This window comes from Schistocerca piceifrons, chromosome 1 (assembly GCF_021461385.2).
Source record: "Schistocerca piceifrons isolate TAMUIC-IGC-003096 chromosome 1, iqSchPice1.1, whole genome shotgun sequence".
NCBI classification, from domain to species: Eukaryota; Metazoa; Arthropoda; class Insecta; order Orthoptera; family Acrididae; genus Schistocerca; species Schistocerca piceifrons.
This window is the reverse complement of record NC_060138.1, coordinates 855,237,470-855,381,648: the sequence shown is the minus strand read 5'-3', so window position 1 is coordinate 855,381,648 and position 144,179 is coordinate 855,237,470. Positions and strand designations below refer to the sequence as shown.

General features: G+C 40.2%; 1 protein-coding gene across 2 annotated transcripts; it reads left to right on the top strand.

Annotated features, from left to right (window-relative positions):
• Positions 1–33,391: 33,391 nt before the first annotated feature.
• LOC124715699 (GATOR complex protein NPRL2-like) lies at positions 33,392–143,606 on the top strand. 2 transcript variants are annotated; one of them, XM_047243115.1, is made up of 9 exons: positions 33,392–33,747; positions 73,826–73,917; positions 76,712–76,868; positions 91,649–91,778; positions 105,293–105,429; positions 125,907–126,004; positions 128,100–128,230; positions 128,332–128,501; positions 139,402–143,606. In XM_047243115.1, the coding sequence occupies exons 1-9, from the start codon at positions 33,640–33,642 to the stop codon at positions 139,636–139,638; spliced, it is 1,260 nt and encodes a 419-aa protein (XP_047099071.1). In that variant the 5' UTR covers positions 33,392–33,639; the 3' UTR covers positions 139,639–143,606. The 2 variants fall into 2 exon arrangements, with proteins under 2 accessions (XP_047099071.1, XP_047099072.1); XM_047243116.1 differs by lacking the exons at positions 73,826–73,917; positions 76,712–76,868.
• The last annotated feature ends 573 nt before the right edge of the window (positions 143,607–144,179 follow it).

Here is a 144,179-nt window from a genome sequence, read left to right as displayed (position 1 = left end):
TTCTACTGAATTAATGTGACTTGTTGCTGGGTGTACCTGCTAAACTTTACTGGGTGCAACTGATGGACTGCTTCTACTGAAAAGATGTCACCTGTTAGTATCTTTTTTTTATATAAACTAATCATTGAAGGCATTTTATGTGAACATTTGTATAAACTGATTTTTTGTATATTGTGTAAACTATTATGTAAAGTCACATGTATGAAAAGAAGTTGTATTGCTTACTGTATTTCATATGTTAGGTTAGTGAAAGGTCAGTGCAAAGCCAAAATTTTAACTAATTGTGTGATATTTAGGTATTAATATTATCTTTTATTTTTGTCTGTATTTTTCTGGACGAATTTGGTGGTATTTTCACCACCAATGCTGGCAAAAATACCATCAAATTCTGGCCTGTGGAGGAGGGGCATATGAAAGGTGGCTACACTGTGCCACTGCGCCAGAGAGTGCGCCAAAGAGTACTATTAAGCCGCCTCCACAGTGCGAGTTAGGAGTTCGTAGAAGTCATAGTCAGTGCTTGTCGTGTCGTGAAGTCGGATCGAGATGTTGTAGTAAAGAGTGTTGTTCAATGTTTTATGCAGTTATTTGATGGGAGAGATAGCAGATGTTATTGTGTGCATTTCGTCAATATATATGAAGGTAAAACTTACAATGTTCTCTTATTAATTGTGTATCTGAAATAATGCATCACTACAGGTTCAGTCAACAAAGCATCTGGCTTGTGTTCTTGTATTAGAGTGAATTCTGGTTTTCTTACGCAATTACAGTTTTTCTAAATTTCTTTTGTCACGTCAGCATAGTTGGTATTTAAAAAATTCTTGTCTTGTTGGAAAAGAACCGTGCCAGATGTGGACGTTGAGTCACACTCCCACATACAGAACAGTTACTCTTGTGCTTGTTGGCTTCGTAGATTTTTATAGTTGCTGGGGACTTAATTAATTAACTGTGTTTACGAAAATTTTCTTACATTGTTTGTTGCAGTCAGATAGCGTAGATAATACTAGTCAGGGCCAGCCGTTTACGAGACTTACGTAATCGGACATACAGCTACTAAAAATCATTTTCAATCATATATATTTAATTAAGCCCCCATGCATAGGCTTACATTGTATTATTGTTATCATTATTATTGCTATTGGCAATGGTCAGATACAAAGCAGTGGGAACCTAAGATCTTCAAGTTTCTGGCATTTATTAGGTAAGGAGCTCAGAAATGTACTGATTTACAAACAGAATATGTAGTGCACACATTTTAACTTGGTTGATTTGAAAGGGGGACAAGGTGTGGGTGAAGCAAGTGTCACTAGGGAGAGGAGTGATGCAGAGGAAGTGTCTTTTGTAGCATTTTATATCCTCAATACGGATAATTAGCTTTCTTTTCTGAGAAGGACGTATAAGTAGCACTCGTGATGCACTGAGAACTGCTTCATCGCTCTATATAAAAAGGTCGTTAGAAATAAGCGGTACCAATTGTCTTACTGAGTCATTAGTTCGTGGTTTAATAAAGCGCCTAGAAAAACTACATTCATTTAGCTTTCTCGTTTTGAAAACGAAAGTATTCAAAGAAAATTCTTTTTCATTCTATAGTTAGGCGCTAAGGTTGATGATGGTGGGGGGAGGAGGGGTACTACCTAATACACGACTGCAAGCAGGGGAATGGTCTCAGAAAGGTTGCGAGCCACTCATCTAATGTGATCTGATATGTCATGATTGGAAATGTGTGATGTGATCTGACAGATTGCAATTTGGCTCTTTTCAGTTGATGGAAACGCCAAGCGCAGCAGTGGTTCAATGAGGGGTTTAACACACTGTTCGTGTAGGGTGTAGTTCAGACCAGAGACGGTTATATGTCGTTTTTGAGACGCTTACCGTATCACGAGTTAGCCCACTCATTCAGTTGACAGCGAACATGGACGAGGGAGTTTATTTCAACATTCTTGGTAACCAAACGAATGGACTGTGGACACTCCAGTCTTCCAAGATGACACAAGCCATGTTCACAGGGCTGCACCCATACGTTCCTGGATTCATGAACACTCAGGCATCCTACCACACCACGACTGGCCACCCATTTTCTCTTAAAACTACAGAAAATGCCTGGACTGTCTGAAACAGTGGGTGAAAAGTGGCAATCAACATCTCTGCAGTTTGGTACCTCTAAAGGGTTTAACCATTACTGAACGACTTCATGTGGATCGTTATACACGACGAAACTTATTGACTCTCCTCCTCGCCGAATTTTGATCGTTATCAATGCTAGAGATGGTGCTACATGGTATTACCGTCATGTCTTCAGGGGGTGGGAGTGACTAATATTTTGTCCGGTGTACTTAGATGCCTGGAACTTTCCGTGAGCGCTCCGAGGGCCAGGCGATAGTTGCGGTCATCAATATCCATCTGTACCTACACCTAAATGACCACTCTGTTATTCACATTTTCAAAGTGTCTGGCAGAGGGTTCATAGACCCAATATCTATGTAGATATACATCTACATGAATAATCTGCAATTTATACAAAAAAATAAGTCCCTTCAGACTATTTCTCCACCGTTCCACTCTCAAACAGAGCGCGGGAAAAATGAACGTTTAAGCCTTCCCGTTCAAGCTCCCATTTCTCTTATTTTGTTACGATGATCATTTTTCCCTACGTACGTTGGCGTCAATAAAATACTTTCGCATTCAGAGAACCACGTTGGTGATTGAAAATAGTTTGAATGATTGTCATAGAAACTTGTCATATCTATCCGTGACACTCTCTCCCATATTTCTCTTTAATAATCTGGCCTTCTTTGGACTTTTGAAATGTGCACCTTCAGTCCCATCCGGTGAGGATCCCATATCGCACAGCAACATTCTCGCCTGTGCGAGAGCATTGTGCGGTGTGGGATACTCACCAGATGTGATTGAAGATGTACATTTAAAAATCCAGAGAAGGGCAGACAAGCTTAGTGTAGGCAGTCTCTTTAGTAGACACGCTGCATCTTCTAACCGTTCTACCAGTAAAACGCAGTCTTTGGTTTGCCTTCCTCACACCATTACCTATGCAGTCGTTACGATTTAAGTTGTTCGTAACTGTAATTTCTAGGTATATAGCTGAATTGGCAGCCTTTAGATTCGTGTACTTTATCGTGCAATCGAATTTTAACAGATTCCTTGATTCCTTTTAGTACTCATGTGGACGACGTCAGGCTCTTCCCTATTTAGAGTCAATTGGCACTTTTCTCACCATACAGATTGTGAGAAACAATTTGCAGATGCGATTGCAGCGGACTTCGTGCAAACAGCAACTGGTAAACAAGTTGCAACATAATCATCCCACAGATATTTTGGCATCTTGTCAGACTTGTATAATCATTACCAGACAGAACATGGATTCACTTAAATCAATCATGATGGGAGACAGACCGTGCCTCGTTTATTTGGAAAAGACAGTAAGCACACTAGATCGATAGCGAATCCAATAATTACAGAGTTGCCATTATGCTCGAACACATGACCCCAAAAGTAAACATATGCTGTTCAGTTTTAAATGACAAGTTTTCTTCACCGAGAGAGCTATGACAGCTCTTGTTACGTAAGTGTTCTGGACCTTTGATTAATGGTACATCTGAGGACGGAGGGCCGCATTTTCCCTATCGTAAAGAGATATATGAACGCTAGTGAATACGAGTGCCTAAAGCGACTCTTCCTGGGATGAAGAGATGCTCGCGTACCGTCTGTACAAAATACACGCTGCACAAGGCCACCCTACTTGCGTAATCGCTGTGTCTGATTTCTTCTCATGCGATTCGGATTCGTTAAGGATCCAAAACTCTTAGGTTCGATTCCCAGTCAGCCCTGGAATTTTCATCCATCACATATCATGTCATTCACCTCTGGCTATGTTTGTTAATGTACGAAGTACAGAGAAACTCCGTGGTTCGGAGTATACATTAAATTGTAGGTCCCCTGATAACTGGGTAGGCAAATCAGATCAAATACTGGAGGAAGGCTAGGGCGCACCACCTCCAGCAAAGACATGCCTAGTAAAGAACTGTGGTGTTTAAACCAACCTTCGGGTTAGTGGCTGCTTGACTTACTCTTTTAAGGGACACTTCAAGTGACGTAGCTACGAATTACAAGGCTATTACCACAGACGTTAGAACCAACATACTAGAACTGCGCAAAAAGATATGGAGAAAATAAGGCAATGTCCAGAGTGACTGTCGTGTTATACATGGGGTGCATCGTTGAGTGGATTTATTTTTGGTATTAAACTTCGGTCGCTCCTTTTTGATGTTATGATAAGATCATGCATGTCTTCTCAGCTGAAATTCTAGCTTTATAAAGTGGTCCAATCATTCGTAATCATTTTGCTTTAAACTTGCATTAATAGCCGTGCACCGTAATACATAGATTCTGACAAGTTGTGAGAATATGTCAAGCAACTATTTGTCGCCTTCTGCCAGTAGGAAGTGACGAGGAGAATAATATTCGTGAAAAAAGTTATGAAACGTAACATGAGCAGTAAGGCGATCTGAGGATTGAGAACTTATTGGTTTGTGTATTAATGTACAAAATGTATTACTTCTTTAAAGTATATAGTCCCGGCGCCGTATGAAGGCAAGGACAAAGCTTGTTGGCCTGGAGCAGAGATGACGTTGATACCAATAACATTTTGCTTTTATTATGCGGGTGCACGTTGAGCAATAACATAATTATAGTGTGAACAAAACAGTAACTTTATACGTCTTTTACAATTAATCGTATAGAGTGGGTGTCGTTCAGGAAGCTAAACAGGAATACTGTGGCTTCACAAAGCCCTTTGGTTAGAGAGCAATGCAAATTCATCTAAAGTTCTTGGAAAATTTGGAAATTTGTGGTAAGATCTTGTGGGACCAACCTACTGAGGTCATCTGTCCCTAAGCATACACACTACTTAATCTAACTTAAAATAACTCGAACGTCCGAAGGGGGGAGCCACGTGGACCGTGACAAGGCGCCTCAGATAAAGTTCTTGAAAATTTCTAAAAACCTGCTCTTTCATTTGCAAAATTCTTAAAAATGGGTGTTGTATAGATACACAAAGAAAAGCCCCAACACCCTACGACAAAAGTTAAAAACCAATGATAATAAACACTAGCGCAACCGCTGTAAGCCTCGGAAAAGATGTATTTTGCTACGCCGGAAGGCGAATGACAAATGATGAAAACTTCGTTCAGTTTTTCTGTCAATTATTTTATAGACTCTTGTCTTTAGTCCTCATAGAGAGAAGACGTATTTTTTGTGAGAAGTGTGTAGTAGAATTTGTTATATCTGAATAATAATTTTTATGAAAATATGAACGACTGCTACGGTCACAGGTTCGAATCCTGCCTCGGGCATGGATGTGTGTGATGTCCTTAGGTTAGTTAGGTTTAAGTAGTTCTAAGTTCTAGGGGACTGATGACCACAGCAGTTAAGTCCCATAGTGCTCAGAGCCACCATTTGAAAATATGAAGTGTGAGGATTTTTATTAGTGCAAAACCACGAAAGTTTTTATTTTCTTCGTGCATTATGCTAGCGTCATGTCACTGTAGCTGTCTGCATCTGAAGAGGAAGTCCGATAAAAATCAGTACTGTACTCACGGTCAAAAGAAGAAGCATTAACTAAATTTCGTAAATCTCAACGGCGTAGAGAACGCAAAAATCGATGTAAGTTCACGCTACTACCGACTGCTACGGTCACAGGTTCGAATCCTGCCTCGGGCATGGATGTGTGTGATGTCCTTAGGTTAGTTAGGTTTAAGTAGTTCTAAGTTCTAGGGGACTGATGACCACAGCAGTTAAGTCCCATAGTGCTCAGAGCCACCATTTGAAAATATGAAGTGTGAGGATTTTTATTAGTGCAAAACCACGAAAGTTTTTATTTTCTTCGTGCATTATGCTAGCGTCATGTCACTGTAGCTGTCTGCATCTGAAGAGGAAGTCCGATAAAAATCAGTACTGTACTCACGGTCAAAAGAAGAAGCATTAACTAAATTTCGTAAATCTCAACGGCGTAGAGAACGCAAAAATCGATGTAAGTTCACGCTACTACCGACTTACAGTTTACAATATTTGTAAATGAAGACTGAAAGACAATTCATTCACTTCTAAATTTATAAAAATCAAGTTTGATAATATTGTAATTAATTCGATTAATATATATATATATATATATATATATATATATATATATATATATATTTATATATTTGCATAGTTTCTCAATGGAAAATTGATAAGACGATGGACATGGAGGACGTTCCACAGCAACCAAGGATTAAAACACCGAGACAATAACACTTTATATGGTACTGGTAATGACGAAGTTTTGTGCAAGCTGGATGCCGCATTTGCTTAGCGGGGACCAAAATCAAACGCGGAAACATATTTCTCAGCAATGTCTTGAGTGTTTTAAAAGAAAGCACTTCAATTTTGTGCACCTGTTCGATTCTGTGAATGACACTTGAGTCTGTGACTTCAACGCTTGAAACGAAACAGTAATCAAAGCAGTGTGGTGAAATTCGATTGATCTGGATATACTGTTTACGTCGTTCTGCAATTACTGAAAATCTTGCAGTGATGGTACGCTCATAAACACAACGGTAGCTTCGTCGGCGATCAGTCTCAGAGCTTCAGCATCCCTACTTGGTAAATCGCATGCTATTGTGCTGACTTCGTGACAAAGCACTTGTGAAGCAGGTTTCACTAACAGACTGGGAATAATGTAATGATAAGAGACTATGATAACTAGAGTGAGAGTACCATTCAACATTACAGGTAATTATCTCCACTCATTTTTATCAAAAAAGTACGGTATGTAATGCGATAGGACTTACTGCTCTCAGTTTCATAAAGCCCCGTGTATAGAGCAAAGGCCGTACTACAGATAACGTACAGTTTAGTGTCGTTGACGGAGTTCTAAAGGAATCAAACGGAAAATTTATCTCTCTGGGTTTCTCTGTGACCTTTCGAAGGCTTTTAACTCTGAAAATGATAAGACGCAGTAGGACATCAAGGGCTCAGTATATCTAAATAAAGAAGAACAAAGCCTTGCTGTAACCGTAGCGCTTAGCGACTAACAGTAAAACAAATATTGGCGCAGAATAAACACAACGTTCATCCGAGACTCATTGCTTTATTATCTCAAAGGTAATTACACTGAAGCTCCTAAGAAACTGGTATAAGCAAGCGTATTCAAATACAGAGATATGTAAACAGGCACAATACGGCGCTGCGTTGGTAATGCCCATATAAGACAACAAGTGTCTGGCGCAGTTGTTGATCGGTTACTGCTGCTACAATGGCAGGTTATCAAGATTTAAATGATTTTGAAAGTGGTGCCATAGTCGGCGCACGAGCGGTGGGACGCAGCATCTCCGAGGTAGCGATGAAGTGGGGATTTTCCCTATGAGCATTTCACGAGTGTAACGTGTATATCAGGAATCCGGAAAAACATCAAATCTCCGACATTGTTGCGGCTGGAAATAGATCCTGCAAGAACGGGACCAACGACGACTGAAGAGATCGTTCGACGGGACGGAAGTGCAACCCTTCCGCAAATTGCTGCACATTTCAATGCTGGGCCATTAACAACTGTCAGCATACAAACCATTCAACGAAACATCATCGATATGGGCTTTCGGAGCCGAAGGCCCACTCGTGTACCCTTGATGTCTGCAAGATACAAAGCTTTACGCCTTGCCTGTGACCGTCAACACCGATATTGGCCTGTTGATGACTGGAAACACGTTGCGTGATTGGAGGAGTCTCTTTTCAAATTGTATCTGGCAGATGGACGTGTACGGGTCTGGAGACAAAGTCATGAAGCCATGAACCCTGCATGTGAGCTGGGGCTGTTCAAACTCGTGGAGGCTCTGTAATGGTGTGGGGCGTGTGAGTTGGAGTGATATGGGACCCCTGGTACATCTATATACGACTCTAGCAGGTGACACGTCCGTAAGTAACATGTGTGATCACCTGCTTCCATTCATGTCCGTTGTGCATTCCGACGGACTTGGGTTATTCCAGAAGGACAATGCGACACCCCACACGTCCAGAATTGCTACAGAGTTGCTCCAGGAACACTCTTCTAAGTTTAAACACTTCCGCTGCCCACCAAACTCACCAGACATGAACATTATTAAGTAATTCTGGGATACCTTGCAATTTTCTGTTCAGAAGAGATCTCCATCCCCTCGTACTCTTACGGATTTATGGACAGCCCTGCAGGATTCATGGTGTCAATTCCGTCCAGCACTACTTCAGACATTAGTCGAGTCCATGCCACGTCGTGTTGCACTACACGACGTTAGGCAGGTGTACCAGTTTCTTTGACTCTTCAGTGTATTTCCCAGACTTATCAGCTAACAAGACGAAGACAATAGATTTCTAATACGAATATAGCGACCATGGGCGTCAGCATAACGGAACAGCTATTCGGAAAAGAAATTCACAGGAAATAAATTAAGTGTTTCAGAAAGCAACATAGCGTGTTTTCAGATAACGACTTATTGTGTCACTGATATTCATATAGTAGACTTCTTCATCAGCAATTAACCTATGCAGTCTGAGCATATTGTTCACCTTTCAGAAAATTAAGTCCTGTGAGGTTTACCCTCAAACATGTAATTGTTAGTACAATGACAAAAGTAAAACAGTTGTAAGTACCATTCAATCTCGTAATCCAGTAAGGTAGTGCAGTTGCTAAAAACAAAGTCTCTACAGAGAAGAGACAGGATTCAGATCCCTACCCTACGCTTTCCATTGTCAGTTGCCAAAATGGTCCCCGTTAGAAAACCAGTCATTATATCACTGGTCATTTAATGAAGTCAATACACGACTATGGGCACCCCTATTTGGGCTCCGGCTTCACCATACATACGGAACAGTTTTATTTTTACACTTTTTATTCCTTGCTCAAGCGGAAAGATTTAGATCTTGTATAGAAAGAACCTGTCAATTGTAAGTGATACGATTAGTAGTACTGCTGACTTTTCAAGGTATGAAGAAAACAGTTTCGCCATAGTTATGTCAAAGTTGCATATAGGATGTCTACTAAATAAATGCAGAATATTAACGCGATGGTATGAAACATACAAGCCGGCCGCCGTGACCGAGCGGTTCTAAGCGCTTCATTCTGGAACCGCGCGACCGCTACCGTCGCAGGTTCGAATCCTGCCTCGGACATGGGTGTGTGATGTCCTTAGGTTAGTTAGGTTTAAGTAGTTCTAAGTTCTAGGGGACTGATGACCTCAGATGTTAAGTCGCATAGTGCTCAGAGCCATTTGAGCGATTTTTTCAAATATATATCAGAATATGGTAATACAGTAGAGGTCGGAGACAAACAATGGGTATTTTGCAGGAATTGTGGTTTGGTGGAAAAGTGCCGTGTTCCGTCAACAAATGTCCGTACAGCACTAACCTACAGTGGCGTTTACAATGTACCTTTTTTATTTTTGGATATCCATTATATTTTCTAGTAACGTATAATGATTATATTTGTCCAGTCTGGTGTTGCAATGTGACAAATATAGTAGTTCATCACGCGTTATTTGCGCATTACGTAGCACTAGGTCTAACAAAAGCCAAATAAAACTAAAGAGACCAAAGTTGAAGAACTGATGAATAAACTAGGACATTACCGCTATTACTCTTACTAATCGATATCAGAAAAAAAAAAACAAAAGCAGACAACCTGTGAATACACCTGCTGGTGTAAGGTGAGTCCCAAACTAAACACCGAATATGACTTTCACAACGCCTGATAACTGCACCGTAACTACAGATAACTTAAACTTCTTGAGAGAACTATCCGTGACAAAACATTTCCATCAGATAACCAGGATTTATGAGACAGATGAAATACCCTCATATTGCCAGAAGAATACACACTGAATCGCCAAAGAAACTGGTATAGGCTTGCGTATTCAAACATAGAGATATGTAAACGGGCAGAATACGGCACTGCTTTAGGCAACGCCTATATGAGACAACAAGTGAATGACGCAGTTGGTAGATCGGTTACAGCTGCTACAATGGCAGGTTATCAAGATTTAAGAGAGTTCTAACATGGTGTTATAGTCAGCGCACGAGAGGTGGGATACAGCATTTCCGAGGTAGCGATGAAAAAGGATTTTCCCGTACGACCATTTCACGAGTGTACCGTGAATATCAGGATTCCGGTAAACCATCAAATCACCGACATCGCTGTGGCCGGAAAATGATTCTGCATGAACGGGACCAAGAACGACTGAAAAAAATCGTTCAACGTGATAGAGATGCAACCTTTCCCCAAACTGCTGCAGATTTCAATGCTGGGCTATAAACAAGTGTCGGCATGCAAACCATTCAACGAAATATCATCGATATGGGCTTTCGGAGCCAAAGGTCCACTCGTATACCCTTGATGACTGCACGACACAAAGCTTTACGCCTCGCCTCGGCCCGTCAACACCGACATTGGACTGTTGACGACTGGAAACATGTTGCGTGATCGGAGGAGTCTCTTTTCAGATTTTATCTGGCAGATGGACGTGTACGGGTATGGAGACAAAGTCATGAAGCTATGGACACTGCATGTGAGCAGGGGACTCTTCAAGCTGGTGGAGGCTCTGTAATGTGGTGAGGCGTGAGCAGTTGGAGTGATATGGGACCCCTGACATGTCTAGATACGAATCTGACAGGTGACGCGTACATAAGCATCCTGTCTGATCACCTGCATCCATTCATGTCCATTGTGCATTCCGACGGACTTGGGCTATTCCAGCAGCACAAAATCGACACCTCACACGTCCAGAATTGCTACACAGTGGCTCCAGGAACACTCTTCTAAGTTTAAACAGTTCCTCTGGCCACCATACACCATAGACATGAACATCATTGAGCATATCTGGGATTACCTGCAACATGATGTTCAGAAGAGATCTCCAGTCCCTTGTACTCTTGCGGATTTATGGACAGCCCTGCAAGATTCATGGTGTCAATTCACTCCAGCACTACTTCAGACATTAGTCGAGTCCATGCCACGTCGTGTTGCGGCACTTCGGCGTGCTTCCTTTGGCCCTACAGGATATTAGGCAGGTGTACCAGTTTCGTTGGCTCTTCACTGTAATTATCTCAATACCAAACAGGGCAGGTGATGGCATGTGTGAATACTGTCAAACCATCAGTTTAATAGACCATGGTCATAAAATAATAACACAAATCATTTATAGAAGAATGGAAAGACTGGTAGAAGACGGCCCGGGAGGAAGTTTGGTTTGAGTCCCAGAGGAAGAAGGAGCACGACTGATCTTGGAAAATAGACTGAAGAAATAGAAACCTACATTTAAAGCACATCTAAATTTATAGAAAAAGCTTATGAGAACAATGACATTTTGAAATTCTTATCAGGGATAAAATGAAAGAAGCGAATGATTGCCTACAACTTATAGAACAACCAGGTTGGAGCCATAAAGAGTCGAAGAATATGAAAAGGATGGTGTATTTTAGATAAGAGTGACGCAGGGTTCCAGAACAGCCCCCATGTTATTCAAAGTATGGGTTGTTATTAGGGAAGCACTAACAGCAAAACTGATCGGTCAGGGAGCTCAGTGGCTTGGAATGTGGACTAGTCACCTGAGTATCAAATCCATCGCGGACATTCCAACCTTTCTAATGCTGCCCAAACGGACTTTGGTGGTGCATTTTTCAAACAGGGAAATTTTTTGACATTGAATTTAAATTTGGGTATTCTAAAGTGTTTTCTGAAAACACTTGTTTGAAGTATAGCGTACGAATGGAAGTGAAATGTGGCCGATAAGCTATATTGTCCTGTGGAGCATTACATTTTGAAATGTGGATTGACAGATGAATTTCGAAGGTTAATAAGGTAGATCGAGTAGCTAATGAAGAGATATTGAATCAAACTGGTGCAACTGCAGTCTCCCGTTCATTTAAAGTGCAAGTTTAACTCCTGCTGACTTCGGACCTCATGTCGCGTTAAGTCCATGAGAACTGCAGTGCTGAATGGTTAATCCTCACCTACTGGAGCTTTTCTTGGATGAGGCTTGTTTTGTGGCCGAGCGCTTCTGGGCGCAACAGTATGGAACCGCGCGACCGCTACGGTCGCAGGTTCGAATCCTGCCTCGGGCACGGATGTGTGTGATGTCCTTAGGTTAGTTAGGTTTAAGCAGTTCTAAGTTCTAGGGGACTGATGACCTCAGAAGTTAAGTCCCATAGCGCTCAGAGCCATTTGAACCATTTCTTTATGCTTGTTTTCACAGAGATGAATATCTCCATAGTCGCAGCAGTTATATATGGACTTTTAAGAATTTCACTGTTGCAGTTTGCGAAGGACCATCAATATACTCGTAGACTTGCAATGAACTAGCGGCAGACAGGTCTGTATCTAGTTAGTTCCCGTTTAATTGTGTGCTTCTGAAAGACATATCTAGATTTTTTTTAAAGATATTTCACTCGATCTTCGTATACGTAAGTGGTTTCAACATGATGGAATCCGGACTCAGGAAGATGTTTCGTGGTCACCTCTTTAACCATATTTCTCCTTGAGAATTCATGTGGAATGTCTTGCGTATGAGATATCTGTCGAGACCGAATAGGATCTTGTACCCAAAATTGTCGCTACCTGTGAAAGTGTTCAAATAACGCCAGGAGTCTTAGAACGGGTGCAGCACAGCTTCATGTGACGTTTTCATGCCAGTATACGAGCTGAAGGACGTCAGTGCAAATATTTACAGTCTGTACAGCACCCGTGTGCAAGATGTACAGATAGCTAAAATTGTTATATGTTTGCCTGGATTTTTATTATTGTCAATAGATAAAACTGTAAGTTCAAGAGTATCTAATTTTAGCAGGGGTTGAAAATACCGCTTCAGTTGTAAATTACTTTATTTTCTCACGACCGGTTTCGGACTGTTATAAGTCCATCCTCAGGTGTCGTAGCTGTGCTGTGGTTCCCGAGCGCCGCGCGTACCAGGCGCGGTGTGCTGCCTATGAGCGCAGAACGCTGGGCTTGTAACAGACCGAAACCGGTCGTGTGAAAATAAAGTAATTTACAGCTGAAGCGGTATTTTCAACCTCTGCTATAATGCTCAGTTGCGGATGTTCTTCCAACTGGATTTTTTACCTCATTTTAGTTTACAGCTTTCGACTCAGCCACTGTCGTAGCTTGGTTTCCATCTTAGACTGCCGCAGTGGCAAATTTGCCCTTCTCCATCCTTCCTGAAAGTCTGTTACTACCTCTTTTTTGAAAGACTTATTAATGCCAGACCAGGCGACCCGTGTGAAACTCCCGCATTTTTATGGTCTTAAATATTGACAGCATTTGGAATGAGCGTAGTCGTTGGTAGTTGTGGGAATGAAGGGAAAACATTAAAATTAACGGAACGGTATGAAGGAGTAATCATGAATTTAGGGTACATCCTTGTATATACATTTCATGCGTCCAAAAATGTGTTTTTCATTCAATATATCTGTACCGACTTGTACGACAGGCAAAGGTCAAGGACTGTCAGTAGGGCCACTTAATCTATAACTCTAACTCGACTAACATTATAATTACAGTAAGCACGCTAGGCCGTAGTAGCAACAGGTTAATCACAATTCAAAGCCACAATGACAATAATGTTTGTCGTTTCGAAAAGTATATTCGTTTAGAAAAGTCAACTTGTGCGACGGGCAAAGATAACGGACTACTGCCGTGGTCACCGTTATTATCTATGACTATGCTGCACGCAAATTATCCAGCTAATAAGTACTTTAAAACACATAAAATCGTATTTGTAATAAGATAATATGAAGAGATAGTCTCTTACTCATGATTAATTAGGTAGCTTCATAAAATATAGGTATGAAATTGGGTGTCCATGATGCCCTTTTACCTTAGATAGTTAAAAGCCGCTTGTATGATAAAATTTTCCACAAATGATAAGTTTTAGCGTAAAATCGGAATACAGTGTCAGAATCCGTTAAAAAACCTTTCTAATGATACCTGTACGATTAGTACGTGTTCACAAAAAGGGATATTGACTTGAGAAATATATACATATATGCTAAAGTTGGCGGCGACGAACGTGTCATAGGCTGAACACTATGTGCGTCCATACGGTGTGCCCAGGTCGTGACGTGATCATCCTTAGTTACTATTCTGCTGATCGTAACACAGCTGCCGCAGCTTGCTGGCTTTACGACCCGAAGTGTCTTCATATATGTTAGTTTGTTCAGTTGTTACTGTTGTGATCTTCACCCCAAACATTGGTTTGATGCAGCTGTCGAAATTAGTCTATCATGAGCAAGCGTTTTCATCTCTGCACAACTATTGCAACCAACATCCTTCTGAAAACGCTTATTGCACTCAATCTATTGCCTCTCTCTACAATGTTTAGCCCCCACACTTCATTTCACTACTAAACCGACCATTCTTCGATGACTCATGAAGTATTCTGACAATAACCAACAGCTAAATTGTGTCATTTTCCCCACAAAAAGGTTCTGTACCTACTTATTACTTATTCGATCTTATTTTCAGCGTACTTTGCGCCACCACACTTTTAAGCGCCTGAAATGTTTATTGTCCGCTTTTCACTTCCGTACAAGGACAAAAAATGGCTCTGAGCACTATGGGACTTAACATCTGAGGTCATCAGTCCCCTAGACTTAGAATTACTTAAACCTAACTAACCTAAGGACAGCACACACATCCATGCCCGAGGCAGGATTCGAACCTGCGACCGTAGCAGCAGCGCGGTTTCGTACTGAAGCGCCTAGAACCGCTCGTCCACAACGACCGGCATACAAGGACACATTCGATACAAATACCCTGCGCAAAGACTTTCTAGCTCTTCAACTTAAATTCGTTGTTAACAATTGTCTCTTTCAGAAACACTTTTCTTGCTGTTCTCAGTGGGTGTTTTATGTTTTCTCTACTTCGGCTATCATTAGTTATTTTGCTGTCCATATAGCAACACTCAGATACTACTTTCAATGTCTCATTTCCTAATCTAATTCTATCAGCATCATCTCATTTAATTCGACTATATTCCATTATCGTTGTTTTACACTTGTAGTAATCAGCTTATAACCCCTTTTCAAGAAACATCCGTTCCGATTTATTGCTCCTTCAGGTATTTTGCCACCTCAGGCAGAATTACAATGCCATCGGCAAACGGCAAAGTTTTTAGTTCTCCATTTTCAAGTTTTTTCTTGATTTCCTTTACTGTTTGCTCAATGTACAAATTCTCAACTGCTTCTTCCCTTTCATGTCCTTCGTCAGCTGCAGTCTGGTCTCTGTACAGTTTGTAGATAACCTTTCGCTCCATGTATATTATCCTTGCTACCCTCAGTACATTGAAGAGTGCGTTACAGTCAACGTTGTCAAAAGCTTTCTCCAATACCACAAATACTTTAAAGATAGATTTGCCTTTCTTCACTTTATCTTCTGAGATAAGTCTTAGTGTCATTATAGTTCGCTTATTCCAACATTTCTCCGGAACCCAGATTAATCTTCCCCGAGGTGGGAGTCGTTGCCTCTGTCTGGTACATGTCATCTGACGGTGTCCAAGTGGATGACTTGTACTAAACAGAGTCAACGACTCCCAGATTGGCTAAAGATAATGTAATATTACGTACGATATCTTCTGAAGAAGACGGTATTAAAATCGTCGAAACCATGATCAAGGTTCAATAAACCTGCATTTTGCAGCTGTTTGGCTGTTATTTCTAATCCACTGAAGCTCATATATCTTAAACATAATTTGGTATAGTTTTGCCATCCATGTTCTCCCAAGGGTATCGATAATTCAGAAAGAATATCATCTATTCCAGGTGCGTTTTTTCGACTTACATCTTTCAGTGTTCTGTCAAATTCTTCTCGCAGTATTGTATCTCCCAGCTCCTCCTCGTGTACTTCCACTTCCCCTTCCATAACATTGTCTTTAAGTTCGTTTCGTTTGTCAAGTGCTTCTATACCACCCTTCGACCTCTCAGATTTTCCTTCTTCGTCTGCCGTCTGAGATCTTGATATTCATACAAATGCTTCTCTTTCCTCCACAGGTTTCGTTAATTTCCCTATAGGTTGCATCTATCTTCTCCACAGTCATATATGCTTCTGTATACTTTTCCAGTGTGGACTTCATGTCAGACTCGTTTTTTAGACTTCTGTATTCTCTTTTGCCTGCTTCACGTGCTGTGTTTAACACTTTCTCCTTTCGTTAATTCAATTCAATATCTCGTCTGGCATCCGAAGATTTGTATTGGGCCTTGTCTCTTTGCCTAGTTGTGTCTCTGTTGTCTTCACTATACCTTCTCTCATAGCTAAACGGTCGTCTTCTGTTCTGTTCCTTTCCATTGTGTGTCAATAGTTGCTTAACACTCCCTTCGAAGCTTTCAGGTAACCCACATTCTTTCAACTACTTCATGTATCGTCTCCTTAATTACTTTCCTTTCTGAAAGTTCTTCTGTTTTAAGCTGCACGCCATCAACGATAAAATATAGTCTAAGTCCACATCTGCCCCTAGCCATGATTTCCAGTTTAATGTCTGGTTTCGAAACCTCTGTTTTACCAATACATAGTTTAGCTGAAACCTCATGGTGTTGCCAGGTCTCTTCCTCGTACAGAACCCGTTTTTCATGGTTACTAAACAAAGGCTTAGCAAATATTAAACCGTACTCTATGCTCCCCTTTCATTCCTTTCATCCAGTCCATCTCCTGCTATTTTTCATTTTTTTCCGTTTCCTGCCGTTGAATTCCAGATGCAAAAGGTACCTGCTCTAAATGTTAAACAAAACAAAATATGATCTTTTATATTTGACGTACATGGGTGATATCGGTTCGTAAAACTAACGTTTTTAACCACCCGTCTATTTTTTTTTTTCCCTGTCAGTATTGCTTAATGCACACGCGAAGGCGTCTGTCTGTTTCTCCCTAGTCACGCATCTATGTGTTAAAAACGGTAAGCCTTTCATCCAAAGATTTTCGAAACAGGCGAGGTTTTCGCTACCACCACGCTACAGACTTATCTGAATTGAACGGGACAAGCGTTTGACGGCTAGCGGTGTCAGCTCCTGGTCTCTGGACGCCCACAGTTCCGTTATCTCACGCATGTCCAAAGGGCAATTTCGGCCTAGTGTGTTTGACTTGACTGCAGACAATGAAGAGCACTTTTAGATTTGTGTACCTGTACAACCAGATATGTTTCCGTATCTTTGAGCTTATTCTATTCTCAGAATTACAAATTACAATGGTAACTGTGTACGGCGTCGTTAAAATATTTTAAAAAATCTGGCAGATTGGTCTTAAATGCAGACTATCCTTGCAGTACGTCACAGAGGAGATCTTTAAGAGAAAACGAAAATCATACAAATTTCAAGTAACAAGGCTCGTAACCGCCCCCCCCACCCACCCCCAACTGTGGTTATGACGTTCCTTCCTCTGGGCAAAAATATATTTTACTTACAACAGTGGACTTAACTGTCAATCAGCTGTATAGAAATTCTCCATTTCAGTGCATCGAAACACAAATTCGGAAGCTAACTAGAGTAACGAAATTGAATACGTAAATATCCCGTGAGCTCATGGGACGGAAAGTAAATGTCCATCAGAAGCTGAAACAAACTCGAGTGATATAAATAAATTCAACGGTAATTCTGCTTTATCAGTTCATTAATTATGCAATATCAGTTCCCGCACACGGGAAGGTATTGACTTTCAATATTTCGCGGTAAGAGTTCACTCTATTTACTTTCAACTTGAAATAGAAGCGAGCTGATGCTTCAAAAAATTCAATGGTTTTGGAAACTTCTCGTTATAGCTTAAAAACAGTCCTAGGCAATGATCAAATATAGGTAGCAAGTAGCAGGCTTAACGGATGTGGACGTATAGTGATTGAGATTGACAGGCTGCAGTTGAATTCATTCGTCGTTATGTTTGTAGAAAGTCACACATTCAACCCATAAATGACGAGCACGGAGCTTAAGCAAGTGACAATGGGTTTTATTTTCTGAGTAAAATTTTTTGGAGTGACAAATACAAAAATGAAAGAAGTCGAATGGCTAAACACAATTTTCCATTATGCCACGTCGCTGTTTACTTAAGTCACTGAACACGAGATGTCTTAAATTTACCCAATTTGAAAAAAGAATGGAATTCAGTTTTGCAACGCATATGCGCAAATAATATGTTTCGTTGATCCAAATGCGTTTGTACTGCGCCACCCTTTAGATACCACTAACGCCAACTTTGTACTATGTTTCAACCGTAGGAGATATATCGTATGAACAAGCTCTATCAGCACTGCAATACGTAAGTGGAAAACAAAGTCAGACGATGTAGCTCATTCTCGTACTACAATAAGTTGTCCTGAAAAAACCTTGCCTACTCTCAACGACGTAACCTGTGAGACTCGAAATAATTGTCTGTACTAACACGACGACGTCACGTAAGATTTTATATTCAGCGTCTCACGCTATAAATTACAATACCGCTCGCTACGACTTCACTCTGTGCGAAAAAATGGACACAATAACACTTTTCGTGGTATAATGTGGTCAGTGATAGCTATCTGGATATTAATTCCAACAATGCATCTGACTATCAGGCTTCGCTAGGTTCGTAAGGTAAACTACCACCAAAGTTAGAATCAGTCATCAGAAAAATACTTAATGCGAGAGTCTACTGGGAGAAGGAATGATGTATTTACTTTACCAATGACAGCAACCTATATTGGCGAATACGTTCACAAGGCAAAGATATTATTTTATACTGTTTATGTCTCATTGTCAATCAACAATAACCTCTTTAAGTAGCGCCTTGCTACAACAATATCCTCGACTCTATTGAAATTTTATCATAATAAACTATTTCGTTAATGTCAATCCTTCAGAATTAAATGGACAAATTTTTCATTTTTATTTAATCACTTTTACATAGCACACGAACATGCTTTCCGTGACTGCGGTTAATTATCTTTCTTTTCGTTACAAGTCGTTCACTGAAAAATACTATTCATTTTCTTTAATTTCTTCGTATTTTGTTTTAACCAAAAACCCAGTCTTTTACTGTATTGGCCTATGGATTTACTTTATTCCGAAAACATGTATTCCAAATATTTGTCTGCGTTCAAATAAGCCGTTGATTATTTTATCTTGTACTAGTTTTGGGGGTAAAGGCAAGTCGGGTACTGACTTTTTCTGTTTAAAACCATTTTCTTTGTTTCCTGCTATCAAATCAACTACAGCTACAAGTCAACGGTTTACTTACGAGTGCTGGTTCACTATTCAGAACCCCACTAAGCGGGAATGTACTTAAAAAATAAAACAGAAAACCTGAGTGTCACAGCCATTTTTCAGCTATATGAACCCAAAAAATCACACAAAGCTCAACCATTTCAGGCGTTGATTTCCACGACTCATTAATATTTAAAATTCAAGACACAGATCTCGGTTATCTCTTTCAGAGAGAATTAACGTGTTCTATTTTCAATGGCTCTTGATTTGGCGTTTTGGTACAAAGGGAAAAGCTCTCACTTTCTCAATAAGCTTCCGATTGTTTCTCAATAAATGACTATTCTGTAGGACGACCGTTCTCTTTAATGTAGACTACACATTCAGTACATCCAATGAGAAGTCACACAATAAATCCGAACCCAAACATGGCTAAGTCACTTCTCCTTAGTGCTTGCGTACACCTGTACAACCACAATAATACGATGCAACGCTACTATCCCTTAGTGCGAGCTCTAACCCTCAACACAAAACGAACTGAACGACTTCGCGTGAACACGTCTCTTCACATACATCGTCCAAATGAAATCTCGCAAAAATATTGAAATACGGTTCGCCTGCCGTTGCGTGGCTATTAAACAGCGCAACTCATCATTAACCACAACTAGGAGAAACTAATCTCATACTTCAATGAATCGGAGTTTTTCCTATTCCTGGTGAGTCAACACACTACCAAAAATCGACGAAATAATCATTTCCTACATAAACCGGCAATTTTCTCAAAATACCTTTCTAAACGACTTAGAACTACGACTTAGAACTGCTTTGAACACGTCTGAGCTCTATCCCCATTGCAGACTAATTCATGCATCGTACGTGTGAGCCGATCTCATCACACTCTTGAGATAATCTCTCTCGAGGCTCACTATTCGAAAGATACTCGAATACTACTCCTGAAATTCTCAAAGGACTAGCCAAGAATCATTCTCTGTGTTCAAGCATATCAAGCTAATTCTCTCTTTAACAATACGTGTTTCTTCTTTGCAGTCGCCGGCAAACGTTTGTAGTGGCCAGTTGCATCGTAGTCGTTATCTTTGCCGCACACCGCGATTCAGCAATCGGCTGGGTATTGCAAACTCGCTGACCTGACAGGACACAGCTTTTCTCGACTATCAGGTGTCATATATCTACAACATTTTAACACAAAAATTCAAGAAAACCATGTGAACAACCTAATCTCTTCATTCTTCTAGCGCATAAAAATCGATAATATTTGAGACGATACAAATAAGTGACGCACTTTGTTCGGGCTGAGAACGGTTTGGCGCATTACAGCTTCTGATTTTGAAAGTGCAGTAGAACCAGATGTTTAAGAATCGTTACTAAAGCTGCTCTGAAAGGCATGAAGCTTAATCAGACGCTAAGTTGCAGCGAAGAATTATGAAAATGATATTACGTTTGCAAGACAGATTCGTTAACGAAACTATGTACAGGGAAAAGAGTTCTTGGTGAATACTCACAATTAAGTAATAAGGTTTATGGTTGATGCACATTTAAAAACATTTCATTGCTCACATCGATCGCTCGGAACATCCATCCGACTCTAATTTATTGTGTGAGGGGGGGCTTGTTTTCTGTGTATGTTTCCAACAAACTGTCGTGAGATGAGGAGGAGTATGGAAAAGCTCTGCTTACGTGGTGCAGCCAACAGACGAATTATGCTTATGCTCGATAGCAAGCATCTGCCAAAGTAAAAGCGGTATACAATGATGATGAGTGCATAAATATTTCATGAAATACACTCCTGGAAATTGAAATAAGAACACCGTGAATTCATTGTCCCAGGAAGGGGAAACTTTATTGACACATTCCTGGGGTCAGATACATCACATGATCACACTGACAGAACCACAGGCACATAGACACAGGCAACAGAGCATGCACAATGTCGGCACTAGTACAGTGTATATCCACCTTTCGCAGCAATGCAGGCTGCTATTCTCCCATGGAGACGATCGTAGAGATGCTGGATGTAGTCCTGTGGAACGGCTTGCCATGCCATTTCCACTTGGCGCCTCAGTTGGACCAGCGTTCGTGCTGGACGTGCAGACCTCGTGAGACGACGCTTCATCCAGTCCCAAACATGCTCAATGGGGGACAGATCCGGAGATCTTGCTGGCCAGGGTAGTTGACTTACACCTTCTAGAGCACGTTGGGTGGCACGGGATACATGCGGACGTGCATTGTCCTGTTGGAACAGCAAGTTCCCTTGCCGGTCTAGGAATGGTAGAACGATGGGTTCGATGACGGTTTGGATGTACTGTGCACTATTCAGTGTCCCCTCGACGATCACCAGTGGTGTACGGCCAGTGTAGGAGATCGCTCCCCACACCATGATGCCGGGTGTTGGCCCTGTGTGCCTCGGTCGTATGAAGTCCTGATTGTGGCGCTCACCTGCACGGCGCCAAACACGCATACGACCATCATTGGCACCAAGGCAGAAGCGACTCTCATCGCTGAAGACGACACGTCTCCATTCGTCCCTCCATTCACGCCTGTCGCGACACCACTGGAGGCGGGCTGCACGATGTTGGGGCGTGAGCGGAAGACGGCCTAACGGTGTGCGGGACCGTAGCCCAGCTTCATGGAGACGGTTGCGAATGGTCCTCGCCGATACCCCAGGAGCAACAGTGTCCCTAATTTGCTGGGAAGTGGCGGTGCGGTCCCCTACGGCACTGCGTAGGATCCCACGGTCTTGGCGTGCATCCGTGCGTCGCTGCGGTCCGGTCCCAGGTCGACGGGCACGTGCACCTTCCGCCGACCACTGGCGACAACATCGATGTACTGTGGAGACCTCACGCCCCACGTGTTGAGCAATTCGGCGGTACGTCCACCCGGCCTCCCGCATGCCCACTATACGCCCTCGCTCAAAATCCGTCAACTGCACATACGGTTCACGTCCACGCTGTCGCGGCATGCTACCAGTGTTAAAGACTGCGATGGAGCTCCGTATGGCACGGCAAACTGGCTGACACTGACGGCGGCGGTGCACAAATGCTGCGCAGCTAGCGCCATTCGACAGCCAACACCGCGGTTCCTGGTGTGTCCGCTGTGCCGTGCGTGTGATCATTGCTTGTACAGCCCTCTCGCAGTGTCCGGAGCAAGTATGGTGGGTCTGACACACCGGTGTCAATGTGTTCTTTTTTCCATTTCCAGGAGTGTAGAAGAAACTGTGGTCGACCTATAGATTGGGTTACGCAAGAACGTAATGTACTGTAGTACTGTTTGATCTGAAAGGTTGGCGGTAAACAGAAGAAACTACCAGTTCAAACGCTTCAGGTGGAAACTTAGATCACTGCATAGTTCGTCTGGTAGGGGCGATGGCAGACATAGGACTGATGCCGTCCCAAGCTAGAATGAGATTGAGTATTATCGTGCTGGCCACCGGGGTTCATTGCTGCGTTCGCTTATGTTGCAGTCGTACCGTGGCATCAGCTATACCTACATCAACCACGACTTCTCTCACCTGATAACTTTCCCTCATATGTTAAGCTATGTCTTGAGAGCTGGAAGTACAATCAGGAGAGGATTTGCGAAAGCCTACCCACAATGCTCTAAGAGTGTGCCTGTCTGCGGCGTGATCACAGATCTGTCTCAGGGTGCAGAGAAATGATAGGCGCTGATGCATATGCGGAATGCTTCAAATGGCTCCAAGCACTATGGGACTTAACATCTGAGGTCGTCAGTCCCCTAGACTTAGAACTACCTAAACTTAAGGACATCACACACATCCATGCCATAGGCAGGATTCGAACCTGTGACCGTCGCAGCAGCGCGGTTCCGGACTGAAGCGCCTAGAACCGCTCGGTCACAACAGCCGGCCAAGTGTTCAAATGTGTGTAAATTCCTAAGGTACCGAGCTGCTAAGGTCATAGGTCCCTAGACTTACACACTACTTAAACTAACTTATGCTAACAACAACAACAACACACACACACACACACACACACACACACACACACACACACACACACACCCGTGCCCAAGGGAGGACTCGAACCTCCGGCGCGATGGGCCGCGCAGTCCGTGCATGGCGCCACTAACCGCGCTGCCACAAGGCGCGGCTAAGCTACAGTCGATACGTTTCTCAAGATACATTTTCTTTCGTCTTCGGATTCTTCTTTCTGTTGAAATATCAAGTGTACTGCATATCTTTATGTGTCTTATCTTTATGTGTCCCTTAGCTTCATATGTGACTAGAGAATCACGCTTTTCCTCAAAAAATAGAGTCACTGCTTCCAGCTTTTGAACACGTTGGTCAAGTCCAAGTTATCTTTGTTGAAGGTATATCTGAGCATCAATCACTTCTGGAAGCACTGGGCTCCAAAAATAAAGGAACACAAAGGAAGGAGAGGTCATAATGCTAACAAGCAAACTACTTGCATCTCCTTTGTTTTCTGGGTCTTCTTCTGACCCATCCCTCAAGAGTTCCAAAGCTTCTGCTACCCTTTCAATGTGCTCAGCAAGAACATGTACTGATTCATGCTTTGAGGCCCATGTTCTGTCACAGGATCGCTTCACATTAATTGGATCACGTTGGTTAAGAAAAGTCCACCTACGTACAGAGCTTGAGAAAAATGTGTATACATTTTGCACAGTGCCAAAAGAAAGTCACCGATTTTGTTTCAGCAGTTGCATGTACTCCAGCAAAACACTGCTTTGGAGTTTATATCCAAAATACATCTCTTAACATCATTGTCGCGGTATTATCATATCCTTGTCCAGAGCAGTACTCCAGTTTTAGACCATCTCCGTGAAACTTGTCACAAATTTGTTCTGTAATTTCATTACCTGATTTCCCACGTAACACAAGGAGACAGCGACCGATTCCTCTACCGTGACATCTGAATCTCAACCTAAACATAACGAATTACTTGAGTCATTTGGTCGGTATGCGATATATCTGGTGTACTATCAAATGTGATGAAATAAACGCAAATACCTAGAAATTTTCTTCAATATGTCTGTTCTGACATGGTTACTGAATAGTTTGATGAATTACTTTTGTCTTCGTGGAGAAAGATTAGATATAGCATAGCCGTTTGTTTACTGAACTTTGTGAAGGTGATGATTGGCAAATGAATTTCAAGAAAATTTCCACAGTTAACCCTTTCACAAAGATCTTTTCAACGATCACACAAGGGTAAGGATTGTTTGACTAAATACAACACACAGTCAAGAATTCTTGTTAATACAAATTTCCGTCTCTCAAATAACTTACGTTTTTGTAACTGAACAAATGGTTCAAATGGCTCTGAGCACTACGAGACTTAACATCTGAGGTCATTAGTCCCCTAGAACTTAGAACTACTTAAACCTAACTAACCTAAGGACATCACACACATCCATGCCCGCGGCAGGATGCGAACCGGCGACCGTAGCGGTCATACGGTTCCAGACTGAAGCGCCTAGAACGCTTTGGCCACTGCGGCCGGCTGCAACTGAACAGCGTCATCGATTTTTCACATTTCTGTACTCGCATTTCAAGCTCTTACCAGTTTCCAAATGCTTCAACCTGAATATTACATTTTTCATGATCTAATACTCTGAGGTTCAGCGTTTTCCATGTTTTAAAATCATGTAACTGTACAGAAGAACTTCTCCCTTTATTTTCTTAAAGCATTCAAGGAAAGCAATATACAGATTATTTCACAGGAGAACACAATAACTACATCCATAAAACCTTCTCGCCATTTTCTAACTTCATATAAAACCTATCCTATGAAATAGATCTGTCGATATTTTCTGTTGAAAAAATCTGTAGTTCACACTTCCCGCTCTTGACAAGTTCGTTTTCCGATCTTACACAGTCTGGCCATTAACTATAAATTAGTGGAAACTTTCAAGTCAATCTGCTCTGAGAGGATGATTTCCTGTGCAGACGTTGAAGCATTTTTAGAAGAAGTTCTCTCTGGTTCTTCTGTAGAAAGTGAACAGTTTACGAACACTGGTTTGTATGAACATGTAAATTTTGTTGCACTTGCAGAATAATTTTCACAATAAACCTGTCAATACTTCCAGTTAGTTTAGCAAGCTGTTCATTTTTTTGTCATCTTTTCCTGAACTGAGCGACAGATTCCTTTCTTAAAGACATTATGGATCAGATAAACTCTGAAAAAATATTAATTATAGAAATGCATATAAACAGCTAATAAATAAGCACAACTAATAAGTGACTTGTGGAGAAACTTTTAATCGACGTAGTGGCGGTACTGAATCCAAGAAGGTAACCAAGGCTTCAGTAGGTGGCGGTGCATATGTACACGTCAGGACAGAAAAGGCAAATAGAACAATAATTAGATTATTTATTTTTCCGGTCTTCATTAAATTACAAAAAAATAAAAATTGTTTTGTCGGTTAACACATCTTTCAACGGACAAATACCAAAATATGTAGTCCATTTTTTGCAAAAAAAAAGAAAAACAGAAAACATATTTGGGTAACTCAGATATCCCTCTCAGGTACGCAAGCGTTAAGACCGACGAGAATAGCTACTGTTTCCTATGGGAAACATGCTAAAATTATTCTCGGGCAACAGCTTTTTCATTGCCAAGCGGTGGCAATAGATAAGTTGCTCTTCCCACAATTCAAAAACCAACTTATTAATGCATAAACTTTGTATGCACCATTCCGTAATATAAAATATTATTTACCTGTGCGTTGTATCTAAAGGCTACTTTATTCTAATGTCTTTTCAGTCCTGGTGTTGGTCTCTGTGGAGAGCCTTTATATCCGAATAGAATAACGGGGTTGTAAGCGTGAGCACTTGTTTCGCGCATGCGCCACGAGCGAAAGCCGTCCACACCTACCGATCGGAGATCTCAAGATCCGCCTTTTCGAGGGTGGGGAAGATATTTCCGCTTCCGCGACCGAACATATAAAATAATAATTGCTTAACAAAACATCACCATAAGACATCAGGTACGAAGCAGACTATATGCAAGTTATGGAACAATGTATCTTACAATTTTTTGCGCCCCTAAAAATGTTGCGACAGACGCATCCGCCCCACTAGCCCCCACTGTGTACAATAGATATCGGATTTTATTTACTCCTCGTAAATTATTAGTTGCGTATAAATTATTATTTAGAAAAAAGTAGTTCCTTTTAAGTTTGTATTTAAATTTTACTTAGCACTTACTTGCTTTGAGCAAACTAAGCTCATTGATTATGTCATTAAAGTTTTTATTTAATTTTGCTCAGCATTTCCTTGCTTTCGGCAAATTAAACTCGTTGATTGGGTCATTAAAGTCTGACGATGCACAGTAGATGTGTTCATCTAAGTTTCATCAGTGGTTCCACGCGTATCACCGGAGAAGAGGAAGAAAGGAGGACAGGAAGAAAACTGTGAAATTTCAATGTAGAAAACATGTCCTCTTAAGGAGTTGGCACCTTCTCGATCTCTTACAGGGTGTTCCAGGAGGAAAGGTCAATTATCAGGCATATGGCAGGGACGATCATCTGAAGCAAAAGCTTCGTATGGACATATGCCCTATTCCGAATGGTTACCAAGACAGAACAAATTTAATGTAAATTGTTATTTATTTTCTTTATTATTCAATACACCACCAGGTTTATACATGTACAACAGTTAGATTAACGTTACAACATGCACCTTACGGAGCATCAGCTGTATTTTTAACACTTTCACCTCTAAGCTTCATCGTACATGTCACATTATAGCTGTTCGAATTCTGGTATGTTCGAATATCTCACCGTCAACTTCGATATACACTCCTGGAAATTGAAATAAGAACACCGTGAATTCATTGTCCCAGGAAGGAGAAACTTTATTGACACATTCCTGGGGTCAGATACATCACATGATCACACTGACAGAACCACAGGCACATAGACACAGGCAACAAAGCATGCACAATGTCGGCACTAGTACAGTGTATATCCACCTTTCGCAGCAATGCAGGCTGCTATTCTCCCATGGAGACGATGATAGAGATGCTGGATGTAGTCCTGTGGAACGGCTTGCCATGCCATTTCCACCTGGCGCCTCAGTTGGACCAGCGTTCGTGCTGGACGTGCAGACCGCGTGAGACGACGCTTCATCCAGTCCCAAACATGCTCAATGGGGGACAATCCGGAGATCTTGCTGGTCAGGGTAGTTGACTTACACCTTCTAGAGCACGTTGGGTGGCACGGGATACATGCGGACGTGCATTGTCCTGTTGGAACAGCAAGTTCCCTTGCCTGTCTAGGAATGGTAGAACGATGAGTTCGATGACGGTTTGGATGTACCGTGCACTATTCAGTGTCCCCTCGACGATCACCAGTGGTGTACGGCCAGTGTAGGAGATCGCTCCCCACACCATGATGCCGGGTGTTGGCCGTGTGTGCCTCGGTCGTATGCAGTCCTGATTGTGGCGCTCACCTGCACGGCGCCAAACACGCATACGACCATCATTGGCACCAAGCCAGAAGCGACTCTCATCGCTGAAGACGACACGTCTCCATTCGTCCCTCCATTCACGCCTGTCGCGACACCACTGGAGGCGGGCTGCACGATGTTGGGGCGTGAGCGGAAGACGGCCTAACGGTGTGCGGGACCGTAGCCCAGCTTCATGGAGACGGTTGAGAATGGTCCTCGCCGATACCCCAGGAGCAACAGTGTCCCTAATTTGCTGGGAAGTGGCGGTGCGGTCCCCTACGGCACTGCGTAGGATCCTACGGTCTTGGCGTGCATCCGTGCATCGCTGCGGTCCGGTCCCAGGTCGACGGGCACGTGCACCTTCCGCCGACCACTGGCGACAACATCGATGTACTGTGGAGACCTCACGCCCCACGTGTTGAGCAATTCGGCGGTACGTCCACCCGGCCTCCCGCATGCCCACTATACGCCCTGGCTCAAAGTCCGTCAACTGCACATACGGTTCACGTCCACGCTGTCGCGGCATGCTACCAGTGTTAAAGACTGCGATGGAGCTCCGTATGGCACGGCAAACTGGCTGACACTGACGACGGCGGTGCACAAATGCTGCGCAGCTAGCGCCATTCGACGGCAACACCGCGGTTCCTGGTGTGTCCGCTGTGCCGTGCGTGTGATCATTGCTTGTACAGCCCTCTCGCAGTGTCCGGAGCAAGTATGGTGGGTCTGACACACCGGTGTCAATGTGTTCTTTTTTCCATTTCCAGGAGTGTATTTGCGCACTCTTGGCCTAACACGTTGTGTTGATGTCTAAGCGCCTCTGCACGCTTCCATGATGGCGACCAAGCAATTCATCTCGCGTATTCACCTTTCGTTTGTACACCTCATACTTCATCCAACCTCATAAACAAAAATCTAATGGCGTAAGGTCTGGCGATTTCGTTGTTCTGTCCCCACCAATCCAGAGATTAGTGTAAGTGGTGTTGAGATGTTCCCTCACAAGCCTGGTAAAATGTGGAGGGGCTCCATCATGCAGGAAGTCTACATTGCAGTCCGCGTGGCCAGAGAAACCTCCTCAAGGCGTTCAACAAACGAATATTCCAAGTACTTCGAGAGCTTGGGTACGTTCATTAAATGTTTTTTTTTTTTTAACTTTTCGGAGTAGGGCATAGGTTCGTATGTAGTACTTTGCTTCAGATCATCAGTCCTGCCACATCCCTGAATATTGACATTCCTCCTAGGACACCTGTAGAGTGCAACACAACGCAATGTTCACAGTCACATACTTTTGAATTCTGCTATCCACTTAGGCTAACATGTCAGGCTAGGAGACAAAGACCATCTTAGTTGAGTCCTAGGCTTCTAAGAGTCGCTTCTAACGGCTAATTTGAGGATGATTCTAGGATGTCCATATAGTCGATTGCTGGGCTTGTATTTCACTTTGGACAAACATTTAAAAAATATAGCTTTCGAAACACGTTTGCTCAAATTCAATATTGCCACTCAACATAAAAAAGCGAACACATGAAAATAATGTAGTACAGCCATTAGCATAATCAAAAGTGACGCTTTCTAAGTAAGTGTTATAAATGACATTATAATTGAATAATCGACTGTTAAATTTTATTCCATCGTGTTTGTTCCTCATGATGACTATTAATCAGTAGGACTTTTTGATGGTTAGCTTGTTGGATTTCCAACAACATATTCTCAATCTTTCCCAAATTTTTCAGTCCCAGGTTTTTAATTTTTAGTGTCAAATTAATACCACAGGTATATGAAAAATAACGTTTTTTGTGCGTATTTTCAAAATTTATTGTCTAACTCATTGGATTTAATCATACGAGGATGTTGTCTGTGGTAATTAATTCAAAGTACTGAAATTCATATTTATATTAAAAATGTAAAAAGATACACCTTATATATAAGGTGAACTAATATACTATCTTTTAAGCACCAAAGAAATCTACCATCAAATTTTTTTGTCGTTAACTATCAGTTCTTTGATATGCAATTATTTTCGCGTACTTTGTATGAAATTTTAGTTATATTGGAATGACACTTCCTCAAACTCAATGAATCAGTTACATCGCATGTAGCAGTCCTAGAATCTTGCTCCTCTTCGATAAATTCCTATGGACAATCAAGAATGAACCCCAAACCCATGGATTTGTTGTCTGGCTCTTATCCGTGACTAGTCGCACTGAGTAGATTTCGCTAACTGTAACAGTTAAAACTTTTGTTTACATAGACGGATTTAAGACAATGTGTACTCAAAAGTCCTGAAACGAACGTTTCTACCATTGGGGTCTAAAACCTCTCTGCGCTAGCGCTAGGCTGTGGCTATGTTTCGTCTCAGTTACCTATAGAATACAAGGTGATTTACATTGGCTCGTAATTAGAGAAACTCGGCTTACGACGTATATCCAAGAGGGATTCATCCCACGTAGAAGAAGACTATGAACGCCTGGGATACTCCACTGCTGTACTATGAAAGCAAAAAACAGTGTGTCAATTTTAACTGATTTCACCTCGAAAGAAGTCATTTCTCGGTTGCCAAATACAAGGCAACGACTTCACTATATCACGAAGTTAAGGTTTGTTCTTTAAGAAACATTACTACCGAAGTTCGTAATCGACTCTCTTTAGATCTACATCAATACTCCGCAAGCCACATGACGGTATGTGGCGGTACGTACTTCTGGTAGCAGTAATCTGATTCTTCCTTACCTGTTCCTTTTTACGAATGGGGCTTCGGAAGGGTGATTGTCGGTAAACCTCTGTACAAGCTCTAATTTCTCGATTTTTCTCGTTATAATCATGTCGCGAGACGTATCTAGGAGAATGTAATGTTTGTCCTGCTCTTTCTCTCGGAATTTCCACAGAAAACTACTCTGTGACGCACATCCTCTCTTGTAGCGTTCACCACTGGAGTTAGTTGAGCATGTCTGTGACGCCCTCGCACCGGCCGAACGATTGTATGATGAAAGGCACTGCTCTTCGTTGTATCTTTGTGATGCTTTCATCTGTTTACTGGCATAGCCGTATATACGAGTGAGGAAAAATTTTTGTTTCGTAAACAACTCATATTACTTTTCGACATAGTCTCCTTCGAGGGATATTTACTTGGTCCAGTTATCCTCCACCAGAAAAATAGGTTCTCTCAAACTCTCGGAAATACTCGACTGCAAATGTCACGTCCTCATTTAATGAAAATTTCTTTCCAGGAAGCCAAAGTTGCTCTTTCGCCACTGTTATCGTTGATGTATGGGACAGTGCATTGTCGTGGGGAAAGAACACTTTTTTGTGTGCCAACCTTGGTCTTTTTTCAGCCAACACAAGTTTCAGACGGACGAACAATGAAGCATAATAGGGTCTAGTTATGGTTCTCCCTTTTTCTAAATAATCTATGAGAATTATTCCTTGGGAACACCCCCCCTCCTTCCTCCCCCCCCCCCCCCCCAAAAAAGAAAAACAGTGGCCATCACCTTACCAGGTGAAAAAATGGTCTTTGCCTTCTTTGGTGCACTTTCACCAACAATTATCTAGTGTTTCGCCTCTGGTGTGTAATGATGGATCCAGGCTTCATCAGTAGCCACAAATCGGCGCAGGAACTCTTGCGGTTGCAACTAACATCTCCATACATTTTGTTGAAATGCTGTGCCGGATGCGCTTTTGGTTTACTGTGAGCAATTGCGGCATCCACCTCGCACCCAGCTTCTTCATAGCCAATTCTCCACTTAGGATATGATGCGCTCGCTTAGCTGAGATGCCTACACTATCAGCAAGGTCACGAATTTACGGTTTCCTTTGTGGTGACCTCAACTGGACGGCCGAAGCGCGCTTCGACTTCGGTGCTTGTTCAAAATGGTTCAAATGGCTCTGAGCACTATGGGACTTAACATCTGAGGTCATCAGTCCCCTAGAACTTAGAACTAATTAAACCTAACTAACCTAAGGACATCACACACATCCATGCCCGAGGCAGGATTCGAACCTGCGATCGTAGTGGTCGCGAGTTTCCAGATTGAAGCGCCTAGAACCTCTCGGTCACTCAGGCCGGCTGGTGCTTGTCAGGCCACGTTTAAATTCATTAATGCAAAAGTAAACGGTATTTATTGAAGGTACAGAGTCCGCGCGAGCGTCATCCAGTTCTGTTTTGACTTGTGCGGCAGTCCAGTCTTCAAATGAAAATGTTTAGTAACAGGACGAAACTCGGTTTTCTCCATTTCCACTCGCAGTCGACATCCTGACCTTTTCAGACCGCTGTCAACAATGAACCATACACTGTACATTGCTGAAATTCTTTATGTGATCCTCGGAATAATCAAGCTCACCAAACATGAAGGCGCAACCGTTCGTGAAAATTTACCAGACTTGCCAAACCATCCTCGTACATGAGAAAAAAATTTTCGAAACCGTTGTAGGGTTATCTCCTCGCCGTAAAGCGCAGTCCATTATGTTTTTAAGGAATCTATGTAATGTTATAAAATTCCATTCTTACAATACACAAATAGGCGTCGTAATGGTGAAGTCTTCAGAAGAAAACCAATGACTTAACCCTTTCCTCCATGATTGATCCAAACCTCCACATGTCGCGTAGTTACAACCCTTACGCTAATGCAGTCTTTTATCGTGCACAGGGAGATAAGTATTTTGAAGACAAAGGTCTGTACATTTAGCAAGCCATTCAGTTACGCCTTCTGATATCACGTGTTCACATGTCAGAGTGGCAAGTTACGTATTTAGCTTTAACAATATAGTTGTAAACTCAGTCTTTCGGTTCTTCGGACTAGTAGTTTTTCTCTGTTAGGTAAGATGCTTGTCTGAACCAAGCTAGCAAGAAAAACTAGTTTTGCAGGCGACAGTAATGTAGTCAAGAAGTGCTCAGCAGTATCATAATTATTCGTTAAAAGAGTAATTTTGAACTGAAAATACTCCAAGAAAGGAAAGACGGTTTCTCGTCTGGAAATTAGAAGCCGTAACAGCAGAAGCTAGAAAAGCAAACTCGGATATCGCAAGACTATTTGGTTCTTGCGGAAATATGTTGCTAACAGACGTTTCGGGACACACTTCGTCCTACTAAATCGTGCACTTGCTCTTTGTGTTTTTGTTACCTTAACCTCTCGAAAGCTAAACATTATGCGTTACCGACACTAGTTTTTAACCAGGTGGCAGGCATCCTTTCTTCTTTATGTTTCTACGACATTTAAAAAAAAAAAAAAAGAAAAGAAAATAGAGTAGATGGAGAGAGTGAAATGGTGGGACAGGGATAAGGGTGTTCAGCAGCGTTTGCGATAAATAATTAGAGCGCACCGGTGTACCTTCTTTTAAATAACGCTGGTCGGTGTCCGAGTTATATTTATTAAATGCTTTTAAGAAGCAGTCACTGACGGCTATGTTTTTTCACTGTGTCATATGAAAACGTGAAGAAGAATACGTTAACATAGTCGACTGTCTTCGTCGTACGAACATTTGTAGTAGCTGCAGTAATAACTATAGACTTGGTATCCTGTATTATGTTGTCAGTGAGACAACACTGCCCTGTAACGAAATTACTGTTTGTTAACAAGATGAGGTCGTTACGCAGATCTCGTAGCGCACCAATTAGCATCAACACTGATTAAGCGATGCTCCTACAGCTATTTTCGGACGAACTCTTGCCTCATATGGTGCAGTGATGCCAACGTTCGAGCGCGGAGGTGGACACAGTTTCACTAAAGCAGCACATTTGAGGGACGATGGTGAATAAATATTCATTAAAAGTAAAGCAAAATTAGTTTGGAGTCCACATTCATTGTTTGTATCAATTACTCCACCTTAGCGTATTCACTGTCAAACAAGTTCATAGGGCTGCGTATTATGTTGGCTATTGTTTATAAACAGGATCGGTTTGCTCTATATAAATGCGAGGCCACACGCCTCTCACGTGTGAGAGTATGTTGCGCGAAGCGGTGAGATGATTGTTGTGGGTGATGGAAGACCATGAAAGATTTTATGAGGGATGCAACCGCGAAGGACCCTTACGATGTATATTTCTGTGTGAATTCCATCATGTGGCAGGACCTAAAATAGCGTGCCAAGTAAGTAATGGTGCAAGTTTGACAGAAGGCAAAATATGTTAAAATCAAAGTTATATATTGTAGAAACATGCCCTCTAATGATGTCACCACCAACAGTTGGCATGAAGTGATCTTGTCAAATCATATTGTTTTTTATATATTTTGATTTTTTTTGCTGGGCGTTAATCTTCCATTGAATCTTGAATGAGTGGGGGGACCCATTTTTCAGAATGACAGCCTCACATGTTTTGTCAGTCTGTTCAAAATGCTGTAAACAGCTCTGTGAAAAGTGTGGGTTAATGCTAAATTGTTTGTTTCACTTACTGAAACAGCTGAGGTGCCAGAAGTAAAACTCATGGCCTCGGAGAAAGAAATTATGAATGTTGACAATGGAGAGGAAGCTTTTTACTTGCCATAGTGTCCTGTGAGTTTCATTTAGATACTTTTCAAATTGAGCTATAGGAGATTAATCTCTCTGTGGAATACCTGGAAGTTTCTTATGTAGTAGTTTAAGACTAGTCTTTTCATCTCCTTTGCAATGGGTAGGCTACCACAAAAGATATTGTAATTCTTCTTTAAATTTCCATTAACTAAAAATACCAGATGAAAGGAATTGTTTTAGCATTTATGATACTGAGGAAAACACATACACATGTGTCACACACACTTGCATTTCATTTTGTTAAAACAAAAACTAAGGGTTCATCCCAGTATATGCCATTTTGTATGTGAATCAGTTCACCATAGACTGTATACAATTATTTTTCACTCTGTTCTTTCTCGTAGATGCAGTTGTCCTGCAGTATTCTGAGCTATCGGACAAAATTAGTGACCGATTCAGTCCTAGGAAAAATGCCTGTGTCAAAAAGTCATTTGTACCTAATTACAAAAAAGAGTTGCCCTGGTCTGAGTATTATCTGGCATATAATTTACATTGGCCACAAAAATTTCAAGATTTGTTTTATTTATCAGTACAGTAACATCCTATTCAGTTTTGTTGTGTAAATATCCATTGTTGTAGGTGTGCAGTTAAGGGAACTGCAACATTTGTATCTTACCTCTAAAAATATAACTACATGGACAGAAGAAAATGTTCAACTGAACCTACCGATACCAGGTGTTGACTACATCCCATAGCATAATGACAACGTATGTGAAACCTTCTTTTGAAAGTTTTCCAGGAACTGTTCTGAAAAGCATTGTACGCGGCTGTCAAATAATGTTAACATTAATTTTTGGCTGTCTCTTTACATCTACTTGTATCGTCGGCAAACCACTGTGAAACGCAAGGTATAAGGTACAAATACTTCTCATTATACTACTTATCAGTGTTTTTCCCCATTCCAGCCACATATGGAACATAGGATAAATGATTGCTTAAATACCTTTGTGTTCTCTATAATTAGTTTAAACTTGTCTTCATGGCTATTGCTGAAGCAATACATAGAGGATTTTAGTATATTCCTAGATTCCTCATGTAAAACTGGTTCTTTAAATTCTATAAGTAGGCTTTTGTGAGATAGTTGGCATACATCTTCAACCATCTCTCAGTTCTGGTGTTTCATTTCTGTGGGTCAAACAAACCTGTGGCTGTTTATGGTTCAATTCTTTGTATATGCCTAACATCAATATTCCTTGTTAGTGTTATTTGGCATGAGTGTCTCACACTTGAGCAAAATTCTGGTATGGTTTGTATGAGTGTTTGTAAGAAATTTCAGTAGCACCAAAGTGAGCCACCTAATAATTCTATTTCATATCCACAGAAACTGTTACATCCAGACATTGGGAGGAATTGACAGATTCAAATTATGACTCATTGATATTGAGCCTTAGGATACGGTTCTACATTTTGTGAAATGCAAAACTGTACATTTCTGTACATATGAAGTAAACTGCTAATGCTTTGCAGTTCTTTGATATCCTATAAAGATTTGGCTGAAATGTGTGCAGCTTTTTTCAGGCAGAACTTCATTAGTTACAATTGCATCTTCTGGAAAAAGTGTGAGTTACTGTATATTGTTTGCCAAATCATTAATAAAGAACATGAACAATCAAGGTACCATTACTCTTATTACAATTTATTATTACCATTTATTACCAATTCTGTGTCATTGACCAGCAATGGCTGGATAGACTGTGCCAAAAATTACAAAACTGGTATTTTACAATACAAAGAGAACGAACATTACAACAAAATTTGAGTAGTTTAAGCATTTTACTATAGATACATTTGATTTACCACTGATATTTTAGTTCTGACAGATTTACAAGTTTTAGTGAAAGTCCAGTAAATCCATTCACTTCCTTCACAGTCAAAAGTTTTCTGGATGGAGTGTAGCAAATATAGTTTTGTGTGTCTTGAAAAAAGTTTTTTTAACCTCTCCAGTGGTAGGACGTGCACCTCTTGAGAATTCTCATGGCCGGTGTCGGAAAGTTGTCTCTTGTTTTGGATAGTTGTCAGGTTCCTATGTTTATGGTCTGTTTGTTGTGGGTAATGTGGTTGTGTATTTCATGCCTCTTGCTAAAGGAATCTCAATTTTCCTTCAGATGAAGGAAGCTCAAAAATATATATGGCTGCAAACATTGGTCAACAGTGTTCCTGTCTCGTACTTGTTATAATAATTCTTACTGCCTTCTTTTGCAGTAATAATATGTCCTTGCTGCACAATGAATGACCCGAGAGCTGGAGTCCATTGGTAATATGGCTATGGAATAGTGCGTGATATACAGTTAACAGACATTGGTCTGCTTCTTAATTACACTTTTATCCCCCAGGAGGTCTACTGTGTGTGACAGTTTCTTACATACGTGCTCAGTGTGTCCATTCCATGTGAGTTTGTAGTCTGAATATAATAGAGGGAAACATTCCACGTGGGAAAAATATATCTAAAAAGAAAGATGATGAAACTTACCAAACAAAAGCGCTGGCAGGTCGATAGACACACAAACACGTGTCTATCGACCTGCCAGCGCTTTTGTTTGGTAAGTTTCATCATCTTTCTTTTTAGATATATGAGTTTGTAGTCTGTTACGAAACCGAGTCATCTGACAGTTCCTACGTTTTCCGGATATATATTTTTGCTGAAGCTGGATGTCATATGGTGAGTTTTGTCTGCATTTATTTTCATCTTCTTTGTGGTGAACCATACCTTGGTCTTTTTGAATAGCATACCTGATTTCAGGACTGCTAGAGTTTGATTTTCCTTTGCAATAAGGCTAGTATCATCTGCAAACACCTTGGCTTAGATAATTTACAAAAATGAGAAAGGGGAGAGGGATTGTGATGAAAACTTGTGCACACTATATTCTAACTTCTGTTCTTGTTATGTTGCTCCTTGAACTGAAACAATCTGCCACCTCTTTTCTAATTATTACTGAAGGGTAGCTAGAACAGCACCTCCCATACCATAGAATTGTAATTTTTTGAGTAGGATCATATGGGAAATACAGCAAATGCTTTGCTTAAATCACACAGTGTAAATGCCCATGACTCTCTTTCTTCAATGGCCAACATTATGTTTCTTAATAAGTCAAATGTAGCAGCATTTGTGGAATGTCCCTTTTGGAAACCATGTTGAGCATCATGGAGAAGGCTCCTGCATGTAAGCAGTTGCTTATTGCTGTAGTTAATGGCCAAGGTATTTCAGTGATACTTTTCTTCATGATGGTACACGACATCCCATAAATGTCTACACTAGTTTCACTATGTCATTTGGTTGTACTTTCTTCCAACTTTCCATTTTGCAGTGGGTTATAGTTTTTTTAGGAAACAACAGGATCCATGTCCAAGTCTGGGATTTCAGCTACAGTGTTTTCAATAAGTTTAATAAAGTAATAATTAAAATTATCAGAGGTAAAGTATTTGAGAAGATGGTAGACTTTTTCCTGTGATTGTGTCATTGTTTTTCTTCTTGGCTCCCTCCACTTCTTTTCTGTTCTTGGCCTTTAAATAATTACAGTGAAGCATGTGTTTAGTTTAAATGTCTGTAGCTGCCTTGGAATGGTCATTAAAGATTGAGGTAATACTTTTCATATTGGCTACTCCAGGTGTGTGCTGTGTCTTTCCTTAGACTATTTTTTGTTTTTCTTGTGATTTCCCCATATGACTTCGTGGGAATATTTAATCAAATTTCGTTTTCATTGTTTGGAGAGGGCAGCTTAAGGCTTTACTAGGCACTGTTTTGTAATTTCCTTATCCCAGGCAATATTAGAGAGCGCAACTCTGAATGCCTTTAGATTTTTTTTTCCCTGCTAGCAGCAGATTAGCTACATCTATTTTGTAATCTCAGCTGTGTAAGTTTGTGGTAATGGTATTGAGATAGGAGTCACCTTGTGTTGGAAGTCTATTTTCTACAGAGAGACCATAACTATCAAATTTGAGAAAACACTCTCTTTTGCACTGCTATCACCTATGTGTCCATTAAAATCACCATACAATGCAACTGTTGACTTAAGATATGACAGGTGATGTAAACAACTTTCTATTTGTGTAATAAAGTTTTCAAAATTTCCATTTGGTGAATAGTTCACAGAAACAATAATCATATTGATATCCATTAGGTCAACCAGCCAGTTTTAGATCAGAATCTGAACAGAAGTTCCATAAGTTTCCTTGCACTGAGATTTATGTTGACATATACAGACACACCTCCATTTGAGGTAGTTTCTTGGTACAATGGACCCAGCATCTCAAAGTATTCAATACATATGTAGTAACTGCCCTCTTCTTTTGTTAGCCAGTGCTCACATATACATAGCACATCCTGGCTTCACATAATCTACAGATATTGATAATACATCACATTTGATTTGTGGGCACTGTACATTAGCACTGACTTTGACTATGGGTTTTACTGTTCTGTGTTTGTAATGGTAGGGTCTACCATACTCCTGCACTGGATATCATGCAGAATAGAAAATGCCATAGTACAACAGTTTTGGGGCTGTGTAGATCTATTCATTAATTTATCCTTTAGTTCAAAGTTCTTTGGACCACCCCTGAAGTTCCAGCCCCACAATAAATGATTTACCTGACCATAATAGTCATATGGTAGTGACAAAGCCTCTCCATCAGTCAGATTTAATTAAGAAAGAAAAAATAAAATTTCACAGTATCACAGATGCTACCTTGTCCACACTGTTCAGACAGAATTAACTGGATGAAAAATGAGACTCACAGTAGATGATAAATTTAATTATTTCCTGAACGTATTCATACAGTACTATGAATTCAGTTTTCATTTACAATGAGTCAGTGATTGTTATATTGTAAGTTGAGAGAGTGGGTGGCTAACATCTGGGATCAAATTATTCTCTGCAAGATGGAAAGCAGAGGATTAGCTCAAATCAAGACATACTGCAGACAGTAATACAAAATTCTCCATCACCCCATAAAGAGTTTTAGTTACCTGTCCCCAGGTAACTAAAAATTTTCAAGAACAAAGCAAAGATAATTTTGATCATAATAAGGCATGAAGTGAAGTGAATGAACTCTTTAAAGCAAATTATACATCTACATCTACATGACTACTCTGCAATTCACATTTAAGTGCTCGGCAGAGGGTTCGTTGAACCACAATCATACTATCTCTCTACCATTCCACTCCCAAACAGCGCGCGGGAAAAACGAACACCTAAACCTTTCTGTTCGAGCTCTGATTTCTCTTATTTTATTTTGATGATCATTTCTACCTATGTAAGTTGGGCTCACCAAAATATTTTCGCATTCGGAAGAGAAAGTTGGTGACTGAAATTTCGTAAATAGATCTCGCCGCGACGAAAAACGTCTTGCTGTAATGACTTCCATCCCAATTCGCGTATCATATCTGCCACACTCTCTCCCCTACTACGTGATAATACAAAACGAGCTGCCCTTTTTTTGCACCCTTTCGATGTCCTCCGTCAATCCCACCTGGTAAGGATCCCACACCGCACAGCCATATTCTAACAGAGGACGAACGAGTGTAGTGCAAACTGTCTCTTTAGTGGACTTGTTGCAGCTTCTAAGTGTCCTGCCAATGAAACGCAACCTTTGGCTCGCCTTCCCCACGATATTATCTATGTGGTCTTTCCAACTGAAGTTGTTCGTAATTTTAACACCCAGGTTCTTAGTTGAATTGACAGCCTTGAGAATTGTACTATTCATCGAGTTATCGAATTCCAATGGATTTCTTTTGGAACTCATGTGGATCACCTCATACTTTTCGTTATTTAGCGTCAAGTGCCACCTGCCACACCATACAGCAATCTTTTCTAAATCGCTTTGCAACTGATACTGCTCTTCGGTTGACCTTACTAGACGGTAAATTACAGCATCATCTGCGAACAGCCTAAGATAACTGCTCAGATTGTCACCCAGGTCATTTATATAGATCAGGAACAGCAGAGGTCCCAGGACACTTCCCTGGGGAACACCTGATATCACTTCAGTTTTACTCGATGATTTGCCATCTATTACTACGAACTGTGACCTTCCTGACAGGAAATCACGAATCCAGTCGCACAACTGAGACGATACCCCATAGGCCTGCAGCTTGATTAGAAGTTGCTTGTGAGGAATGGTATCTTTGATGATGATATTAGCAAGACTGATGACTTTAAATTCAAATAATTCTCCACTGAATTCAGTGAGTTCTTCCCAACAGTAGCTGAGATAAATTGTCGAAAGCAGATTAGACTTACTTAGTCAGCAATGCATACACCAACACCAGACACTGTTGAAGAGACCATAAAAATCATTAGATTGCTGAAAAGCTGTAACTTCCCTAATTGTAATGGTATTTCAGCAGAAATACTGAAAATCTTGTTTTGACCTGTTAACACCCTTTTTGAACTGCTTTTGAAATCAGCTACTGAGTGAATATGTATTTCCTGAAAGACTGAAGTATGCAGTAGTAACACCCATTTATAACAGTGGAGATTAGAACATGACTTTTTTAGAGCCGTCTACCCCTTTCCTATATTCTCCGGAAGTTTTGAGACAGTAGCTTATGTCCAAATATTGAGAGAATAACCTTTTAACAAAAGCGCAGTTTGTCTTGTGTAAAGGCTTCTTTACTGAGGAAGTAGTAGATGACCTTATGAGATCAGTTCCGGTAAAAGTAAGCAATAAGAATTATGCTGTTAACATTTTGTGTGATCTTGCTATGGCCATTGATTGTGTAGATCATATTCTAGCTGTGAAACAACAACATCATGGTGTTAAAAGTCATTCCCCTTGCACAGATGGAGGTGTATCTTTACAGTAGAAAACAGTGGGCCACATTAACAATTGATACCAAAGGAATGCAGCTTTACTGTTTGGTTAAGTGATAGCATCCTATTGGGTAAAATATTCCAGAGGTAAACTAATCCCCCATTTGGAACTAGGGGGAGGGGGGGGGGGATGGGACTACTCAGGAGGATGTCATTATTAGTGGAGAAACAAAACTGGCATTTTACGGATAATAGCGTCAAATGTTAGATCCCTTAATCAGACAGGTAGGTTAGGAAATTTAAAAAGGGAAATGGGTAGGTTAAAGTTAAATATGATGAGAATGAGTGAAGTTTGGTTGCAGGAGGAACATGACTTCAGCTCAGCTGAATACAGGGCTATAAATACAAAATCAAATAGGGTAATGCAGGTGTAGATTTAATAATGAATAAAAAAAAATAGAAATGAGAATAAGCTACTATGAACAGCACAGTGAACACATTATTGTAGCCAAGGCAGGCATGAAGCCCAAGCCTACCACAGTAGTAAAAATTTATATTTCAACTAGCTCCACAGATGATGAAAAAGTTGAAGAAATGTATGATGAGATAAAAGAAATTATTCAAATAGTTAAGGGAGACGAAAATTTAATCACGAAAGAAGACTTTATATTTGGAAGAGACCTGGAGGCATTGGAAGGTTTCAGATTGATTACATAATGGTAAGACAGAGATTTAGGAACCAGGTTTTAAATCGTAAGACGTATCCTGGGGCAGATGTGGACCCTGACCACAATTTATTGCTTATGAACTGCAGGTGAAAACTGAAGAAACTACAGAAAGGTAGGAATTTAAGGAGATGAGACATGTATAAACTAAAAGAACAACAGATTGTAGAGAGTTTTAGAGGGAGCATTAGGGAACAATTGACAAGAACAGGGGAAGGGAGTACATTATAAAAACAATGGGTAGGATGAGTAACACAAGAGATACTGAATTTAATCAGTGAAAGGAGACAATATAAAAATACAGTAAATGAAGCGAGTGAAAACGAATACAAATGTCTCAAAAATGAGATTGACAGGAAGTGCAAAACGGCTAAGCCCAAATGGCTAGAGGACAAATAAAAGGATGTAGAAGCATATATCACTAGGGTTAAGACAGATGCTTCCTACAGGAAAATTAAAGAGACGTTTGGAGAAAAGAGAAACAGCTGTATGAATATCAAGAGCTCAGATGGTAAACCAGTCCTAAGCCAAGAAGGGAAAGCCGAAATGTGGAAGGAGTATATAGAGTGTCTATACAAGGGTGATGTTCTTGAGGGCAATCTTGTGGAAATGGAAGGGGACATAGATGAAGATGAAATGGGAGATATGATACTGCATGAAAAATGTGACAGAATACTGAAAGACCTAAGTAGAAACAAGGCCCTGGGAGTAGACAGCATACCATTAGAGCAATTGATAGCCTTGGGAGAGCCAGCTGTGACCAAACTCTTCCATGTGGTGAGAAAGATGTATGAGACAGGTTAAATGCCCTCCTCTCAAACTTCGAGAAGAATATAATAATTCCAAATCCAAAGAAAGCAGGTGCTGACAGGTGTTGAAGTTACCGAACTATCTACATCTACATCCATACTCCGCAAGCCACCTGACGGTGTGTGGCGGAGGGTACCCTGAGTACCTCTATCGGTTCTCCCTTCTATTCCAGTCTCATATTGTTCGTGGAAAGAAGGATTATCGGTATGCTTCTGTGTGGGCTCTAATCTCTCTGATTTTATCCTCCTGGTCTCTTTGCGAGATATACATAGGAGGGAGCAATATACTGCTTGACTCTTTGGTGAAGGTATGTTCTCGAAACTTTAACAAAAGCCTGTACCGAACTACTGAGCGTCTCTCCTGCAGAGTCTTCCACTGGAGTTTATCTATCATCTCTGTAACACTTTCGCGGTTACTAAATGATCCCGTAACGAAGCGCGCTGCTCTCCGTTGGATCTTCTCTATCTCTTCTATCAACCCCATCTGGTACGGATCCCACACTGCTGAGCAGTATTCAAGCAGTGGGCGAACAAGCGTACTGTAACCTACTTCCTTTGTTTTCGGATTGCATTTCCTTAGGATTCTTCCAATGAATCTCAGTCTGGCATCTGCTTTACCGATGACCAACTTTATATGATCATTCCATTTTAAATCACTCCTAATGCATACTCCCAGATAATTTATGGAATTAACTGCTTCCAGTTGCTGACCTGCTATTTTGTAGCTAAATGATAAGGGATCTATCTTTCTATGTATTCGCAGCTCATTACACTTGTCTACATTGAGATTCAATTGCCATTCCCTGCACCATGCGTCAATTCGCTGCAGATCCTCCTGCATTTCAGTACAATTTTCCATTGTTACAACCTCTCGATACACCACAGCATCATCTGCAAAAAGCCTCAGTGAACTTCCGATGTCATCCACAAGGTCATTTATGTATATTGTGAATAGCAACGGTCCTATGACACTCCCCTGCGGCACACCTGAAATCACTCTTACTTCGGAAGACTTCTCTCCATTGAGAATGACATGCTGCGTTCTGTTATCTAGGAACTCTTCAATCCAATCACACAATTGGTCTGATAGTCCATATGCTCTTACTTTCTTCATTAAACGACTGTGGGGAACTGTATCGAACGCCTTGCGGAAGTCAAGAAACACAGCATCTACCTGTGAACCCGTGTCTATGGCCCTCTGAGTCTCGTGGACGAATAGCGCGAGCTGGGTTTCACACGACCGTCTTTTTCGAAACCCATGCTGATTCCTACAGAGTAGATTTCTAGTCTCCAGAAAAGTCATTATACTCGAACATAATACGTGTTCCAAGATTCTACAACTGATCGACGTTAGAGATATAGGTCTATAGTTCTGCACATCTGTTCGACATCCCTTCTTGAAAACGGGGATGACCTGTGCCCTTTTCCAATCCTCTGGAACGCTATGCTCTTCTAGAGACCTACGGTACACCGCTGCAAGAAGGGGGGCAAGTTCCTTCGCGTACTCTGTGTAAAATAGAACTGGTATCCCATCATGTCCAGCGGCCTTTCCTCTTTTGAGCGATTTTAATTGTTTCTCTATCCCTCTGTCGTCTATTTCGATATCTACCATTTTGTCATCTGTGCGACAATCTAGAGAAGGAACTACAGTGCAGTCTTCCTCTGTGAAACAGCTTTGGAAAAAGACTTTTAGTATTTCGGCCTTTAGTCTGTCATCCTCTGTTTCAGTACCATTTTGGTCACAGAGTGTCCGGAAATTTTGTTTTGATCCACCTACAGCTTTGACATAAGACCAAAATTTCTTAGTATTTTCTGCCAAGTCAGTACATAGAACTTTACTTTCGAATTCATTGAACGCCTCTCGCATAGCCATCCTCATACTACATTTCGCTTCGCGTAATTTTTGTTTGTCTGCAAGGCTTTGGCTATGTTTATGTTTGCTGTGAAGTTCCCTTTGCTTCCGCAGCAGTTTTCTAACTCGGTTGTTGTACCACGGTGGCTCTTTTCCATCTCTTATGATCTTGCTTGGCACATACTCATCCAACGCATATTGTACGATGGTTCTGAACTTTGTCCACTGACCCTCAACACTATCTGTACTTGAAATAAAACTTTTGTGTTGAGCCATCGGGTACTCTGTAATCTGCTTTTTGTCACTTTTGCTAAACATAAAAATCTTCCTACCTTTTTTAATATTTCTATTTACGGCTGAAATGATCGATGCCGTAACCGCTTTATCATCACTGATTCCGTGTTCTGCGTTAATTGTTTCGAATAGCTCGGGTCTGTTTGTCACCAGAAGGTCTAATATGTTATCGCCACAAGTCGGTTCTCTGTTTAACTGCTCAAGGTAGTTTTCAGATAAAGCACTTAAAAAAATTTCACTGGATTCTTTGTCCCTGCCACCCGTTATGAATGTTTGAGTCTCCCAGTCTATATCCGGCAAATTAAAATCTCCACCCAGAACTGTAACGTGGTGGGGAAATCTACTTGAAATATTTTCCAAATTATCCTTCAGGTGCTCAACCACAACAGCTGCTGAGCCCGGGGGCCTATAGAGACATCCAATTACCATGTCTGAGCCTGCTTTAACTGTGACCTTCACCCAACCATTTCACATTTCGGATCTCCGTCAATTTCCTTCGATACTATTGTACTTCTTATTGCTATAAACACGCCTCCCCCTTCACTGTCCAGCCTGTCTCTGCGGTATACATTCCAATCTGAGTTTAGGATTTCATTACTGTTTACATCTGGTTTCAGCCAACTTTCTGTCCCTAGTACTATATGGGCGTTGTGACCATTTATTAATGAGAGCAGTTCTGGGACGTTTCTATAGATGCTCCTGCAGTTTACTATTAGCGCATTAATATTGTTATTTCCTGTTGCATTTTGCCTACTCCTACCTTGCCGCGCCTCAGGAGGCGTCTTGTTGGGCCTAGGGAGGGAATTCTCTAACCTAAAAAACCCCCATGTGCACTCCACACGTACTCCGCTACCCTTGTATCCGCTTCCGGCGTGTAGTGCACGCCTGACATATTCAGGGGGACCCTACATTTCTCCACCCGATAGCGGAGGTCGAGAAATTTGCATCCCAGATCTCCGCAGAATCGTCTGAGCCTCTGGTTTAAGCCTTCCACTCGGCTCCAAACCAGAGGACCGCGATACTACAAATAGTTAGCTCTGATTCCACCCCGCGAGCGAGGCTTTCCGCCTTCACCAATTCCGCCAACTGCCTGTACGAACTGAGGATGACCTCTGAACCCAGACGGCAGGAGTCATTGGTGCCGACATGAGCAACAATTTGCACTCGGGTGCACCCAGTGCTCTCTATCGCCGCTGGCAGGGCCTCCTCCACATCTCGGATGAGACGCCCCGGCAAGCAAACAGAGTGAACACTGGCCTTCTTCCCTGACCTTTCCGCTATTTCCCTAAGGGGCTCCATCACCCGCCTAACGTTGGAGCTCCCAATAACTAATAAACCCCTCCCCCCGTGTGCCTGCTCGGATCTTGCTGAAGGAGCGGCCACATGTCCACTCACAGGCAGAGCGGGCGATGCCACACGGCCAGCCTCCACATTTACCCTCCGTCTCGTGCGCCACGAACACCGCTGAACCCGCCACTCCCCTTGGGGAGAGGGTGGCCCAACCGCACCCGGAACCCGCGAAGATGTCTCGACAGCAGGGACAGTGGGTGAAGCATGTAACACCTGGGGTGTACCTTGCGACGCACCAGACTCCCCACTGCCGTTGCACTCCGAGGCAGCAGCCTGAAGACGGCTGTCCGCGGCCATCAACACGTTCAGCTGTTCGCGAACAGTGGCCAGCTCCTCCTGCGTCTGTACACAGCAGTCACACATCCTATCCATCCTAAGGAATCAATTTACTGAAGAGAGTTAATCAACTTTTAACTAGACTGCTAATTCACTAAAGGCGGCTGATTATTGACTAAACTGTGATTGCTAGCCACTTCTTGTAGAAAACAATGAAATTAGCACTACCTGTCTCTGGACTGTATTGAAAACAAACACTAGCACTACTGGCACTATGGTTGACTAAAGGGACTCTCTCTGACTGTATTCAAAACAAACACGAAATCTATGAACACTATTAATAGCACTCGACAATTAAAGCTTCCTAAAAGCAAAAACACACGGAAGGAGAAGTGACAAGTAAGAAAAATATAGTTAATACTTAAATTAAGGTAGCTTGCTGCACAGCGGACGTGAAGCAGTTTAATAAGTCACAGTTGCAAAATAGTAACACAAATTCCTTACAGATGAATGTAAAACCTGGTAGAAGTCGATCTCGGGGAAGATCAGTTTGTATCCCGTAGAAATGTAGGGGCATGCGAGGCAATACTGACCTTTAGAAGCTGGCTAAGGAAAGACAAACCTACATTTCCAGCATTTGTAGACTTAGAGAAAGCTTTTGTCACTGTTGACTGGAATAGTCTCTTTTAAATTCTGAAGGTGGCTGGGATAAAATACAGGGAGCGAAAGGCTATTTACAATTCGTACAGAAACCTGAAGGCAGTTATAAGGGTCGAGGGCCGCAAAAGTGAGGTAATGGTTGAGAAGGGAGTGACAGGGTTGTAGCCTATCGCCAATATTATTCAATCTGAACATTGAACAAGCAGTAAAGGAACCCAAAGAGAAATTTGGAGTAGGAATTAAAATCCATGGAGAAGAAATAAAAACCTTGAGGTTTGCCGATGGAAGAACATGGAAGTGTACCTGAAGAAGAGAAATTTGTTATCATTGAGTATAGATTTAAGTGCCAGGAAATCTTTTTTGAAGTGTAGCCATGTATGGGTTTGAAACATGGATGATAAACAGTTTAGATGAGAAGAGAATAGAAGCTAGGGAGATGTGGTGCTACAGAAGAATGCTGAAGATTAGATGTATAGATCATGCAACTGCTGGGGAGGTTGTTGTGGTTATGGTCTTCAGTCCAGAGACTGGTTTGATGCAGCTCTCCATGCTACTCTATTGTGTGCATGCTTCTTCATCTCCAAGCACCTACTGCAACTTACATCCTTCTGAATCTGTTTAGTGTATTCATCTCTTGGTCTTCCTCTATGATTTTTTACCCTCCATGCTGCCCTCCAGTACTTAAGTGGTGATCCCTTGATTCCTCAGAATATGTCCTACCACCTGATCCCATCTATTAGTCAAGTTGTGCCACAAATTCCTCTTTCCCCCCAATTCTGTTCAGTATCTCCTCATTAGTTACGTGATCTACCCAACTTATCTTCAGCATTCTTCTGTAGCACCACATTTCAAAAGCTTCTGTTCCCTTCTTGTCTAAACTATTTGTCATCCGTGTTTCACTTCCATCCTACTCAGGAGAGACTGCCTTAATGAAACACTGTCCATGTAGATGAGGGGGTTTGTGTGATCCAATGAAGTGGAGGGCTATAACGGCGGTAGTGTAACTACCGGCAGGGCCTCCCAAGCAGGACAGGTCTCCATAGAGGATCCAGACGAAGTGTGTCTCACAATGTCCTGTCTAGTGTTTTGTCCTGTCCTGTCCTGTTCTATTCTATCCTATACTATCCCATCCCATCCCAACCCATCCCATCCCATCCCATCCTACACTCTCCCTTCCTTTCCTTTTCCTCTCTGTGAGTGTGTGGCAGCAAGCACAGTCCCCTAATGTGGACAGCAGAAGATCCTTGGAAACCAGGACACCGGTGATGTACACAGGCCTTACTGTGAAGGGATGGATAGCATTCTGTAGTCGCGGTGATGACAAGCTAAGGGGTAAGGCCCTGAAATAAAACCTTGGCAGGTGTCCAGGCCATGAGGTGGCAGCCCCACCAGGGAACTCAGGGGCTGTAGGCTGAAAACCCACACCACCAAAAAACACATCACTGAAACTAAAAGGAGAAACAACTGGATCTTAAGGAAATGACCTTTGACGTGCAAAGGAAAACCAGTATTGGTTTTTGGAATGTAAGGATGTTGAGGGAGGCAGGAAGACTAAGAAATGTTGAAAAAGAGATGGAGAACTACCGAATACATATATTGGGACTAAGTGAAAAGAGGTGGCCAGAATCTGGGGAATTCCAAACACAAAATGGTGGAGTGCTGCTGTATGTAGGTCAGACAGGAGAGGATGCGATGCATATGAATGGTGTAGGGCTCTTAATATCTAAAAGCAGCAAGAAGAACTTACTGGAGTGGAAACCAGTCTCAGAACGGATAATAACCGCACACTTTAAAATAAATGTGTGGCATGTCACTGAAAGTCAATGCTATGCACCTACTGAAATAGCTAAAGGAGAATTAAAAGATGCATTTTATACAGAGCTTAACGGAGTCTTTAGACAAACAAATTTTAGGGACGTAAAAATTTTAATGGGTGACTTGAACGCAAAAGTTGGTTCAGAAAATGAAGGGCTTGAATGTATCGTGGGTGTGCATGGCGTGGGGATTAGAAATGTTAATGGTGACCTGTTGATAGATATGTGTGCTGAACATGACCTAGTCATTGGAGGCACATTGTTTCCACATTGTAATTGCCTTAGGATAATGTGGGTTTCTCCAGGCTACATTACTGAAAATCAAATAGACCACAAAGTCATAAACCGCAAGTTTCGACACTCTCTGATAGGTGTCAAAAACAGAAGTGGAGCAGATGTTGGAAGTGATCACCACCTAGTTTTGGCAGAATTTAGACTAAAAATAGTGGCAAATAGAGCCAAGCTCAATCACAGGAGCAAGAAAATAGATGTATGGCAAGGTTAAATGACCAACAGATCAAAGAAACATTTGCCCTTGAACTACAAAACAAATTCCAGGTCCTCTCTGAAGAAAACTTTATGGAAGAGGGAATTGAAATAGGTTGGCAAAAAAACAATGACAGTTATTTAGATGTGGGAGAAAAAATCTTAGAATTTAAGGCACATCAAAGGAAGGAGTGGATCTCTGATGCTACATGGAATGAAATTAGCCACAGGTAAAATTAAAACTTGAGTTAAATCTTTGTAAGACATGAGTGCAGAAGAGCAAAGTGCATAAAGAATACTTGGATGTGAACAAAAAAGTGAAAATATGTCTACGTTGAGATAAAAGGAAATGGATAGATGAACACGCAAAGTTAGCAGAAGAGGCAGCAAGACAAGGAAATATGAAAGAGCTCTACAATATAACCAAACGGTTGTCAGCGAAGAACTTCAGACATGAAGGACCAGTTAAGAACAAGGATGGGGTGATGCTTACAACTCGACAGGCACAGTTACAGAGATGGGTGGAGCACTTCAAGGAACTATTAAATTGTGAAGACAAGCAAGAGGAACAGGTAAGAGATGTTCCAAAGGAATTCGAAGAAGATCAAGATATAAATCCGCAGTGCCCCACAATGGATGAAGTTAGGATTGCTTTGGAAACCCTAAAGAATGCAAAGGCTCCAGACCTAGACAACATAGCACCGGATCTCTTAAAAGCTGATATTGAAAGTACTGTTAAAATGCTCCATCCCTTTCTGAAGCATACTTGGCTTGAAGAGAAATCTCCAAAGGAGTGGAAAAATGGTTTGGTGGTAAAGCTCCCCAAAAAGGGAAATTTATCAGACTGTAACAACTGGCATAGTATTACATTGTTGTCAGTGCCCAGTAAGGTCCTAACCAGAATTATTTTAAACTGAATTAAAGAGTCTCTTGAAAAGCGACTGCATAAAGGACAGGCCGGTTTTAGGGCACAATGATCTTATTAACACTCTTAGGATAATTTTACAGCAAAGCAAAGAAATTCAAGCAACCATGTACCTGGCAATTATTGATTTTCAAAAGGCCTTCGATTCCGTGAAACATAAAGTGCTCTGGCAGGTGTTGCAGAAGTATGGCATACCGCAGAAGATCTTGAACATCATAAAAGATCTTTATGATGGCTACAAATGTTGCATACTCCACAAGAAAAATGTGACAGATCTCATAAAAGTAACATCTGGAGTCTGGCAGGGTTGCACTTTATCACAACACTTTTTCTACTTGTTCTATACTCAGTTATGAGAAGAGTCACAGCAGGCAGGAGACGAGGAATCCAATGGTGGATCCATGAACATTTGGAGGATTTGGATTTTGCAGATGACATAGTTTTATTAGCTCAAAGGCTGACACATGCAAGCTAAATTAAACTTGCTGAAAGAAGAAGCAGAGACTGCTGGTCTCAAGATAAATATAGGCAAAACAAAAAAAGTGAGAGTAAATTCAGGGAACATGGAGGTGCCACTGTTAATAGGGGAGTAATGGGTGGAGACAGTCAACTCATTCCTGTATCTGGGTAGTATAGTGACAGAAGATGGTGGAGCTGGAGATGACATGAAGCACTGTCTGAAAAAGGCAAATGCTGTCTTCATACAATTGTATCTAATATTGAAAAATAGAATTAGCAGGCACAAAACAAAAATCCATATTTTTAATTCAAATGTGAAGACTGTCCTTCTGTATGCCAGTGAAAGCTGGAAAATGGATAAAAAAATAACATCTCAGCTACAAAGCTTCATAAATAGATTTCTCTGATACATTATGAATATCTGGTGGCCAGAAAAAATAAGTAATGACGAGCTCTGGCGAATAACAAACCAGATACCTATAGAAGACCAGATAAGAGAGAGAAAGTGGGGGTGGTTGGGGCACTTGCCGAGAAAACCAGATGGAGCCATTGTGAAACAAACATTGGAATGGAATCCCTATGAAACAAGGAAGAGAGGAAGATCTAGGAGCACATGGAAGAGGACAGTGGAAGAGGAAGCAAAAAGAGTTGGCAAGACCTGGGCAGAATGGAGGCAAATGGTCAAAGACAGAGATGGATGGCGAGTTCTCCTGGATGCCTTATGCCCCCTTAGGGGCCAAAGGAATTAAGTCAAGTCAAGTTTCACTTCCATACATGGCTACACTCCATACAAATACTTTCAGAAGAAACTTCGTGACACCTAAATTTATACTCGAGGTTAACAAATTTCTCTTCTTCAGAAACGCTTCCCTTACCATAGCCGGTCTACATTTTATATCCTCTCTACTTCAACCATCATCAGTTATTTTGCTCCCCAAATAGCAAAACTCATCTACTACTTCAAGTGTCTCATTTCCTAACTTAATTCCCTCAGCATCACCTGATTTAATTCAACTACATTCCATTGTCCTCTTTCTGCTTTTGTTGATGTTCCTCCTTTCAAGACACTGTCCATTCCGTTTGACTCCCCTTCCAGGGCCTTTGCTGTTTCTGACAGAATTACAATGTCATTGGCAAACCTCAAAGTTTTCATTTCTTCTCCATGTATTTTAATTTGTACTCCAAATTTTTCTTTTGTTTCCTTTACTGCTTGCTCAATATGTTGTTGTCGTTGTTGTTGTTGTTGTTGTTGTGGTCTTCAGTCCTGAGACTGGTCTGATGCAGCTCTCCATGCTACTCTATCCTGTGCAAGCTTCTTCATCTCCCAGTACTTACTGCAACCTACATCCTTCTGAATCTGCTTAGTGTATTCATCTCTTGGTCTCCCTCTACGATTTTTACCCTCCACGCTGCCCTCCAATGCTAAATTTGTGATTCCTTGATGCCTCAAAACGTGTCCTACCAACCGATCCCTTCTTCTACTCAAGTTGTGCCACAAATTCTTCTCCCCAATCTTATTCAATACCTCCTCATTAGTTACGTGATCTACCCATCTAATCTTCAGCATTCTTCTGTAGCACCACATTTCAAAAGCTTCTATTCTCTTCTTGTCTAAACTATTTATCGTCCATGTTTTACTTCCATACATGGCTACACTCCATACAAATACTTTCAGAAACGACTTCCTGACACTTAAATCTATACTCGATGTTAACAAATTTCTCTTCTTCAGAAACGCTTTCCTTGCCATTGCCAGCCTACATTTTATATCCTCTCTACTTCGACCATCATCAGTTATTTTGCTCCCCAAGTAGCAAAACTCCTTTACTACTTTAAGTGTCTCGTTTCCTAATCTAATTCCCTCAGTATCACCCGATTTAATTTGACTACATTCCATTATCCTCGTTTTGCTTTTGTTGATGTTCATCTTATATCCTCCTTTCAAGACACTGTCCATTCCGTTCAACAGCTCTTCCAAGTCCTTTGCTGTCTCTGACAGAATTACAATGTCATCGGCGAACCTCAAAGTTTTTACTTCTTCTCCATGAATTTTAATACCTACTCCGAATTTTTCTTTTGTTTCCTTTACTGCCTGCTCAATATACAGATTGAATAACATCGGGGAGAGGCTACAACCTTGTCTCACTCCCTTCCCAACCACTGCTTCCCTTTCATGCCCCTCGACTCTTATAACTGCAATCTGGTTTCTGTACAAATTGTAAATAGCCTTTCGCTCCCTGTATTTTACCCCTGCCACCTTTAGAATTTGAAAGAGAGTATTCCAGTCAACATTGTCAAAAGCTTTCTCTAAGTCTACAAATGCTAGAAACGTAGGTTTGCCTTTTCTTAATCTTTCTTCTAAGACAAGTCGTAAGGTTAGTATTGCCTCACGTGTTCCAACATATTTACGGAATCCAAACTGATCTTCCCCGAGGTCCGCTTCTACCAGTTTTTCGATTCGTCTGTAAAGAATTCGCGTTAGTATTTTGCAGCTCTGACTTATTAAACTGATAGTTCGGTAATTTTCACATCTGTCAACACCTGCTTTCTTTGGGATTGGAATTATTATATTCTTCTTGGAGTCTGAGGGTATTTCACCTGTCTCATACATCTTGCTCACCAGATGGTAGAGTTTTGTCATGACTGGCTCTCCCAAGGCCATCAGTAGTTCTAATGGAATTTTGTCTACTCCTGGGGCCTTGTTTCGACTCAGGTCTTTCAGTGCTCTGTCAAACTCTTCACACAGTATCTTATCTCCCATTTTGTCTTCATCTACATCCTCTCTCATTTCCATAATATTGTCCTCAAGTACACTGCCCTTGTATAAACCCTCTATATACTCCTTCCACCTTTCTGCCTTCCCTTCTTTGCTTGGAACTGGGTTGCCATCTGAGCTCTTGATATTCATACAAGTGGTTCTCTTCTCTCCAAAGGTCTCTTTAATTTTCCTGTAGGCAGTATCTATCTTACCCCTAGTGAGACAAGCCTCTACATCCTTACACTTGTCCTCTAGCCATCCCTGCTTAGCCATTTTGCACTTCCTGTCGATGTCATTTTTGAGACGTTTGTATTCCTTTTTGCCTGCTTCATTTACTGCATTTTTATATTTTCTCCTTTCATCAATTAAATTCAATATTTCTTCTGTTACCCAAGGATTTCTATTAGCCCTCGTCTTTTTACCTACTTGATCCTCTGTTGCCTTCACTACTTCATCCCTCAGAGCTACCCTTTCATATTCTACTGTATTTCTTTCCCCCATTCCTGTCAATTGTTCCCTTATGCTCTCCCTGAAACTATCTACAACCTCTGGTTCTTTCAGTTTATCCAGGTCCCATCTCCTTAGATTCCCACCTTTTTGCAGCTTCTTCAGTTTCAATCTGCAGTTCATAACCAATAGATTGTGGTCAGAATCCACATCTGCCCCTGGAAATGTCTTACAATTTAAAACCTGGTCCCTAAATCTCTGTCTTACCATTATATAATCTGATACCTTTTAGTATCTCCAGGATTCTTCCAGGTATACAACCTTCTTTTATGATTCTTGAACCAAGTGTTAGTTATGATTATGTTGTGCTCTGTGCAAAATTCTACCAGGCGGCTTCCTCTTTCATTTCTGAGCCCCAATCCATATTCACCTACTATGTTTCCTTCTCTCCCTTTTCCTACTGACGAATTCCAGTCACCCATGACTATTAAATTTTCGTCTCCCTTCACTACCTGAATAATTTCTTTTATCTTGTCATACATTTCATCTATTTCTTCATCATCTGCGGAACTAGTTGGCATATAAACTTGTACTACTGTAGTAGGCATGGGCTTTGTGTCTATCTTGGTCACAATAATGCATTCACTATGCTGTTTGTAGTAGCTAACCCGCACTCCTATTTTTTATTCATTATTAAACCTACTCCTGCATTACCCCTATTTGATTTTGTATTTATAACCCTGTAATCACCTGACCAAAAGTCTTGTTCCTCCTGCCACCGAACTTCACTAATTCCCACTATATCTAACTTTAACCTATCCATTTCCCTTTTTAAATTTTCTAACCTACCTGCCCGATTAAGGGATCTGACATTCCACACTCCGATCCGTAGAATGCCAGTTTTCTTTCTCCTGATAACGATGTCCTCCTGAGTAGTCCCCGCCCGGAGATCCGAATGGGGGACTATTTTACCTCCGGAATATTTTACCCAAGAGGACGCCATCATCATTTTATCATACAGTAAAGCTGCATGTCCTCGGGAAAAATTACGGCTGTACTTTCCCCTTGCTTGCAGACGTTCGCAGTACCAGCACAGCAAGGCCGTTTTGGTTAATGTTACAAGGCAAGATCAGTCAATCATCCAGACTGTTGCCCCTGCAACTACTGAAAAGGCTGCTGCCCCTCTTCAGGAACCACATGTTTGTCTGGCCTCTCAACAGATACCCCTCCGTTGTGGTTGCACCTACGGTACGGCCATCTGTATCGCTGAGGCACGCAAGCCTCCCCACCAATGGCAAGGTCCATGGTTCATGGCTCGATATATAGATCGAATAACATCAGGGATAGGCTACAACATTGTCTCACTCCTTTCCCAACCACTGCTTCCCTTTCATGCCCCTCAACTCTTATAACTGCTATCTGGTTTCTGTACAACTTGTAAATAGCCTTTCGCTCCATGTATTTTACCCCTGCCACCTTCAGAATTTGAAAGAGAGTATTCCAGTCAACATTGTCAAAAGTCTACAAATGCTAGAAATGTAGGTTCGACTTTCCTTAATCTATCTTCTAAAATAAGCTGTAGGATTAGTATTGCCTCGTGTGTTCCAACATTTCTACGGAATCCAAGATGATCTTCCCTGAGGTCGGCTTCCACCAGTTTTTCTGTTCATCTGTAAAGAATTCATGTTAGCATTTTGCAGCTGTGACTTATTAAACTGATAGTTTGGTTATGTTCAAACCTGTCAACACCTGCTGTCTTTAGGATTGGAATTATTATATTCTTCTTGAAGTCTGAGGGTATTTTGCCTGTCTCATACATCTTGCTCACCAGATGGTAGAGTTTTGTCATGGCTGGCTCTCCCAAGGCTATCAGTAGTTCTAATGGAATTCTGTCTGCTCCTGGTGCCTTGTTTCTACTTAGGTCTTTCAGTGCTCTGTCAAACTCTTCACGCAGTATCATATCTCTCATTTCATCTTCATCTACGTCCTCTTTCATCTCCATAATATTGTCCTCAAGTACGTCGCCCTTGTATAGACCCTCTTTATGCTCCTTCCACCTTTCTGCCTTTCCTTCTTTGCTTAGAACTGGTTTTCCATCTGAGCTCTTGATATTCATACAAGCAGTTCTCTCTTCTCCAAAGGTCTCTTTAATTTTCCTGTAGGCAGTATCTATCTTACCCCTAGTGATATATGTCTTGTTTGTCTTTACATTTGTCCTCTAGCCATCCCTGCTTAGCCATTTTGCACTTCCTGTTGATCTCATTTTTAAGACATTTATATTCCTTTTTGCCTGCTTCATTTACTGCATTTTTATATTTTCTCCTTTCATCAGTTAAATTCAATCTCTCTTCTGATATCCAAGAATTTCTACTAGCAGTTGTCATTTTACCTACTTGGTCCTCTGCTGCCTTCACTATTTCACCTCTCAAAACTACCCATTCTTCTTCTACTGTATTTCTTTCCCCCGTTCTTGTCAGTTGTTCTCTAATGCTCTGTCTGAAACTCTCTACAACCTCTGGCTCTTTCAGTTTATGCAGGTCCCATCTCCTTAAATTCATGCCTTTTTGCAGTTTCTTCAGTTTTGATCTACAGTTCATAACCAATAAATTGTGGTCAGAGTCCACATCTGTCCCTGGAAATGTCTTACAATTTAAAGCTTGGTTCCTAAATCTATGTCTTACCATTGTATAATCTATTTGAAACCTTCCAGTGTCTCCAGGCCTCTTCCACATATACAATCTTCTTTCAAGTGTTAGTTATGATTATGTTATGCTCAGTGCAAAATTGCACCAGACAGCTTCCTCTTTCATTCCTTGTCTCCATTCCATATTCATGTACTACTTTTCCTTCTCTTCCTTTTCCTACTATGGAATTCCAGTCTCTCATGACTATTAAATTTTCTTCTCCCTTCACTATCTGAATAATTTCTTTAATCTCATCATACATTTCTTCAATCTCTTTGTCATCTGCAGAGCTAGTTGCCATATAAACTGGTACTACTGTGGTAGGCTTGGGCTTTGTGTCTATCTTGGCTACAATAATGCATTTACTATGCTGTTTGTAGAAGATTACCTGCGCTCTTGTTTTTTTTATTTATTATTAAACCTACTACTGCATTACCCTATTTGATTTTGTATTTGTAGCCCTGTATCCATCTGACCAGAAATCTTGTTCCTCTTGCCACCGAACTTCACTAATTTGTAGTTTAGCTTGTATTGTCTTATTTATGCCATAATCTTCTGGAGAAGTGCAGATATGGTCAAAAGCTTTTAATTCTACTGAAGTATGCAGTAAAAATATTGTGTAAAGTTGACAACTTAACATCTTTGAGAAGCCTTTATAAGGAAATCACAGTGTGGTTGATAATAAGAGTGAATTTAAGATGAACTGTACACTTCACAACAACAATACTAGAGGTAAAAATAATTTCCATATAGACCGTGCATCCCTATGTAGGATTCAGAATGAAGTTTCACGTTCTGGCACCAAAGTCTGTAGCAAACTGATATTGCACACTAGGTAAAAGTCTCCAGATATTCAGAAACAAAATACAAGTACCTTATTAGCCACTCATTCTATGATTTATCAGTTTATTTGAACTCGAAGATGTAAATTCTGTTCAGTTCTAAAGTTTGCATTCAACAGATTTTTGACTTTGCATTGCATACACAGTTCGCAGTGTTCTGTGTAAAGTTACATAAATGCTTTGTTTGGATTATTAGATGAAAATAGCAGCTGAATAGTGTTAGAGGAGTATCAGTGGCTTCTCTTTTTTTTTTTTTTCAAAGTAGCCTCTTTTTACCTAATAAATACATACAGGTATGTGAAATAAACTAGAAGCAATTCCTGTTATTGCAAGTAAATTAACAGCAGACATTAGTATATTTTACACGAGTAACCTGCAGTGCCTACTTCTGCTTGTGACATAGTAAATGACGGGATTTTCTGCCTGTGACATAGTAAATGGTAGGGTTATCAGTAGCTCTGGAAGCATTGATAGGCAAAGGAACAAATGAATGCATAAGGGAGAAACTGAGAAGCGAAGATTTCTCTGTTTGTTCGATTGTTTGTTTTGCTCATAATTTGAACTGCACATCATTCAGTGTCAGTCCATTGTGTATTTTATATCCTCACAGCGTACAAATTCCATTTTAGAAATAATAAAAATCAGTTCTGTGGGTATGCAACCATAGCAATTAATTTTGATGCAAGTACAGTTTTCGTGCACAATCATAAAAATGTTTGTAAATTATTGTTGTTATTTTGAACTCAATGGAATGTTCATCATCATGATCAAAGGTAAGAGTTTACTGTTGTTGTTGATAAATGCGAAAGTTGTTTATCAATAACGGAAACCCATTTTGTGGAAGTTTGACAAAATATTGAATCAATATTTGTTATATTATTTGTAGCTTTTTGGTGCAGAAATTGTGCTTTATAGTGGTATGAGGTGCGGCTAGAAAAAAACCGGACTGATGCTGGAAAAAACATTTATTTACAATTATTTACAATTTCATGTTATCTCCTTCAATGTACTCTCCTCCTCGGTCTCTACACCGCTCCATACGAATTTTCCACTGTTCATAGCAATGCTGCAGATCATTTTCAGTAAGTCCATACATTACTTCCGTCGCTTTTTCTTTTACTGCTTCAACAGTCTCAAATCTAGTTCCTTTCAAAGCTGACTTGACTTTAGGGAAAAGAAAAAAGTCACAGGGGGCCAAATCAGGTGAGTAGGGTGGATGATCTAAGATGGGAATGTTGTGTTTTGCCAAAAACGTCTTCACTGACAACGCACTGTGAGCTGGGGCATTGTCTTGGTGAAGGATCCATGACTTTTTTCTCCACAAATCGTTCCGTTTTCTCCGTACTCGCTCACGTAGGGTAGCCAGGACGCTAATGTGGTAATGCTGATTCACTGTTTGTCCCTCTGGTACCCAATCAATGTGCACAATCCCTTTGATGTCAAAAAAAACAGTCATCATTGCCTTGAATTTCGATTTTGACATTCGTGTTTTTTTTTTTGTCGTGGAGAACCAGGAGTTTTCCAATGCATCGATTGGCGTTTAGTTTCGGGATCGTAAGTAAAAAACCACGATTCATCGCAAGTAATAACATTTTGTAAGAAGGTGGGATCACTTTCAATGTCAATGTTTTCCAGGATGTCAGAACAAATCATTCTTCGGCGTTCCTTCTGTTCAATTGTGAGACACTTTGGAACCATTTTTGAACACACTTTGTTCATGTTGAAACTTTCATGAAGAATCTGCCTAACACTTTCCTTGTCAACTCCTGTTAACTCAGACACTGCTCTGATTGTTAAACGGCGATCTTGTCGAACAAGTTTACCGATTTTTTTCAATGTTTGCATCAGTTTTTGCTGACAATGGTCTGCCAGTGCGAGTGTCATCACTGGTGTCTTCGCGGCCATCTTTAAATCGTTTAAACCACTCAAACACTTGTGTTCGCGATAAACAATCATCGCCGTACACTTGTTGTAACATTACAAACGTTTCACTTGCAGATTTTCCTAGTTTGAAACAAAATTTGATGTTAACACGCTGTTCTTTCTGTACACTCAACATTTTCCGACGCACAGACAAAACGTCAACTACTTAAAACAGACGCCACGGGCAGACTGAGTGCAGGAGGCAGATGAAACTCGAGCAGTAGGCGGAGCGAGAGTCACGTGACAGGCCACGCGACTTTCAGCCTTATTGCATTCGTTTTATTGTTTCACCAGTACTAGTCCGGTTTTTTTCTAGCCACACCTCGTATATGATAAATCTGCATTGTTTTCTTATTTTTGCTATAAAATTCCTCAGTTTTATGTTACAAATCAACAATTTTAGGAAAAAACAGAGTTAATCATTGACAAGCTCAGTTTTGCTATAAATACTGTGTATTTTTAAGTGTCAGACAGCTGGATAACTATATAGGACAAAACTGTTCTGTAGCTTACACAACCCTTTTATGTCCTCAGAATCTAGAAAGACATTGATTGCATATGTAAAGAAAGGGATCATTATCATGTAACGCCCAATAAGTATGTAACACACCTAATGTCACATTAATAGATCAAAACTACTAGGAAAAGTGCCATAATCTGAGCTTACTTATGATAGACTACAGTTGCCTGCAGTAGTTTTACAACTCTAAATTTGATTCATTCCACATCCCTGCAGGCACTTCTTCATGACAGGTTTAACAGAACATGTGTGTGAATGGATGGATGAATGGTACGTGGTCAGGCCTCCACCAAAAAGTTAGGACGTGCAAACATTCCCAGGTTTCCAATTTGATAACAATCTCACATATATTCACCATGCATATTAACTTAACAAGATGTTCTTTCCTAGATGTTTCGCACATGGAGGCATCGCTCATTGACTTGGAGACAAGGTTGCTGGCTTAACCTGCATATTTTCACTTCCTGTTGTGGTAAAGAATTATCTTGTTGTTTAAAATAGCTAAAGTCTATAAGGTGTGTAGTTGACAAAAATGAGTGACAGGAATTTTGAAGCACATAGCTGAACATCTTGCTGATGACTTTTACAGACATCACAAGCTCTTACTCACTCCCCACTGCATCTGCTCTTTATGGTGTTTGTAGCTTATAACAAAAACCAGTTCCAAATGAAGTGTAGTTCAAGTAACTGTGTAAATTTTGCCATGTCTTCCATCTTTTGGACTGGCTTTGGGTACTGTTGTACATATGTTCTGGTGAGGCAATTAAAAGAGTTCAAAGTGGAAAAAATTTTAAAGACATATATTTTATTAATGGATCATGCTATAATTATCTAGATTTTATTATTTGTTTTTCTAGGGATTATCTTTCAATGATATTGGATTTGTCATCATAATACAATGAAAATAAATAGCGGCACAGGATAGAGTAGCCTGGAGAGTTGCATCAACCCACAACAAAACACCACAGGAATATGACTGACTAAATTCAAGTGAGAAAACATATTTGTATACTCCATAGGGGTTCAGTTCTAGGCCCAGCCATGTTCCTGATGCACCTAAATGTTTTATTTAGTAGATTACAGAGGACTCCCCAAAAACTGTACTTTTTGCATCTGGCTGATATGTGGTTATAAACAGGTGAAGCACATACATACAAGATGTAGGGCTGACTACACACACACACACACACACACACACACACACACACACACACACACAGGATTTGTCATCGTAATACAATGAAAATAAATAATCGAAAAAACACGCACACATACTAAGTATGCTTTTATGAGGTTTATGAGGATAGAACATGTGATTTACCTTGGCCCTGATGAAGGAACCATCCTGACAGTTGCCTGAAATGAATTAGAAAGATCACGAGAACTTAAATCATGTTGGCTGGATGGAGCAGACTCTGTCCTTCTGAATAGGTAGTCAGTATCTTAACAACTGCACTGCCTCATTTGCTTGGTCCCTGTTACACAATGTTCTTTGATATACACACATATTTTCTCTTCATTGCTGCACCCATCAAGGACACCTGGTGGTGAATCTGGAATCATGAACTTGCTCCTATATCCCTTGCAATAACTCCAGTCGATACAGAAAATACTCAAGGCCTGTAAACAAGTCACTATTTCCCATGTATGTCTTCATGTCCTCCCAACACTCCACCTGAAAAACTGTCAACATACTCCCAAGTTGAGCAAGACTTTTAACTCTGAAGAATGACAAGACATTACTGCCATACACTATAGATCCTGGCACATGATTTTCCTGTAAATAAATTATGGTACTATAATGTGATAAAGTTGTTGTAGTTATCCCATTCCATTGTTAACCGCTATTCCGAGCCCTCTATGTGACCTTTCATTGTGTAGTATGCATTACTTATGAAGAATGTTTTAGCTGCCTATGGAAGTAGGCAGGGTCTGAATCAGAGTCTCAGACAGTTCTGCAACTGTGTAGGCTGCAGTTTCCTTAACTTGCATAGGTAGTGGATTTTCAGGTTCTTCTCAATAGGACCGAGGGGAGGGGGGAGGGGGGGGGGGGAGGGAGGGAGGGAGGGAGGGAATGTGAGTAGCAGGAGCTGTTTGGAGGGGACTGGGCAGTTTGTAAGATTAGAGGGTCTTGGGAAACTACAGAAATGATGTCTGTCTAAAAGGGTGCTGGGCAAAAACAGAATGAGGGTAGACCTAGCATCAGTCGGTGTTGTAGTTGTAAATTGGCGTAGTTGTGTTGGGAAAGAACCAGCGCTCCAAGAGCTAATAGAAAGCACTGAAGCCCAAAGTGTTATAGGTACTGAAAGCTGGCTAAAACCGGAAGCAAGCTCAGCTAAAATTTTTACAAAGGAATTAACCATGTTCAGAAAGGACAAATTAAATACAATTGGTGGTGGTATGTTTACTGCTGTCAGTAATAGAAACTAGATAGTTTCTGTGAGTTAATACGAGTAGATGTTATGCTTGATAATGAGATAAATTAATAATTTCTCTAAGTCTACAAATGCTAGAAACGTAGGTTTGCCTTTTCTTAATCTTTCTTCTAAGATAAGTCGTAAGGTTAGTATTGCCTCACATGTTCCAACATTTCTACGGAATCCAAACTGATCTTCCCCGAGGTCCGCTTCTACCAGTTTTTCCATTCGTCTGTAAAGTGTCAGGAAGTCGTTTCTGAAAGTATTTGTATGGAGTGTAGCCATGTATGGAAGTGAAACATGGACGATAACTAGTATGGACAAGAAGAGAATAGAAGCTTTCGAAATGTGGTGCTACAGAAGAATGCTGAAGATAAGGTGGGTAGATCACATAACTAATGAGGAGGTATTGAATAGGATTGGGGAGAAGAGAAGTTTGTGGCACAACTTGACTAGAAGAAGGGATCGGTTGGTAGGACATGTTTTGAGGCATCAAGGGATCACAAATTTAGCATTGGAGGGCAGCATGGAGGGTAAAAATCGTAGAGGGAGACCAAGAGATGAATACACTAAGCAGATTCAGAAGGATGTAGGTTGCAGTAGGTACTGGGAGATGAAGAAGCTTGCACAGGATAGAGTAGCATGGAGATCTGCATCAAACCAGTCTCAGGACTGAAAACCACAACAACAACAACAACAACAACAACAAACAACCTTTTACCACCCACCGCCCTCCACTGGCTCAGATGATGCAGGTGCTGAACATTTCAAAGAAAACTTGAGTCTCATTTCAAGTAGGTACATCATTCATACAAATATAGTTGGTGGTGACTTCAATGTACCCTCAATATGTTGGCAAAAATATGAGTTTAAAGTTGGTGGTAGGCATAAAAAGTCTTCCGTAATCACACTGAGTGCTTTCTGTGAAAATTATTGTGAAAATTATTTTGAGCAATTAGCTCAGTAGTCCACTTGAAGTGAAAATGGCTACAAAAACTTACTTGACCTCTTAGCAAATACTGACCATCATGACATATACAGGGGATAGTGACCACAAGGTTGTTTTAGCAAGACTGAATACTGTAAAATCAAAAGCCACCAAAATATACTCAAAATATATCTGTTTAAAAAAAAGCAGGTAAAAACTTTCACGACGCCTTCCTAAGGCATAGGCTTCATATCTTCCAATAAGACTAAGTGTATACCAAAAGTTGTTTAAATTCAAAGAAATAGTATCAGTGGCAATTGAGAGATATATACCAAATAAATAACAAGAGATGATACTGATCCTCCACTGTACACAAAACAGGTTGCAACACTCTTGCAGAAGCAATGAAAAAACATACCAAATTGAAAAGAACCAAAAATCCCCAAGACTGGTAGTGTTTTACACAAGCTCAAAATTCAGCATGAACTTCAGTGCAGGGTGCTTTTAATAGTCTGCACAGTGAAACTCTGCTTCAAAATTTGGCAGAAAATACAAAAAGATGCTTGTCATGTGTAAAGTATATCAGTGGCAAGGTGCAACCAATACCTTCACTGTGCGATAGTAATGGTAATGTTACTGATGATAGTGCCACTAAAGCAGAGTTACTATCATGGTTTTCTGAAATTCTTTCGCCAACGAAGACAAAGTACATTTTCTACAGTTTGAATCGAAGCCAACTGCCAACATGAGTAACTTCGACATACTGTAGTAGCTTAAATCACTTACTAAAGGCAAAGTCCCAGTACAGATTGTATACCAGTTAGGTTCCTTTCACAGTATGCTGATAGAGTAGTTCCATACTTAGCAGTCATATATGACCACTCACTCATTGAAAGATCTGTACCTAAAGACCGCAAAGTTGCACAGATCACACCAGTACTCAAGAAATGAAGTAGCAGTAATGTGCTCAACTTCAGACCCATATCACTAATGTAGGATTTTAGAAAATAATGAATTACCTTGAAGAAAATTATTTACTAACGAATAGCCAACACAGATTCAGAAAATATTGTTACTGTGAAACACAACTAGCTGTTTGTTCACATGAAGTAATGAGAGGATGTCAGATTGTTTCCATATTTCTGGATTCCTAGAAGGCTTTTGACACTGTTCCTCACAAGAGACTTCTAATCAAATTACATGCCTATGGAGTAGCATCTCAGTTGTGTGACTGGATTCATGGTTTTATCTCAGAAAGGTCACAGTTCATAGTTCCCCAAAAGAGTGTTATAGGCCCTCTGCTGTTCCTGGTATATATAAATGATTAGTAGACAATCTGAGCAGCCCTCTTAGATTGTTTGCAGGTGATTCTGTCATTTACCATCTAATAAAGTCATCAGATGCTCATAACCAATTGCTAAATGATTTAGTCAAGATATCTGTATGGTGTGAAAAGTGACTATCGACTCTAAATAATGAAAAGTATGAAGTCAGCCACGAGTACTAAAACGAATCTGCTACATTTTGGTTACATGACGAATCACACAAATCTAAAGGCTGTGAATTCAACTAAATACTTAAGGATTACAATGTGAATAACTTAACTTGGAATGATCACATACATAAAGTTGGGGGGAAAGTGAACCAAATTTATTAACAATTAGAAATTGCTAGACTGCATGCACTATGCAAGTCTATTCTCCTTTGCAGTACTGCTGTGCGGTGTAGGCTCTGCATCAGATAGGGTTGATGGAGGACATCAGAAAAGTTTAGAGAAGGGCAGCTCATTTTGTATTATTGTGAAATAGTGCAGAGAGAGTGGCTTGGGTATGATATGTGGATTTGGGTGGCAACCATTAAAACAAAGGCTCTTTGGTGCAGCATGATCTTCTCATGAAATTTCAATCACCAGCTTTTTCTCCAAAAGCAAAAATATTTTGTCGGCATCCACATACATAGAGAGAAATAATCATCATAATAAAATAAATCAGAGCTCACCTGAAAAGATTTAAGTGCTCATTTTTCCCACACTTTGTTAGAGGGTGGAATGGCAGAGAAATAGGTTGAAGGCGGTTCAGTGAACACTCTGCCATGCACATAATTGTGCACTGCGGACTAATTGTGTATATTTTGATGTATTTTAGTAATTAGTTTAGGAGTAAAAGAGACCACTTACCAAGCAGCAGAAACACACACACACACACACACACACACACACACACACACACACACACACACACACACACACATGCGCATTTTATTAATGACTATGATTTTGGTTTCATAAGGAAAAAGAAATTTGGATTAGTATAGTGGTTTTGTAAAGAACTGAGAAATTTAAGTGTCTTGAAGGACTTTGTAATACCTGCAGTTATCGTCTACTTTCCTTAGCTAATGCTTTAGAAGTGGCTACTTTTCGAAATATCTCTTCAAAAATTATTTTAAACAGTGTGCAGAACTTAGAGAACTTAGCATCTACATCATTTTCCATATATGCTTCATTTCTGGTTTGATTCACAAATGACCTGGAAAAAGTTTGTACTTTATTTCCGAGAAATTCCTTTTGCAGGTTTTACCAAGCCTCTCTTTAGCTTTGTCCGACAATAATGATCAGAAAGGCCAAGCTCTGTAATAAATAGTTTATGGTTTTCCCTGTCAGTATCTGTAAGTACATGGTCTAAGGCAGATGCTGAAATTTTTGATACCCTATTAGCAGAATTTATCATTTGTGCCCTGCCTGGCTGGGAGCTGACATGCTTTCCAGGACATATTTAATTTGTTGGAGAAAGTGTCCATATTACCATTAGGTAAGAGGCACACTCATGGAATGATTAACTTCTTATAGATGTGTAGCTTTGTCAGGTAAGTGGCTGTCAATTCAAAATTGTTATCTATACGAATCGTGATCAGATCTTCTCTAGCTTTAAAACATGTCACTTCTGATATAAATACATGTTACCCCACCCATTAAGGCAGTTCTGCCATAGCAACTTGCGCATTTATATTTCAGTAGCACTGTATGCTGCATTTTATTACCTCTGCAATTGTGATTTGTAATGCAAGCCACTATGCTGTTCAAAAAATGTAATTCAGTTTCAAACTGGTGTACTTTGTTTTTAACAGACTTCACGTTTTGAGAACAATAGATAATTCTGAACAAATTTCTTCAGCGTTTGTGCACCCTAGTGTAGTACATTCTGTCTTCTGTGTACCCATTGAAGAAATGTCTTAACTGGTTGAGATATTTTTAAGGGTGGGGAGCTTGTTGTCATGGTTTATTCTAAAAAAGTCTGGTTCTCGTACCCATGGCAACAGATTTTGACCCACTTGTGGGCTCACAGCCACCTACTATACTGGCACTAATTAACTCCATTAATCTTCCTGTCTCCTCACAGTTCCCACTGGCACCAGTAAAATGAGTGCCTGGTCAGCAGTCATCAGCGCCATCTCCAGCTTCATGTTGATTTGTCATACAGCACTGCCAATACGAGGCTGATCATGCTGCCTGAACAATTCAGTGATGCTCACATTGATACCACCAGTTAGGGAAGGTATCTTGCTCATGTCACCACATATTTTGTATGCCCTGTCTGTATGCAAACTGTTCCCTATCCTACCACTACCTATCACATTTTGTGAAATCTTTACACAAGGCCCTAAACCCTCCGTCAAGTGATCAAGCCCAGCACTTGGCTTGAAAATGCTGGTGACCTGAGACTCCTCTCCTAACTTCCCCTGTAATTGAGGGCCTACACTTCTGCCATGACTGCTACCTAGCTGCAGTGTTTTTCTGGTATTTGTGCTTTTCCTATCCTTCCTGCTCATGAGAAAAGGCTGTGCATGTTTCCTACTCTTACACTACCTTGGAGCTTCTCCAGTCTAAACTTTGGCTGCTGGAACCTGTTGCTAGTAGGTACAACAAAACTTTTCAGACTGTGTCCTCCTGCTAGCTTTCCTATCAACTACCAGTTCCCAGCCACCCTATTTACTGCTGCCTTCCTTTATCCTCACTAGCTCTCTCATAGTTTGTTCCTAAAGTGCCCAAATGGTATAGATCTTTCCTTTCCTGCTCCTCTGTCAATCTGTTTCTGCTGCAGATTTTGCAGTTCCAGGAGATGGCCTCAGTGACTTCTCCAGATTTCTCTCCCACACTTTTGCCGCACGCAGTTGACACACAAGACAAATAAGACAAATACACCTTTATTACAGAAAGTCATACTCTATTTCGGCATCAAACTTTATAATGCACTACCAAAATCCACAAATATTATGATAATAGACAGGGACAATGTCATACCAAGTATGAGGGATTACTTGGCCAAGCACTGCTTGTATACAGTGAGGGAGTATCTAGGAAAACAAAATTGTACACCAATTAAGATTGTATTTATAAAGTATGCAGATTAATTAAACATTGTGTACTGTTACTTTTTGCTGAAAATGAAGTTTGTAGAAGTTGAATAAATGTGTATAGTAGTTAAGGAATGGTCCAATATCTTTTGTACACTGTGCAGTTCTAGATTTATAGGACCAATAAATAAAATAAAAGGAAGTTATTGAATATTGTGCCTATGGGAAATAAAGAGTGTTCCAAAAAGAACTGTACATGTTTGAAAATTCATATAAATTAATTCATAGTACCTGCAAGGTGACTGTAGTGTCAATTTGAGGGAAATACATCAAGTTTTGTCTTGCATAGTTCGCAAGTGCTGAATCGCACCGTAAGGAGCACTAACGGCATTTGCATTAAAGATGGCTGCTTGACCGGACCCAAGCATGCTAGCTGTGTGTTTTGGTTTGAAGAATTGAAGTTGGCAACAGCAGTTCAGTGTAATTTCCGTACCAAGTACACTAAAGATCCTCCTAGTAGGCCTACAGTTTATGAGTGGTATAAATGTTCTGTAGAAACAGAGTGTTTGGTAAGACATGGTAAATCATTAGGTCGTCTAAGCACATCTGACGACGTCATTGAGCAAGTGAGACAACGTTTTGTCAACAGCCCTGTGAAATCAACCAGTGTGCATCTCGCAAACTGCAAATCCCACGTATGACTGTTTGGCGTGTGTTAAGAAACCATTTACATTTGAAACCATACAGATTGACAACTGCACAACCAATAAAAGACACTGATAAAATTGCTCGCAAAAACTTCTGTGTGGATATATTAAATCGATTACATGAGGATGAACATTTCTTGGACAAAATCATCTTTTCTGACAAGTCGACTTTTCACTTAAGTGGCAATGTTAACACACATAACTGTAGGATTTGGGGTAGTGAAAATCTGCGTCAAACATTGCAACATGTTTGTGATAGCGCTAAACTGAATGTGTTTTGTGCATTGAGCATGAACAAAGTGTACGGCTCCTTTGTTTTCTGAGAGAACTATTAATGGAGTAGTGTACCTGGATATATTACAACAATTTTTGATACCACCGATTGATGAGGATGACCAAGATTGAAATTTTTACTTCATGCAAGATGGTGCACCACCCCACTACTTGACTGATGGCCGGGATTTTCTCATTGACTGTTTTCCAGGTCAGTGGATTGGCCGTGATCCGCCAATTGCGTGGCCCCATGTTCCCCAGACCTGACACAACTCTTTATTTTTATTTTTATTTTTTAAATGAGTATTCATCAAGGATGTCATGTTTGTACCTACTATGCTGACTTCTCTACCTGAACTTAGAGCAAGAATTTACACCACCACTGAGCAAGTTACACCTGCAATGCTACAGGGTGTTTGGGAAGAAATTGATTTTCAGTGGGATATGTGCAGGATAACTAACAGAAGCGACATACAACATCTTTAGTTTAAGATAAAAAGAAAAAAAAAAGATGTGTTTCCCTACAAAATAACACTAAACTCAGCTCTATATCTTCTTTCAATAAATTTATATGAATTTTTAAAGTTGTAAAGTCATTTTTGAAACACCCTGTACATGTGCACAGTGCACAAAATGGAATTGGCTGGTATCTATGCTGGGAGATAAGGGACTGCTAGGAGAAACACCAAGGAGATAACATAGAAGAAGTGTGCAGGAGATAATATAGAGGAAATGTGCAGGATCCAGTGATGGAAAAATGGGTTAGTTGCAGTGGAATAAAAAGGTACCAGAGATCGTATGGAACTAGTGATAGGTTTCAAGGGAAGAAGTAGGTGGAACCTGTAGTAGGGAAAAGGAAAAATGTAAGTTGCAAGTTGCAGAATATGTGGATTATGAAGCAAATGTAGATGCCTACCACATTATGTCACACAGTATGCTCAACAAGTGGGTGATCTAGTTGCCCCTTGCCCATTGTCAGTGGGAGTGTATTCATGCCAGCATATAATTGGTTCTTGGGCAGACCTATTTACAATGTTGTGCAGTGTTTATGGCAAATTTGATGAATCACACAGCTGTATACAGGTTGCTCTACTTTTGATGGGGTGGGAAATGGCAGTGATAGGATTGGAATAGGAGAATGTGAACAAATGTGAGGGACAGGCCTTGCACTGGGGCTTTCACAGGAATATGACCCATGGGGTAAGAGTTTGAGAACATGAGTGATGTATTAATGGAGAAGGGTATTATGTAGTTCTTGTGCACAATGGAGTACTAATTTGGAAACAGTGAGGGATGAGAGGTTGTCAAAGCCCTTGTGGAGGTCGTAATTCATCTGTTCCAGTTCTGTGTGATGTAGTGTAATGAAGTGAGTACTTTGTAGCTGGCCAGCACACACCTGAAAAGTATTATTGGATATGTGTGAAAACAAGTCACACACAATACCTCTTCACAGTCAAAGCAGCGATGGTATTGTCTTTCTATGAATTTCCCAAGGAGGCATTCAGCATAATGTGGAAAGGAATGCTTGTCACAAAGAAGAAGTGAGAAGTTCTTTAGGACTGAGAGTAGGGCATCAATACTGAAGCCAGATCATAAAGATATCACAGTGGGTTTGAACAAATTGAAGAATTTATCATTCACAGTGGAAAAAATATTAAACTAAGCAAATTGAAAGCTATATATGGTGCTGTTAGATGTAATTTGAAATAGGAAATGAAAATAAAAACTGAGATGAAATTTTTCATATGTGTTACTATTGTTGCTTTTCTTTATTGAAGTTAATCATGGTAATTAATAAAAATAAATAAAACTTTATACAGACAACAGAAACGAAGTCTCGTTTTAACAAGAGGTATACCCTTGGCTTCCTAAACCTTTGTAGGGAACTTCTAGCTGGATTCTGCATCCCCACATCAGCAACACAACACAAAAATAGTTAAATGTGAAATATGAAGTAATAGAATAGAGGTCATGCAGATGTATCTGCAACATTCATGCCCTTAGATTAAGACAGTGTTGTGGCATGCGAAAGGGACTTTGGTTTCATAAGCAAACACAGGTCCATAATGAGAAAAGACTCATTTGCTATAGACACTGCCTGTAAGAAATAAAGCCAGAGAGTTTACATTAAGATGTAAGATACGAGATGAAGTAGTCGGAAAGGAAATTAAAAATTTTTTTTCATCAGTGAAAAAGTATATTCACAAAGCACTGACATCAAGCTTGTAGATCTGATTAAGGATGGAAGGAAGGAAGAACATTATATTTTAAAATTGGATTGTACAGCAGCAAATCAGAAAGTCTTTGCCACATTTTTTTAAAGCCAAATTACAGCTGTAAATATGAAGTCAACATATCCATTCAGAGTGCTGGACCTTTCATGGTTTGTGCCGGCCTTATCTGCCCATAGCTCCAACACATAGTGCTGCTGTCAGTTTTAAACTTGGCAGATGTGCTTCACGTGTCCACGGCATTATAACAATGAGGTGTGATTTATTTTCACTGGAGCAAGGTACAAATGCCCACTGAGATCTACAGGGAAATGCAGCCCACATATGGGGAAAACTGTCTCACTTTGATAACTGTCAGTAATGCTGTAGTAGTGCTAGTAGTGGTGTGAGTTCAACAAAAGTCCTGAAGTCTTGCATGAAAATGAGCAGTTGCGGAGGCTACGTTCATCACTGATTGACGACAACATTTCCAGCGTGGATGCAATGGGAAAGCAGATCAGGATGTGCACATTACAGCCATTTCCCGGGAGCTTAGCGTATTGTGTGGGAGGGCTTCATTCATGGGTCCTTAGGTTACCAGAAGGTTTCATATCGATGGGTGCCTAAGCGGTTGGATGACATGATGAAAGGCAAGCAAATGATGTCTTCAATGCATCATCTGGAATGGTATTCCTAGGAGGTTGAAGGTTTCCTGAACCACATTGTTACTGACAATGAAATGTGGATACTGGATTTAATGCCATAATCCAAGCAGCAGAGCATGCCATGGAAAATCCAGTGTTCATCCATGACAAAAAAAGGGGGGGGGGCAGTTCAATTGTGGTTCCATAGTCAGCCGGACGAATTCCACCGCAGGGGGATCTCAGATTTAGTGCTGCAATGGGACAAATGTGTGAACAGGTGTGGGGACTATGTGGTAAAATAGTGTAAGGTACATAGAATAGCATGTATATTTGTCATTACCTGCTTGTACCTTATTTTGGCTAATAAAATATAGGGCAAAGACTTCCTGAGTTGCCCTCATATTGGCGATGTCCTTGTCAAAGGAGCCATACCATCATTTGTGTTAAGTGATTTAAGGGGACCATGGAAAATCTGAATTAACGTACCCTGAAGGGAATTTGAACAACTATCCTCCAAAATAAGAGTATGTTGTCTTACCACCATAGCACCTTGCTCAGGGGTCTGATAAAAATAAATATCTTATATGGAAAGGCCATGTTGTTCTAATAGGAACCAAACTATGAAACTTGTTTATTTCGTTCCCAGTATTAAAAGATCACAGGCCAGATTAAAAAATAAAGAAAGATGACTTATTTCGTTCCAAAACTGTCACTGTGGCATATGACTGCATTGTGGGTCAGGTCCAGCCTGTGGTACTACCAATTAAAACTATTTTTGTACCTGATGGACATCCTTTCTTCACATGTCTTTCTGTGATGTCTTTTAATATTATATTCTTCTTAGCAATATTTGTAATTATACATTGTTATTTAACTAATATTGTTTGTGAATTTGGCACTGAAGTAAATCAAGACTTGGACCGAAATATTTTTTGAGAACTTCAGCTTGTAATTATTTTAAAACATTTTGGCAGACAGAAAATATTGAGGTAACTGTCCTTCACATGCCATCATGCAGTTCTTAGAAATTTTTTTTGTATAAGGGGCGTTTAAAAATAAACGAGCTAGAGGCATAATTACAGAAACCAATACTTGTATGTTAGAAGTATTGACCCTGGCTGTTGAGACACTTGTCCCACTGTGACATAAGACGGTGAATGGCTGTCTCATAAAATTCCCGGGGCTGCAATGCTAACCAGTTCCACACGTTCAGCTTGGTGAATCGTTTGCCCCTCAGAGCCTTTTTAAGGAGATCAAAAATGGAGTAATCACAGGGAGAGAGGTCCAGACTGTATGGAGAGTGGCCGAGAACATGCTATTTGAATTTCTGCAGGAGTGCCGCGACTGTGTTGGCCTTATGAGGCTTTGCATTGTCGTGGAGCAGAATGACCCCACGGGTAAGATTGCTTGGTTGTTTTGATTTGCTTGCTTGTTGAAGGGTGGTCAAGGTTTGCGAGTAATGCTGGGCATTCACTGTTGTCCCGTACTGCTGGAAGTGAATCAAAAGGGGGCCATCTTGACAAAGAAGAACGTTAGCATAACCTTTCCTGCACTTGTGTGGGTGGCCTTGGCTTTTTTTTTTTGTGTGGTGTGATGACGCTGGATGCTTCCACTGGAGACTTTGTTGTTTCAATTCTGGTTCAAAGTGATGACCACTCGTGCCAAGAGCGCATTCCCTTCCCAAGCATAGTGCTGCAGATGAGCAAGACAGTGGGCCATTCAGAATACTTCCTGTTGTGGTTGAAGAGTGTGGGGCACCCATTGGGCACACACTTTGCGCATGTGCAGTCATTCCTTCATGATGGTGTGAACATTTCTGACACTCAATGCAACCATGGCAGCTATGGCTTTCACTGTCACTCGGTGGTCTTGGGTAATGAGTGCAGCCACCAGCTGGACGATGTCATCAGTAATGCAGCGTGGTGCTCCAGACCGTGCATCACCAGCTAACGACACCCGTCCTTCCCTGAAGCCCTTGTGCCACGCCTTGACCCTTGGAAGGGACCTGCAGTGTTCGCCACACACTTGTGACATTCGTTGGTGAATGTCTGTTTCTCCTCCTCCTCCTCCTCCTCCTCCTCCCATTATCAGAAAATGAACAACACCTCTTTGCTCTTGTGTTGACACCTGCATGTCACTGTTTGCAATGTGACTGGCAGCATTGGACGATTGATGCATGCTGCTGCTAGCTCTGTATAGTCACATGAATGCACACGTGCCCTCTAGTGACGTGCTGTAAACTTCAATGCTCTGGTCAGAACCACACCTTGTTACACACACCACAATATTACACTCCTGTCACCGGTTTTTGCATTCCAGACTCGGGCTCATCTCTTTTTGAAAGCTCCTTATATTTAAATGAATACACTCGAGCAATGTTTAATTATTTGAAATTTACTTGTGATATGTCACTCTAACATATTTGTTACAGTCTGTGACAAAAAAATGAGAACCATTGCTTTATTTTAACTTGCCAGGTGTATTTTCTGCATGGCACTGCTGATGCTTTTGATTAAACTATCTTCATAGATTTTCTTCATTGTGTATTTCAGGTCCCTGAAAATTATATTTCTAAGGACTTTTTTGATGCAGTGAGTGTCTACATAATACCAAAGGCACAACTCCAAAGAAGTACCATTACAGTGTAAGTTACAATGCAACAATAAGGACTGCAATGTACTGGGAAATTTGTTTCTTCTATAAACAGTAATTTGAATGATTGCACAGAAATGGTGTAGTAGTGAATAGTGGGGTCAATGTACAACTAATTTCTATTAGAAATCCATGGTCTAGGTGCAAACACGGCATTAATGTACATTGGGAAATGAGAAGTATCACTAACATGTAGTTCATTGAATTAGTCAGTCAATCATGCACAAAACTATGTGATGGTTAAAATTCATGAGACAACAGATTCCTGGGACAGCTGAGACTGTAAATGTTTAAGGCAAACTGTTTTTCAGTGGTCTGATTCTCACAGATGTGCTAACACTGTTGTAATGTTGTAGAGACACAGTGTAAGAAATAACACCAACCAAGTTTTATTCTACTCCCACATGAAGAGATCCACAGTAACACTGAATGACACATAGAGCAATGCTAAGTCTCATAACTATAGAACACATCAGTAAAAAATCTCGTAAGTGAGCATACAATAAGTAAGTAAACATGGCACAGCACTTACTACACCATCTGTCCAGGTTGCAAGATGACTTCTCTAGGCTTTGCATCATGTGTCATCTGATTACGCATGCAATATAGGGCTACAACAAACATTTCTTACTGCACAGTGCTCCAGCTCTTCTAGGTATTTTTAAGTGCACCAGTATAAATTTCCTCCAGTGCTGTGGACATCTTTACATGTGCTTACTCACAAACTCCTGAATGCTATTAAACACATTGACACTCACTCACTTTTGTATATCTGTCAGATTTTTGTTCAAAATTTCACAAGATCGATTCAAAGGTCAATCCACTTGGTGTGAATGAGCTTTTGTGGCTTCTTGTTGCTGTTTCAAACAGAATTGCATCTATTTGTTATTATAATGTAATTTTGTAGTTAAAAGAAAGTATACTCGTCAAATGGAGACAGGAGAAACATATATATGGTCCAATCGCAGTAATATGTGCACCAAGAGATGGGAGGTGGCAGCACTAGCAGTGGAGGCTATATAAAGCATGTTGACAGGACACTGAAAACAGTGCAGTTGTTGTATTGTGTAAGCAGAGTGCTTTATTTGCCATTCAAAAGGGCATGATCATTGGCTTTTGGGCCAAGAGTGGAAGCCTTCCTGAAGCAACATAGTTTATCAACTGTTCATATGCTGCCATGGTTAAAGTATACCAAGCATAGAAAAATGGCATTATCCAAAACCGGTATAAGGCAACTACTGTGCACAACAGGCCATATATGACATAAGTGAGTGACCGCTGTGGAGATGTGTGTGGGTGAATAGACACGCGACTGTTGTGCAACTGACCACCCACATGAACCAAGGGGGCACCAACAGCGTCTCCTTGACCCTTCAGTGAACATTTTTGCATATGAACCTCTGCAGCGGGCACGTGTTGATGCATCCATGCTGACTGCTGTTCATTGACAATGAAGGCTGGAATCTGCATGCCAGTACCCCAACTGGACATCCACTGAGTGGCAACCGGTGGCCTTTCCAGGTGAATTTTGTTTTATGCTCCATCAGACATATGGTCATCAGCGTGTACTGCATGAAATGTCTGAAAACAAACAATCTGCAAATTAAAACAAGTATGTTTTTATCCTTGAGGGGCCATGTCCACCACTACATGCATTTTGTTTTTCCTCAGCATGATGGGTTCTACCAGCAGGACAATGAAAAGTCGCACAGCTCGCAGTGTATATGTGTGGTTCGAAGAGCACCAATGTGAGTTTACTATACTCCCCTGGCCATCAAACTTGCCAGATTTAAGCCCAATTTAGAATCTGTGGGATCACCTTGATTGGGACGTTCATGCCATGGACCTCAACAGAGAAACCTAGCACAGCCTCATTGGTAGCTTCTGGAACCTCGTTGACTCTCTTCCTGTATGTCTTGCAGTTGCCTGTGCTACAATAGGTGGTTATCCAGGCTGTCACATTAATGTGACTAGACTGAGTAGCAAGATTAAGTAAATGTGCAAGCTTTCAAAGACAGTGGCTCCTTCTTCCAGTAGAAGGGTTGACGGGGAAGGAAGAGGGATGCAGGAACAGCAATCAATCTTTCTTTCTCATCCCATCTGGTAAGTCTCCCATGATATGGGGTTCTGAACATCATTTCCGAACTCTCCCCAATTTCCGTAACCTCAACAGTCCTTTTCCTTCGTCCCTCTTCCTTCTCCTTCAACCCTCCTGCCCAAAGGAGGAGACATTGGCTCTGAAAGATTGCACATTTGCTTAAACTTTTTATATGTTTTATCCTGCAGCCACATGGTGAGTAGATTTTTTATTCATCTACTTACATCATATTTTCAAAAATTATTTTCACTGATATGTGAATTATTTGTCAAGGTTGTCATCAGTGTGTCATCATTGATTTGCTGTTGGACTAAGTTGAGTAACTTTAATTTTTGCAAAGAAAATGGCACATCCTAATGATGACACAGAGGCAGAGATACTGTAGATTCTAACTGTGATTGTAAGATTGTGTGTATTTTCTTTATGTTATGTGGCAGAGGATCACCAGCAGTACCATTTGCAAGATTCATAAATAACTATAGTCAAATGATCCCTCTTTGTAGCATTTAGCTTTTTTAACTGACTCAGTTTCTTTTACAAATGAGATAAGACCTTCCTTTAAATTTTAATTAAAGGCATGCTGTTATTTATTAAACAGCTTCTTGTTTGTAGCATAGAAAGAGAATTAGCTGTAATGAAGGTAAAATGAAAACTGGAAAAAGTCTCATGGCTCCATTTTTATTTCCAGTGTATTGTATGATTTGAAGGTGCTTGGCTTTCCAGTTCGAATTGACAACAAAAAATATGCCAGAAATGCTTACCATTACAACTTGTGCTTTGTATGTGATGCATGGGCCCGCACTGTCCAATATGAACCTGTTGTTAAGAAGCTAGCAGATTACTTGGTAAGATGTTCTGTGATTATATTGTAGAATAGACTTGCAAATTCCTTAACAGATGTGTTTTTCTGTAATGGCTGTTAAGTTTCTTGTGCTGTCCAACATATGGTCACAACTGTTGTTTCGTGTATCGCTTGGGCTACACTCAGTCATATATTACACACACGACCTTTCACAAATTTGCCCTCCGGCACCACTCTGCAGCAAGTTGTATCTTTTATTCCACATGATATGACATAAGTAATTGTCTTTCGTTCTTGAACATGTTTTTTAAAGATCAAAGTAGAGGACATTATTATCTAAAATATCTTTAACAGAATTTATAGTGCACACAACTTAAATATTTCATAGACTGAACTTACTAGTGAAGTGAGCACAGGAACCATCTTTTGAACAAAATTATTTTATTGTCTTTCCAGTCCCAGATGAAACAAATTATATCTTGGTTTTGGCTTCATAGAAAGTCATCAAATGATTAAGATAGCAACTCTTAAATATCTGGGAAGATACAATAACAATTTGATTAACTTGAATATTGTGGTTTTATATTTGAAGTGATGTGTAATGTTGAAGCATTGGGTGACAAATATGTATCAGTGGAATAGTTGAATGGAAATTGCGGTGATTAAATGCGTAGTAGAATAAACTAATACTAAAACTGTAGTCTTTATTAGGAATTAAATCAGATAAAAATACTGAACTAACTGCATTACCATTTGCTGATGATAAGGTAATACTACAAGAAAGTGAAGAATGGCAGTACATGATTGTTGTGACTCGCCGATCATTCAAAGCACCGCTGCACATTTATGCACGTCCTCTACGTGCGGCGCTGTCTGCCAGCCATGCAGCAGCTGCGCCACATACGCGGCCAGCCGAGCAGTGGTCGCTAGACTGGGGATCAGTGCTCATTGGAATGCTAACGTGTACACAAGTCTTGCTTGTCAACTTACTCTGTGACTTATATGTGTTGTGTCGTTCTGAAATATATTTGTTAAACTTGACGTTACAACAATTGGCGACGAGGTAGTGGATTTTTCCTGTTCACCGTTGACCCACAGGGTTCCATGGCTACTGTCGAGAAACTATTGCAAAATCTCCTTGAACAGCAAACGCTTCTAACAGCGGCGATTCGCAATTTTGTCACGGTGTCAAATGCGGGGCGTTTCTCGTTGTTGGCTGTACCTCCTTTTCCTCCTTACGACGAGACGGCGGAAGACTGGTCTGATGATGAAAAACGTCTTCGACAGCACTTCTTGGCATTTCATGTCACGGACGAACAACCATGTAAGTCTCTGTTCCTTTCCAGGATTTCACTTCAAATGTATCGGTTGTTGTCGCAATTGGCTCCTTTGAAGGATCCTGCATCTTTGTCCTTTGCTGAAATGTGCTTACTTCTGTCTGTCTATTTTCAAAAGCAAACGCATGTGGTAGCCTCTCGTGTTGCCTTTTATCGTTGTCAAAAACAGCCACATCAATCCTATCGCGCTTGGGCTGCTGAACTTCACGGCCTCAGTCGAAAGTGTCAATTTGTTACTGACGTTCACAAAGAATCCTATGCCGATTCCATGGTACAGGATGCTATTATCCGGTCGGCGCCCGACAAAGAAGTTCAGCAACATGCCCTTCAGTTGGCGAATCTGACTCTAGATGAAGTTCTCTCCATTGCGCAGTCTTTTGAAATTTCTCGCGCCGCTGGGGCGCAAATAGAGGCGTGGGGTGATGTCGGGGAAATACAACCTCTGTGCGCTGTTGACGACGCGTGCAGCGCGTCCCTGCCGGCCGACGTGGCCGCAGTGCTCTCCCATGCGCAGCCTCGGCCTAGCCGTAAACAACCTGCTAAGAAATTGCAGCAAAACCCCCGGCAACTTCCTTCATGTCCACGGTGTTTTACGAAACATTCACGCGAGGATTGTCCCCAACGTTGGGCTGTGTGTCGCAATTGCAAAAAGAAAGGTCATGTGTCTTCTGTTTGCAAATCCGACCGCATACATGATGTTCATGAACATGATGCTGATACTGATTCTGTGTTGTCTGTCAATTGCACTTCTTCCCTTTCAGGGAAGTTATTCCTCACTGTCCAAATCCTTGGTTGAGATGTTCGCATGCAAGTGGATACCGGTTCTGCTGCCACTATAATTAATTCTCAGACGTATATTCAGTTGGATTCTCCACTCCTGTCACCTGTCACTCGGCAATTACGGACGTACAATAAACAGAAGATTTCTCTCTTGGGACAGTTTAATGCTGAGGTATCTTACAAATCCATCGTCCGCATTGTTCCCATATTTGTGGTCGACCAGAGCAACGCAGAAAATCTTTTTGGTTTCGATGCCTTTCGCGTTTTTGGGTTCTCCATAGATGACTCTGTCAATATTATCTCTGTGCTATTCCTTATGCTCAACTGGATTCCTTGTCGACGACATTTTCGTCCCTTTTTTTTCTCCTGGGTTAGGCATTGCAAACGACTTTGAAGCTCATATCACGCTCAAACCCACTGCTCGGCCTAAGTTTTTTCGGGCTCGACCCATTCCTGTGGCCCTTCGTGATCGGGTAAAACGGGAGTTGGATCGTCTCACTACTTCAGGGGTCTTGCTTCCTGTCACTTCCAGTGAGTGGTCCTCTCTTGTCGTTGTCGTTGCTAAGCCAAATGGTGATATTCGTCTCTGTGGCGATTTCAAAGCCACTGTAAATGCTCAATGCCTCATCGACACTTACCCTATGCCCCGTCCTGAAGAACTGTTCACTAAACTTGCTGGAGGCCAGTATTTTTCTAAAATTGACCTGTCAGAAGCTTATCATCAACTTCCTCTCGACGCTGCTTCCCGGCAGTTTCTGGTCCTTAACACGCCGTTCGGCCTCTATCAATACCAACGCTTGCCTTTCGGGGTTGCTAGTGCCCCTGCTCTCTTTCAGCGATTCTTGGAACAATTATTTCTCCCTGTCCCTGGGTGTATCAATTACATGGACGACATTGTTGTCACTGGCTCCACCACTGAACATCATCTTCAAAATCTCCACACACTTTTTCATTTCTTACAGACAGCCGGTCTTAAGTGTAATCTTCAGAAATCACAATTTTTTCAGGCATCTATCACGTACTTGGGGTTTCAACTCTCTCGGGATGGTATTCATCCACTTCAGCAAACTGTCGCTGCGATCGATGCCCTTCCTCACCCTACATTTGTTAAGGAACTGCAGGCCTTCTTGGGGAAAATAGCATACTGTCACAAGTTTTTACCATCTGCGGCTTCGGTGGCTCAGCCGTTGCATCGCCTGTTGCATAAAAACGTGCCTTTTCACTGGTCCGCGTCATGCGATGCGGCTTTCCAGAAATTGAAGACTACGCTGAAACAGGCCCCGTGCCTGGCTACTTATCGACCTGGCCAACATCTTGTTCTTGCCACAGACGCCTCTCAATACAGGGTCGGTGCAGTCCTTGCGCACCCTTTTTCTGACGGTTCGGAACAACCCATTGCTTATGCCTCCAAAACGCTCATGGATGCCCAACAAAAGTATTCTCAAATTGAAAAAGAAGCTTTGGCCATTATTTATGCTACTCATAAGTTTGGTGTTTTTCTCTATGGCTCAAAATTTCATCTTGTTACGGATCACAAACCACTTGTTTCCTTGTTTCATCCATCAACGTCACTTCCTGACAAGGCTGCACACCGCCTCCAGCGCTGGGCTCTTTACTTGTCTCGTTTCAATTATGAGATTCATTTCCGGCCAACGGCTCAACATGCAAATGCTGATGCTCTGTCTCGCCTACCCATGTGGGTCCTGATCAGGCATTCGATAGGGATGAACTTTTGTGTTTCCACCTGGGTGTTGCCGAGCAGCGGGTTGTGCACGGGTTCCCCATCACTGGGGACAGGCTGGCAGCTGCTACGAGTTCTGACCCTACCCTCTCCCGGGTTTTACGCTGTATTCAGAAGGGTTGGCCAGATCGCCCATCCACTAAGACTTCTGATCCGTTGCGGAACTACTACGCTTTGCGCTACCGCCTCACGGCTGGGGATGGTGCTATCCTCCTCTCCACTGACAATGCTTTGCCGCGTGTTGTGGTACCTGCATCTTTGCGTGCTTTGGTCTTGCACCTCCTTCACCAAGGGCACTGGGGTGTGTCTCGCACAAAATCTCTGGCGTGCCGTCATGTGTACTGGCCTGGCATCGACTCTGAAATAGCACACATGGTCGCTGCCTGCGGCCCTTGTGCGTCACAGGCCGCTGCCCCGAAGTCATCTTTGTCCCCGTGGCCTTCGCCTGAGAAGCCCTGGGAGCGCATTCATGCTGACTTTGCGGGACCCCTTTTAGGTACTTATTGGCTCCTCGTAATTGACACCTACTCTAACTTTCCTTTCATTGTCCGTTGCACGTCGCCTACCACCGTGGAAACCACCGCAATTTGCCTCTTCCGACTTTGCGGATTTTTGTGCTCGTCACGACGTTATGCATGTCACGGCCCCGCCGTTCCATCCACAATCCAACGGTGAGGCCGAACGACTGGTCCGCACATTTAAGGCTCAGATGCAGAAACTTCTGACTTCTTCTGCTGCTGATGATGCACTTCTCCAGTTTCTGGCGTCTTACCGTTTCACTCCCATGGGCGACCACAGCACGGCTGAGCTCTTACATGGCCGACAGCCCCGCATGCTACTTCATCTTCTGCGGCCTTCCACCTCACAGCCGCGGGTGCCTTCACTTGGCTGGTTCGCTGCCAACGACCTCGTCTGGGTACGGGGATATGGCAGGCGGCCAAAATGGAGCCCGGGCCACATCTTAAGACACCGTGGCAGACGCCTGTATGAAATCCAGATGGACACGGGTGTTGCAGTGCGTCATTCAGACAGCTTCGGCCTCGTGTGCCAGCAACGCCTGTTCTGAATGCCGCTACACCACCTTTGGCTCTACCTGACGCTCAGGATCTTGGCATCTCTCAATACTCACAACGTAGCCCTCTCACCGTCATCGCGACGCCGGCACAAGAACGGACGCCACCAGGAGATGTGCCAATGCAGGAACCGGATGACCATCCTCTGTCAGAGCAAATCTACTCGCCTCCTCCTCCAATGGACGCCGGCACATCGCCCATGTTTCCTGTCATATCAACTGGACTTGCCGCAACGGGCGGATTGGTGCATGGGGCCTCAGCAGATTCGACCCCTACGTCTCCTGTCATCTCGACCCGTTATCTTCGGGGACACTTCCGTCCGTACGGGAAGCCTCCTCCTCGAGACTTTACGGCGAGTCAAACAACGCCTAAGGACGTTAGCCATCTCCAGGACACCTCCATCAAGACCAGTGCAACAATTTCAAAGGGGGGAAAAGTGTTGTGACTCGCCGATCATTCAAAGCGCCGCCACGCAATTACGTGTGTCCTCTACGTGCGGCGCTGTCTGCCAGCCATGCAGCAGCTGCACCACCTAAGCGGCCAGCCGAGCAGTGGCTGCTAGACTGGGACTCAGTGCTCATTCGAATGCGCACGTGTACACATGTCTTGCTTGTCAACTTACTCTGTGACTTATATGTGTTGTGTCGTTCTGAAATATATTTGTTAAATTTGACGTTATAACAATGATGTAAACAAAGTATGTACTGAATATAATCTTAAAATTACATAAGACAGAAGTTATCACCTTTCAAAGTAAATATCCAGTACAATTGGAGATTGGAAAAGTTATAAAAGCTGGAAAAAATTTGCTCATAAATATGAAGTTAAAGGTAATAGTATGTGCACTCTATATAACAAAAAAGTGAGGAATGGTGTCCAGAGTAAAAGCTCCAATTATTTGGATCATGAAAAATGCTTCAAGAAAACTTAAAATTTGCTAATTTGACTTATTGTACGGAAGTCAATTGTGCCAAGGGCCACAGTTTGTAAGAATGCTTAAGAACAGAACAAAACTTTTAATGTTACTCTGCTGCTATTTTACATGAAGACACAAGCAGTGGTTCAACACTGAATGGACTTCTTCGCAACTGGTCTCCATTAAGGACTGTGAGAGTATGCTGTATAAATAAATAATAAACTTAAGTCTTGTAACAGTGATATTTGGACATGCCAGGTGTGTGTAAATAAAATATGTGAAAGAAAGTTTGTAAATACTATGAAGAAGGATGAAGTGATCAAAGTGCTGCAAAAGGATATCAAACTATTAAAAATAAGATATGCTGTTCTTCAAGGTTAATATGCAGTGTTGAAAAGTGCCAGTGTAGTGGCAGTGAATGAAGATTTATGTATGATATATATCCAGCGACAACACTATTAATAAAGACATGGAAGAGGATGGTCAAGAGGAAAATAAATCTCAGGTGTGGATTATGATCAGTGCAAATATGTGGTGATAAAATTAGCAATAAAGTGCCAGATGTTGTTAAACCAGGATCAACATTTTAGATGTTGTGGCAGATGTATATAAAGAAAGTGCTGATTCTCAAAAAGATGTTGTTGTAACTAAGAATATGAAAGTAGCATGATGAGTTCACGAACTGATACATTTTGACATTTAAGCTTGATATAGTTATCAAGAGCATATACACAGTCCATAGAGCAAACCAGTAGAATAATCCACAATAAGCAGTCTGAGCACAGTACGATGAGCCAAGACAGAATGAAGAGGCGCAGCTGGCAGCAATCATATAAATTGGTGGTGGCAGTCAAGCTAGTTGCAGGTGGTGCTAGAAGGGTGCCTGCACAGATGTCCTGCATGGCAAATCTGGTGTGGTGCTTCTCTCTGTGTCCGACCCCTGCAGCATTCAAGGGAGAAAACAGACAGAGCTGTAACGGTGATTGGCCGGTGATGGTAGTATCAGTGGGTCAAGTTTACTGCCAAAGGAGATGGTAGCCCCATGGGTTATCACAGACACACTTGTTATCGTAGCAGGAGCAAAACAATGTATGATCTAAAACAAAGTATGATCTGATGAAGCCAGCTCATTTATTAAAGAGTTGCTCATTACACAGTAGCTACTACAGTTTACAAACATGATACTGATGACTCTGTCTGAGAAACGACTTTGTGTTGTGTTAATACAGAGATCTGTCATACCAACCAGAAACTGAAGAACTAGTGTATGAAATTTATAAATGTAACACTATTATAAAAAGGAAAGTTGCCACTCACCATATAGCAGAGATGCTGAGTTGCAAATAGTCACAACAAAAAGACTGTCACAAATACATAAACCTTTCACGATTGCAGTCTCAAGCAGCTGGAAACTACTGAGTGCGGTTTCAGTTACCTGGTGTGTGTGTGTGTGTGTGTGTGTGTGTGTGTGTGTGTGTGTGTGTGTGTGTGTGGCAATTTTTTATTGTTACATTCCATCCTGAATTTTCCATTGTTAAATTTAGAAATGTCACAGTTCCAGACATTCAACGTTATGGAAGGAATTATTTTACAAGGTGTGGGCTGCGTCTAATTCAGTGTGATAAGAAACGTGCAGCAGGCATAAACAGTGCAGCTCAGGTATTAAACTACAGTAGCGTTGAAAAGGATAGAATATGAAGTTATAAAATACAACCAAAGCAATCTATAATGAAGCAAATGTTGCTGCATAGTTGAACTGCAAGTGGAAGCACTCCAGCAAATATAGTGACTCAGAACAGTTAAACTGAAGATGAGTAGTGCTGTAGACATAATCAAGAAAATTATAAACATCTACTAAAGGCCTATAACCATAATGTCCAGTCCCTATATAATGAAACAAATGTATTGAATATGTTAAAAGTAAATGAAGTGGAAGGTGAATGGCAAGGTTTTATGCCATCCAGACACAGGCTCTCTCCAGACCGAAATAGAATCAGTCTCCTAAGCTTTACTTTGGGTTTACTCCTCTAGCACTCAGTAACTGCTGTGAAGGAGTAACCATTTACTACATAAATAATAAAAAGTCAATAGCTTCACTAACATCACCTCACTTAGTGTTCTCAAGAACTTTGAGATTGCAGTAGTTAAGTCTCAAAAGAAAATAGTTGCAGCTGTGTACTATTCCTTACCAGGAAACTCTGAATGTTCTTGGAAAATATGGAGGGATTCTTGTACTGAAGTGTCATGCAGTAATTTGTGGTGATAATAAACATTTCATCACTGAAAATGAACACAAATGCATATTGTTAGATCTAATAAGATGTCCCTACAGGAGAAACATCAGCAGTCTTAGATAAAATTATTATTAACAATTCTAGGTATGCTGCATCAATAAACATATGCAATCCTGGATTTAATGATCACAAGTTCCTGATCGTCAGAATGGATATTGAACAAACCGAATCTGAAAGTACAAGGCAAAAAGTGAAATGATGGTTCTTTATGGGGGTATCATAAAGGACTTCAATTAATTTATTAACTAATGAACTTTGGTCAGGTGTCTATCAGACTGTGTGGAAGATAAGTTTGCCACTTCTTTTTTTAAATACTCTAGTACTGCATTATGTGTCAGCTTTCTCCTTACACCCAGAAATTATTAGTAAGGGAAATGAGATAACTGAAAAAATAAAGGAATTAAGAATGAATTAATTAGGAATAATGCATGAAATGATTAAGAAATATCTCCTCCAATAAATGATAATGAAGCTAGAAGTTAAACCAATAAAACAATGTATAATGATAACTAAATCTCTAATGCAACAAATAAAGTAAGAGCTATGTGGGACCTTATCAGAATGGAACGAGAGAGTTATAAAAAATAAGTGAAAGCAATGGCCTGACATACAATAAGAATAACGTTGTTAATCCAGTAGAAACAGTAAACATCTTGAACAATAAATTTACTAGAATTGCTGCTGATTTGGGGGGAAAAAATCACTAGAAACATGCAACCAACCAGAAATAACTCCCAGTCTTACAAAAATTTGACTTTTATTACCAATTAGTGCACCCAGCAATGGTTTGCAAGTGCTAAACATGTATGGGAACCCCCTCTCTTCCATACATCTCCTCATCCCCCCATCTCTTTGTGCATAACCTCTTTCCTCTTCTTTCTATTCATCTCCACCTCCACCCTCTCTATGTCCATTTCCATCTGAATGTTCAGTAGAGTATCATGTAAAAATGTGAAATAAATCTGTCAATATCTTTCCAAGATTTTTGGTAACAATGTTTTATAAAAAAAACTTGTCAAAATGATTTTTTTGTTATTTTGTAAACATGACAGCAGGACTGTCAAACTGAAAGCAGTTTTTTTTCTTTTTCATTCCAAAAATACCATTATTGTCCACAATTATGAATGTAGCACAAAACAAGATAAAGTAAAATAAAATCGACTGAATTGGTCAAGTCATTCTCGGGTGATGATCTTTCATACAGATGACAACTGATTTTTTTATGTATGTAGATGTAAGGACAGAAGAAACTGTAAAGCTGTCAAGGAACCTAGCCTGTTTACAAATAAATGTTTGCCATAGCTAATTGAATCTTCTATCCATCTTTGTACTAGCTTACTACAGTCAGGATTTTTTTTTTTCAGAATTACTAAAAATATCCAAAACTGTACCCTTTTACATATTGGAAGAGAAAGATAATGTGTGTAATTGTTTTTCAATTACTTTGACCTTCAGCTTTTCATAGGTATTACAGTATATTATCGACAATAGATTGACGAACTTACTTAAAAAAATATTCTAGCTTGCTTACAGTGTGGCTTCAGAATCCAGAAATCAACAGACACTGCTGTATACAACTGTATGTACAATGTTTTGAAATCTACAGATGATAAAATGCAAGTAACAGGAATATTCTTAGACCTAACAAAAAAAGTTTGACCTTGTCAACCACATCTTTAGTGATACAGATGTAAATCTGCACAGATTTAAAGCAATATGTGACATAGGAAACAGAGTCCTTTACTACAAAAATTTGAAACAGTACAAAAGACATAAAAAAGCCATGGATTACAGAAGGAATCAAAATTTCATGTGGGAGGAAAAAGAAAGTACAAGAAAAGTGGTGAGGACATAACACACACATGGAACTGTTTACTCATTACAAGAAACACTGAGTTTTCTTAAGGAAATGGAATTAGCAGTTAAGGTGATAAAATTAAAGCAATGTGAGCAGTATAAAATTGAGGACTGTGAGCACTTACTTGAATAAAAATCAGCAAAAAATAAGTACAGGGTTATTACAAATGACTGAAGTGATTTCACAGCTCTACAATAACTTTATTATTTGAGATATTTTCACAATGCTTTGCACACACATACAAAAACTGAAAAAGTTTTTTTAGGCATTCACAAATGTTCGATATGTGCCCCTTTAGTGATTCGGCAGACATCAAGCCGATAATCAAGTTCCTCCCACACTCGGCGCAGCATGTCCCCATCAATGAGTTCGAAAGAATCGTTGATGCGAGCTCGCAGTTCTGGCACGTTTCTTGGTAGAGGAGGTTTAAACACTGAATCTTTCACATAACCCCACAGAAAGAAATCGCATGGGGTTAAGTTGGGAGAGCGTGGAGGCCATGACATGAATTGCTGATCATGATCTCCACCACGACCGATCCATCGGTTTTCCAATCTCCTGTTTAAGAAATGCCGAACATCATGATGGAATTGCGGTGGAGCACCATCCTGTTGAAAGATGAAGTCGACGCTGTCGGTCTCCAGTTGTGGCATGAGCCAATTTTCCAGCATGTCTAGATACATGTGTCCTGTAACTTTTTTTTCGCAGAAGAAAAAGGGGCCGTAATCTTTAAACCATGAGATTGCACAAAACACGTTAATTTTTGGTGAACTGCGAATTTGCTGCACGAATGCATGAGGATTCTCTACCGCCCAGATTCGCACATTGTGTCTGTTCACTTCACCATTAAGGAAAAATGTTGCTTCATCACTGAAAACAAGTTTTGCACTGAACGCATCCTCTTCCATGAGCTGTTGCAACCGCGCCGAAAATTCAAAGCGTTTGACTTTGTCATCGGGTGTCAGGGCTTGTAGCAATTGTAAACGGTAAGGCTTTGCTTTAGCCTTTTCCGTAAGATTTTCCAAACCGTCGGCTGTGGTATGTTTAGCTGCCTGCTTGCTTTATTCGTGGACTTCCGCAGGCTACGCGTGAAACTTGCCCGCACGCGTTCAACCGTTTCTTTGCTCACTGCAGGCCGACCCATTGATTTCCCCTTACAGAAGCATCCAGAAGCTTTAAACTGCGCATACCATCGCCGAATGGAGTTAGCAGTTGGTGGATCTTTGTTGAACTTCGCCCTGAAGTGTCGTTGCACTGTTATGACTGACTGATGTGAGTGCATTTCAAGCACGACATATGCTTTCTCGGCTCCTGTTGCCATTTTGTCTCACTGCGCTCTCGAGCGCTCTGGCGGCAGAAACCTGAAGTGCGGCTTCAGCCGAACAAAACTTTGAGTTTTTCTACGTATCTGTAGTGTGTCGTGACCATATGTCATTGAATGGAGCTACAGTGAATTTATGAAATCGCTTCAATCATTTGTAATAGCCCTGTATTTTCTGTTCGGAAGCCAACATTTAATTTTCTTTTTCACAGGGACCTGTAAGTTTTATCGGATGTTATGTCATGGTATTTCATGCGAACAGAATTTTGTTTCTTATTTCATTTAGCTTCTGTCTTTCATATTCATTTGTTCTAACGATATGCTTCAAAATGTTCTGATTTTTTTTTTTTTTTTTTTTTTTTGTGATAACAGCAGGAATGAACATCTTTCACATTACAGACGTCTCTAAATTCTATGGGAGGACAGGATTTTGCATGGATTACAATGTTGGTGCATGTCAGTTTTCTAAAGGTGATAAAGGTAAATTTACCATTGGACTTCAGAATGCTAAAATCCACAAAGTTGAGGACCCTCAGTATTATCGTATCCAATGTAAATTTTATTTTGGTGTTCATGGCACATATTTTTAAAGTAGCGTGCCAGATATCTTCCTGGAGTACTTCTGCTAAACTAAAGTTTGGTTTTAATATAAAGCTTTCAGTGTGGCTGTAAAGGAAATCCTAGACTCAGTCACAGAATATTCAAAACTGAATATTGCTCACTGAGCAATGGATATATAAAAACTAAATTCTACCCAAACAGCCCATGAAGGCCCAATGGTACTGACTGGCTACCACGTCACCCTCAGCCCCCAGGCATCACTGGATGCAGATATGGAGGCATGTGGTTAGCACACTGCTCTCCTGGCTGTATGTCATTTTACGAGATTGGAACCACTAATTTTTGATGAAGTAGGTCCTCAGTTTGCCTCATAACAGCTAGCCAACAGCAGTCGGCAGACCGGATGGTCACCCGTCCAAATGCTAGCCCAGCCTGACAGCGCTTAACTTTGGTGATCTGACAGGAGCTGGTGTTACCACTGTAATGAGTCCATTGCCTGAGCAGTGGATGTATAGATAGATGGAAAATATATACAAATTTAAAGCAGTATGTAGCATAGGGAACAGAGCACTTTACTACAAAAATTTGAAACAGTACAAAAGTTTTTTTTTTCCTATTGTGGGGAATTTTTGAGCTTAGACGGGGAAAGAAACAAAAAGATTAGTAAACTGATTTAAACTAAACATTTAATTATGCTTGTAACAAAATGAAAAGGAGATGGGCAGAGAGTGTAGTAATAGATTGATCAAGAACATTCTATGCTGGATTCTATAGATAAAGAAGGACCTAATGGAATGTGCATAGATGGCATTAATATGAAACTGGGAAACAGATGAAAGTGATGGGAAACTGCAAGTAGCTGTATAGCACATGAAAATGGAAGGAATGACAGAGAGTTTAAGAAATGTGCAAAGCATGTTACTAATGATCTATACATGTAGGCTGCAATCACAAATGAAAATATGCACCAAGGCCAGGATTCGAACCTGGCCACTATGCCAGGATGGCAAAGTGGTTAGAGCATCTGCCTAGTGAGGAGGAGATCTGTGTTTGGTGCAAATTTTCATTCATCACTTCAGTCTGCATACATACTTAAAGATGCTTGAGACTTGAAATGGTCTCTGGAACCATATAGTTTCATTTAATTGATTTGACAATGTTATGAGGAATGTGAGAGAAATGTTACAGAACAAAAATTGACACAGAAAAGTAAAAAGATAATATACCAAACATATTATATGCCAGTGGTGTTCTACACTGCAGAAACCTAAGTCCTGAAGGAAAGAGGAAGATTTAAAATGTGAGCAAGTAGAAATGAAGTTTTTGAGAAGTCAGGTAGAGTAACAAAAATTGAAATAATGAAAAATGAAATGTTAAGGAAATAAAACATGAGGAACCCCTACAAAACAAAACAAGGCAGAAGAAAAAATTTGAAATTGGTATGAGCATTTGAAGAAAATGCATGAGACAAGATTTCTAGGATGGTACCTGAGATGAAGATGGTAAGAGACCAAGGAAAGCCCAAAGGACAAGTAGCGAAAAGGAGTGGAAGGAAGCATTTGGTCCACAGTAGTGACAGAGAGGTGGTGTGAAGATGAGAGAAGAAGCAGAGAAACAGTGACTTGTTCCAAGCAGACCCTACCTGTGATGAGAAACTGTATATGATGATGATGATGATGATGATTACTACTACTGCTACTACTACTGCCACTACCACTTCTACTTGTTGTATGGGTTTAGAAGAGTGAGGCTTCCCTTCCATGGAATTCTAAAAATTGCTGCAGTTGCCTAATTTTTTCTAGTACAATCTTAAGATGCAAAATTAAACATGAACATCTGAGGATTTAGGATTGAAAACGCAATCTTACAAAAATTCATTTCCTGTCATTGCATCTACATCTCTTCACTGAATGTATCTTTGAAACTGAAAAACCTAACAACAACATACACAGTCCACTCACATTAATGTGACCAATGCCTGTGTTAGACATCAATATGCAATAACCACTCAGAGATGGCAAGTGGCAGCACTAGCAATCAGGGGTATATAAAGCATGTTGGAGGAGGATGGGGGGAGGGGGGGGGGGGGGCATGGAAAATTGTGCAGTCTTTGTCATAACGAGGAAATGGAACAATTTATCTGGTATCCACAAGGGCACGATCATTAGCTCTTGGGCCAAGTGTTTCTGAAATTGGCTAAGTCTGTAAACTGTTCATGTGCCATTGTGGTTAAAGTATACAATGAATTACAAAAGGGTGCTGTCCAAAACTGGAGCCGAGGCAATAATGGTGCACTACAGGCCATAGAGGACAGGAGCAACTAACCACCCAGATGAAACAAGTGGCTACTAACCGTATCTCCTTGACAACCACTCAGTGAAGGCCTGGTTCATGGACCAATGCTGACTGGTGTCTATCAGTGACGAAGGCTGGAATTCGAATGCCAGTATAACAACTGGATATCCACTGATTGGTGACAGGTGGCCTTTTCAAACAAATGGCATTTTACACTCCATCAGACAAATGACTTTTGGCATGCATGTCATAAGGGTGCCTGTGTAGCTGTGAGTTTTTATTAAAGAATTCTTCCTTCCTGTGAATTGTTTGTAAAGTGCAATGATTAGGCTGCTGGACTCATATTTTGGAGGAATGGCATTTAAATTACTGGTGGCCATTCAGCCTTGGATTTCCTGTGGCATTCATAAATCCCTATAGTTAAATGCTGGGATGCTTTCTGATATGGTTATACTGTCTAAAATCTTGCCATCTGTACTACTCCAAAGTCTGTTACAATTATTTTACTAAAGTTGTTCATTGCTGTTATGTAGTATTTGTCTCCTTTGCCAGTGTTTATTTTGAACCCATCATATTAATCTGATCTATATCCAGCAGGGTACTTATACTTCAAAGTTTTCTGAAATATTGGATTTTACCTTTTTCAGATGGCCATGGAAGTTGAAAATCATTTTCTGTCCAAATATAATCAGAAAGCAGGGGATCATGGAAGGCTTGTGCGAATGTTGAGACAGATTCTCCATGATCTGAATACTCATCGAATGTGCACGTTGACTGGTCGGTACAAAATTTCTCATTTGCTTCTCTGTATATTATGTGATGTGTAATTTGTCAAAACACACACACACACACACACACACACACACACACACACACACTCTCTTCTGATTTCTAGCAAGTTTTCTGTCTCTGTTGTGTGTGCCTGTTGATGACTCACCATTTCTGCTTTTAGATGATTAGTCTCCATTACTCTGTTATTTACATTCTACCAGAACTTCCCTGCTATGTTACTGATAAAGATATGTATGTATCTTGTGGTGTAGGTTATCACACATTAGATAGAGTTCTCGTGTGTTGGTCACCGAGGAAAAAAGTGGAGTATTACGCTGTAACAAAACTATGACAGCAGTGGAGGCATTTAAAAATGGGAGTATAAAATAAAGACCATAAGATTTATGAAAACTGCTGTAGCCACCAGAAAGATCGCGGGAGACGCACATTGGCACGGTGCGGCACGGACGGTAGTTGCCGCAAGTAGAGTCCCGTCCACCAGAGGGCACGCGAGAATTCGGACGCGACCTCTGCCGGCATAACAACAACAACTACAACAACAACTCCAGCAGCATGGGCCGGGCCGAGTCAGTTCACATCGGACAGGTCTAGCAGACAGTTCCCGGTCTACACTAGGTGAAGTGCGACGGAAACTTGAATCGTGTTATTACACAATTGGCGACGAGTAGGGTCGTTCTTTCGCGTGTTGCGTCGTTGTTCTGGTTTCGCCGCTTCTCCACGGCATGGATGATTTGGAGCGGGTTGTGGTTGCGCAGCAGATGGAGCTCATGGCCACCATGAAACAAGTGCTTCCGGCGTTGCTCTCCACGCCGTCTGGTCCGGCGCAGTTCCCTCCTCCCTTTCCCCTGTATGATGAGACGGCGGAGGATTGGGACGCATATGAACATCGCCTTCAGCAGCATTTCCAGGCGTTTCATGTTGCCGATGCGGAGGTATGTCGTGCTCTCTTCTTGTCTTGGATATCTCCCTCGCTGTATCACATTTTGCGGCAGCTAGCGCCGTTGCAGGAACCCTCGTCCTTGTCTTTTGACGCATTGTGTTCCTTGCTGTCTTCATATTATCGCCGCCGCACGCATGTTGTGGTGGCTAGGGTCGAGTTCTCTCAATGCAAGAAACAGCCCCATCAGTCTTACCGGGCATGGGCAGCTACCCTGCACGGTCTTAGTCGCAAGTGTCATTTTGTCACGGAGCAGTCGCGAGAGTCGTATGCCCACGTTATGGTACGCGACGTCATTGTTCGTTCGGCCCCTGATAGGGAGGTCCGGCAATGGGCCCTGCAGTTAGAAGACCCTTCCCTCGAGGAAGTCCTGTCTATTGCTCAATCGTATGAAGTCTCTCATGCAGCAGGTCAACAGCTGGAAGCGTGGTGCGACGTCGCGGAGGTTCAGGGCGGCGCGGCCGCGTCCACTGTGTCCGGGGTAGATGATGTGCGAGCGGTACAATCCGGCCGTTACGGCCACTCCCGCACGGCGCATAAACAAAATTCCGGCCCCTGTTGCCGTCCTGTGCATCGTGCTATATACATCATGATCGGTCAGAGTGCCCCCAGCGTTGGGCCGTTTGTCGCAAATGTAATAAAAAAGGTCACATTGCTAAAGTTTGCCACTCAGCCTCGAAAGAATTGAAGGAAGCAGGTACAGAGGACATGGACGTTGACATTCAGGAAGTTTCATCAGGTCAGGCTCCCAACACATCGGCACACAACCTCTTTATCGAGGTGTTGGTTCAGTCGTGCCGGTTACAACTGCAAGTAGATACGGGCACGGCAGTTTCGTTGTTGAATGCACAAACTTATTCCGACCTGGGATCGCCCCCGTTGGCGCCAGTTTACCGGCGTCTACACGGTTATGGTAAACAGTTCATTCCCCTGTTGGGTCAATTCACTACCGACGTGACTTACAAATCAGTCACTCGGCCTATTACTTTTATTGTTGTCAGTGATGCGAGCTCCGCTAACCTTTTTGGCCTGGATGCCTTTCAAGCTTTTGGTTTTTCTATCGCTGACACCATACAGTTGGTCTCCGAAGACGTTCCCTATCAATCATTGGAATCTTTGATCTCAGACTTTCCAGATATTTTTGAGGAGGGCCTGGGGCGTGTTTCAGATTTTGAAGCTCACTTAACGTTGAAGGCGTCGGCTCGCCCGCGTTTTCTACGCGCGAGGCAGGTCCCCTTGGCTCTCTGCCCTCAAGTAAAGGAAGAGCTAGACCGGCTGACAGCCCTAGGGGTCGTTCTTCCCGTTTCTTCCAGTGAGTGGGCTTCGCCCCTCGTTATTGTCAGGAAGCCCTCGGGAAAATTACGTCTTTGTGGCGATTTCAAGGCCACCATTAATTCACAATTGGTGGTGGACACCTATCCTTTGTCTCGTGCTGATGAATTGTTCTCCGCTGTGGCAGGAGGCCAATATTTTTCAGAAATCGATCTGTCGGAGGCTTATCATCAGATACCACTTGACGAGGACTCCAAACGGCTGGCGGTCGTCAACACTCCGTTTGGCCTTTACCAATACCAGCGGTTGGCCTTTGGAATATCCAGTGCCCCGGCGATATTCTAGCGTTATCTTGAGCGTGTCACGTCGACAATCCCTCATTGTATTAATTACCTGGATGACATAATTGTCACAGGCCGCAGCACGAAGGAACACTTGCACAACCTTCGCACCCTCTTTCTCAAATTCAGGTCTGTGGGCTTGCTTTGCAACCTGCATAAGTCAACCTTCCTCCAACTGTCCATTGAGTATGTGGGCTACACCATATCTCGGCACGGCATCCAGCCACTGGGAAGTTTGGTCCAAGGTATCGTCAACCTTCCTCGGCCCGCTTCGCTGAAAGAGTTACAAGCTTTTTTAGGCAAGATAGCCTATTACCACCAGTTCATTCCCAGGGCTTCCACTATAGCCCACCCCCTGTACTGCCTTCTGCACAAGGATGTTCCTTTTGATTGGTCACCTGCATGCGAGCGAGCATTCACCTCGTTGAAGGGCCTCCTCACGTCAGCCCCTTGTTTGGCTACTTTTGATCCCCATAAGCCGTTGGTCCTGGCTACAGACGCTTCGCAGTATGGGGTGGGGGCGGTCCTGGCCCATCGCAATGCAGATGGTTCCGAGCAACCACTGGCGTTTGCGTCTAAAACGCTTAGTCCTGCGCAGGCCCATTACTCCCAGGTGGAAAAAGAGGCTTTGGCCATTGTCTATGCTGTTACCAAGTTTCACCCTTTCTTGTATGGCATGAAGTTTCAGTTAATCACTGACCATAAGCCGTTAATATCGTTGTTTGGCCCCGCCTCTCAGATTCCGGATAGGGCGGCCCACAGACTACAGCGCTGGGCCTTGTTCCTCTCTAAGTACCATTATGACATTCATTTTCGCCCTACAGGACAACATGCCAACGCCGACACTCTTTCCCGTCTTCCGGTGGGCCCGGATCCTACGTTTGATCGAGAGGAGATTATGTGTTTTCATTTGGATGTGGCGTCCCGCCAAGTGGTTGATGGCTTCCCGATCACTAGTTCTCGAGTCGCCGGGGAAACGGGGGCTGACCCGGTTCTCCGGCAAGCAGTTCGCCTCATTCAGCAGGGGTGGTCTTCCCGCCCTCCGGGCCGGGCCTCGGACCCTCTTCGTAATTATTTTCTTCTACGCGACCGCCTCTCAGTCTTGGAAGGAGTTCTCCTTCTGGCTACTGATGATACAGCTCCTCGCGTGGTTGTTCCTGCAGGTTTACGAAGGGAGGTCCTCATGTTATTACATGCGGGGCACTGGGGTGTTTCCCATACTAAAACCTTCGCTCGCAGACATGTGTACTGGCCCAGTATTGACAGAGAAATTGAGCACTTGGTGGGCGCCTGTTCCCAGTGTGCGAGCCAACAAGCATCTCCCAGGGCAGCGTTCTCTTCATGGCCGCCGGCAACCCAAGCGTGGAACGTGTTCACATCGATTTTGCGGGCCCGTTTCTCAATGGCTTTTGGCTCATTGTCATTGATGCTTATTCCCGATTCCCATATGTGGTTCGCTGCTCCTCAACCACTTCAGAAGTTGCAATCCAGGCACTAGCAAAAATCTTTTCTGTGGAAGGTCTGCCAATCACCCTGGTCTCGGACAATGGACCGCAGTTTATTTCGCAGACCTTCCAGGATTTTTGTAGGCACTTCGGTATTCGGCACGTTTGCTCTCCCCCCTTCCATCCACAATCGAAGGGGGAAGCCGAGCGCATGGTGCGCATGTTTAAGACACAGATGAAAAAGTATATGCACGAATTTCCTGCGGAGGAAGCATTGCCGTTTTTCTTGACGGCATACCGGACCACACCAATGGGGGAACGTAGCCCCACAGAGCTCCTCCATGGGCGTCAACCTAGGACTCTGCTGCACCTCCTCCGGCCTGGTCCTCGCCAGTCTTCACAAAACGGAGTGCCTGGCTTTCCACTGGGTATGTCAGTCTGGGCCCGTGGGTTTGGTCGCAATCCACGTTGGATACCGGCGGTGGTCCTGCGCCGTCATGGCCGCCGGATCTATACCTTGCAGGCGGGGGACCAGGTGGTACGTTGTCACCAAAATCAGCTACGTCCACGTTCGGGCACCCACCCTCCGAACTCTTGGACACCGGCTTCCCCATTGCCGGCACCTGTGTTGGTTTCCCAGGGGACGTTACCTCCTCTCCCCGCTGTGACTCTGCCGCACTGCAATGGTTCTCAGCCTTGGCAGCCTCCAGTAGCTCCAGCACCGGCATCGCCATCGTTCGAGATGCCACAGCGAGAGCCGGCCCCCCTAGCAGGCCCGGGTTCTCTAGTCTGGTTCACCTGGGGTCGTCCCTTCCCTTTCGTCCCCGCCACTGGGTCTTGCCCCTCCCGAGGTGGAACAGGATCCGGCGTTTGACAGCTTGTCGCCCGTTCTGTCCCGGGCTCCGGTTGTGGGACGACGGGGGCCTCTTCGTGTGGGTCACTTCCAGCCGTATTCGAAGGTTCCGGCTCGAGGGTTGGCAGATCCCCTCGACTCCGGCCATCCAATGGATGTGGAGGTCATCGCTCCGGCCCGACGCTCCACCTTCCGACGCAGTGGATCACAGTGGCTGCACCCCCCCCGAAGGAGGAGGAGTGCTGTAGCCACCAGAAAGATCGCAGGAGGCGCACATTGGCACGGCGCGGCACGGACGGTAGTTGCCGGAAGTAGAGTCCCGTCCAGCAGAGGGCACGCGAGAATTCGGACGCGACCTCTGCCGGCACAACAACAACAACTACAACAACAACTCCGGCAGCACGGGGCGGGCCGAGTCAGTTCAGTTCACATCGGGCAGGTCTAGCAGACAGTTCCCGGTCTACACCAGGTGAAGTGCGACGGAAACATGAATCGTGTTATTACAAAAACCTTCTGCAATGTCAATAACTGATTTTCTTTTTAGTGAATGTGTCATAACTGTGGAAGTTTATGCCAGACCATGAGTCAAACCCAGGTCTCTTATCACAAACAGTTGTGTTAGAAATGCCTATCTGAGCATGTCTTTAGACTCAGTTCAAGTTTTCAGTCTCACTGATGTTCCCTCTAATTATTTTTGAATGTTACAAGTGGATATTCACACGTGAGGTATGTGGGAATAACACCAATGGGAGAATGAATTTGGTAGTGGACCATTGTTTATCCTGTCATTGGGATAGGTAACAAATGACTTAAATTTACAAAAATTAACTGATAGAAATGGAATTTGAAGTCAGTGCAGTGAGGTCATTACAGATTCTATATTCGAAATAATCTGGATGAAAGTAAATGTGAAACTTAACCAGGCATGGTAATGGAATTCTTTTTGAACTATTTCCCTCAGAAGCTGTGGCAACATAGAAAGCTTACAGAATTTCATGTGAAAATTTTCTGATCATGCTATTGTAACAGAGGTAGATTTCAACGTGTCAGTAATAGAAGATGAGAGTCATACAATTACAACTTGTTCCACGAGTAGGTATTTGAATGTGATTGTTCTGAACTTCTTTTCTGACCATTACTTGAAGCAGTTAGTCAAAGAACTGGAATCTTTTGGCCTACCTCTTAGATCTAACTAGTAACTAAATGACTTTTCAAATAAGTTAAAATAGAGGTGGGAATCAATGATCATAAAGCTGTTATAGCATCAATATCTATGAAGTGTTAAAAGGAATGTGAAGAAAGGTAAAAAAATACTTTTGCTTTGCAAGTGTGATAGGAAAAAGATTGACACTATCTGAGCAGTCAACATCAAATATTTGTCTTCAGGATGGAGATGTGAAGTATCAGTGGATAAGATCTAACAAGGGAAAATCCAGGATGGAGTGTAACAGTATTATGAAAGGAAAGTTGCCACTCATCATATAGCAGAGATGCTGAGTCACAGATTGGCACAACAAAAAGACTGTCACAAATAAAGCTTTCAGCCCATAAGGCCGTCGCCAAAAATAGAACACACACACACACATACACACAAACACACACACACACACACACACACACACACACACACACACACGACTGCAGTCTCAGGCAACAGTAGCCACACTCAGACTATAGTTGCCTGAGACTGCAGTCATGTGTGTGTGTGTGTGTGTGTGTGTGTGTGTGTGTGTGTGTGTGTTTTTTTTTTTTTTGTGCCTATCTGCGACTCGGCATCTCAGTTGTATGATGAGTGTCAATTTTCATAATATCAGTGGATAAGAGTCAGTCTTATACAATAGAGTTTGCATATTTATGTGCTAAGAAAAATTGTGGGGTACATGAAAGATCCACTTTGGTTTAGTACCCATAGTACAATTCACTGCAACTGCAAAGAGCTGTGACAGTTGTAACCGAAATCAACACCTTGTTGATAAATGAAAGCCGAATAAAGACAAAAGTAGCATCAGGAAAGCAATGTCAGAAGCATTCAACATACATGAAAGTAAAATTTTGTTTACCAAACTGACGAAAATTTCTAAGATGTTTTGTTCTTATGTAAAGTCATGAAATAGATCAAAATTATCTATTCAGTCACTGATCATACTGGTTCCAAAGTACAAGATGACAGAGTGGTGGACAAAATACTGAATCCAATCTTTGGAACTGTTTTACGGTAGAAGATCAGATAGAAAGCTGCAAACCAAAATCAACCCTCTTAAGCTGTTTAACTGCAGAAGATCACAATATGGTTCCTTTTTGATCTTTGCATAAATGTGAAATAACAGATATTGGATAGGCTATCTCATAAACAGAGGAAAGGCAACTGTAATGATGACGTATCTGTATGAATCTATAAAGTAATATACAAGAAGTTGCCCTCCTCCTAGTATCATTTTCTCGCAGGTTTCTGGAGCAATGAATGATTCAAATGATAGGCAAGAGGCACAGATCATTCTCATTTTCAAGAAGTATCATCAGATAGACACACATACGAGGTCTGTCTAAAAAGTATCTGACATTTGATTTTCCCGTGAAAAATAGAGACAATAGTGTGGCACCACTGTACACAGTAAAGGAAGAGACCTTTAGGCACGAGTGAATTTTGTCCACACCTTCGAGCACATCAGTCGCTGCCTGTCGGTTGCTGAGTGAGGTGCTACACAACGCGTTCATCGGATTACCAATTCTCTCGAGATGACTGAACATGTTGAGCAAAGATACTGCATCAGATTTTGTCTAATGCTTGGTGATTCTCAAAGCAAGACAATTCGAAAGATTCAGCAGGTGTTTGGAGAAGATGCGATGAGTGTAACACAAATTAAGGAGTGGTTCAACCGATTCAGAAATGGCCGCACATCAGTGGAGAGTGACCAGTGTTTTGGCAGGCCCCAAACTGCTCGGATGCAGCTGTTGTTGAGAGGGTTCAAAATTTGGTGATGTTAGATTATTTGACCATGTGGGAGATTGCCCAAGAGGTTTTAGTGACTTAAAGATTCTGCACATGCAATTTTGCGTGATGCTTTGAACATGCACTGAGTGGCTGCGAAATTCGTGCCCAAGTTGTTGTCGCCAGAACAAAACGACCTCCGTTTTGACATTGCACGGGACCTTCTGGACACCACCAACACTGATCCTGGGTTTCTGAACACTGTGATAACTGGAGATGAGTCATGGATGTACAGGTAGAACCCATAAAAAAAAGACAGTCATCTCAATGGAAGCATCCCATGTCTCCAAGGCCAAAGAAAGTGCAGCAGGTACGAAGCAAAATCAAGGTGATGTTGACTGTCTTCTGTGATTTCCCTGAAATTGTGCATCACGAATACGCACCAGAAGGATAAACAGTGACAAAGGAGTACTATCAAGGTGTTCTCCGTGGTGCAGTTTGGCACAAAAGACCAGGCATGTGGACAGCAAAAAACTGGCAACTGCATCACGACAATGCTCCCACACATTCATTCCACTTGATCCAAAATCTCTTGGCCAAACATGGAATTCCAGTCGTTTACCAACCTCCCTATTCTCCAGACATGGCTCCTTGCGACTTGTTTCCAAAATTAAAGGCTCCGCCGAAAGGATCGCATTTTGAGAGTAGAGAAGAGATAATTCAGAACACGACAACGGAGCTGAACACCATTCCAAAAGAAGACGTCCAGAAGTGTTTCCGGCTGTGGAAGGATCGGTGGGCTAAGTGTGTGCAAGCACAAGGGGCTTACTTTGAAGGGGATTAGGGTCCCAACCCCATCAGGTATTTGAAATATTTTTTCTGGCCAAAGGTCAGATACTTTTTAAACAGGCCTCATATGTAGTTATAAGCCATTCATGCTCATATATTGTGACCATTCTGTAGAACAAAAATCTCCTCTGTGGGAATCAACATGGATTTCACAAACAAAGATATTGTGAAACTCAGTCTCTCTGTCCACTGACAAGGTGCAGACAGGAAACATGCTGATGGCATGGTCTTTAAGTGGTCAAAAGGCATTCAATACATTTCTGCAGTGTCCTTAATTAACAAAAAAAGGACGTTACAAAGTATTGGATCATCTTTGTAACTGGATTCAGAACTACCTAGCAGATATAATTCAATCCATTATTTGTAAGGGTGAGAAATAATTATAAATAAAAGTAACTTCTGGAACTCCCCAAGGCACAGTTATAGGATTGGTGGATAACGCAGGAAGCTCCATGAAACTGTTTTTAGATGATTCTGTTGTATGTAGGAAAGCAGAAACACCAGAAAACTTAAATGATATCCAGTTGAAGCCTACAGATGTTTGTTGCTTGACCCAAGGATTATCAGTTGACCCTGAATTTAAATAAATGTGATATTTTGCACATAAACAGCAGAAAGACCTGTAACTGTTCATTATGCAGTGGTGAAAAATGGAAACTGTAACAATGATAGGAGTATCTATCCAACCTGAGAGTATCTATCCAAATTGACCTAAAGCAGAATGATCACACAAAACTAATTACAGAAAAACAGACAACAGACAGATTCATGGAAAAAATCCTGAGGAAATGTAATTCATCCATGAAAGAACTATCTACAAAATACTAATCTGATTGATTCACAAGTATTGCTCATCAATCTGTGACTCTTGTTGGTTAGGAGTAATGGAGAAAAATAAAGAAGATCAAAAGAAGATTGGTGCATTTTATCATGGGCTTGTATACAAAGAATGAGGCTATTATGGAGGTGCTCAACAAACTCCTGTGACAGACAAGAGAGGTGTTGTGGATCACAGAAAGGTTTACTATTAAAAGCCTGAGTCTGAATCTTTCAAGAAGAGTGGCTGGCTGCATATTATGTCATCCCACATGTCATGACTTGACCTTGACAGGAAAATGAGATAAATAAGAGTTGTTGAAGATGAAAATATGAGTTCCTTTGGAGGATTACCGATAGTCATTCAACCCACACACTATTTATGATTGGAAGAGGAAAAGGAGTACTGATAATGGTATCAGAAACACCTTTCACCACATACAGTAATGTGGCTTGTGGGGTACAGATGTAGATGTGAAATGAAATTTGGTAACATGAAAAAAAGCATATCAATAATTTTGAACAGTGTATCTCTGGAACTTCAGTGACTGATTGTGAAAAACTGGCCTTGAAGCAGTCTTCAGATTTTGGCCTAGTGAGGTGGCAATAACTTGCCGAGTTCATACTTCTGTGTTCAGAATGAGTTACTACTACATCAATCCTGCCAATGTTCCCATCTCAACACATTCTGGTCTAAAGGTGGTTTTACTGAAATGGGTAATCAGAAATGAATAAAAAAGTGATGTGGGCTGTTTCAGGATTTGTGCGAAAAGTATGACTACCAATCAGCTGTCCACATGAATACATAAACACACTCATTTGTGGCATAGAGCCAAGTTAACTGCCCAGGGGCAAAGTATGCTGCTGAGTGTAACATATTTGACTTCAGTGGCTGCTTCATGACAAATTCAATTTGGAGCAACTTTGTACATCCCTTTCCAATATCAGCTTCTTTGAATTGTGCAGATGAGTATCATCCCTACAACACATGCCTCCAGAACCCTCTTAGGCTCAGTCTCTGTTAGGCTTTGTCCTACACCCACATACACCCCTTTTTTTAATACCTTAACTCCCATCACCATCTCCAATAGCTCTTCATTACTTCACATTTATGTGATTAATCTTTACATTAACGTATATCCAAACTATACTCCCTGTGGTCTGCCATTCTCAAAGTACATACAATTTCTGATTCAGATTTCTCTAACAAGAAACTTTTGGAGAAAGAGAAGCACCTCTATGAATATCAAAAGCCCAGAGGGCAAGCCAAGACAAAGCAAAGAAGAGAAGATTGAATGGTGGAAGAAATATATACACTGTGCAACACAGTTAAAGAGTCACATTTTCAAAACCCTGTAATTGTCTCCTGTTGGGATGCAAAAGTCTGGAATTTGACTTGAAGGTCCTACAACATTCCTCTATAATGGTTAAAAGCATGGTGGCCTGCGACATCACCCCCAGGATTGGCGGTGCTTTGAACAGCAAGGTGTCAGCATATACTAAAAAAAAGGCAAAATCTCAGAAGTTTATGTGAAGTGTAAGGTGGGTTAACAATGTCACATTAGCACCAAATTTTGCCACAGTTCTGCTCAGCGCCATATTGTGGGTTGTCACATGATTTGGAGGTCATATGCCATGCAATTCAGTGCTAGGCATTGCGATTCTGATCTGCATTGCAGAGGCATTGAAAGAATGGGTGAAATGTGTGTAAGAAGGGGTGTGATAACTTTCCTGTCATGTGACACGTCCAAGATGCTGTTGGGCAGAATTGTGGTGAAATTTGTTCCAATGTGACATCATTAACCCGTCTTATAGCTCACATGAAATTCTGAGCTCTAGACCTTTTTTGCATGTGTTGAGAGCTTGCTGTCTGAAACATTGATGAGTCTGAAGGTGATATGTTGCAGGTGGCCATGCTTTTGCACTATTATAGGAGAAGGCTGTGGGCACCTTTGAGTCAAATTTCAGACTTGTGTGTCACACTGGGAGACAGTTATGAGGTTTCAAAAAAGTGACCCTTTAGTTATGTTGCACAGTACAGAAGGGCTGTAAAAATGAAACAGACTTGAAGATGTTGTTATGGAAATGGAAAAGGAATTGGATGCAGATGAAGTAGGGAGATGTGTTTTCTAGTACTCTGTCAAATTCTTCTTGTGTAATATCACAAGTTGAAAGAATGTGCATGGAGTAGGCAACATTCCCTCAGAATTACTGAGATCCTTGTGAGAACCAACCATGACATTACTATTCCACCTAGTATACAAGATATACACTATTCCCTAAAACTTAAAGAAGCATGTAATAATCTTAATTCTAAAGAAAGAAGGTGCTGACAGGTGTGAATATTACTGAAGCATTAGTTTAATAAATCATAGTTGTAGAATGGAGAAGACTGGTAGAAGCCAAACTTAGAGAAGACGAGTTTGGGTTTCACAGAAATGTAAGGACATGTGAGGCAATACTAATCCTAAGACCGACTTTAGGAGACTTGGCTGAAGAAACCCAAACCTTATTTTGTAGATTTAGACAAAGCTTTTAATGATGTTGACTGGAATAAACTCTCTGGAATTCTCAAGGCAGCGGGAATAAATTACGGGAAGTGAAAAGATATGTACTACTTGCACAGAAACTGGACTTCAGTTATAAGAGACTAAGGATGTGAAAGGGAAGCAGTAGTTGAGAAGGGAGTGAAATATGCTTGTAGTCTATCCCTTGTGTTATTCAAGCTGCACACAGAGCAAGCTATAAAGGAAACTGAAGTGAAATTTGGAAGAAGGATTAATGTTATATGTGCTGTGAACTGAAGAACATCCTGCAGAGGTCTGTTTAGGGAACTAGGGATACAAACTACTGCTTCTCTATATATTTATTCCTTAATGAAATTTGACATTAAAAATATATCACTTTTTCAAACCAGCAGCTCAGTTCATGGAATCAGTACTACAAATAAGAATAATCTTCACAAGATTTTAAAGTCAACTTACTCTTGTACAAAAAGGTGTGCATTATTCAGGAACTAATTTCTGCACCATTTCAGTGCAGTAATTTGTTCATTGTAAATAAGTATTATGGTTGTTCTATTATATTTCATTACCTTATAAATAAAAAACATTTTTTTTAATTTTAAATTCAGTGAATTAATGTGATCTTAGTAAATGAGTGTTGTAAAATGATCCTTTCATATAGTGTTCATTTAAAAAAAAATAAAAAAAAAGAGAGAGAGAAAAGAAAAGAAGAAAATGACACTCATTCCACTTGGAACCTGTGAAAGGTACCTTAGCTTATTTGTTGTAGTTGTAAATATTTGTCATGTATTACTGTTTCCCTGAGATGCCTTACATCCTGGAGGACCTCCTCACTACGGTTCAATTGGAATGAAAGTAAATCTAATCTAAAAAAAAAAAGGAAAAACTTTTGACATTTGTCAGAGTCATTGCAATTCTGTCAGATATGGCAAAGGATTTGTAAGACAAGTTGAATGAAATGGAGTGTTTCTTGAAAATAGGTTATAAAGTGAATATTGTCAATAATACTAACAAGCCTAAGAATTGTACTCCAGGTGATAATGTGAGGAATGATAGGCTGAAAGAAGTAGAGGAGTTGTGTTATGTGGGCAGTAAAATGAAAATGGCACTTAGATAAACTTTGTTCAAAAAAGATAAATATTTTAAGACAGTCTATAAATTATATTGTTAGGTACTCTTTTCTGAAGTATTTGTCACAGGTTCTAGTGGATGTAGTTCGCAGAACTTAGGCAGAGATGAAAAGGCTTGCATAGGATAGCTAATTTGGAGAGCTGCATCAAATCAGTGTTTGGACTGAACAAAACACAGAACTTTAACTAACCACTGGAAAGCATCATTATTGAAGTTACTGGGAAGTGTTTGTCATAAGTGTGAACTTATATAATGGAAAATATTTCATAAACCAAAAATGATCATTTAAGAAATAAATCTTGTGAATGATAATTTCCTTATCTTGGCCTGTTGTTCTGACCTGTTCTTTGAAACTTACAGCACTATTTTACATTTTCAACACTATTTCTTTCTTCTTGCAGAGGGTACCACAACAACACACCTTAAAGTGATTCGCATATCTCATGATCCTGAACCTGTAGAAGATCATCATGTCCCAATATTCATTCAAGATCAGAACACGTTCCGTTCAGAGCAATGGGACCTCACTACAAACCAAGTAAGGTTTTTCAGATAATGTCACCATTCACAACTGGGACTGCTTACATATCTTTCCTATTGGTTTGTGATTCTCCCATTTCATAAGGATGCTAAATAAGGGAGTCCCTATGGTGTTATTTGTGAAGATCTGGTTATGTGCTGGCACTGAGTCTATATTCTACTTCTTATCTCATTGTGATCATTAACAGAAATATGATGCTGTACTCTTCATGAATATATCAAGACATATTCAATAGAATAGTGTCATTCAAGATGCTAAATGTGTACACCCAGTGGCAGCTCATGAGTATTCATTCTGGGTGTTCACAACTTTTTAGATTAGATTAGATTAGATTAATATTTGTTCCATAGATCTTGAATACGACACTTCGTGATGATGTGGAACGTGTCAGGTTAATAAAAGATGTCTGTACAAGATATTACATTACACAAAATATTGCATGACACTAATGTTTAAGTTGTTTTTTTCCCCCCTCCCTTAATTTATATCTAAAAATTCAGCCAATGAGTAGAAGGAGTTGTCATCTAGAAATTCTTTTAATTTATTTTTAAATGTTGGTTGGCTATCTGTCAGACTTTTGATACTGTTTGGTAGGTGACCAAAAACTTTTGTGGCAGCATAATTTACCCCTTTCTGTGCCAAAGTCAGATTGAACCCTGCATAGTGAAGATCATCCTTTCTCCTCGTGTTATAGCTATGCACACTGCTATTACTTTTGAACTGGGTTGGATTATTAACAACAAATTTCATAAGTGAATATATATACTGTGAGGTTACTGTGAGGATCCCTAGATCCTTAAATAGATGTCTGCAGGATGAACGTGGGTGGGCTCCAGCAATTATTCTGATTACACGTTTTTGAGCAATGAATACTTTTCTACTCAACGATGAATTACCCCAGAACATGATGCCATATGAAAGCAGTGAATGAAAGTAGGCATAGTAAGCTAATTTACTGAGATTCTTATCAGATCAGTTTGAGAGCATGAAATTAATATCGTATGCTGTATAACAGTTACGCTTATCAACAAATTTACAACTACAGCCACTGCCAATAATAATAACAACATTAGTAATAATAATAATAATAATAATAATAATAATAATAATAATAATAATAATAATAATAGAAGGAAAACAAAGGCAGAGGATGAGATGATCAGATGAAGTTAACCGACACCTCATGTTCTGTTATTACCAAACAACAAACTTAGGAACCAACACAACTGGATACAGATCACAAGTATACACAAAATTTATTACCAGATACCCAGAATTAAAATTTTTAACAGAACAACGACTAGCTGATCAGATCCATGTAATAATCAAAAATAACAGGATACCCCAGACAGAATTAGAAAACATCAAACAACAAGTACAACAAATACTGGAACAAAATAATGTGCAATCAGAAGAAGAAGAAAATACAGTAATGGACTCAAACATCCTAGAGCAATCAAACAAAGAACAACACGCATCAATTAAACAATCAGAAAAAAACGAAATCTTAAGACAGCCACCAGAACAAGCACAAATAGAACATGAAGTGACACACATGTTAGATATAGAAGAAAAATTTCAGTTGACATATATAGAATACAAAGACACAAATACAGACATTAGACCATTCTTGCATAGACCACCAAATAACCCACAAGTTGAAACAACAACAACAACTATCAACACAATCATACACAACAAAATAAATGAAAATACAACTATGGAAGAGTACAACTACTGGTTTATGTAGGAGCACTCACTACACTAAATATACACACTAGGCAGAGATCAGAACCAACCAACACACAGAAGAAACCCACAAAACCAGCATGGCAACACAGGCTACAGATCAGAATAGAAAAACTGAGAAAAGACATCGGACAGCTAACACAGTTTATAAGAAATGAAATATCAGACAAAAAACGAAAAAGGTTAGGTAAAATCTCGCAACAAGAAGCGATAGAGCAATTAGATGAAAAAAGCAGAAATTACAAGCATTGGCCAAACAACTTAGAAGATACAAAAAAAAGTGAAAATAGAAGGAAACAAAACCAAACATTCAACACAAACCAAAAGAAAATTTACCAGACAATAGATAACACACAAATTAAAATAGACAATCCACCAAACATGACAGACATGGAACACTTTTGGAGCAACATATGATCAAATCCGGTACAACATAATAGACATGCACGGTCGATATGAGCAGAAACAGACACATACAAGATGATACCACAAATGCCTGAAGTGATAATTTTGCAACATGAAGTCACCCGAGCAATTAATTCTACGCACAATTGGAAAGCCCCTGGAAATGATAAAATAGCATATTTCTGGCTAAAGAATTTCACCTCAACACATTCACATCTAACTAAATTATTTAACAGTTACATTGCAGACCCATACGTATTCCCTGTTACACTTACACAAGGAATAACTTATCTGAAACCTAAAGATCAAGCAGACACAGCAAACCCAGCAAAATATTGCCCCATAACATGCCTATCAACAATATACAAAATATTAACTTGTCATTAAACAGAAATTAATGACACATACAACACAGAACAAAATTATAAATGAAGAACAAAAAGGCTGCTGCAAAGGAGCACAAGGATGTAAAGAGCAACTGGTAATAGATACAGAGGTGACATATCAAGCTAAAACTAAACAAAGGTCGCTGCACTACGCATACATTGATTACTAAAAAGCTTTTGATAGTGTACCCCACTCATGGTTGCTACAGATATTGGAAATATACAAAGTAGATCCTAAATTGATACTGTTCCTAAACATAGTAATGAAAAATTGGAAAACCACACTTAATATCCAAACAAATTCAAATAATATCACATCACAGCCAATACAGATTAAGCGTGGAATATACCAAGGAGACTCATTAAGTCCTTTCTGGTTCTGTCTTGCTCTGAACCCACTATCCAACATGATAAATAATACAAATTATGGATATAATATTACTGGAACATACCCACACAAAATCACACATTTGCTATACATGGATGATCTAAAACTACTGGCAGCAACCAAACAACAACTCACCAATTACTAAAGATAACAGAAGCATTCAACAATGATATAAATATGGCTTTTGGAACAGACAAATGTAAGAAAAATAGCATAGTCAAGGGAAAACACACTAAACAAGAAGATTACATATTGGATAACCACAGCGACTCCATAGAAGCGATGGAAAAAACAGATGCCTATAAATATCTAGGATACAGACAAAAAAATAGGAATAGATAATACAAATATTAAAGAAGAATTAAAAGAAATATATAGACAAAGACTAACAAAAATACTGAAAACAGAATTGACAGCAAGAAACAAGACAAAAGCTATAAATACTTATGCTATACCAATATTGACCTACTCATTTGGAGTAGTGAAATGGAGTAACACAGACCTAGAAGCACTCAATACACTTACACGATCACAATGGCACAAATATAGAATACATCACATACATTCAGCAACAGAAAGATTCACGTTAAGCAGAAAGGAAGGAGGAAGGGGATTTTTCGACATAAAAAACCTACATTATGGACAGGTAGACAATTTAAGAAAATTCTTTATAGAATGAGCAGAAACTAGCAAAATACACAAAGCAATCATTTATATAAATACATCGGCTACACCACTGCAATTTCATAATCACTTCTACAACTCTTTAGATCACATAACATCAACAGACATAAAGAAAGTAAATTGGAAAAAGAAAACACTACATGGCAAGCACCCGTATCATCTAACACAGCCACACATCGATAAAGACGCATCCAACACATGGCTAAGAAAAGGCAATATATACAGTGAGACGGAAGGATTCATGATTGCAATACAGGGTCAAACAATAAACACCAGATATTACAGCAAGCATATTATTAAAGATCCCAATACCACAACAGATAAATGCAGACTTTGCAAACAACAAATAGAAACAGTAGATCACATCACAAGCGGATGTACAATACTAGCAAATACAGAATACCCCAGAAGACATGACAATGTAGCAAAAATAATACATCAACAACTTGCCATACAAGAAAACTAATAAAACAACACATTCCCACATACAAGTATGCACCACAAAACGTACTGGAGAACGATGAATACAAATTATACTGGAACAGAACCATTATAACAGATAAAACAACACCACATAACAAACCTGACATCATACTCACCAATAAAAAGAAGAAATTAACACAACTAATTGAAATATCCATACCCAATACAAAAATATACAGAAGAAAACAGGAGAAAAAATTGAAAAATACATCCAACTGGCTGAGGAAGTCAAGGACATGTGGCATCAGGATAAAGTTGACATTATACCAATTGTACTATCAAGTACAGGAGTCATACCACACAATATCCACCAGTACATCAATGCAATACAGCTACATATAAACTTATATGTACAACTACAGAAATCTGTAATTATTGATACATGTTCAATTACCCGAAAGTTCCTAAATGCAATGTAACGTATACCGTACAGTTAAAAGGAAGTCGTGCTTGATCAAGGTCCGCGTCACTTTCCATTTGTGACCAGACAAAACATCTGAGAAGAGAAAGAAGAAATAATAATAATATGAATAACTTATCTGACAAAAGAAAGAATTGCTTTTGTGGAGTTTTGTTATTTTGTACATAATTAAGTACAGTTTAGGGTGTAATGAAATAATGTGTAAGCTTTTGCAACTCTCCATTTCACATTTTTGTGTAAGTGGCAGTTTTTGTGCTTTTTTTTAGGGGGGGGGACAAATGTACTAGATCCCTAAGAGACATATTAGGTCACGAATTTACTTCTGGGCTGGAAATCAGATATTCTTTTGCTCCACTTATGCAACAAATAGTGATAACTGTACACTTCCTTGTTAAATGTTGGGTTGTAGTCGCGCTTATTTTGATTTCGTCACTCTCTCAATCAAAGGATCTGTTCTCGGAGGCCCTAGCTAATTTGCAGCCAACTTTACGTAGTAATTTCCTTTTTTGCTCTCAGAATGAGATTTTCACTCTACAGCAGAGTGTGCGCTGATATGAAACTTCCTGGCAGATCACAGCTGTGTGCCGGATTGAGACTCGAACTTGCTGCCTTTTTCTTTCACGGGCAAGTGCTCTACTGACTGAGCTACCTAAGCACATCTCATGACCCATCCTCACAGCTTTTCCTTTCTGTTAGTATTTAAAATAGATTCAACATAGCTTGTGTTCACACTGCACACAAAAGCCAGAAATGATTAAACTCTAGCAATAATGTATGTCAACATGGTCACTTGACTAGATACAAATCAGGCACTGAGACCCATAAGGGCCTAAACATGCCACCATCAGTCTACATTTAAGTGAATATCAAAGAAACCAATGATAGAGCTTTTCGTGAATTTTCAAATATGCTGTGTGGATCTACAGCAGAGATAAGCATGACTCACCGTAAGATCAATGGATTTCAGAAGCATGACTAAATGCTACAATCTCACACTCAACTGTGATATGCTTTAGGCACTTAGAATTCTCAGCACCTCAAATGGATTATTAGATGATAAAATTCTTAACTTAATATAACTCATTCAAAAACCCACAAAATAGGTTTGCTGTCAGTACAACTTTTAACATACCTGACAGGGAAACTCCCCATCACACCCCCCTCAGATTTAGTGGTAAGATGGCCCAGTGGATAGCTCATCAAAAACTGAACACAGATCAAGCATGGAAAAAGGGAAGTGTACTAAACTGAAAAAAAGGCAAAATACAAACAGTGAACAGTCCAAGCTTAACAAGTACAATATCTAAACAAGTTAAACAGCCATTACATTGTGGTTAAGTGGTCACAGTGTTGGACTGTAAACTGCATGAGCTGTATTCAAAGCTTCCTAGTGCCATTTATTTTTATTGTATTTTATTATTTTTTCACAACATTATGAACTGTCCGTCCAGTCATTTAATGTTTCTTCTCATTCTGTAGTGTTGGCCACTGTCACACTATACATTGGTTACAGAATATGAGTCATGTGGTAAGAAAACATTACTGTCACAAGTAAATGTGATGAATAGTGAAAGGTGGTGAGTTACCAAATAGACATCTCAGAGAAATGAAAACAACAAATAAATGGGTGTGAACTCTATGTTGCAACAAAGGAATTCAAGAGTCAAAACATCCAAAACGGATTGCAGCTTCAAAAACGTTAAAAACATATGTTTTGACGGAGCACAGAGAAACTCTGTGATTGTGGAACTGTTGCATTCATTTGTAGCAGCTTATGTGACAAACATGTCCTTGCGAGTGACCACATTTATGTTCATACAAACACCTAATCGGTCGAGGAGGCATATCTCACTCACTTCCAGGTTTACAAATTAGGTGCGTCAATAAGAGATTCATATCATATGACACACATTCTGTCACTAATGTATGACACACCAAATGTGTTTTCCTGTGGAGGGTTTGGTTGACTTGTCCCCTTGTTATTGAACATTTGCAGTTCCCATTCGAAAGCCACTTCCTATCAGCTGTTAATAGAGTAGGTGAGCAGAAACAACTGTCATTTTAGTTCCCTGCCTTACACCTCACTGTTGCAAATGGACATTATGTCGTGACACAGACCCAAATTGGAATACAGCGAACAGCAGAAAAAAGACAATTTTGCACGAGGGAGATTTGAACATGAGTCACCTGGTTGGTAGTCCAACACCATACCTACTCAACCATGACACTGTTGCTCTTTCAGGCTGCTGTGTATTCCACTTCTTGACCTTGGACCATTCACTATTTATGTTTCTATTTTATTTTATTTAATTTTTCTTCACAGTTCAGTACGCCTTCTTCATGTTTTCATGCTTGATGTATGTTTAGTTTTCGACAGGCTGTCCACTGAGCTCTCTTACCACTAAATCTGAGAGGGGTGTGATACAAAGTTTCCCTTGTGAAGAGCATCTTATCATTGGTTAGTAGTTAGTTTTGAATACATTATGGGAGTGACAGTGATCAATGTGTTAGAAATATTTACTACTGGAGAATCACTACTCAGCAGGAGGAGGTTCTTACTCATCGGTCTGAAGATGACCACAGTAGTGGTCGAAACCAGTCACCGTAATAAGTAAATTGTGATAAAGACTGTTTTTAATAGTAAATATTTGTATAGTAGGATTTATGCCGAGCAAACAGAGATAAAAGCCTGCCACAGTGTGCTACCACTTGGTGGCACTGATGTAAACATCTAGTTGAGTGGCAAGGTCTAGCTCTGCACATTGTGACCCATGCACACTGTTTATCAAATCCGTACACATTTGGCCCATAAGGAAATTACATCATGTGAGTTGCCCATGTGCAGAAGCCCCCTAAAATGAGCACAACTGAAGGTGTGCTTGCGACCCTGTTGCCAAGTTTCACAGAGTATAGAGGAGCAGTAGCGCGATAGAAGTGCTGTTCTCTTTCAGATTGTGACCTCTATTTACATTTAAGAGCATTCAAATAAAAAAAAATCAATAAATCCTCAAGATGTTGAAAGTTAGTGTCTTCAAAAGCTCTTGTGCTCTTACACAGCAGCTGCCACTTTGTATGCGATTGATATTATGTCAGGTGCAAAGGTTTGCAACAGTCTGTAAGCAACAAAAAATGTTGTTGTTGTTGTTTTTGTTGTTGTTGTTGTTAACAGTAGAAGCAGCCATTATAATTATAATAATAGTGATGGTGGTGGAGATAAATGTCATTGTTGATAGTATTAATAATGAATTAATTATGTTTTTTTTTGCATTATTTGTTTTGCAGAGGTGAAAAATCTTTATTTTCTGCATTTTTCCTGTCTGTCTTCTAAAACGTGTGAGTTTTGATTATTCAGCTTGTTGACTCGCTCTTTCCTAGCATTTGTTCCATCATACATGGCCCATTTTTCATGGTTTTGACACATTTACTTTATCTCTGTGACTGGCTGCTCTTCCTTTCACACAGATATCAGTTAAGGAAGGGTCATTATATGTGCAGTCTGTCTGTGAATTGAGTAAACTCTGTTCTCTGTCTTTCACCTGTTAGTGTGTTATATTTTCTGAAGTGGAAATCGGAGACCAGGCTTGTAGCATTTGCCTGTTAAGTCTGGAAAATCTCCTAGAAACTGTACTCCACTGGGTGGTGTGCAAGACCAATGGTCATTGATGTGCTGTGCAGATTTATCCGCCTTCCATTCTCGCAACATGCTCAGCTATATAGTCCAGGGGACAGATATTTTCTGAACTGTTAGTATGTTGTGTGTAAGTGGTCTATAGTATAGAGTCCAAGTTTTGGACATCAAAAACCTTTGAGGGAACTGAGAAAACAATGAAATTTTGGCACTTTCTTAAATTTGTTGCCTATATGTATATGATGTGCCCCCCCCCCCCCCCCCCCATGAACTGTGGACCTTGCCGTTGGTGGGGAGGCTTGCGTGCCTCAGCGATACAGATAGCCATACCGTAGGTGCGACCACAATGGAGGGGTATCTGTTGAGGGGCCAGACAAACGTGTGGTTCCCGAAGAGGGGCAGCAGCCTTTTCAGTAGTTGCAAGGGCAACAGTCTGGATGATTGACTGATCTGGCCTTGTAACACTAACCAAAATGGCCTTGCTGTGCTGGCACTGCGAACGGCTGAAAGCAAGGGGAAACTACAGCCGTAATTTTTCCCGAGGGCATGCAGCTTTACTGTATGATTAAATGATGATGGCATACTCTTGGGTAAAATATTCCGGAGGTAAAATAGTCCCCCATTCAGATCTCCAGGCGGGGACTACTCAAGAGGATATCATTATCAGGAGAAAGAAAACTGGCGTTCTACGGATCGGAGCGTGGAATGTCAGATCTCTTAATAGGGCAGGTAGGTTAGAAAATTTAAAAAGGGAAATGGATAGGTTCAAGTTAGATATAGTGGGAATTAGTGAAGTTTGGTGGCAAGAGGAACAAGACTTCTGGTCAGGTGACTACAGGGTTATAAACACAAAACCAAATAGGGGTAATGCAGGAGTAGGTTTAATAATGAATAGGAAAATAGGAATGCGGGTAAGCTACTACAAACAGCATAGTGAACGCATTATTGTGGCCAAGATAGATACGAAGCCCACGCCTACTAAAGTAGTACAAGATTATATGCCAACTAGCTCTGCAGATGACGAAGAAATTGAAGAAATGTATGATGAAATAAAAGAAATTATTCAGATAGTGAAGGGTGACAAAAATTTAATAGTCATGGGTGACTGGAATTCGGTAGTAGGAAAAGGGAGAGAAGGAAATGTAGTAGGTGAATATGGATTGGGGCTAAGAAATGAAAGAGGAAGCCGCCTGGTAGAATTTTGCACAGAGCACAACTTAATCATAGCTAACACTTGATTCAACAATCATAAAAGAAGGCTGTATACATGGAAGAAGCCTGGAGAAACTGACAGGTTTCAGATAGATTATCTAATAGTAAGACAGAGATTTAGGAACCAGGTTTTAAATTGTAAGACATTTCCAGGGGCAGATGTGGTCTCTGACCACAATCTATTGGTTATGACCTGTAGATTAAAACTGAAGAAACTGCAAAAAGGTGGGAATGTAAGGAGATGGGACCTGGATAAACTGAAAGAACCAGAGGTTGTACAGAGTTTCATGGAGAGCATAAGGGAACAATTGACTGGAATGGGGGAAAGAAATACAGTAGAAGAAGAATGGGTAGCTTTGAGGGATGAAGTAGTGAAGGCAGCAGAGGATCAAGTAGGTAAAAAGACGAGGGCTAGTAGAAATACTTGGGTACCAGAAGAAATATTGAATTTAATTGATGAAAGGAGAAAATATACAAATGCAGTAAATGAAGCAGGCAAAAAGGAATACAAACGTCTCAAAAATGAGATCGACAGTTTTGTGGCGGTGTTCGTAGCGACAAACAATTTGCGGTAGAAACGGCTTACGAAGTCACCCCACACTTTTAATAGCGGGCCGACCGGTCTGCTGGAACAGTGAACAGAAAGATGAAAACCCAAACACTCTGATTAAATAAAAGTCGGTACTTATCTTTATTAACGAAGATACAGAAACACAGTGGTGAACTCCGTGTCTACAGAAATCTGTCTAGTTCGAGTCGGAGTGGCTAGGTCAGCGTCGGCTGACGACAAACAACAACTCTGCTGCGATGAACACACAACTGACTAGCAAGTACACAATTCGGTGGCGAGTATACAACTGAGCGGCGAATACAGAACTGTCCTAGCGCTCGCGACTCCAGCGCTTAAGAAGCCAGAAGCCAGCGGTGGCGCGCGCAGACTTGCGGCGATTTGCTGTCTCGCTGGCGCTGCTTATGCGGACGGCGTCCGGACTTTGATGCTGCCAACCTTTTGGCAGCGGGCTCGGGTGGCATTACTGGCTAGGATATAACAGACAGGAAGTGCAAAATGGCTAAGCAGGGATGGCTAGAGGACAAATGTAAGGATGTAGAGGTTTATCTCACTAGGGGTAAGATAGATACTGCTTACAGGAAAATTAAAGAAACCTTTGGAGATAAGAGAACCACATGCATGAACATCAAGAGCTCAGATGGAAACCCAGTTCTAAGCAAAGAAGGGAAAGCAGAAAGGTGGAAGTAGTATATAGAAGGTCTATACAAGGGCGATGTACTTGAGGACAATATTATGGAAATGGAAGAGGATGTAGATGAAGATGAAATGGGAGATATGATACTGCGTGAAGAGTTTGACAGAGCACTGAAAGACCTGAGTCGAAACAAGGCCCCAGGAGTAGACAACATTCCATTAGAACTACTGATGGCCTTGGGAGAGCCAGTCATGACAAAACTCTTACCATCTGGTGAGCAAGATGTATGAGACAGGTGAAATACCCTCAGACTTCAAGAAGAATATAATAATTCCAATCCCAAAGAAAGCAGGTGTTGGCAGATGTGAAAATTACCGAACTATCAGTTTAATAAGTCACAGCTGCAAAATACTAACGCGAATTCGTTACAGACGAATGGAAAAACTGGTAGAAGCCGACCTCGGGGAAGATCAGTTTGGATTCTGTAGATATGTTGGAACACGTGAGGCAATACTGACCATACGACTCATCTTAGAAGCTAAATTAAGGAAGGGCAAACCTACGTTTCTAGCATTTGTAGACTTAGAGAAAGCTTTTGACAATGTTGACTGGAATACTCTCTTTCAAATTCTATAGGTGGCAGGGGTAAAATACAGGGAGCGAAAGGCTATTTACAATTTGTACAGAAACCACATGGCAGTTATAAGAATCGAGGGGCATGAAAGGGAAGCAGTGGTTGGAAAGGGAGTGAGACAGGGCTGTAGCCTATCCCCGATGTTATTCAATCTGTATATTGAGCAAGCAGTGAAGGAAACAAAAGAAAAATTCGGAGTAGGTATTAAAATCCATGGAGAAGAAATTCGAACTTTGAGGTTCGCCGATGACATTGTAATTCTGTCAGAGACAGCAAAGGACTTGGAAGAGCAGTTGAACGGAATGGATAGTGTCTTGAAGGGGGGATATAGGATGAACATCAACAAAAGCAAAACGAGGATAATGGAATGTAGTTGAATTAAGTCGGGTGATGCTGAGGGAATTAGATTAGGAAATGAGACACTTAAAGTAGTAAAGGAGTTTTGCTATTTGGGGAGCAAAATAACTGATGATGGTCGAAGTAGAGAGGATATAAAATGTAGACTGGCAATGGCAAGGAAAGCGTTTCTGAAGAAGAGAAATTTGTTAACATCGAGTATAGATTTAAGTGTCAGGAAGTCATTTCTGAAAGTATTTGTATGGAGTGTAGTCATGTATGGAAGTGAAACATGGACGATAAATAGTTTAGACAACAAGAGAATAGAAGCTTTCGAAATGTGGTGCTACAGAAGAATGCTGAAGATTAGATGGGTAGATCACATAACTAATGGGGAAGTATTGAATAAGATTGGGGAGAAGAATTTGTGGCACAACTTAACTAGAAGAAGGGATCGGTTGGTAGGACATGTTCTGAGGCATCAAGGGATCACCAATTTAGTATTGAAGGGCAGCGTGGAGGGTAAAAAATCATAGAGGGAGACCAAGAGATGAATACACTAAGCAGATTCAGAAGGATGTAGGTTGCGGTAGGTATTGGGAGATGAAGAGGCTTGTACAGGATAGAGTAGCATGGAGAGCTGCATTAAACCAGTCTGAGGACTGAAGACCACAACAACAACAACAACAACAACATATTTTTTTCTCTTACACTCTACTGCAAAACACACTTTTACATTTCTTGTAGGACGTTAAATTTCCTACAGTTTGTGTGGTAAAACTTATTTTTATACCACATATGTGCCAAGATAAAGGGTTCCAAAGAAACGGCAAATTTCTCCAATTATCATAAAAGAATTATAACTCAAATTTTATGTCTTTTTAAAACTTAAATTTTAAAATTTTAAAATTTGTGCCTCTAATGGTCAGTATATATCAATGTTCACTCCAGTGCAAACAGTGGACCTTGGTAAACAAAAATGTACAGTACTTGACCCTGAATAACTTCTACTACAGCTGTATGGACTAAGACAACAACAGTCATGTTAGAGTTACTGTGCATGATCTGTGTGGAATATCTGCTACGAAAACAGTAGAATGATCTCACTAGACTTTATTGCACTCATCTACAAAATGTGTCTTCTTCACAACAAAAACCATTAAATTGTCACATAAAATTTTTCATCCAACAACCCCAACAAAAGGAACTTCGTTTCAGTTCTGTTGGCTTAAACTGCGGCAGAGAACATGATGGTTAAGCAAGCAACAGGAGATGATGATGGTAATGACGATGAAGAACACTACTGTATCAAAGGCTGTTGATTTCTGTAGTGTTACAAAAGAGAAGATGAATGTCAGCACTATTTTATCAGAGAGCCCTTCCCTGTATGACTTAGTTGCCGTTCTCAAACAGTTAGATGCAACAGCATACCAAGTTTATGAAGCAGGGGGGAGGTTTCTTGTCACATTCTACATCTACTTCATAGACTTCTATATGGACACTCTGCAAATCACATTAAGTGCCTGGTAGAGGGTTCATTGAAGCACATTCACAATTCTCTGTAATTCCAATCTTGTATAGTGCACGGAAAGAATGAACACCTATATCTTTCTGTGGTTGGTGATTGGAATTTCCTGAGAAGATTCCTCTGCAATGAAAAACACCTTTGTTTTAATGATGTCCATTCCAAATCCTGTATCATTTCAGTGACTCTCTCTCCTCTATTTTTTGATAATATGAAATGTGCTGTCCTTCTTTGAACTTTTTCGATGTACTCTGTCAGTCCTATCTGGTAAGGATCCCACACCGCACAGCGGTATATTAGAAGAGGGTGGACAAGCATAGTGTAGGCAGTCTCCTTAGTAGATCTGTTACATTTTCTAAGTGTACTGCCAATAAAGCACACAGTCTTTGGTTAGCCTTCCCCACAGCATTTTATGTCTGTTCCTTCCAATTTAAGTTGTTCATATTTGTAATTCCTAAGTATTTAGTTGAATTTATGACGTTTTGATTTGACTGATTTTTCAGGTAACCAAAGTTTAATGGATTCTTTTTAGCACTCGTGTGGATGACCTCACACTTTTTTTACTTACAGTCAACTGGCAATTTTCACACCATACAGATATCTTTTCTAAATCATTTTGCAATCTGTTTTGATCTTCTCATTACTTTACTAGTCGATAAATGACAGTGTCGTCTGCAAACAACCTAAGATGGCTGCTCATATTGTCTCCCAAATCGTTTATATAGATAAGGAACAGCAAAGGGCCTATAACACTATCTTTGGGAATGCCAGAAATCACCCCTATTTTACTCGATGACTTTCTGTCAATTACTATGAACTATGACCTCTCTGACAGAAAATCATGAATCCAGTCACATAACTGAGACAATATTCCATAGGCATGCAATTTCACTGCAAGCCACTTGTGCGGTACAGGGTCAGCAGTCTTCCGGAAACCCAGAAATATGGAATCAATTTGAAGTCCCATATCGATAGCACTCAACATTTTGTGCGAGTCAAGAGCTAGTTGTGTTTCCCAAGAACATTGTTTTCTAAATCCGTGTTGACTGTGTGTCCATTGGCCATTTTCCTCTAGGTAACTCATAATGTTTGAACACAGTGTATGTTCCAAAATATGTGCTGCATATTGATGTTAGTGATATGGGCCTGTAATTTAATGGATTACTCCTACAACCTTTCTTGAATATTGGTGTGACCTGTGCAACTTTCCAGTCTTTGAGTACAGATCTTTCGTCGAGTGAATGGTTGTATATTATTGTTAAGTATGGAGCTATTACATTAGCATACTCTGAAAGGAACCTAACTGGTATACATTCTGGACCAGAAGACTTACTTTTATTAAGTTGTCTCACTACTCTGAGGATATCTACTTCTACGTTACTCATGTTGGCAGTTGTTCTTCATTCGAATTCTGGAATATTTACTTTGGCTTCTTTGGTGAAGGAATTTCGGAAGGCTGTGTTTAGTAACTCTGCTTTGGCAGCACTGTCTTTGATAGTATCTCAATTGCTATCACACAGAGAAGGCATTGATTGTGTCTTGCTGCTAGTATACTTCACATACAACCAGAATTGCTTTGGATTTTCTGCCAGGTTTCAAAACAAACAAAGTTTCATTGTGTAAACTATTATAAGCATCTCACACTGAAGGCTGTGCTGAATTTAGAGTTTCTGTAGAAGACCACCAATATTGGAGATTTTGTGTCTGTTTGAATTTGGCATGTTTCGTTGTTTCTGCAACAGTCTTCTGACCTGTTTTGTGTATCAAGGAGGATCAGCTCTGTTGTTTGTTAATTTATTTGGTATAAATATCTCAATTGCTGCTGATACTATTTATTTGGATTCAGGCCACATCTGGGGTCTACACTTATCTTGTTAATTTGGAGGGAGTGGAGATTGTCTTTCAGGAAGGCGTCAAATGAATTTTTAGCTGCTTTTTTGAATAGGTATGTTTTTTGTTTATTTTTGGAGCATTTGGGGGCTACAACATTCAATCTCGCTATGACAATGCTGTGTTTACTAATCCCTGTATCCGTTTTGATGCTTGTTATTAACTTTGGGTTAATTACTGCTAAGAGATCAAGTGTGTTTTCACAACCATGTACTATACACTCGGGATCATGAATTAACTGCTCGAAATAATTTTCAGTGGTAGAGATATGAATAGACATACAATAAATGATGTTCTCTGTTGACAATTCTCTACAGCTGTGGCAAAACTTAAATTCCACCTTGCAAAACTGACACATACTCAAGATATCACCTGGTATCATTCTTTTAGTACCTACCAACAAGTGCAGAAATGGATGAGCAATGAAAAGATTCCATCTGTTTGGGGCTGAATGCTAACAAGAGGATGAGTGATTCCCATAACAACAATTAAAAGCAACCACGATACAAAACCTGAGTTTATGCCATTTTTACATGGTCTGAAGGCTCCTATAAATGATTAAACGGTTTCTCAAACATCACTAGTTTCTTAAATTAACTGACAGTGTGTGGCTCTGTTTGATGTAGATATAGATGTAGATTGTTTGTCAAATATAGACGATGTTTTTGGTGTCTTTGAGAGAAATTTTGATTCAAGGTTGATTTGACAAGGTGTTGGACATTCTTTGTGTTGATGTATTGCCAACCATTTTTATGATCAAGAGATTATAGAGGTGAAAACAAAAGAGCACAGGCAGTTACCAAAATGGTAAAGAGGTTGCTTAATCAGTAATCAATACAGCATGCACAACATAAAAGTGGGAGTGCAATAAAATTTAAAAAAAAATCAAAGTTCTCCATTTCTTCCATGCATCATGCACACACTGTTGCAGTGTGGTAATGAATTTTCACTAGATTTTCATGTTTATATTTACCTCTCAATTTCAACCATTCCCTGGACCAGAATCTTATTTCCTTTTTCTTCCTTATACAGTGCTAAAGTCAATGCGAGAAATGCTTTGTCTGCGTTGGTAGCCATTCCCACTAGGGTCAAAATACATAACAGCTGCTTCAAAAGTGAGGGTAAATTTGACAGACTTTATTGGTACATTGGTATGCTTGTTTGACAAACCTGCAGATAGGAGACAAAAAATTTGATAAACATGTTTGATCATGTGCAGGGGCTTTTAGCTGAACTGAGCATGTAATTGAGGGCAGGGACAGGGGTGGTTGTTGTTGTTATTGTTGTTGTTGTTGTTAAACACTGATGTTTAGAGGCACCTGCTGTGGCGCAGTCATATACGTCAGTGCTTAGGAAGTGGTGAGATATGTTTCAGTGGTTGCTGCTGCTGCCATACCGAACATGTTCTGACACTCAAAATCATGACAAAGGCCTTCCTGGCCAAAAGCTTTATTTGTGACACTTTGTGTTGCGCCTGTCTGTGACTCAGCATCTCCGCTATATGGTGAGTACATCTGCATCTGCATCTACATGGTTACTCTGCAATTCACACTTAAGTGCCTGGCAGAGGGTTCATCGAACCATTTTCATACTACTTCTCTATCATTCCACTCTCGAATGGCGTGTGGGGAAAAAGGAACACCTAAATCTTTCCGTTTGAGCTCTGATTTCTCTTATTTTATTATGATGATCATTTCTCCCTATGTAGGTGGGTGTCAACAAAATATTTTCACATTCGGAAGAGAAAGTCAGTGATTGAAATTTTGTAAATAGATCTTGCCGCAAAGAAAACCGCCTTTATTTCAGTGACTGCCACCCAATAACACGAAACGAGTTGCCCGTCTTTGCACTTTTTCGACGTCCTCCGTCAATCCTACCTGGTAAGGATCCCACACTGTGCAGCAATATTTCAGCAGACGATGGACAAATGTGATGCAGGCTGTCTCCTTAGTGGGTTTGTCACATCTTCTAAGTATTCTGCCAACAAGGTGCAGTCTTTGTTTCGACTTCCCCACAATATTATCTGTGTGTTCTTTCCAATTTAAGTTACTCGTAATTGTAATTCCTGGGTATTTAGTCGAATTGACAGCCCTTAGATTTGTGTGATTTATCGTATACCCAAAATTTATCTGTTTTCTTTTAGTACCCATGTGGATCGCCTCACACTTTTCTTTGTTTAGTGCCAATTGCCACTTTTCGCACCATACAGAAATTCTTTCTAGATCATTTTGTAATTGGAATTGATCGTCTGATGATTTTACTAGATGGTAAATAACAGCATCATCTGCAAGCAATCTAAGGGGGCTGCTCATATTATCACCTAGATCGTTTAAGTAAATCAGGAACAGCAGAGGGCCTATGGCACTACCTTGCGGAACACCAGATATCACTTCTGTTCTACTTGTTGATTTTCTGCCTATCACTATGAACTGTGACCTCTCTGAGAGGAAATCATGAATCTAGTCACACAACTGAGATGATACTCCATATGCACGCAATTTGATTAATAGTTGCTTGTGTGGAACGGTATCAAAAAAAGACTTCTGGAAATCTAGGAATGTGGAATCAATCTGAGAACCTTTGTCGACAGCGCTCATTACTTCATGGTAAGAAAGAGCTAGCTGTGTTGCACAAGAAAAATATTTTTTGTATCCGTGTTGGTTGTGTATCAATAAGTAATTTTCTTCAAGGTGATTCATAATGTTAGAGTACAGTATATGCTCCAAAATCCTACTGGAAATTGAGGTCAGTGATATGGGTCTGTAATTCAGTGGGTTACTCCTATTTCCTTTCTTGAATATTGGTGTGACCTGAGCTACTTTCCAGTCCTTAGGAACAGAGCTTTCGTCAAGTGAGTGGTTTTATATGACTGCTAAGAAAGGCGCTATTGTGTCTGCATACTCTGAAAGGAATCTGATTGGTATGCCATCTCGATTGGAAGACTTACCTTCCTTAAGTGATTTGAGTTGTTTCACAACACCTAAGATATCTACTACTTTTATGTCACTCAAGCTAACGGCTGTTCTGGTTTCAGATTCTGGAATATTTACTTCATCTTCTTTCGTGAAGGAATTTATGGAAAACTATTTAGTAACTCCACTTTAGTGGCACCATCATTGGTAACATTTCCGTCGCTATCGTGCACTGATGGTATTGACTGTTTTTTGCCACTGGTGTACTTTACATATGACCAGAATCTCTTTGGGGTTCTCTACCATATTCTGAGACAATGTTTCATTGTGGAAACTATTAAAAGCATCTCGCATTGATGTATGCACTAAATTTCAAGCTTTGGTGAAACTTAGCCAGTCTTGGGGATTTTGGGTTCTTCTGAATTTGGCATGTTTTTTTTGTTGCTTCTGCAACAGTGTTCTGACGTGTTTTGTGTACCATGGTGGATCAGACCCGTCTCTTATTAACTTATGCGGTATGAATCTATCTATTGCTGTCAATACTGTATCCTTGAATTTGAACCATATCTGGTCTACATTTACATAATTAGCTTGGAAGGAATGGAGACTCTCTCTTAGGAAGGCATCACGTGAATTTTTATATGCTGTTATATTTTGCATGTATTTTTAGTAGTTTTGGTTGATATGGTTTTGAGCCTTGCTACAATGACCTTGTGTTCACTAATCCCTGTATCTGTCATGACACTCTCTATTAGATCAGGATTATTTGTGGCTAAGAGGTCAAGTGTGTTTTCACAACCATTTACAATTCGTGTGGGCTCATGAACTTTCATTTTCATAATATTGTTACATTCGATCATGGGGTTTCCATTGTTTAATATTTTGTTTAACTGTATAGACTATATAATGTTCTCAGCTTTCAAAATGTAATTGTATTTTCATTGTGTTTGGTGTTATTATTTTGACCTGTTACACAGTTTGAGTGAATGAGGGAATGAATGAGACGTGTATGTGAAATAGAAATTATGAGTAACGAAGTGTGAGTGAGTGTGAGAATCTGATACACATGGGGAAAAATGTGAATTGTAAAGCAGCCAGTTTTCAGTATTTTAGAAAAGTAAAACTTACTTCCATCCATCAGATTATTAAAGATGGGATAAATTTGTTTTTCTTTGCTTTTTGGGAGTATATTTTTATGGAATTTTATCTAAATGTACTATGTAATGGGAATTGGTCGAATCAGGGAGAGTACTGGGTATATGAATCAAAATAGAAAAATGTTGTGGTGTTTGACCAATCAGAGAAGAGGTCTTTCATGCACTCTGGTACGGGAAGACAAATTTCACATGTGAGGTGGGAGGCATCGATGCTTAGCTCTGGTGATAATAGGCCATGTCGCCTGGAGCTCCATGTAATTTTGTTAAATATGAGTAATAGTGAATTTCTGAAAATTGTGTTGTAACAGAAAAGATTGAATGTAGGTGACATTTGGGATATTTCTTACTTTTTTTGTGAGAAGTGAAGCTTTCTTCCAGAGGGTAGCAATTCCGCATTGAGTGCTGTATAGTCAGTGAACTTTGTAATTCCCAATGTGACATTTTGCATAGTATTTGAGTGAGTATTCAGAAACTGTTAACCACCATGTGTATTTAAAGACTGTTTATTGACCAACGAAAAGTGCTGTTTGTTCAGTATCAGGTCCAAGTAGGAACCTTAAACTGGCTACTAGAGAGATTATGCTGTACTTGTGACATATTTAGTACAAGCTGTGTTCACTTTATTTATTTATTTATTTTTCATTTCTGCAACTTGATACTGTGAAGGACTTGGTAGCAAATATGTATACAGAAAAATGGCACTATAGAAAAGAAGTTTTCCACTTTCTTCATTTAGTAGTTACAGCCATACCTGGTAAATTTAACTAATTATCCACTTTGTTAACACTGTATTGCTGTTGATTTTTTATAGCTTTTCTCAGCTGAAGAACATTATACATCAGTGGAGGGTAAGCCATATTGTTTTAAGATTTGACTAAAGTTGAGTGCTATCTAAGTGAATGGAAAGGCAGAACAATAAACCACACCACCACACTATGGCCATGCTCTTAGAAGTGTTGCACAGTTCAAATTATAGTGCTAAAACGTGCACTTCTTCCATTTTTCCAAGTTGTACAACTAGAATTATAATGCTAAAACTTGCACTTTATGCTCTCCTCTCTCTCTCTCTCTCTCTCTCTCTCTCTCTCTCTCTCTCTCTCTCTTCTCTCTTCTCTCTTCTCCCTTCTCCCTTCTCTCGCTTGCGCCTCTCACAAGTAAGTTAACACACATTCCTTGAGGTCAAAAAGCTTTGATTTATACACTATAGTCACCTTAAACAAATCTGAATGTTTTGTAAGGTCGTAAGGTCTAATGTACCTGCTGACGGGACTAACATGAGTAGGTTCAGTTTGTTGACTCACTATCTCCATATGACTGCAACAAGTGTAAGTGAATAAGCTGAAATTTTTGAATTTAGTTTTTTATGTTATATTTGCTGTTTTTTTAGTAATTTCTTAAATCAAGCTTGTTTATTTACACTAATAATAAATCTTCAATTTTTTGTTCTGATTCATTTCAGGTCCTTCCATACATTGACGGGTTTAATCATGTTGCTAAAATTGCAGCTGAAGCAGATGTGGAGAACAATCTTGTTAAGGCATGTGTTCAAAATTTGGTGTAAGTAACTTTGTTCAGAGTTCTGAATCATCACGGGACTTGGAACATTTTGTTGGAGAATGATATACAGGAAATGAAATTAGAAATAATGCATCACTTATGAAGACTTTGCAGATGGTCCTTATAATAAAATGATACTGTATTTACTGCCTCTTCCTTGTCTCATTGAACTTGCAGCTCCAACATTTAAGACCTGTAACCTTAATGCCTTCCAGTCCAAGAGTTACTCGCAAAACTGAGAATTGAGTACTGTATGGTGGTAATGGTGATGATTACATAAAACAGGCACTGATGACTTAATGGTTTTGCAGTAAGGAGTACCTCACAGGTTTTTCAAACTGTGGTATCTTTGTGTAGATCTATATTATGGTAACCACTGTCTTGTTGTTACACTCACGTTCTGAAATACTAGTTCATTGTTATCCTTGGCACATGTTAGACTTAGATTGCGTGGAGTGGAGAAACATTCTTGTCATAAGGACCAATTAGGTAATTGCATTTGGTTATTGCTTTATTTGTTTATCTCAGATAGTAACCAATTACATAATGTAGTGCTAATGTGGAAATCTTTATCAGTACTGCAAACATTCAAGGAAGATAGTTTGTTAATGTGTAAATAGTTTTAGCACATATTTGAAAAAACTGTAAGATACTTTATGCTCTGTGTAAAAAAAAAATATGTTGCAGAATTATTCAAATCGTGTATCTCTGACAGGAGACAGTGTGGCATCCCAAAAAGCTCCATCTCAGGGCCCTTATTTTTCTTGAGTGTGTTAAAGACCTATCATCAGTAATATTACCACACACAAAGTTTGTTTTGTTTGCAGATGGCACACTCATTTCAATAAATAACAAATCAAGTATTCTGTAAAACTATCAGTTCATGAAATTTGTAACTAACCTTTGTAAAGACACAATTTATGCATTTCAGAACTTATGAAGTGTAACATACATCTAAAATATGACTACAGACATGTAGAAGACACTGACAGTGTTAAATTCTTCAGTTAGAATTTCACAATAAATTAAATTGATAGGAGTGTACAACAGATTTGTTGTAGACTTAAACAATTTTTTTCCTTTTCCCTATTTCTTTTCTTTTTTTAAATTGAGATGTTGTTAGACATAGATGACATATAAGTAAAAATACTAGCATACTTCAGTTACTTTCATTTGGTAATGTCATGCAGGTTCATATTTTGGGGTGACTCATCAATTCATGTCAAAGTTTTAAAACTCCAAAAGTATATGAATTCAAGTATTTTCTGTAGAGACCTGTTCTAGGAACTGGGGATGCTAGTTACTGCTTACCAGTAAATTAATTTATTCAGTTTAAGATCAACCTAAAGGATTTATTGCTGGATAACATGTTCTACATCTTTGAGGATTCCTTCACTGTGGATCTAGGGAACAGGAAGTATATCTAACCCACTCTATTCATAGAACTGAATAAAAGTTTGAGAAGCAATAGCTGTATTTACTGTGTGTGAAAAGGCTCATCAATGGAATGTTTGTGGAGATACAGGCTTTGCAGAGGCTTCTCTTGAGTAGTCTTGGAGCCCCCCCCTCCCCAGTATACTTCCTCATTAATGCTTTTTCTTACTAATCACTTTCAATTATACTGAGGTTTACAAATCCACAGTAAAAACCACACAGATAATTTTCATGTACACTTTTCTTTGTTTGGTTGTGTTCTAAGTTTATTTTTATATTCTTGTGGAAACATTGCAGAGGGCTTCAGTACACCTCCATCACACATAAAATATAATCTGAGGATTCCTGCAAATTTAAATAATTAAGTGAAGAAGGAATGAAGTACATTTCTTGTTAGTAGCAGCTACATTTTGTCTGATGATTATGATTCCATGACAGAAGATTCCTGTTAACCGCATTACAGTTGGAACTTGCTTAGTAAATTGTTAATCATCCCTCCCTTCTCTGAGATACATAGGAGAACATAAATTTTGGGAGGTGGTGGGGTAGAGGGACTGTCGCAGACTGCACTCAGTTATTTTACTTTTGTGTATGTGATTACTGGTGTTGGTTTATGTCCAGCTTATATGCATTGATGGTGCGAATGAAACTTTTTTTCCAGATATTATGGTGTTGTTACATTAGTACCAATATTCCAGTATTCAAATGTCTATGCAGCAACACCAAAATTGAAGTTATTGGCTGAAGATGCAGATCTTCAGGAAAGATGCCTCAAGTTTGTATCACGATCAGGTAACAAGCTTTCTTGTTAGACATTATTTTTGTTGTGTAAAGTATAGTAACTAGCATGTTGAAAGTATGTTTTTCAGTATCATGAAGCTTTTTTTTGACAGTAAGGCAGCTGCCACTCTTCAGAGATGTCTTTAGGATGTATGCAGGTATGAATGTGGGGACAACCATTAGAGACTTGTGCATTCGCTTCGGCCCACATCCTCGCCAAATAAATGAGAGGAAGCTTGTCCAATTCGGAGTCCTGGAAGGTCTTATCAGAAGAATACACAAGGTATATGCAACTATCATTTCACTGTACCTATGTTGTTAATATGCTCCATTACATTACATGATTTCTGTTCCACATGTCCTGGGTTGAGGAGTCTTTGGGTATTGGAAAGAAGTCAAAGATGTAGAATTTATGTTAAGTGCAATACAGACACAGCATGTTACTTGATGAAATATTGTATTATCATAGCACTATTATTGACTATAATCCAATACATTAATTTTAAGGATTGCTGTGAAGGTACCCTTCAATGGGGTGTAAGGAACTGTTCTAAAGAGAGTATTTTATGTAAAACCTAAATTCCACTCTGTTATGCACAAGACATTTAATATACTCGTGCAAGTTGCTTCGTAGTAATGTTCAAACCCTTGAAATGTTTGTAGAGGTTGTTGTTGGTGGTTCTAGTGTTAAAAGCATTATTTTCACTCATTTTGCAAAAGCATATGACAAGAGTCATTATAACATTAAAATCAAAAACATCCTCTATGAAGATTTCAGTATTTGAGCAAGGGTAACACAATACCTTCATAAGACATGAAATATGGACTTTTGAATCAAATGTGATGAGTGAATATGAAAAACTATCTTTGCAGACCCGTACAACAATGTTGGATAGGACCGAAGGACTGAAAGATGTTGTTGTTGTTGTTGTTGTTGTTGTTGTGGTCTTCAGTCCAGAGACTGGTTTGATGCAGCTTTCCATGCTACTCTAACCTGTGCAAGCTTCATCTCCCAGTACCTTCTGAATCTGTGGTCTACCCATCTAATCTTCAGCATTCTTCTGTAGCACCACATTTCAAAAGCTTCTATTCTCTTCTTGTCCAAACTATTTATCGTACACATTTCACTTCCATACATGGCTACACTCCATACATATACTTTCATAAACGACTTCCTGACACTTAACTCTGTACTAGATGTTAACAAATTTCTCTTCTTCAGCAACGCTTTCCTTGCCGTTGCCAGTCTACATTTTATATCTTCTCTACTTCGACCATCATCAGTTATTTTGCTCCCCAAATAGCAGAACTCATTTACTACTTTAAGCGTCTCATTTCCTAATCCAATTCCCGCAGCATCACCCGATTTAATTAGACTACATTCCATTATTCTCGTTTTGCATTTGTTGATGTTCATCTTATATCCCCCTTTCACGACACTTTCACGACACTGTCCATTCCATTCAGCTGCTCTTCCAGGTTCTTTGCTGTCTCTGACAGGATTACAATGTCATCGGTGAACCTCAAAGTTTTTATTTCTTCTCCATGGATTTTAATTCCTACTCCAAATTTTTCTTTTGTTTACTTTACTTCTTGCTCAATATACAGATTGAATAACATCAGGAATAGGCTACAACCCTGTCTCACTCCCTTCCCAGTCACTGCTTCCCTTTCATGTCCCTCGACTCTTATAACTGTCATCTGGTTTCTGTACAAATTGTAAATAGCCTTTCGCTCCCTGTATTTTACCCCTGCCACCTTCAGAATTTGAAAGAGAGTATTCCAGTCAACATTCTCAAAAGCTTTCTCGAAGTGTACAAACGCTAGAAACGTAGGTTTGCCTTTCCTTAATCTATTTTCTAAGAGACGTCGTAGGGTCTGTATTGCCTCACATGTTCCAACATATCTATAGAGTCCAAACTGATCTTCCCCGAGGTCGGCTTCTACCAGTTTTTCCATTCCTCTGTAACGAATTTGCGTTAGTAATTGCAGCCATGTCTTACTAAACTGATAGCTCGGTGATTTTCACATCTGTCAACACCAGCTTTCTTTGGGATTGGAATTATTATATTCTTCTTGAAGTCTGAGGGTATTTCACCTGTTTCATACGTCTTGCTCACTAGACGGTAGAGTTTTGTTTGGCCTGGCTCTCCCAAGGCTGTCAGTAGTTCTAATGGAATGTTGTCTGCTCCCAGGGCCTTGTTTCAACTTAGGTCCTTCAGTGCTCTGTCAAATTCTTCACACAGTATCATATCTCCTATTTCATCTTTATCTACATTCTCTTCCATTTCCATAATATTGTTCTCAAGAACCTCTATATATTCCTTCCACCTTTCTGCTTTCCCTTCTTTGCTTAGAACTGGGTTTCCATCTGAGCTCTTGATAGTCATGCAAGTGGTTCTCTATTCTCCAAAGGTCTCTTTAATTTACCTGTAGGCAGTATATATCTTACCCCTAGTGAGATAAGCCTCTACATCCTTACATTTGTCCTCTAGTCATCCCTGCTTAGCCATTTTGCACTTCCTGTCGATCTAATTTTTAGATGTTTGTATTCCTTTTCGCCTGCTTCATTTACTGCATTTTTGTATTCTCTCCTTTCATCAATTAAATTCAATATCTCTTCTGTTACCCAAGGATTTCTATTAGCCCTTGTCTTTTTACGTACTTTATACTTTGCTCCATTCACTATTTCACCTCTCAAAGCTACCTATTCTTCTTCTACTGTATTTCTTTCCCCCATTCTTGTCAATCATTCCCTAATGCTCTCCCTGAAACTGTCTACAATCTCTAATTCTTTCAGTTTATCCAGGTCCCATCTCCTCAAATGCCCACCTTTCTGCAGTTTCTTCAGTTTTAATCTGCAGTTCATAACCAATAGATTGTGGTCAGAGTCCACATCTCCCCCTAGAAATGTTTTACAATTTAAAACCTGGTTCCTGAATCTCTGGCTTACCACTACATAATCTATCTGAGACCTTCCAGTATCTCCAGGCTTCTTCTATGTATACAACCTTCTTTTATGATTCTTGAACCAAGTGTTAGATAAGATTAAGTCATGCTCTGTGCAAAATTCTACCAGGCGGCTTCCTCTTTCATTCCTTACTCCCATTCCATATTCACCTACTATGTTTCCTTCTCTTTCTTTCCTACTATCGAGTTCCAGTCACCCATGACTATTAAATTTTTGTCTCCCTTCACTATCTGAATAATTTCTGTTATCTCATCATACATTGCATCAATCTCTTCGTCATCTGCAGAGCTAGTTGACGTATAAACTTGTACTACTGTAGTAGGCATTGGCTTCATGTCTGTCTTGGCCATAATAATACGTTCACTATGCTGTTTGTAGTAGCTTACCCACATTCCTGTTTTCCTATTCACTATTAAACTACTCCTGCATTACCCCTATTTGATTTTGTATTTATAACCCTGTGTTCACCTGACCAGGAGTCTTGTTCCTCGTGCCACCGAACTTCACTAATTCCCACTATATCTAACTTTAACCTATCCATTTCCCTTTGTAAATTTTCTAACCTTCCTGCCCAATTAAGGAATCTGACATTCCACACTCCGATCTGTAGAACGCCATTTTTCTTTCTCCTGATAACGACGTCCTCCTGACTAGTCCCCGCCTGGAGATCTGAATGGGGGACTATTTTACCTCCGGAGTATTTTACCCAAGAGTATGCTATCATCATTTAACCATACAGTAAAGCTGCATGCCCTTGGGAAAAATTACGGCTGTCGTTTCCCCTTGATTTCAGCCGTTCGTAGTATCGGCACAGCAAGGCCATTTTGGTTAGTGTTATAAGGCCAGATCAGTCAACAGTCAATCATCCAGACTTTTACCCTTGCAAGTACTGAAAATTCTGCTGCTCCTCTTCAGGAACCACATGTTTGTCTGGCCTCTCAACAGATACCCCTCCGTTGTGGTTGCACCTACGGTACGGCTATCTGTATCACTGAGGCACACAAGCCTCTCCACAAATGGCATGGTCTATGGTTCATGGGGGGAGGGGGGGGGGGCTGAAAGATATACTTACAATATTTTAAGTTGGTCAAAAGTGAGATTCTTTTTCCACTTTGTGTAATGTCTCATGTCACTGTATATACTATTTAATGTTTTTAATAAATATCATGACAAAAAATTGGGCAGAATGAAATACTAGTGAGTTCTGATCTGTTGCAAGTGTTATAAAAAGGATCAGTGGATTACTGATATCATGTGAGACAGTTACATTCCCTTTGAATGATACAATCATGTAAACTGCTGCATCACAGAAAAAATATTAAAGTATTTTCCTAATTCCTAAAATGCTGACATAAAATACTCACACATTGATGGGCAACACTTGTGGCAACATTCCTACAGTCAACTGCTTCAATGTCCCCCCCCCCCTCCCCCCCCCCCCCCCCAAAAAAAAAAATAAGTAAAGAAATAAATTGTTTCTAGAAATGGCGGTTACAAATTTATCACTGTAGATAAAATTGAAACAAAGGAGGTACTTAAGTTCAAATTGATTAATGCACTACGCCTCCACATATCTTCCTCAAAATAGCCATGAGTCTACAGATGATGACCAAGGAGTTGCACAGATATACTGAGCTTGCCTTTTTGCCTGAAACTGCAAGGAAAAGATAAGCCTTTGTTGGATTACTTTTGCAAATCAACGTGTAGGACTTCCTCGTACCTGTTCTGTGTGATATATTCATTGCAATTACCAAGATGTGCTTATAATGGAATCTCAAAACTTTTTACCTACATGATTAATAGCAGCTGATCTAAAAGTGAATGTTGTGAAACCATTTGTAAAAAGTGAACTAAGGAAGATATCTCAAGCTATAGAATCAATATCACTAATTCCCACCTTTAGTTAAATATTGGAGACTATAATCCTGTCTCAATTTAGTGCCTTTTTTTACAAAACTCAAACTCCTTATAGATCCTCAGTATGTATTTAGAAAAGGGCTAAGCACAACTACAGCAGTTCTTCCATGAAGTCTACTGTCTGTTGGATCACAGAACACAGATTGCAGATATATTTTCAGACATGACAAGAACATTAAATGCATTAAACAACGGGTCGTCACTTGTAAAAATAAAAAATAAAAAAATAAAATAAAACAAGTCATATTGTGTCAGGGATCCATCAGGCATCTTATAGCAGCATACGTGTTGAATCATATGCAGTGCATTAAACTGACACACAAATTTGATGAAAAAATTATAATCTTTCAATCCACCAGTGAAACAGTAATACAAAGTGTACATCAGGGCTAAGTCTGTGGTCCATTTCTCTTCCTCATATACAGTGTGTCCCTGGTAAGAGTTGTCAGGTAGCTGGAGTCAGCACAAACAAATACTGTTCATCATGTGTGTCATGTGATGCCAGTTGTTAACAGAAAGTGTTGGTTTGTTATCTTTTAAAACAAAATTATTTTTAAAGCAGAATTTATATGCTCATTCCATAGAGTCATCCCAAATCAGTTGAGTGCAATATTCATTTTATCAAGGTATATGACAGGAATAGTGAAACATGAAGAATAACCAGTAGTCCAGGAATGATTGAGAGGTGCTGTTGCATAGATGTAGCAGTCAGTGCAAGCCTGGGTGATGCTGTTGTTGCTGGATTACTGGTTATTCTTCATGTTTTAGTGTCCCTGTTAATACATTTTCATAAAAAAGTATTGCAATAAACTAATTTTAGACAGCTCTATCAAACCCGCACATAAAATTCCACTTTAAAAATAACAGAAAAGAAACTGATGCTTTGTGTCAACACTGGGATTAGAGGAAAGATGTATGAGCAGCATTTGTTTGGGCAACTCCAGCTATACAATGCAAAAATTTAATCACAAATATCTGCCGAAAAACCGGAGAAAAAGAGCCTGATGTCCCTTAGGAGGGACATCTGTTATGTCAACAAATTGCACAACCCATTAACTCCCATATTACAAGCTGAGCAATCTTATTCCATTGTAGAGAACATAAGGAGCTAGAATCTTTTGCTATTAGTGGGATAACAGAATTAATCAAGTACTTCAAAGATCAGTGCTTCAAGGTGAATGTCAACAAATCTCAATTACTGGCTTTTAAAATGGGCAGTTCTTACCAGATGAATGTAAGTAATGTATGTAATGCCTGGACAAAAGAAACTGGGAGTGTACTGTTGCCCCTTGTTTTGTTGCAGCTGATGATCCAACTAAAAAATGCATCATCTTCTTTTGCAAACCTTGCTGTAAGACTCTGACAAACTTTGAAAATTCTCAGTTTGTGATTTCGGCAAACAACGCACATCGAACGCTATTACAGAACTGTAGATCATTTGTGATGATGGCTTGACAGCTCCCATAACTTATTCTGACCATTCTGTAATTTATGATGCTATTGCTTGTCGATTACCTTCAAGAATGCCTCAAACTGCACAAAAGTTTTTGTCTGTAATGCTGGCTCAATGATGGTGATCATATTGCTGATTTACCATACAGCCTCATCCTTCCTTGAACTCTTTATGCTAGGCAAACACACATGTCCTTGACTGTGTTTGATAACCAAGCAATGCAGCCAATCTCTGGAAAATTTTCATTGCTTGAACACCTTCACGATCAAGAAATGTAATTATGAGTTGCACAGTGTAGGGGTGCGCCTGCTGCTCTGACATTGTGAGTGTTACTGACAATGCTGTGGGAAGTATGTGACAGCTGGCTCTTCCCACTCCCAGCAGCTCCACCCAACAATACTAGAAGTGTGGGTCCGGTCCTACCAACTGTTGACGCCCAGTAACAAAAATTACATTTGTATTTGATTCACCTTCATAATTTTATTGATGCTTACAGTGATTGTGTTACTTTTCTACATAGTTACCATGTTGTTTCAAGAATTACTGGTAATGTGACAAAACTTTAGTCTTGTGCTTGTAACCAGCTGTTCACCTGTGATGTGACTTCATCATTTGTGCTGAAGATACCCTTTGAGATTGGGGAACATTTGAAAATCACTTGGGACAAGACCTGGTGAATATGGAGGGCATGGGGACTCTTCCCAGTTGAATCTTTTGAGCTCTGCTTGGGTCATTTGAACTTTATGAGGCACAGTATTCTCACAAAAGAAGAGAACTTTAGGAGACAAAAGTCCAAAACATTTTCTTTTGATGGCAGCTCACAGATTTCTCAAGACATTGTAGTACCTCCCTCCTTTAATTGTGGTGTTGTGAGGCAGGTGGTGAATGAACAGAATCCCCTGACAGTTCCAAAAGATGGTTGTCATAATTTTACCCACTGAATGCATGACTTTTTTTAAGCTTTTTTCCGGGTTTCTTCCACACCATGCCCTGACATTTTCTCTCAGAGGTTGAGTGATGGACCTATGTCTCATCCCCAGTGACAGCCATTTGAAGAGCAGATCTCCCTCTCTCTGATGCATTCTGGCTGAATCTATTGATTGCTGCTTCTGGACATCACTCAACAGATGTGGCACACATCTTGCACAGATTTTGCGATAGCGATTATGGTCTGTTAGGATTTTTGTGATACATGAACATCCAGTTGCAGCCTGGGAAGGTAGCTACATTAGGATGGTGTCAATGGTAATGTGATGATCTTCCTCCACAGCACTGCCAATTGCAATAATGTCTTCATCACATGTTGCTGTAGTGGGCCTCCGTGTGCACTGTTCATAATGCACATCTTCGTGCCATTCCACGAATTGTACATGCCAGTGTCAAACCATTCGAATGGCCTTCCACATAGACAGAGGTTAACTCCCAATAGATATTGACAATGGATAGTTGTTTTGGTGTGGAAAAATGAATGGCAGAGCCCACCACACCACTCAAGTACACACACTGTGTACTGGTAACTCCGTGGTAGCTGGCTGTGTACTGGCAAGATACTGCACTATGCATAGTAATCCTTATTGGACAAACTCCCCATGTTAACCTAAGAATAACACTGAAGCACTCAAAATAGTAAAATGTGGAGCTCCAACAAAGCATATCCTGTGCCTGGGGTGGTTAACAACAAAGTAGAAGAGCAAACCAAAGATATTTACTAAACTCTGGATAAATGGGGTATAACCTGCAAAATTCAGGCACTTGATTATGAGTGCCAACTAGTAACAGAGTTCACTAAACAGAGCCTGTAGAAATCTAGAGAAATTGTTTAACCATGACCTCTTTTGCCATCATCACAATTTTAGTTTAGTCCTGAGGAGCTGTTTCAACTCGCTGATAGTTCAACTTCTGGTCCAGACATGGCAGCTTTCAAAGGATTCCCATTATGATTTAACAGAAAAGAAGTTGTTAATAAAATCTTATTTCTCTTGTAGAAGTTGTGTGCTTTATTATCTCTTATAGAAGTTGTTTGCATTATTAACAAAAACATATTTTATAAATTTTTAACATTTCTCAGGACTTTAGGCAAAATATTTTTTTAAGGTAAGGTTCAGAATTTTGTTTTAATGAATATTGTGATGGTTTTGATATGTTCCCATAATTTTCTCTTGGAATGAAACAGGAAATAGGGAAGATGGGGGGGAGATTATCACTTACGGCACGCACTATTTTCAAATTTCAAGATGTTTTAGGATTGCCTAGCAACAGTGTGGTTAAGTACAAATTTTGCACAGACTCTAAATTTTTGTTCAGTGGAACAGGATTAGCACTTGGGAGCAGCAGAATATTCCCTTCTGGAAAATTGCTTATAGCTAAGCTAGTATGTGTACACTACCTGATCAAAAGTATCCAGACACATATTAGCCGACGTTGATATGCGGTGTGTCTATCATCCACCTTATGCAGCATTCAGCTGCAGGGAACACTTTCAGTGAGGTGTCTGTATGTTTGTGGAGGAATGGCAGCCCATTCTTCCTCAGGATCCAAAATCAGAGATGGTGGTGATGTTGAAGTAGTAGTAGTAGTAGTAGTAGTAGTAGAGGGGTTTATGGGCGCACGACAGCAAGGTCTTCAGCGCCCATTCAGTATCATAGTGAGACGGGTGTCAAGAAAAAAACTCAGAACATTTACATAAAACGGAACCAAAAACACGGGGAACAATCATTGGAAAATATGTGCTCACCCACACCGAAGCGTGGGATGAAGCAGGGCGTCAGCAGTAAAACATGGACAACACAGGAAGAAAAAGGGAGAGGGAAGACTGAGGTCTGTGGAAAAATTGATCACCTCAAGTGTCACTTAGCATTGACTACAGAAATGTGTGGCTTATTATGAGCTATTTGACTGTTGTATCCATTTCTTTTTAGCTCTCTAACACACAGTCATTGAGACAGCTACTCCACCCCGCTATCCGAATGGTCAGCATGATGGACTGTCATCCTAAGGGGCCTGGATTCGATTCCTGGCTGGGTCAGGGATTTTCTCCACTCAAGGACTGGGTGTTGTGTTATCTTCATCATCATTTCATCCCCATCTGGTGTGCAGGTCGCCCACTGTGGCGTCGAATGTAGTAAGACCTGCACCAAGGCAGCCAGATCTGCCCAGTAAGGGGCGTACCGGCCAATGACGCCAAACGCTCATTTCCATTTCATTGTCCTAGCTGACAGCTGGTACCAGTTCAGACATCACCAGTGATTTATTTTACTAATTTCATGTGATGTTTTACAACTATCCAATGCAGTGCTTGACAGTCCCTGCTTATCAGTACATGAGATTTGCCTGGTCTTGGTTTAGCTGTGATTTGCATTTCCAGTTCAGTCATATCACCAAAAGTTGATGTGGGCAGAATGGTTGAAATGGCTGAAATGTCCCTTATATATTTGTTATTCAGGCGATGTCTAGTCCGTGTTCAAAGTCGCTGAGCTCTCATGACCGATACATTCTGCTGTTACTGTTTCTCTGCTGACAACATATTGCTCCCCATCTCCTTTTACACTGGCAGGTGTGCCTCTTGTGATGTCTAATGGTCAATTCCACATTACATAAGGGTGTCGGGGTTCTTTCAATCAGGTGGTGTACTGTAGGCATGGAAAGACATATCATTGTTGAGTCAACACTGTCCTCCTCCATCATAGTGTGAACTTTCTCCATTACTGCTTGTTCTATCCAAAGTTTAATTTTGGTAGGCAGGCCTAAACATTTATTAAAACATTTTTGCTATGTAGGTATGGACAGCTATCAAAATTGAATATTGTATGATGTATGGTAGTGTATGAAACGAACAATATAAGGTGTAAATTCTATTATCATGCTTCTCCATGTGCCAGTGCCCAAAATTTGTCACATATATTTTCTTTTGTAGGTTCCTTAATTTGGTTACTAATGTACCATTTTTCCTTATTTACAAGAACGGATTTTTAAAAATTATTTCCTTTCTTCATGCTCCACACCAACACACTGTATGTTGTGACAAATACCCTCAGTCTCCTTTCTAATCTCCCTGTTACTTTAATATGCCAAATAATAATTGCATACTTACTTTGGCAAATCTCGCTAGTATCTGGTGTAACTTGGTTGCAATTTTGAGTTTTATTACACATTGTAATATGCTTATTGTTAGAAAGATCCTCATTATCTCTACTATAAGAATAGAAACATGAAATAAATTTGCTATCCCTGCTGCGTACCTGTGACCTGAAGGGGCTACAGTTTCATTGTGTGTGAAGCTGGAAGTGCAGATTTCTTTCCCATTATTTGGGGCCTCACTATTTACATGTACAATTATACAGAAGACAAACTTTACCAATGGATATTTGGTATCTGTGCATAAATGACTATTGATGACTGGAAGAAAACATTTTCTGCAAGGAAGCAGGAGTAGAGATGGAGTCTAGAGTGGTTTAACAGTTGTGCCTTTTGGGAAATCCATAACTTCAAGTCAGCAGTACAGAATTGTATGAAATAAAGTGACCGACAACACTTAAAAAAGAAGAAACTTCAGAGGAAATGCAAGAGCTAGAGAGAACAGAGGAAAAAATTGAGAACAGTCTGACAATAAAACACCTTTCCCAAATTTTCACAATGGCAGACTGATTAACTGAGAAGATAAGTAAAAAGTTTGAAAACTGGAAATTAAAAATGCCACTGAGCTTCAGAATGTTTGCTTGAATCCACAAGATTCCATACCTTTTTCAAGCATTTCTTTCATTCACTGACTAATAATCTACCATTATATGTTTATAATGCAATATTTCTGCAATTCCTAACTGATGCAATTGTTTCATGTTACAGTTTCCAGTGCACATTTTGGCATCAGAGTGTTCAAGTTCTGCCTCCAGTTTATCACAGACTCGATCCCAGCAATACCAGCCATATCAACAACGGCAAGAGGAGCGACCTCAGCACATTCCAATGGTATTCACTGGTGTCTCGTGTGAAGATGAGATCTGTTGTTCTCTAGGCATTAGCACCCTGCAGCTGGAAGAAGAACTTGATCAGGATCCAGGGATTGCAGTCATTTGGAAGTAAACTTGGAATCCTAAGAAGCTATGAAAGTTTTGTGTTTAAGAATTTATTTCGAGTCTGTGCCAACAGTTGTTAAACAGCTTACACAGATGTTGAGCCACAGTCTTTAGTTCTTCAGGCTATCGTGAAATCCAGTTTTTGTTGATAATTATTTCCTCTTTGTTGCTTGCTTCTGTGGTAGTACTGTTACCACAGAAAGATCATACTGACATCAAATTTGTACATGAGAACAATGATTGCAATAATTAGAACGTAAATGTTGGAGAACTGAGGACATTAATTGTTGAGGTGTATACTTGGTTGGCCATCTCATGTCAGTACACTAACTCCAAAAAATTTGGCACATTCAGCTGTTGAGTTAGATGCTTCTATGAAGATTACTAACTGTTTACTGGATGAAATTAATATTACTAATGTGTGTGGCACAAATGAGAGCTGTCTTGAGTCAGTTGTTATGTATGGCAGCAAGCAAATTTCAGAAACTGAAAGGACTGATTTTTATGGCAGTTATCAAGGGTTTTTTTCCCCTTAAGACAGAGGGAATATTACAAGACATGTGTGACACTATTATTGTTCATATGACATAGTAGCATTAAAAATGATAAATTATTCAAAAGATGAGAAATCTGGAAAAAATAATTATTTACAATATGTTATAATAAAGTAGCAAGATAAAAGTTTCAGTGAAGGATCACAACGTATTTTGCTGTTGTCTTTGATCACTGTTGATGACTGTCATCTGACTTTTTGCCTTGCAGCTGTGTGTGCAGCATTGTATTATGTAACCGGTTTTGTTTACAGAGAATTCATATAGCCTCCTTTGACAAGGGAGGGTCAGCTCTGTATCATATTGTAGTTACTTTACAGATCAATGATTAGCTTGCAACAGAAGGTGACAATTTCTTAACTCGCTAATGGTTGGAACTAGTAATATGACATACTACATTAAAAGATTCATCTTCACTTACTACTATATATAAATTTTATTTGTGATTATGTTGCCTTCCACTTTGTCATATGTTTATTTGATTTTACATTGAAAGTAGCATATGCATTGAGACTGATCTTTTCTTTAAATGGTCAATTACACTTGGGAGTGCAACACAACAGCTATTTACATAAATAACTGACAAGACCTTGACCAAGAATTTTAATTTAATTTTAAGTTAACAATAATCAGTCAATTCAGTAGACATAATTGGAAATGAGCACATTTTTCAAACTTGTGTAATTTTGAATTGCCCATCTGTGACAAAACATGTCTTTATCGTAATATTTGCTTGTTTGCCATCCCAGGATGGATGTTACAGGTGTAAGTAATAAGCAATTTTATCAAATCAAAAAGCCTTGAATATTGTTGTTCTCTAATAGTGTGAGGCATTTTCAGTTATATTTTTAATTACTTGTAAATATGTGAATGGAATGGTGGAGCATAAATTTGAGCTGGAAAAAAAGTTGTAAATGCAGTTAATGACAAAGTTATCACTAGATGTGTGATAGGTTCTAAATAATGACATTTGGCTGCAATATTCAAGGACCAGATCATTTTCACGATATGATGATGTTTTTATGGGGTGTTATCTGGAGGAGGTTCCAGATTTTTAAACATATGTGCAATATTTTCGTGAGTAGCAATTTAATAAATGATGTATCTCTGAGCATAGTTTTATGGCTTAGATTATGTGTATGCTTTCATCATCATTTGTGACTGGTTTATTTAGTCATTACTGATGCCACACAGCACTGTTTTTATTGTTTCTACTCTGTCTAATGATACAGTAGAAGATACTAAAAAACTAACCTTATAAGTTAAATGAATTGTATTTCACATTTAGGTGGAATTATAAATACTTCTATGTGCTTTAAACAGAAGCATCTTGGAAAAACTGTTACCGAAAAATGCTATCTTGCAATGTACAAATAATATTCCATTAGAGTACAAATAATTATATATTGAGCTAGTCATGTTCTTATTTCTGTTGAAGGTGTATTTAGAGAGGCATCACAAGAAAACTGATGTTAGTAATGCTTGTCTTAGATACTTTGCTGTGGCTGTTCGCATATGCCACACAAGCTCAGAAATCTTTGAGTGAAAGTTAGTATGAGAAGAAAGAAATTTTGAGTCAGTGTAATATATATTTTACAAATAGATATAATCAATCTCAGTGAATATTTTCATAAACTATATTTTATATGATACAAATTCTTTACTACATGTACATATTTTTGTTGCATACTGTATTCATGTTATATGTTAAACAATATGTTGTTTACCTACCACATAAACAACATTGAATTATTGTGAGAGGAGGATGGCTTTAAATATTAGTGACATTAAAATACAATTACCATGTAAATAAATAAATACTGCTAGACCCATTAATTCATCAAATGTTTTATGAAAGAAAATGGAATCTGCTGAATGTCTTACCTTCAGCAATTTTGTTCCTGGATAACTATTCATTAAGCTTTGACTTGTATACTTTCATACTCATTTAACTGGTTTTTCATGTTTGTTTTGAAAGATTTTAAAAGTTGGACAGAGGTATTTTCATCCAAACAGTTTTAATGCAGAATGAGGATAATAAGAAAATATGGGTAACCATCAACATCTCAAGATGGAGTCTGCACCCAATAAAGAGATTGCAGAAACAGGGTAGTTACTCTCTTTTACATTTCATATTAGCAACTACCTCCACGAGTGTTCTCCCATGACTACCATAGCGGTTACAATGCGTGGTTTCTGCTTCCACATTATTACATTTCCAGTGCAGTTTGTGGTGATTTTTATTCATCTTCTACAGGCACTAAAGCAGGAGCTGCTGACGAAAATAGATCTTCAGCTTTAGAACCTAGTCCCAGTTATTTCTGCCCTATTGGTGACTGACAAGAAAGTGTTTTATTTTTGTCAGTAAATGAAAACATTCAGTACAGAACAACTTAAAGTGCATATATTTTTCAAGGTTGTTTTTTTTTTTTTTTTTTTTTTTTTTTGAAAACATAGATGGACTAAATCTAAAATAAAGAGACAAAACGATTTAAAACTGAAACATAAAGATTGCACAATGAACTATTAGCAGAAACTGAAAACACGGACCAAAAAAGAACTGCTACAGCTACCAACAAACCTCTCACATGAGAAATTTCATCATTTGTTAATTATTATATCCCAGTTTACTATAAAACTTCTTAATTTTTGTGGGTATTATCACAACAGCAAGGTGTATTGTGAAATATATGTTTTGAATATCAAATGGTCAACCTTTAAATTTTACGAAATAGATCAAGTTTGTAAACCTTTCAAGTTACGCTTTCTTGTAAACTAGTAGGTAAAAAAAATCGTGATATCTACTAGTAGTTACAAAACATTTTACTCAAAAATGTGCATATTTTGCCATTTTCATAATTCATCGATGTGTCCAGTTACCTTATTAAATTACATGAAGGATAATGCAGAGTGTGCAGTATTGGCAAAACTTTTTTACTGGGCAGCTTGTTCATTACGTGTCTAGTTCTAACTTCAAAATTTCATATTTCATTTACAACTGTCTTAGATGAGAAAGACTTAAGAGTGTTAAAAATAATTTACAATCGTAGCTGAAAAGAAATTTTTCTTAATGGCTTTTAAATGTACAGTACATGTTGAGATTTTTTAATCTACACAGGGGATGAGCTTTAATTATTGTTGAAATAATGTTTGTGTTTACTAATCATAGTTAATATTTTCATGTTATTACAATAATATTGTGTTGTTACCAGTTATGTTAGCAATATCATCTATTTTGGAATATTTTTATCATGTTTGCTCAATTTTTGTGTACCATATGTTTTGTATTCTAAATCAGTCATTGGCCATAAGAGAATGTGTTTTGTTTGCTGCTGTTGCAAATAGAGCTTCATACTCCAAAATTTGCATTTAAAACAATGTCAAGTCTGAACAAATAAACTGAATAAACTATCTTACACTTGTATATGTTCTATCATAAACCCTATGCAAATATTAAAATCTAATCTTGCTTGTCAAGTGCAACTAAATTCTTTGCCTGTTTTAAATGAATACCATTTGACTACATATTCACATTTTATGTATTTCTAGATTCATTTTTTCAGATAGTACCCATGACTTAAACATTTAGGTCTGTTATGCAATAGAATTCTCATCCTGGATTAGTGGCAGAGAACAACTGACTATTTACTATTTTTAGGTGCTAACATATTGGCAGTCAACAAATATATTCTTGCTATGGTCGAGGTGATATATGTTGACAGTTAATATGCTGTGAATACGTGTGATCTTTGTTCATCTTGTGAATGTGGCAATTTAGTAATGGGCACGGATGCTGAAACTTCCTGACAGATTAAAACTGTCTGTTGAACCAACACATGTCTTCAGAGTCTTTGCCTTTTCTGGGCAAATGCTCTATCGACTGTGCTACTCAGACTGCTGGATGTTCCCGAGTTATATTAATTCAGTCATTTATTCATTCATTCATTCATTGCATTCTGTAGATCCTATCAAGAAGAAGAATCTTCAGGAATGTGAT

Excerpts from the sequence above, each read along its gene's own strand:
- LOC124715699 (XM_047243115.1), top strand. The coding sequence starts at position 33,640 with ATGGAAGACCATGAAAGATTTTATGAGGGATGCAACCGCGAAGGACCC. Across the intron at positions 91,779-105,292 it reads TCGAATGTGCACGTTGACTG|AGGGTACCACAACAACACAC; the intron begins GTCGGTACAAAA and ends TTCTTCTTGCAG. Across the intron at positions 128,231-128,331 it reads CAAGTTTGTATCACGATCAG|TAAGGCAGCTGCCACTCTTC; the intron begins GTAACAAGCTTT and ends TTTTTTTGACAG.